The following is a 130,172-nucleotide window of genomic DNA, read 5'->3' on the forward strand; positions in this document are numbered from 1 at the left end:
TCAAATTACAGAGGTTGAAAGTGACAAACAAGAAAGAGACAGAACATTTAGTGTACAGCCTTAACTGTTGCTATAGGAAATTGCGAACACGATTGCCAATTTGGGCATAAATAAAGATTTATAATATCCATGGCAACACCATACACAAATATAAAGGATACAGATTTCAGAGGTTTTCCAAATTAGAGGGACAAAAATGTACTAAAAATCAAGGGACTGTGGAAAATGTTCAAATAAGAGAGGTTTTTCAAATTGGAGAAGTTTCAAATAAGAGAGAGTTCACTGTATTTTAAATTTTCCCATCGCTTTGTAATTATTGTGATTATATATCACGAGCTCAATAAATTCATCTTTTTCATTAATAGTTGATTTCATTTTAATCATTTTCATTGTACGAGAAGGCCTATCTGTTTCATACACAATTGGTTGATCATATTTCTTTATTATTTCTTCCCTTTTTTCCTTTTTCTATCTGCAAGTTTGTTTTTCTTTGTCATAGCTCTAGTATTGACAATTAAAATTGGATGAGATATATGTGATTTACTTTGAAGAATTGATACAATTTTAAACATAGCATCTGCTACTACGTTAGTTTTATCTACTAAAAATCTATTGTAAAGTCAATTTCTTCCGAATCTAATCTCATTTTCCTTGGTGGGCGGCCGCGACTTTGCTTTGCTGGTGGTGCTGCATGCTTGTCCGCTTCAGACTGCGTCTCAGCTATTCGTTCTTTATCGTAAATTGTGGAGATTTTGAATTTTATGGATGTGTTGCTTTTGAATCTATTAGGGTTGTACAATTCTTTCAAAACCTGTCATAGCTTTTTCATATCATGCTTGCACTCCGCTACTTTCCTATCATAGTAGGAATTTTTAGTTTTTACAAGGCTTTGAGCATGCTCATTTCTCCTTTGCGAGTAATGGACTCAGTTTATTGCTGTATTCTTTTCCATGAGTACTTTATATGCTTCTTTTAGACTTTATTTTTTCTAAGTAAGATGTGTATCATTTAACGGCTCCCTTTTGATCCACCGGTCACTCTTTCATGAATATATCACTTTCCCTGAGACAACCTCGTTCCTTTTTATCTGAAGTCGTCTGATAAGAGTTTGACTGTTTTATATTGTGCTAAGCGTTATATCTTTTTTTTTTATTGATTTTTATAGAGACTTTGAAGCGTTATATCTTACACTGATAACGGCTTTCCGGGTGTTCTTAACGTGAACCGACATGCTCCGTCAGCGATGGACAGAAATTCTCAATACAAACTGAAATCGGTATCGAAATCCAATTGGAATTGACCGTGAGTGGGATTTCTCATCTAGGCACTGTAAGGTGTTATGCTGGTTGCATACGTTAAGGCGTTCGAACGAATTGCCTACCTTCATGGGTTTGTGGATTACCTACCTACACCACGATCATATTTATGTATTTTTTATGCTTAAATGTCAATCTATAACTTTTCGATAGGAGTTATTTTTGACGACGCACATTATTGTTGAGCCAAAGCGCGAGAATCAATACTTTTGGCTATCGATATCCGATAATTGTGATACACTCACGGTCATTTTAAAACACACCGCCTCCACAAACCGTAGCGTATCCCAAACATCACATTTCCCTCGCAATGAATGGCATTCAATTTCGGCGCAATTGATTAACTCTCGCTAAGTGTCTAGCTTCAATCGTGTAGGGAATTCGATTCCCCTTCCCCTGGTCACGCTCCCCAAGGCTCTATAAATGTTTAATTCGTTACAACCACCGTTCTGCTGGTGAGAAAATGAAGCATCATGGTCCCTTCCAACAGTAGCAACAAAGTACAACCTAAGCGAACCAAAGACGCTGGAGATTACACTCGGATACACACACACACACTGTTGATAAATACCTTTCCGAAAGCTCTGCTAGCCTCCGCCCCTCCAAAACGGGCCGAATCGTCGAAATTCGATGGCCGTAAATCATCCGCCACCGAAACGGAAGCTTGCTATCTCTCGACACCATTTCCTCCTCCCGCACCCCGCATCTACCACACACACACACACATACTCCCTCCCACAGAAAGTCACAGCAACCGCCAGAGTCCGGGCTGGGCTTCAGGCGACGTGACAGCTCCGCTGTATATCGTTTTGCGAAAGTGGTTCGGCGTTTTTGAATTGAAATCGAACCACGGGACGGGACAGCTGTTGCTAAGGAAGTGAGGTCACTTCACATCCCAGGGTTATTTTTTTTTTGCCTCCATTTTTCTCCTACTGCAGCTTCTTCGCGCGTCCTTTACGCTCTGAAGAAAATGCCATCCCAGGCACCGGGACAGGCAGGGTTCCTCGATTCCCCCTCCCTAAGAGCTGACCGGCCCGAGGATGCACAATGGTGTGCCTCCCCCCGCCCGGTGTCACACTGCAAATGGATGGCTCTGTGCGTCCCGAAATGTGCGGAACGATAAATCACAAACGATTGTCGCTGGAGGAGGAATGGTGAGGTGTGCACTAAATAAATGTGCGATTTCAAGCACTTACGGGTTGAAACTCGTAAGCAGTTTTGCAGCAGGACATATTTCGAACAATATATAAATGTGTCTGTGTATGTCCTTATTATATCTTTTTTATCTTTTAAGATGCTTTTTTTCTCATCAGCTTAGTAGTAGTTCGTACTTTTTGTTGTTGTTGCTATGCTTTCCTTTCCCATGGAGGCTTCATGCTTTCTAGCAGGCGGGATTGCTTTAAGACGCCCGCTGTACACGCTTGAAGTGATAGGGGAAAAAGCGTGCTACAGTAAGAAAGCTTCTGTACCTGATGGTTTCAGGAAAAGATGCTACGGGGAGAAAGAGAAAAAAAGGAACATCTGATAAAGTACAAGCACAGAGCACACAAGCTCGCCTAGCTTTCATCCCTCTTCCTTTATCTACCACGTGGAGATGTGCAAACGCCATATGGTGGCAACGACACACGGGACGCTTTTTGCCCGCAATATTACACCACACACCACCCACTAATGAGCCACGACCAGCGCTTGCAGGAAACGGTCCCATTGGCGCAGCCAAACATCGGATCGCTCCACCAAAGTGAGCGGAATTAAAACACTAGATCACTGCGCGGAACCGTGCATTCCACGTTGAACCGCCAGTGTACGACGAAAGAAGGTGCCAACTGTTGCCAAAGGACAACCTCCTGATCAAGACATAATTTGTCCTTGAATTTATTAATTTTCCCATTGGCGCAGCATCAGCAGCAGAACAAAAAAGGCACCCCAATAGGGAACATAGCGCCTGAAAGGTAGGCAGCGTGCACTGCACACTTGCTAGCAGCTACGAGCGTAAGTACGGGAAAGCGGAGGGCGAAATTTGTCGACAGCACAGCTAGGGTTGTGTTGTTCCGAAACAGTTCGAAACAACCATTGAATTGGCTGTGCTGCCACTGGAAGCTGCCGAAGAGCTTTCGCTAATGCCCAGCCTACAACACACACCGCCTGCGGCTAGTGTGTGTCACGCAAGAAAAATTGGAAGACATTGTCAAGCACTTGGCGCCCGTACACGTTGGATCGCAATTTTTCCGCTCGCGTCGGGAGTGGCTCTTTCGTTCTATTTTTTTTGGCTGTTACACCCGTGGGCATAGTTGGATGTTGTAGCTCGGGTTTTTTTTCCTCGGCTTGCGAAAGAACGACTTTAATCGAACGGCACCCGCACACGGTGGCTGGATAAAAATAGTAAATTTTCAATCTCCTCTCCCGCTCGTTCCTTCGTACCATCGTACGTACACATATTCGTTGCTTCTTTCAAAAGGAAACAAAAAAACGCACACACACACACACAAAGCACCAAAATGCGCTTCGTTCAACCTTTCAACCGCCACTAAGTCGAGATGGATAGAGCGCGCGGGTATCAGCTTACCAGTTTGTCGGATATATAACATGGCGAGCGGTTGAACCCGCTCACCCGACCCTTCCATCGTCCTTCTCCTTCCGGGGTTCGCCGGATTCAAGTGGAGACCTGAAACGGAGCCTTTCGGAGCGTTGGTAGCGCAGCGTATTAAAATGCTTACACATTCACAAAACGTTTTATTACAATTTTAATAATGTTGTTAGGGGATGCCCCGATCCGTTCCCTGGACGCGCTCTCTGTCAAGGCATGGCGCACCATCCGACTAGCCGGTTTTGGAGCGACCCGATGGAGGGGCTGGATGACGGGACAATCCCACCCCGCTTAGCGGAAGGAGTGAGTGTCCTTTCAAAATAGATTTTGCTTTTCTTGTCCCTGTGCGCGCTCAGTTTCTTGCATTTTGTTGCCCCACCCGCCCGTCTTGCCTTGCGTGGGTGTTGTTGTGTACACGCTTATCTGGTTTCACTTTGTTTATCTTGTATTATATCCGTTTTTGGAGGAGATTCTGTTCCACTTCCTGCTTGATTTATCAATTTACGTCGGTGAGGCTTAGCAGGGGATGATTCTCGCTTGCGAAGTGCCCGGCAAAGCTATTAGGACGATACTGTACAGCAGATTGCATGCCTTCAGGCGTGTGGTTGGTTTAAAAGCGCCTTAATGTATGGAGCACGGTTTACAGGTATAACTTAAGCCGTCGCATCACAAGCTAAGATTATGTATGGCTTTGTAGTTAAAGTAATCGCTGATCACTTATACCATCGCTAATAGGACACCCGTAGATGAAGCGATGGCTAGAGCATTAGTTAAATTTTTTTTTTATAGTTTTTGTAGTAAAATTAAAAGTAAAATTAAAGTAAAAGAGCAAATAAATCAGTCGTCTTCTAACTCGCAACTGGGAGAATCATATTTTAGATCAATTGTGTAGTTTTTCCATTTTTATAAGGTGTATCTAACAAATGTTTTGAGGAGAAAACATTCAATTATCTTGTTTTGCGCTTGCCAGGCTGTACTTGCTTGAATTGTAGGATTCAAATTAAAAAATATTAAAAAAGCAAATTTTGTGTCAGTACGCTTATTTACGCAATCGTTGCAAACAGATTACAAGCCTAGGACAACAACAAAGGTGTGCAGTTTAAGAGTTAGATTTCTCAGATTATTCGCTATAAAATTCAGAGTTGGAGTTGGCATCCGCGCTTTGGCATGTATGACGTTTTTTCCTGCTTTCACTCTGGCAGAGTACCCAAACATAATAGATACAATAGAACATCAATTACCCGGCGATTAGCTGAACTGTGCGCCTCAATTTGACACCTGTTCAATCGTAGCAAACATTTTCCGCGGTGATTAGGTTGGCAAAAGCTTTGTACAGTTATCTGATATTTCGTGTATTGTTAGGTAAATATGATTCAGATTCAAGAATCGAAATGAATCTTTGCAATAATTTAATCAATCTGAATCTCGGTTGGAAAGATTAATGCATTACGAAAAAAACATGAATCTTGATAAATTAAATAATCTATATGATTCATAAATACATTAAGATTCATAAATCTTCAGGAATTCATGAACCTTTAGAGATGTTTTCAATAGTTTTCATAGTTTCAGTGTTTTTATAGTTTTCAAAAAATACTGAATTTGACCCATCCCGGATATAGGGTTTCACACTTTATCTCAAGATCGCGGGACACTTTCCAGAATCTTTCTGAAACAATGCCAAGAGCGGGGTATGATGCTGCAATACGTTGATGATATCTGAATTCATTGCATGCAATACTGAATTTGCGGTGCATTACTCGAACTCCTTGGAGATTCACTTATCTTTTGAGATTCGCTTGGAATCACTAATAGCTGAAGATTCGTTTGAATGAACCTCAATGAAAGATTCATGAAACTCAACACTAGTGTAGAGATATTTTAGAACTTAGTTGTGATTTAATGAATTCAATTCAATTCTTGTTTATTTCAGTTTGTCGTATAACTATATAACAATTAATAAAACCTAACTAATTCCTAATTTACCTATCTCCTAAACGTAACAAAATCCTACGTTAGATGAAAAAAACAGAAGAAAACAAAAAACGTACAAGCTCGATTATACAGAACCAGAGATTAGAAGAAGTCAAGACTAAAAACGATTTTAAGCAAAATAGACTAGACGAATGAGAAAGTAAAATTAAAGAAAAAAGAAGAAGTAGAATATGACGTACCGGAATAATTGGAAGAAGGAAAATAAGAATAGAAATAATAACAAGAAAACAGAACTGAGAAAATGAAGCTGTGGAAGAAGAATAAGAGAGGAAGACATGTGAAGTAGGGAAAAGAGACAGGATATACCACCCCCAGCGATATCGTGGCGAGCGCCGATTGGGCGAAAGATGGAATTAAAGCGGCGCGCGCTGCTAGGTCAGGAGGTTACTTGAACGTGAAATGTCGAAGGTCAAGGACGTGTGATTTTCGAGCAAAAATAATGAAGTGAACTAAATTCACCCATCTTCTTCCTTCGTGTACAACTAATTCTCAAAGACATGTAAGCAGTGATGGGGAGTATCTGTGCTGTTATTAGATGCCCGTATACACTGCAGCAGCTCATAGAAACCAAACGTTGTACGACGAGATACAAAGTTATGTGCGCTACCTTAAATTTCGCGATGGGGCGTATAGATCGATCTGCGCAAGGTGTGTTGGAGCATCGATAAGACCTTCTAGCATGCGTATAATTAATAGAACGCTCGCTTGAGTGCGATTTCAATGGATCGAAGGCCTAACAAATTACATCGTGATTCGTCGTTAGACAAAGGAGTATTGGGGCCAGCCATTCGAAGCGAAAGCGAAGCTCGTGAATCGCTTTTGGATTTTTTTCAAATTTTAAAATCCATCCGCATCGGTCTGGACCGACGACAACAGAAGCGTATTCGTATGTGGATCTAATTAAAGAGCAAAATAGTGCTTGGAGGTAGAGTGAATTCTGAAAATCGCTAGTAAGTCTGGATATTAGCCCCATCGTTCTAGTAGCACTTGCGACAGCCGATTCTAAATGTTCACTTAGTGATCATCCATAGGACACCAATATTTTGGACATCTACCTCGTCCACAAGACAGCACAGAATTAGAAAGCAAGTACTCTTGTCTATGATTGTTAGAGAAGGATTTTACAGAAATTGATCTTAATGTTTAGAAAATATTCTGCTAATAACGAATTGATGAGTATAAAGTTAAAGCCATGGAAGTTTAAGACTGTACCACGAGACCGATATTAGCGACCAAGCATCTGTTCCGGTTCCATGTTAATAGACAAACCGGTTGCCTTCCGGTCCCCAACTCCCAGCACAATCAACGTCAATCACTGTAATTGATTTAATTTGTTTCACTCAGTTTATAAAATTAATGTTTATTTTTTTAAATAAAATTCAACATTGAGTAAACATAAAACAAACAACATAAATTTGAAGCCTACAAGTATAACCCCAGACGAACATTTCCACAATTCGAGTCACCGGCAGATTATCAACTATCAGAAATGGCACTTACAAAAAACGCGCCTAAAGTTAGGCAACGCGCATTACAAACTCTCTTCTTTAAGATATTTTAAACAGTTTGTTAAACCGTTTATAGTTCTTTGCTTAAATGAACCCCCTTTTCTGATACTTTACGTCTAAAGCCTCGCTTCTCTTCATGAATTTATCGTATTCATTGCAGCCTGACTTGTGTGTGGCAAAGGAAATATGAAACGATTCAGCACCCCTTCCCACAGCTCATCGACCGTCCCACGGAAATAAATGTTAAAAGCCTAGCCGACGAAAAACTGTGCACACTGTGCGTCTGTGGCAGCCGTACTGTAGCCGGCTCGTGCGGCTAGGCAAGAACGCCTTCCCCACCCATCCCCCTGTTTCCCCCTCTCCCTTGAAAGGGAATAATAAACGCAAGATTAAGAAACACAGCCGCTGCTCGCTAAATATTCTTCGGTGCTTTAGCAAACGCAAAGCCTACCACTGCACACTGTCTGCCCTTACCCTTGGGTCCGTCGGGTAACAGCTGGCAGATACCGACCAAATCGAACTCCCCTAGCTCCCCCCTGTACCTTCGCCATCAAAGCAAAACGTCACCCAGTGGTCATGTCTCATAATTTAAGTCGCATCGTGCCGGCGCACGACCGGGCGGTTACTTTTGAATAAATCATCATCAATCCGCCACATCCTCCAGCTGCTCCAACGAGCTGAGCCCTCTCGACCCGTGGCAAACCCTTTTTTAACGCCGGTTGGCAAATCCACCGGAACACAACAACACCACCAACAGAGCCGACCGCTCACGCCCACTGACATGGGTTATGACAGGGCAAGGTCAGCCCCCTTCCCCTTCCCCCTGCTGGTGCTGGCCTGAAAGATTTATATCCCTTCAACTATTCCGATCTCATCTAATGTCTCAGTCGGAGTGTTTGTGTATGTGTGAAGGTAAGGCGAAGGTTTTGAAGGCAAACCCCGTAAGGCCAAGCATCGTTCCAAGAAACGGAAGAATGCTGAAGAATTGCCTTTCCCATTGCCCATTTTTTTTTTCTGCAGAGTGTAACACAAATCCAAAGGAAAACGTGAAATGCCAGAGCCGAAGTAGGGCAGTGGGGAAGTGGGTGAGGTAGATAATTCAATTCCGATTTGCATGATGGTTGTATCAACAATAGCTTCCCGCTGCAGCAGTACACCTTTTGCCTCCCCTTGCTTGGCACGCAGCAATATTCCTTTACAGTTGGCGTGAATTAATTTTCCGGCCGTGACGCCAACAACTCAACAACAACAACAAAAACACACGAAGGGAAAGGATATTTGCTGCAAGCGAGCAAAAGCACCAAGCAGGCGACCGAAATCTGTCACAATTTGCCATCACCTTTCCCTGGGTGTCAGCTGTCTCGTGCGGCTGAAGCGGGCGGAATGGGAGAATATTCGAGCTCGTGAAAATGAAATTAGCCTACCCTCGAGCCCGCCAAGCTTTTTGAGGGAGTGAAATGCGATGGAGCATTTTCCCTTCTCAAGAAAAACAGACTGTCCTCCCTTCCACCCGGTGGAACGGTGCCAATATGGTGCAGGCATATTGTGCCGTGCGGGCGAATAATTACCTTTCGGCAGGGAAAAGGCGGCTTTTTTGTGTGTCGATTTTTCCTTCCTTTTTTAAGGAACAAACAAACTCCTCCCACACACACGGGCGCGCGCGTCTCGCACGAATGCGGCGCTGGGTGTGAAAAAGGTGTGATAAAATCATAACGCGGCCCCACCGCCGCCTGGATGGCTGGCGTTAACACCTTTCTCGGTGTTTGGCGCGCTCATCACACCGGCCCGGGGAAAAACACGAAGAAAATGGAAACAATCCGTCATCTCCAGCGCCGCTCGCCTCCCCTTTTTCGTTTCCCGCTGCTCGTCTCGTTCGTGAGAAAATTAGCGCCCGTTTTTTGTTTTTTTTTTTATTTTACCCCTCCACGACCGGTGCTGCCACACAAAATCCTTCTTTTCGCGTTTTACCCCTCCAAGCGTCAACCACAAGCTGGTCAGAGCAGCACCCTGTTTGGTGCCTCCCCTCCCCAAGCGCGTACACGAGCGAGGAATGCAAAAATAATGCTCACGGCTCGGGGTAACTGCTGCCGCTGCGGCGTACGATGTGATAATGATGTTACTTTTAATTTTGTTTATTTAATTCGTATTCAAGATACGGTACCACCGTCCCCGTTTTTTTGCAGGGACGGGTGGCAGGGAGTGAAATGATTTTCCATTTTCATTACCGCTCTCCCACATCGCCCTTCCCTTGGCGTGTGCTCGCGAAAGGGAAGCGTCAACCCCTTGTGTTTTTATTATATATTTTTTTTCCACTCGTTACTCCCTTCCCCGTTGGTTGGGTATTGTTGGCTTTTCATCTTGCTCGCCGTCATTTTCCGCCCAAACGAAACAAAAAATCAGAAGTAAGGGGACAGAGAGAGAGAGAGGGCAGAAGGGAAAATAAAACGTGCTCCCTGCGCGTGCGACGACGACGGGGTTGGCCGGATTTACGGCTATATTCATCCTTTTCGGTGGTTGGCAAAATTGGCAAACCGACGGGTTTGAACCGCGCCCGAAGTCAAGACTCAAAAATTAAACCCTTTCCCCTGCTCATCCGTTCTTTAGGCGGAATGGGGGGGGGGGGGGTGAGTGACGCGCACCACCCGCTCGAAATAGGATTAATTTTCGGTCCCCCCCCCCCCCCCCCCCGCACCGCCACCAACGCCGAGCACACGAAGCGCTGGCAGTGCTGCTGCTGCTGCTGCTGCGTGACACTGATTTCCATTCCGGGATGGGCAGACCCCGGCCATAAGCCAGTTTGTTTTTGGCAATGGCGCGAGGTCACGACTGTGCTGCTGACTGCTTGCGTTGTACCATAAATTAAAGCGTGCTCTGTGTGCAACTGTGTGCGTGTGTGTATTTGTGTGTCACTTTTGCAGCCGTGTGCAACCGTCCCAATGATGAGAATGCAGCTTTTCACACAAAGGTTACAGCACTTGGTTTGCGTTGAAAATGCACTTTTGTGAAAAGGGTTGCCTAACTTAAGGCGCTTACTTCACTATACAGGGTTCACTGTACAGGGTTTACCTAGCCAATCCGGCATCGTAAAAGCGTTATCGGTCGCCGTAAATACTTATTCGGGCGACGTAAACCCTCAATTTGGCAGTGTCGTTCCTATTCTGGCTTTATGAAGTATGAATGGAATATATTAAACAATGAAAGCGGCCTACCCTGGATTTTCTATTTAAATCGCAGTTAAAGAATGTCGCAAAACTGTTGGTCGTAAAATTCTTGGTCGCAAAATTCTTGGGCGCAAAATTCTTTGTCGCAAAATTCTTGGTCGCAAACTTCTTGGTCGCAAAATTCTTGGTCGCAAAATTCTTGGACGCAAAACTCTTGGTCGTAAAATTCTTGGTCGCAAAATTCTTGGTCGCAAAATTCTTGGTCGCAAAATTCTAGGTCACAAAATTTTAGGTCGCAAACATCTTGGTCGCAAAATTCTTGGGCGCCAATTTCTTCGTCGCAAAATTCTTGGTCGCAAACTTCTTGGTCGCAAACTTCTTTGTCGCACACTTCTTGGTCGCAAACTTCTTGGTCGCAAACTTCTTGGTCGCAAAATTCTTGGTCGCAAGGTTCTTGGCAAAAGTTATGCGAATTTTTGATTAATTTTTACGTTCCTGTTTTCAGTTTGAAATAGGTTGTAGTATTTTTAGTTAATTTCAAAATATCGATATACCTTTTAAAATTTCAAGACAAAATAAATTATACTTTTTCTACAAAAAACTATTCTTCATGAGCTAAAGTTTGCTCAAACTTGTCCGATCTAGAGGCTAATCGGCGTTTGTTGACGTATTTCTGAGACTGAAATAATATACACTACAAACCTATGGCTTAGTTTGGCGTGTAGTTTTGTATGCAATGTTGACGTGATTTCAGCCGCCACCTGTCTGTCACCTGTTTCAGCAGTTCACCTGTGATCTGTATAAAAAACTGTCCGGTATCGTAAACCATCAACCCGCCTATGGGGCCCTTCACGATTCTAGCAAGTTTTTTGTATGGAGTTTAACAGTTGGAGGTTGAAATCATGTAAACACTCCATATAAAACCACACATAAAAATAGCCTGCAATTTTCAGTCTAGATTATTCTAGTCTCAAAGCTATAATTATATTCGAGTACCTGCTCGAAAACATGGTGTTGTTTACATTTACCCCAAGGTGCATTAAAGAGATCACGTGGTGGAATCTAGAATCAAAGTGTATGTAGTCCAGGGAGTCTCATAGTATGTTTTTCAATCCAAATTTGAATATCACTTTTTGACAGGATGGGTGAAAATTTTTATTCAAACAAACTTTCTTGAGGCTTGACGAATACTCAAAACACTTTTAAAATCTTCATTCAGAAGCAGAAGCGATAAAAATCAGCCTTCTAAATTCACACACCTTTGGATAAGCCCACCTGTATATTCTACTCACTTAGATAGCTGCTCGAAAACTGCTATACAATGCAAACAGCTGACAGGCTGCAATTTCAGCCTACGAACTTACAACGGAAAGGGCCCCTATATCAGAATGTCGTCATTACGTGAACTGCAACCCATTCTGCAGCGCTTAGTCATCGATTGGCGCCCGACAGTATGCTATACGAATGACAATTTGTCTCTTTTAGTCCGCTAGCGCTAGCAGATATGTCTTGACTAACATCAACGACCTATAAGCGCACCGTACCGGACTAGCATCAAACACCGGTTATGACTGTAAGCTTTGCGACCCCTTCCCTCCCTTTCGCCCTCCTGTCCTGCCCTTTTCGACTGAAACGCAAATAAATATTTCGTTCAAGCATCGACAGACGCAACTAACAAAAACAAAACGAAAACCCCAAAAACACAAAACAAGAAACCCCGGAAGTGCAGCCAACCGGTGCGCCCAGTGTGCAGACCGCATCCGCCGCAAGGGCGAATTGTGGAAAGTGTGCGGAAAAGCACAAACAAACTACACTCCTCATACGGACGACGGGCAAGTCTTGCACTTGTTCCTCTCCTCTTCAGGAGTGGGCCCTCTTCACATTCTTTTCCCCTTGAACTTGCTGTTGTTGTTGTTGTTTTCGAAGATATGATTCGCTTTTCCTTGATGAAATTGGAATCTCTCCCGCAAAAGAAAACTTACTCACACACACACACACACACACACACACACACACACACACACACACACACACACACAGTTGGAACCTTGTTCCTCTTCCGCCCTTGCCCGTACTCGCACGCCGCCCAGCGCATCGGTGTGCTTGCCTTACATTTTTACACAATAAAGGATGCTTATCTCATCGCAAACGTGAGCGGAATACGGTTCAAGTGCGCCCCGAAAAACTCGCCACGGCGGGCACATTTTGTTTTAGCTCTCGTGGTGGCTTTCATCCCACACTCCCCCAGAAGAATAAGAAGACGAAACTTACAAAGGGTAGGATAGGTAGAAGGTGGCGGGAGTTAAACAACAGCAGCAATACACATACAGATTGCTGCCGCTTTCTACTGTCCTGGTACATCACTCTCTCTCTCTCCCTCATCGGTACATCCTTTTTCGGGCTGGCATGGTGCACAAAAACTTTCCCACATACCCCGCCACCGGTGGGGGAGGGGGGGGGACTAGGAAAGGCTTGCCGGCGTAAGAGTAACAAACGGGTGTGGGGAAGAAAGCAGACGGGTGTTTTTTTTTTCTTTGCTGGAATGAGGCGGGTGGAGAAACCGTTAGATGAACTAACAAGGTTCAAGTTGTCAGGAGCGATGGGTGGGAGGAAATAACATACGCCAGCAGTTCACTTACGCCATGTAAAGCTGAATGCAATCTTCTCGAGCCCCCAGAAGCAGCAGCAGCAACAGCAGCGGTAAAAAAAATGTTGCCCAATTTTTCGCGCCACAGCCCGACAGGATGGTGAGTGTAAGTGTCGAAAGCCAGACTACGATTTGTCAACGCTTCACACAGCCTTGAGGAAGGAGACGGTGCAACGCTAGAAGGGGATATGCGGCAGCACAGCTGGAAGATGTTTTGTTTTATTTGAAGCGATAGGCGTGAAGCGGACTAATTTAAACAGTTTATGAAGTAGTAGTTCGCCTTTTGTAAAAGACGCAATGGGACACGATATTATAACCAGGAAATATGCGTACTTTTGTTTTGATGGCATTCTTTTTTATGATAAATATTACAAAATTTGAAAAACAACCTGAAAAAAGGCCATATTGATGCTTTTTTGGACATACAATTCTTTAAAAGCCACTTTTGTCTAGTGAATTGCATAATTTAAGGCGTTTTTTTCCTGAAGCGCGAAAGTACAATCGAATCACCAAAGTTTTTTTGTTGTTGCAATAATTGCAAAGTCAACATACCGTTAAGTTTTCAGTTCAGAATGATAAACCTGTTTTACACCTTTCAAGCACATTATTATCATATATTGATGGGATATTTTTAATTATGTTTGAATTGTACTCGAACACTTCTCTAGACAAGTGTGACATAATAATTGCTCCAGTTGTACTTTTGATAATTTTTGTTTTATTGTAGCATATCAAACATATTTTTTAAATTCACAATGAACATTCTATGATAACACACGTCATTGGTACAAAGTAGTTAAATAAATGGCTAATTTGTAGGCAAACATATACACTACAGCGAGTGATATTCGATCAGTTAAAATTGTTCACAAATAAGGAATTTGTGCATGCCTAGACGGTCTGTTTTTATACATTTTTCATTTTAAAGCATCCTGATCATTGCAAAAAGATGGTCAAAAATCTAGCCTCAAGTAATCCAATGCATGCTTTTATACCAACATTTATATACTTCCAAAACATTTCAAAGCTTATTTGTATGTCAAACTGTTTCATCTATATAATTTCAAGTATTTTGGTTCATTTTCCGACATTTTATGCGTTTAGATACACTTCAAAGGCAGAAGCTTCCCTAATGAAAAGTGCAAGTAATGAGTGTATCTACTTAGAATCTGGTGTTTACGTTTATCGCATCGGTAGTGTTGCCACAGTTGGTAATCATCAAGTTTGAACTAAATTTCATCCACGAAGAGAATATTATTACAGACTTTCTACATAGAAAAATACTTTACAAAAAAATAATACGATTTAAATCACAATAGGAATAGATTCCGTTGGTATTTACGCTAATGTATAAATCAATTTGTTGCACTGTAGGTAGGAGGCAGCAGTTTATATCAATTATCATTATACAGCCGACACATGTATCTGTCTAAAAGATTACCTACGTTGCCGCTAAATTTTTACTCTCACTCACCTATTTTTGGGCATCATTTTATGACAATGCGCTTAAATTGTTGTCTCTATGGCATCAATTTTCGACTGTGAATCAATCGCTTTATTTAACAAATTTAACATTATTTCTGAAACTGTGTGTTCAAAATTAATGAATTTCAGTCAAGTAGATGAAATTGTTGCTCAATTGTTGTTGCTGAGAATTATAATAGATAATATAAATCATAATGTTCCTGATGTATACAATTTAAAGTATAACAATTATTATGCCAATTTTAGAAGTTTTAATGGAGTGAAAAAATTTGACATGTATTTTCAAGTGTAAACTATGGTTTTAGAATTTATCAAATTTTATTTTTTTCTCAAAAACAATCAAATTACACGGTTTTTGTATTGTTTATGTGAAGTTAAAAATGAAATTGTCAGAAATATGCTCATTAAAAAATACCTTCTAAAATTATCATGATTCCTTCAAGAATCCAAAAATTGATGGCTTGCAGACAGTAATAGGTGCGTTAGAATCAAAAATGATGCGCACTGTCAAAAATGGTTGCTTTAGAGCCAACATTTGGTGGGAGCGACTGTAATTTAATACGTCAAAGTCACGTAGTTGTGTAAGCACACTTTCAATCTCAAATCAAACTGTGACATGTTGAAAATCGTGTGAAAGAACCGATAAATTACGATGTTGTATGAAAATCCGGTCAACTAGCACGACGTAACATCATGCCCGCTGTGGGTTCACTAGAATGGACCGTTCCACTGTTTCAAAAGCCTATGTAATAAGCCAACATGGCCGCGAAGGACGTTACGCTAAATAGAAGAAGGTTAAACTATAAGACAGATGTAGAAAAATGCTGTCTATACATTGTAGTGACACCATTGAAACCTACGGGTGGTAGCTTATTAATTAGCCGCATATCCGGCTGTGTTCCAGAGTTTCTCAAGATTTTTTTTATTTGTTTCTGGTATTTGTTTGCGCTCGTCCGATGATGTATTCACCGCTTTTGTTTATTTGCATCATCCAACAATAAAAAATCTAAAAAACCCAAAAATCTAAGAACAAGCTCAATAAAACGTGTAACAAATCTAAAGATAGGTAGACAACTTCCAAAACTACTTGGAAAATAATAAAAAAACCACGAGAAACCCTATACTACATTTAATCAATAAGATTTTTAAAAAATACCACATTTTATCATGCAAATGGCATAACTGTCGGCGCTTTGCTTGTGAAATCGCACATTTTCTCACGTTGTTATGCATTATATTTTGTTATCTTTTTCTTATCTAAGGTTGCACTCCCCACACTGCTTGTACCTTCCAGTGAAAAAAAGCTCTATGTATACTTTTTTATGTCGAAAACTATTAAACGATTGCTTCGATTCAATCGCACCCATCTCTATTCTGTCGATCTCCCCTAACCCACTTGACAGTGTGCAGGCTACAGATTGCTCCAGCAACTCAAAGCCAAAAAAAGGGAGTAGGAAGCTTCCCCCTTTCTATAATGGAGTCACTTCGCGGACTGAAGCGAAAGCCGTGGTTCGACTCCGCTCGAGATGCTTTTAGTGAATTGAGTCCAATTAAGCGTCTCTGCGGCCGGCAGGATTCACCGACACACACGCCCCAAAACCTCGAGTGGCGCTTGTGCCGCCAGATGGGCCGGTTTTAGATAAAGCCTACGCGCACGGAAGCCCGGCCGCACGGAAGATTGATTACACTCCACGCCTCCGTTCAGGCGGAACCTGGTGGGCTTTTCCTTTTGCCTCACGCTCGCACGGACAAGTGCCACCCCTTCGCCGCACGCTTCAAACCGTTTCTTCGCCTCAACTTTGCCAAGGGATCAAAGGGCATTAGCGAAAAGCGAACCGCGAAAGAATGTCTGGGAGTTGAAGGGAGAGGGAGCCGTTTTCACAACTGCAAACACCAACACAAAAAATCGCTCTTCAAATTAACTTCCATCCATTCACACACAAACACACAAACACACACACACACACATTCACTCTCTTAAAAAGGATCAATTTAAAATCGGACCAGAATGGCACGCGGCATTACCTCACCTACTCTTCTTCTAGGGCGCGCCCGCAAGTGCACCACCAACTCCGCAAGTGGAGTGGATCATTCCTCCAAAGTACGAGATATAAAGCGTGCCAAACCAGCCCGCTCCACACCGTGATGAAGTAAAAACAATCACTTAGCCGGGATAATCGGTACTCATCTGTTAAATTGGCGCGGCAAAAGCGGGTGAAGCTTCTGCTAAGCTCGACCCCAGTCCCTGGTGAGGCACCAGTGAGCCAGATTTGCCCGACGACCTCTCCGTCAAGTCGTCCGCATATCCCACCGATTTGTTATGCTCTGAGTACAATTGAGGCGAGAAGCGGCAGGCGTTGTGTGTGTATGTGGCTCTCTTTCTGTATGCTCTGTAGATCCAAGGTTACAGCAAGACTTTTCCAAAAGCGATTTTTTTTTTTGCTTCTGGTTGTCTATGTTATTTTTGCTTGGAGGAGGGAGTCGCTCCTGCGGGACCGCTTCTCTTGACACGGGTGAGTCTGTGTTTACTCGAGATTTTTCCCTTGCGAGTAGGAACGTGAGAAGCAGGGAACAATAACACAGCCCCGGGGAATGTAATGACAGTCCAGGATTAGGGGCTCGGGATTGGGCTCCAAGAGCCAGGATCCGGGATGGTGGCGCAAGTTATCCTGCAACTGGAGATTACATTCTCTCACTAGTCGGTTCTGCTGCATAAGATGACATTCTAGCATCTTCGCCAATTACTCAACACCTCCCGAATTGAATGATCGGCACCGCAGCACCTCCAATCGATCGGTGACATTACCTACACGGCTCTTCGCCCACGACACTGCCGGATATTAAAGCTTTACAGCAAGCGCTTCACCGCGTGACGTTCGGCAGCTCAGGCAAAAGCATTCCTGAACCCATTCGGCCAAAAAGTAGCTCCAGCAGGCTCCAGCAGAAATAGAAGACCAACCCAATCATTGCTCCTCATAGTACGGGCGAGGCGCGCAAAGATATCTTCGCTCCCGCTAGCAGCCGAGAAGAACCGTGGCAATAATCCTGGCCGCGCGCCAACTTCAAAGCAGTTGCCACGGGTCTGGAAGGATGTAAAAATTAATTGCATTAATATTTCATGAAAGCAGCGCGGCACGCGGGCGTGCCTTTGGAAATGGTACGGTGTTTTCGCTGCCGGTGTAGAACTATCCAATCTCTAGCCAAGGACCGCCCGGAACGCCGGGGCCAAGGTAGTCAGAGACAGAGGTTTGCTGCAAAGGAAGAGACAGGAAAAACTGAGTCTCCGATTCTAATTCTAAGCGCCGCCGGGCGCAATTTACAGACCAATCGACACGGCCGCGTGAGCATTGGAAATGGAGTGCTTGCGTGGAGTGATGTAATTTTGCACTCTGGCTTGTTGGTGATTTCTTTTTTTCTAAGTTTGTTTTCAAAATCATCAAAAGTAATGAACCGAGATGGTTCCTCCCAGGTTTCCCAGGCCCTGCAGGGCCACCATACCTGGCCAAGATTGTTTCCTTCCGTCCATTTCTGCTGGAGTAGAAGGCGAGGGAGGAACTATTTTGGGGAAGAATTTCGCCCCGGAAGATGCTAGATTAGAAGCACAAAATGATGTCATTGGAGTTATTGGATATTGCGTGGACGAACGTAGCACATTGGAGAAGAACCCAATTACCGAAACACCAAATGCTGGCCTGTGGAACTTTTTTTTGTTTTTTGTTTTCCAAACAAGGTACCTAAGGCACAATTTTTCCGCCTGAACTATGGCGAAAATAATTAGCTGCTGAATCAGGGCACTGGTTCCGTTCCGGCAAACTCTGGCTGTGTACATCCACAACGCACATACACAGTCTGATTAACTGCGATTAAAAGTTGTGCTGTCTGTCTGTGTTGATTTGTGAGCGGTTCGGTTTCAACAACTTACATCAATCTACCAGGACGACGCCCCAACTGGTGCCAACTTCAAAGGCAACAACATTCACCAACAACGCACGGCAGAGTCAGCCATATTGAGCCTTAATTACATCACTTCATCTTTCCAGCGCCTTGGATAATCGAGACAACTATCTTATTTATTCGAACTTCCGGGCTGGGATGGGGCGGTGGAAGGTCTGGTGCTTGGTGAGAACTCTGTGAACTCCCGGTGAGCTCCGACAGTGCCCTGCAGCTGCTGAAATGCTGAAGCGCAGCGCCGAAAATACCGAACACAAAACCGCAAGTTGCCGCACAGAGTTGCTCTACGTGCATGGGTGGCTTGGTTTTTTTTTTTCTTTCGCCCAAGACTCCCACACCGTGAGCGCAAGCGTTGCAGCAGCAGCCAGCCCTTCCTGTTCCAGGCGTTACAGGCCACCGGCTGGAATCATATTTACCCAGGAGCAGGTAATAAATGCGGCACCACGCAGGGGCCGGGGCAGACGAAGCCATTCGTCAGGAAAGTTCCTCCACCTGGGCCCTGGGCAAACAATCTTCAAACAGCGCAGCAGAATCTGACGCAGGCCACAGAGCGTGGTCCTGTGTCTGTCTCGACGATGGAGAAACCTTTTGGAGCAGCCGGCAGCAGACAGACAGGTGGTAGTGCCGTGCGAATTGTTTGTGGACGCTGTCTGGAGCTGTCCTGCCTGCAAAGGGGGGAAGAGCATAAGGGGGGATGGGGGGAGGGGGTAGTCTTTGAAATGAATTTTGAATTGAAATTTAATTTGTTGCCATAGCGCGCGAGCTGCCGGGAAAGGGCCACGGTGCACATGCAAGGGGGAGGGGGGGCGGAGAGGGAAGCCCGTGCAAAAGATATCTCCTCTATTAGCGTGCCGGAGACGCGCAACGGAACCTGCTCGGAAAGGTAGGCACTCCGGCGCTCATTTCTTTCTTCGCTCGCAAAACCCACTACCAGCCGAAACTTGGGCCTGCCGCTGCAACCCGGCTCCAAAGCGCTCGACGGCATCTACGCAAGGCCCCACAAGTCGACAAGTTTGGGCTGTGCTGTGGCTGCCACCCGTCCCGTGGTTGGGGCGCTGGTTGAGGCGATGGGGCGCAAAACTTCAATCATCATCACCCGGAACCACAGCACAACCATGACTTCTTGATCCACGGAAGGGTGTCTGTGTGCTCGCGAGCACATCTTCTCGGCGGAGTACGTGCGGATGACTGTGGTGAGAAGATAATCTGATCAACGAATTCCGTTGCATTTGTTCCGTTCAAACCGTTTCCGCCCTTGGCAAGCATGCTTAGAGAGAGAGATAGAGTGATAAGGAGAAGGAAAACGAGATAGAGAGAGGAAGACTGCTGCCAAAATTAGCAGCTCTAGTTTTGCGTATAGTTTTGCGTGTTGCAAGTCGTACGAGTCTGGGGAAAAGTTTTTGGGCCAAACAGACTCCCTCCCTCCACACACATACACACACACACCCAGCGAGGCGAAATTTATATCAACTCTAATTACAGTTTGATTGGTGCCGATCCGTAACACACCACACCCCATCCCTCTTGCTGCGCACACCCACTTCCAAACCAAGGCAACCTGTTGATGAGCGAAACCTGCGTGCGTGTTGATGTCCGCCCCCCCCCCCCCCCCCCCATGTTCGAAACGACAGCAGAAAGCAAAACAAAAAACCAGGCCCTAAAATCGATTCAACCCGCCACACGCTCCGTGTATCGATTAGCGTAATTCAGAGATGTCAAACTGATGGCCCGCGATCGCTTGAGCCAAAATATATTGCGCATTTCTGCTTCTACAGTACATGTTAGCCATTTTCGGACATCTGAAATATGAAGAGATTTTCCACTTTGCAGATTACTCTGCTAATTGTCTGATCATCCATCGTCATAAAACCTACCTTCTATCTTTGCATGTAAGAACAAAGAAGATTAGAGTTGCAAAAACTGTTCGAGTTGTAGAAGAAAACCAAAACTGTGTATGTTGCTTAGATCGAGCAGTACCGGGCACTAAGTTTTTGGTTCATCATATGTGTTTTAAAGTAATGAAAATTATTTTTAACTCATAATAAATCCTTTCCGATGAATAATACAAAAAAGTTAATGAGGCCTTCACGATTCTAGTTAGTTTTTTGTATGGAGTTTGACAGTTGCAGGTTGAAATCATGTAAACACTCCATACAAAACCACACATAAAACTAGCCTGCAATTTTCAGTCTACATAATTCTAGCCTCAAAGCTAGAATTAGATTCGAATATCTGCTCGAAAAATGGCAAAACAAGGTGGTGTTCACATTTATCCCAAGGTGCATTAAAGAGATCTGGTGATGGAATCCAGAATCAAAGTGTATGTAGTCCAGGTGGTCTCATAGCATTTTTTATAACCAAATTTTAATATAAGTTTTTGACAGCATGGGTGAAATTTTTTGTTCAAACAAGCTATCTGGAGGTTTGACGAATACACAAAACACTCTTACAATCTTCATTCAGAAGCAGAAGCGATATCAGCCTTCTAAATTCATACAGCTTGGGATAAGCCCAGCTGTATATTATAACCACTTAGATAGCTGCTCGAAAACTGCTATACAATGCAAACAGCTGTCAGGCTGAAATTTCATCCTACGAACTTAAAACGGAAAGGGCCCCAATGACAGGAATGAACTGACACATGCTGTAATTGGTTATGGATCACTACTTTTTTCATGATTTTGAAACAATCAATCAGGGAGCCCAAAAGTGCAATTTCTGTAAGAAAGAGACTTTTAAAAGTTAATAACAACCCTGAACCAATCCGACCTAAAAATATAAAACACATACTTTATGGCATATTGTTTTGGTAATAGGTATCAGGTTGAACCCTTCTTTATGCATGATTGCAGCCAAGACCCTTTTTTTAATTTTTTATTTATTTTCATTGTTTACTATTTTTAATTACAATATAATGGAGCTCTAATTGATATTAGACCTTTGTGCCTTTTACACAATATACTGGATAAATTTAACAGTTTACACGTCATGATAGGATCATGTTTCAGCCATCGCATTAGAGTGGAGTTCTTCTGCAGGGAAACGTATTTTGAAAAAAAAACCCTGGTCACATTAAGGACTTATAGTCTAAGAAAAAATAATAACGAAGGAGAATCTAGCCTTAGCCTTATCTACACTAATCTTTCCTCTTTTACATAAATTTATAATCTAGTTTATTTACATTAATATAGGTTATTTACTAATCGCCACTGGCTGGACGTGCAATTGGTTTTATACTTTTCTAATAGTGGATCAGCATATTGTATTATTTTTATCATATTTGTTCTTAGGTGAATGTCACTAGAACTATGCCAAAGTGGTAAATTAAGGATTTGTAGCGGGTTCACTGAGCTTAGTCTCGCGGCTGTGTCGTTACCAAAAGAAAGGCTTTATTATCACTTCCTTCTATTCTTATAAACTAACCTAATCCTCTATCCTAATCTATAAACCTAACCTAGCTATAATAATTCCCAATTATTATGGGATCAAGGTTGCTACAGATTCGTTTACAGGGTTTCCCACGATATATTGGTTGGTTCCCATCAATTTTTGGTGGATTCCCATATTTTTTTGGTGCGTTCCCACGATTTTTTGGTCGTTTCCCAGAATTTTTTGGTCTAATTGTATTGATATCCAATCGGAAAATACCAATAAATTATAGGATCGAACCAAAAATCTATGGGATACAACCAAAAAATCGTGGGAACGCACCAAAAAATCATGGGAACTGACCAATAAATCGTGGGAAACCCTGTAAGAAAATTTGTTTTGGAACACTTGGATTTTCTTTAAGTGTGTAGCGGCACTTTTTCCCCAAACTGGGGAATGCATATAATAATATAGGCCGTAGGATTTGTTTATAAAGTAAAAGCTTATTTTTTAAGTTTAAATTTGAGTTCCTGCTAGTAAAGCTATATAGAGATAATGAGGTTTTTGTTGCAGAGAGTATTCTCAATATGTGAGTATTCTCAATATTAAAATAGTATTTTCAATATGGTTTTTGAATGTTAACCTTTTGTCGATTGTAACCCCTAAATATTTGATTTCATTTTTTCCATTCCACTCCATTATTATTAATGTATAGTTTTCTATCTGGCAATTTTTTTTTTTTTTTTTGGTTAAATTAATTCTTTATCTAAGATAGCTGGTAAGGAGTGAAAGTTGTTGAATTCATCGAGTGTTTTTTTTACTGAGCGCTCCTGAGAGCTTTTTGTTTGTATTGCGGTATTGTTAGCGTTTTCAAACTGAGCTTTTAAGGCTTCACATTTCTCGGGGTTTGTTAGTAAGATATTTCCATGTTCTTTGATGGGGGGTATAGTTTTACTGTCTCCATTCATGATCCGAATAAATCTGCATAGCCTAGGATTATTACGTGCTTTGTTCATTTTTTCTAATTTAGTAGACCAAGCATTGTTTCTGATCGGGGACATTTCCTCTTCAACTTGTTTTGCTAATGTTTTGTACACATTTTTTAAAGCATGGTTCCACCTATTTCTTTGCCATCGGCGTCTTAATTCGTTTCTTTGCTTCATTTTATTTAGTGTAGCCTCAGGGATTATTAATTTATATTGGTCTATTTTAGTTAGTGGTACAAATTTGCTATGTGCAGTGCTTATTAGTTTATAAAAATAGGCTACCACGAGATCAATTTGTTTTTCATTGTTAATTTTAGCTAAATCCCAGTTTGACAGCTGTATGTGTTGGGAAATGTATTTTTGATACGCTATCTAATTTGCTTTGGAGTAGTTTGGAATTCTGTTGCCACATGGTTTAAAACTATTGGTAAAGAAAATTTCAAAGATCACAGGAAGATGGTTGGATGTAAATTCGGTTATTGTTCGTGGTGATGTTATCTGGTGTAAATTGTTTGTGAGAACGAGATCAATAGTGGATGGGTTTCGATTTTCATCACTGGGAAAGTATGTAGGGTTTTGTGGATGGTGAATCGAAAAATTTCCTCTTTGTAAAGTTTCAAAAAGGGTTTTCTCCATCCGATTTGCAGCTTGGCAATTCCATAGCCTGTGTCTAGCGTTGAAGTCGCCACAAAGGAAATAACTGTTTGGGATAGCACTCAATAGGTTAACGTCTGCTTTAAAACTCTCACAATCTCTGTTTGCTCGAGGATTATATATTGACATTATACTTATTTTTTCTCTATCAGTTTGTAATTGTATGCCTATGGCTTCTAGTGATTTTAATTTGAATGAAGGAAGTAATTTATGGGTGATTTTTTTACTGACTACTATAGCTACACCACGTTTTGTTGTAGTTTCTCTATCTAGTCTATGTATAATATAATTGCAATGTGAAAAAAGCATATTACATTTGAGGAATGTTTCATTCAGAGCTGCTATTTGTATCTTATTTGAATCCATGAAATTTAAAACTTCATGTTGTTTGCTGGGAATGCCATTGGCATTCCAATACATGATTTTTAAAGCCTTTTTATTTGCCATTGGAGAAACAATATTTAACTGTTATCTGTACCATTAAGGAAATTAAATCTTTTTTGTTGCGACATTCGCTTAAATGTTTAAATACGTCTTCGACAATTTGGCCTATTTCTTCAAATTTTATGTCGAAATCTCCTGTAGAAGAGTTTGTCTTTGAATTGAGCACATTTGAATAGTTAATCCGCACTTGGCTTGGCTTGGACGCATTTCCTATTGAGGGGAAACTGTTTTCGTTGTACTTGAATTCTTTCGCCTTAGGTGACGCTTTATTGGCTTTAGTTGTGCTTACACGTGTAGGACAGCCTGAATAATTGGCTGTGTGGTGATCATTGGCCCGCTTGTAGATGTATAATATTCAAAAAATACGCGATGGTGATTCACTGCTCGAATATTTTTGAGTTCGCTGAGGGTTATTGAACCCTTCACAAAATGGAATAGATACATCATCTGATCGTCGAATTTGTTTCTACGAATTTGCAATTTTTTTATCGCCGCTGGTTTTACATGAACCTATTGCAGTGCTATTTGGATTTCTTCCAAAGGATAATCTGGGAGGCCAAAGATGACAATTTTTTGTTTTGTCTAGTTCTTTCTTTTAATTCATTTTTTACTACTTCATTAACAATATTTTTTCTAAATGCCCACAGTTTTAGTCTTGTTGTCTTTTGCACAATGTCGTTCGGAATCCCGAGTCTGTTTGCGTAAGCTTTATGGTCACTGAAGGAGACACTAATGGTGTCTGCACTTCGCACGTTGTTTTTTTCTTATTTTTTTTTATATGTAATATCTTATCTATGCGTGAGGCTGAGTATAGTAGGTATAGTATCTATGAGTATAGTAGGTATACTCTGTTGTGGTTTTTAATAGATCCCACCTATCATCCATTTTCAGATGCTGGATCGCGTTTTTCAGTACTGAGCTAAAATTTGAACTTCCAGTAGCGTCTTTGTCATGAATAATGCAGTTAAACTCACCATCGATAATAAGAAATTGATGTAGTTTTTTTTAAGTAGTAAGTTAACGTGTACCGGAACAAAATTCTCTGCTTTGCTCTTGTTGTGTACCGGAGAAAGCATATACATTTACTATTTTGAACTCATCGTTAATATACAATGACATCAAACTCGCTATCTTTTCTCTTTTCTAAATCAAAGTATTTTAACCCACGTAGAGGTATAGCCGTTCCTGTCTTATGGTGAACAATGTAAGTGAAAGTTGTATAATTTCTAATCCATAGATTATTCTGATACACTACTTGCATGGATACTATGTCTGCATCTATTCTATTTATAAATGATTGTATGCTTTCTCGTTTGGTTTTACTGTCTCAGTTGTTGAAATGTATTGCGATTACTCTCAGACTTGTGTTAATCATTTTCATTTATGTTGCCTACCTCTCTCAGTTGTTGCTCCGATCTATACTAGCTCTGAAATATTAATAATTATATCAATCAATATCAACATAAAATATGCTTTTCTGCCATTGGGGCCCTTTTCATTGTAAGTTCGTAGGCTGAAATTTCAGCCTGTCAGCTGTTTGCATTGTATAGCAGTTTTCGAGCAGCTATCTCAGTGAGTAGAATATATAGGTGTGCTTATCCCAAGGAGTATGAATTTAGAAGGCTGATTTTTATTTTATTTGATTTAAAATTAGAAAATATCAGACGCCTATGGCTAAATCAAAACAATCGCCTACAAACGTTCTTTACTAATACGTTTCTTAGATGGAATAACATTTATTTTCCAATTTAGTATTTACTGTTGTGGCGTATTTGTTATTCCAATATGAAATGAAAAGATACAGCTGGTCCAATGAGTTTGACATCGCTGGCGTAATTAAGGCGTAACCGTCGATTGATGCGCGTGCCTGCCTGCCTTGCCACGGATGATGGCGTCTTGCGATCGGGAAAATTGTTACTTTTGGTCTCTTAGCTCTCCGTTTGGCCCGTCTGTCGTCCCAAATGTCGCGCGATCTAGCGCGGCATCAATCGCACCAGGTGACTGCCCAAACCCCAGTCGTAAAGCACGCATTATAAACGATTTGAGAGGTGTAGATTACGGGCTTCCGGTAGGCGGGCACGCCATCAAGTTGACATTAATGAAGCGTCCGGCTGCGGACGGCTTTGGTCCTGCGGGACACTCCTTCACGGGACCGATTTTCTTACCTTTTCTGCAGCGATGGAGTGTGTGTGTGTGTATGGGTGTCTTGCCAGGGAGGAGTGATTTGTCATCCGCAGGACACCGGCACACAGCATGCTTCCACGTGCAACATGACAAACCCTCCCGAGCGGAAAGAATGCAATGTGGCGCAACGAACGAACTTTGGGCGGGCGCTCGCTCGCTCGCTCGGCGCAAACCTGTCACTTTGCTAAGCACTTAAAATAATAGCGAAAAATGAAAATAAATTGCACCTTTTTCGCCCCGCGGCGCACACGACGACGATGCGCCACTACACCGAGCAGCGATGCAGTAAATGTGCCCAGCAGCATGCCGCTAGTCCGTTAGTTTGTGTTTGTGCCTTTTCCACTAGTTCCGGGTTTCGAGAGGCTACCTGGATGGGGAGGAAACGCAGCACGGATATTTTCACGATGTATTTTGCCCATTTGGCTGGGTTGATTTTTCGCGTTTCACTTTTTTTTATCTTTTATTTGAAAAATGAGCAGGAAGGTGATAGAGAAGTTTTTGATTCTTCCTTTGTTTGTTTGTTGTTGCTTTTTTTTTGTCTGCGCCCTTCAATTGGCAAATGCCCCAGCAGTGCAGCACACGGAGACAAGTGGAGGCAAAAGACACTTTCGTTCGGCTGAACCAAATAAACATCTTCCGGTTGTGAGTGTGTGTGTTTGTTTTTTGTTCCTTTCTCTTCCCGAGCGAGTTTGAAGGGTTTGTGGTTGGAAGGTTTGCGAAACAATCGCAAACGGAGTGGGAAAATCTGGCTCCCGCGTGCACCACCCCTCCAGCACCCACCATCACTACTCCACCTGGTGAGCGGGTCGACCGTGGGGCCATTATTATCATTTAACAGCTGAAGTACGTCAAAGATGGCACTTCCCGAAAAAGGGCGGACGAGGCGAACAAAATGGGAAGCGTGTACTTGAAATGAACGAAAAATAAAATGAGGAAGAAATGGGAGAGAGTGAGACGGTCAGAGTGTAAATTCTTACCCAACTCCTGCCCCTTGCTCCCCTCACCCCTTCCCCCTCCCTTCCAGCCATTTTTTCCCCCAAGGGGCGAAGAAAAGTGCATCAAAATCTAATAAAACTTTGCCACTTTTTGGCGCGCGGCTTCCGGTCGAGTGTGTGTCTCTGCCTCTTTCGCTCTCCCTCTCTGTCTACCCGTTCTCTCGCACCTGCCCGGCAAGGAAGTGTCTTTGTTGAAGAATGAGGATGCCACATGGCACCACCAGCACAACCTCCGGGGGGGTTTTTTTTCTTCCATTTGGTCTTTTCCCCAACTTGGTTTGTCGTCACTTCCGATTTGTTTGTATGTGCGGCAGACGGCAGACGACAAACTCATCAATAGGTAGGTAGGAAGGTTTTGCCGACAAGTGTGTGACAGCACAATGGGCCCAATGAGCTACGATTTGACAGCCGGGACAGAGCCGCACAATAGTGAGGCCACCGCTAAGGTAAGACTTTAAACGAGCTGTTATTTATAGAAGGATTTGGTCGTGCTGGTAGAAATTTAAATGACAAGCACCGGTTTCACTCCGGGCATTCAAGAGTCGAGATGTTATGGCCACAACGGTGCGAGTGGAGTAACAAAACCGTCCCACCGTATTTCCGCATGGACCGGCGGGGGTATCTCTTGGAAACAGTGATTTTCTAATGAGAATACAGAGAACTTCCTCCTGGGGGCAGGCCTTCTGGAACTTTGCGTGATTGTGTGCGAATCTAAGGTTACAGGTCTAATGGATGGAGTTCTACCGATGATACCCAATGCGCTCCGTGGCAAGGGAACTATCCCCCCAACAGCTCTCTAATCTCTCCCGTGACTTGGACATCAATATTGATGTTGACGTTTGACTTGGAAGTTTTTGGGGAGTGACTTCAGGAATAATAATGTGCCAAACTGCTGCCAGCGCAGCCCGATTGCCCGTGGGGATATCTGCTTGCGTCTCAATGTCCCCCAGCTGGTAAATGAGTTAAATCGTGAGCGGTGAATCATCTCCGGTACTATCGGAGATTGTTGAGTGCTTCAATATCTCCCTCCAAACACTCTGGGGCAGCCTTTTGCGCTAAACATAGTCGTGCATTCGAAACTGATACCTCTCTGCAAAGCCTTTTAGGACATCTCAAAAGAATAGTCATCTTTATCGTACTAACTTCTTGGCTCAGATGCTGAGATGTTTGTCAGCAACAAATACTCCATAAACACAATACGCTGTACTTTGTTGTTGGGTCATATCTTTGTCTTGCATCTAAACAATTGATTTGAGGCATTCAGAACTGGAGCCAACCAACAGTTTGTCATAATCTTCACCTTAAATCTTTCCAAAAAAACCTTCCCCGTTTAGCTTCCCGCAAAGAAAACACTCTCCGAAAGCAGCCGCAAAAACTCCGCAAGATATCGACGGTGCCCTTCATCGAAGTAGGCCTGCATGTCCAAAACCGACCACGGCACCGAGTGACTCGGATTGACATCGAACCAATTGACTTGATTAAATTCCTGCACGCAAACCCACCCACCCACTCCCAGGACTCAAACCCAACTGTGTGTGAATCAGAGGTTCTGGGTGCTCCCTTGCTATAGGGTTGCGCGTGGGTGTGTGTTTGTTTCGTTTCTTTTTTTCGCCCCACTTATGTGAGGATGAGTGCGCTACCATTGTGTTTGGAATTGTGAGAAGAATTGTGCGGGGAAGGTGAGGTGCCGGTAACGGGGGTGAATTGTTGAAATGCCAACACGAGGGAATAGATAGCATACCGGACTTTGGGAGTGGATTGATTGAGATTGAATAATTGGTTCGATTTGCAGCCGAATTCCTGCCCAACGATCTATGCCGGGATTGGTTCAACAGAGCCTGAAGCAGGATATGGGAGCAGTCACCACAGCTCACGCATCTAACTGATATGTGGAAGTGTGTGTGTGTATGGGACTATGCTGTCGCGTACAAAGTGGTAATGTTCATATTAAACTCCCATTCGTGACTGAACGAGGTCCATCCCCCCACCCCCCCCCCCCCCCCCCCCACCCCTATGGTATGTGCCCATCACACCGCACCAACAAGTGTTACAACAACAAGCGTTTCGGGATTGTGTGCAATAAAGGGAGGCCACATTCCAGCATACTAGTGGCGCACACACACGCACAAAAAAATATTACTCCACCATAAAAAAGGCACTGCAAACGCATCAATCCAATCCACTGGCTGGTGTGAAATTGGTCCTATCTTTTTATATATTTCAATTGCAGATAAAACTCATCTCCGGGAGCGAGTGGCAAACAAAAAGGCGAAAGGTCAAGCTGTTTCGTATGCATAACATATTGCAACTCCCCTGCCCTCATTCCTAGACCATCCACCAGCTTAGGGTACTTCAATTGTATTTCCACGAAAACATAACGACCCCCCTCTCGAAACCAGTGGTGACAATGTGGGTGCACAAACCCACCCGGTTTTGGTCCTTCGAACAGGTTCATCTTTGCCCATTACCTAACCCGGCATTTGATTGCCTACACACGTCAATGGGAGCAATTTGTCAACTGACTGTATTTTTTGTTGTTGCTCCCCATATCTCTCCATTTTATTATACTACACGCTGCCGCCACCGTCCCCTATCACTACCTACGCGGTTCCCTTATTCGTCAAGAGCACGTGCGGCGAAGGAATTCGGTGCGGAGTGGTATGGGGACTGGGGACACGGGTTGCATGCAACGACCGACCGTCCGACCGGCGTGTCGTGCCAGCACTGAACTGCCCGCGCGACTGTGCACGTAACCGAAGGCACCAAACTGCTCGAATGTACCCTTCGGTTCGTTTGCTATAAAATTGATTTAGCGCTTTCCCCTCGTTACGCTGCCGACCGGCATTGTGCAGGGGAAGTTTCACGATGCTAGCGCGAACCAATCAGAATCCAACCGACCGAGGGGTTGGGAGGTTGGAGGCCCAAGCGTAAGATAGTTGAACCACTCTGGGCCATCGGACGGTACAGCTTGCCGTCCCGGTTTTGCTCGAAAGGATTCGTCTTGTTGGAGCCTGTCTAAAACCCGTGGAGCCGTACGCGATCCCATCGGGATCGGAACCAGAACCAGGGGCGGGTTAAAGGTACACACACACAGAGTGAGACACACACACACATATATACACATCAGACAAAGACGAAGATGTAGGTCACTGCGCCTTGGCACCATTCGAGTAGGCTTTTCAAAAGATATCGTCTCCATCTTGATTGCACTCACGAATTATTACCAACGAATAGGCACTTGCGCGCGTGTGTGTATTTGTGTGCGTTTTTGCCCGTTATTAATGTTTTCCAATTAATTAAGGATCTCTAGAGTGGAGAACTACAGACAACTGAAGAAACAGCAAACGCTGCTCTTCCGGGCCAAGCAATGCCGTTTTGAGATAAAAAGCTATTGGAGCAGCTAACCCAGTCGGAGGACAGCCGCTTGTTTTACAGAGGATACGGAGCGGGTTTGCTCCTAAAGCCGCAATGTGCCGGGAAGCGGAAGGAAATCTCCTGAGCTCCTGAGATGAACGGGAGGTGTTTGAAAGGTGAAAGTGCTACTTCGAAGGACACCTGAATCGAGCAGAGGCAGGAGAGGCTGGCGAGAGTGATAGAACAAGGCAACCACCACAGCAGTAGCACAGCAGTAGCAACATCAACAGCATTGGTGTAGACGACGAGGTGCCCCCGCCGTCTCTGGATGAGATTGCCAGCACCATCAAGCAGCTTAACAGCAATAAGTCTGCTGGCAGCGATGGGCTGGCTGAGCGACCGGAGAGGCTTACCGTCGAAATGCACTAGTTAACCGTGAAAATCTGGGAGCAGGACGTACTACCGCAAGAGTGGAAGCTGGGTGTCATTCACTCAGTCTACAAGAATACAGGCTGGAACTCTCGAATTTTCGATTGCACTCCTCAATACTGCCAACAAGATCCTGTCCGAGATCTTGTTCTGAGCTGAGCTCCTGTCCGAGATCCTGACTTGAGCCATTTGCTAAAAATTTCGTCGGCAGCTACCAAGTTGGGTTTGTTGGAGGCAAATCCACCACCTACAAAATTTCTACTCTTCGGCAGATACTCCAGGAGTGCCGAAAGCGCTAGATTCCTACACGTCACCTGTTCATCATCTTTAAGGCGGCCTACGACAACATAGACCGGAATAAGCTATGGAACATCATGCAGCGGTACCACTTTCCTGGGAAGTTGATTCGGCTATTTGAAGCCACCACGAACATGGTGCAGTGCAAGGTGAGAGTATCGAAATCGATGTCGGAATCGTTCGTATCTCACAGGGATCTAGGCACTGGGGACCGACTCTCCTGTCTGCTCCTCAACATCGCACTAGAAAGTGTCATTCGAAGCGTGGGGCTAGACAGCGACATCCATGGCACGATCCTCTATCGATCTCTCCAATTTCTTGACTTGGCGAATGACATCGACATCATCGGCAGGACAGCAGCGAAGGTGTGTGAGGCGTTCACCCGACTCAAATGCGAAGCAGCAAGTATTGGATTGAGAATCAAGGCGACGCAGCCGAAGTACCTACTTGCCGGAAACTCATACCATCTGGGAAGCATTATATTAGTCGACGGCGACAACCTCGAGAGTTCTGCTATCTTGGGACGGTCGTTACTTCGGACAATGACATCAGCAACGAAATCCGGAGACGCATTGTGCAGGATAATCGATCATTCTACGGCCTTCGCCGACTGCTTAGATCCAGAAGACGTCGAGACCGCACAAAACGTGAGATATATCGCACATGGATTCGCATGGATGACCATCTATGGATACGAATCTTGGACCATATGAGCGGAGGATGCAAGCAAAGGAGCACGGAGCGTGGAGGAGAAGGATGAACCACGAGCTTGCTGAGCTGCACGGTGAACCGACCATCCTGACGATGGCGAAGGCTGGTAGGATACGATAGCTAGGGACATGTTATGAGGATACCAGACTCATGCCCCACGAAGAAGGTGTTAGACAACGATCCCCAGTTCGGCATAAGTCGCAGGGGAGCCCAGCGAACTCGATGACTAGATCAGGTGAAGCGAGACCTGTCGGAGATCAGGTGTCTACATGGATGGGAAGCTGCAGCTAGGTACCGAACATCCTAGAGAATGACTGTTCACCGAGCCATGTCACATCGACGTGCTCTTTCGTGAGCAGGCCAACAAAAGAGAGAGAGAGAGAAAGAGAAAGAGAGAGAGAGAGAGAGAGAGAGAGAGAGAGAGAGAGAGAGAGAGAGAGCGCGGACCAAGCCGAACCAAAGATACCGAAATTCGTTGCTGTTAGTGTGACTTTTCGTGAATCAGGTCGAGTTTTTCGGTCAAGTCTTCTGCCACTACTGCTAGAGGTGGTTTGCTTTATTTCTTAAACACGATTGGCAATTGCACCAGGTAGGCCGGGGTTTCGAAAAAAAGAGATGACATATCAAGGCCACTGCCCTGTTCCGCATTCTTAACACCGCTCGCTTTTCCTTCTATTCGACCAGTTTGTATTTGAAGCTTTCTCTTTTTTTTTTTTTTTTTTTTTGAAACCTCGCCGGCAATGTACGATCGCATTGCTCGATTGGAAAACGGCCCTAGTTTGATGTCCGTCCCGTGCATGCAATTTACAATAAAATCACCCTTTTCGAGGCTGTGTGGTTGGTCTGCTTGCTGCTTACTCGCTAAAACAAACACGTGTCTGCGCCTAATACTGTGCTGTTGGACGCTTTTCTTTTTTGCTCTCTCCTCCTCCCCTGTCGTTAAAACGCGCTCTGTAAGTACTCACTAGTACCGTTGTCCGCTAGTAAGAGGTTTTCGGTAGAGACTTTGGATTCCGCGCCTTCGCTCATTATTAAATCCTTGCGTGCCTAGGCCCTTACTCGGTTGTATTTTGCTACTAATTTTCATCCTACCCAGCTATATAGCGTACCCTAGTATCGCAGTCTTCGGAATTAAGATACGATCAAACGATGACCGGCACACTTGCGTCAAAAATTATTACTAATTACATTATTACACACGCACGCATTCATTCAAACACACATACACTCACACACACACTCTCCACTTACATCCACGCACGCGCTCTATACGGTCGGGTTCGCTTCGACGATTTTCTTCGTGCGGCAGCGCTTCACCAGCAGCTCGATCGACCAGGCGGTCACGCACAGAAAGATGCAGAACGACTGCGAGTGGATGCAGATCGCGTAGCTGTCCGTCCAGTCGCGGATCGCACCGATCAGTGGCCCGAACGCGATCACAAACAGCGCCTTGCCGACCATGTGCCAGCCGAACGCGGCCGGCAGCTTCTCGAGCGACGAGTACTCCGACACGCACAGCGTAAAGTTGGCGAGGGCGACACCGCGGAAGAACCCGGTCACCGACAGCCAGATCATCACGTCCGTGTACGTGCGCTGGTGGGCAACAACTAGTATTGAGGGGGGGGGGGGGGGGGGGAGGAATTAAAAGAAGAAACAAAAAAGGGGAGAAAGAGTACTATTAGCATCCATTAACATCTTGTGAAGCGGGCATAACCGATCCCATGACACTTACTCGACCGGCTGATCGCGACGAACACGAGCGACACCATGAAGATGTAGCGTTTGCGCAGCTTCAACCGATCGCCTATCGGCGGCACGATGATACGGGCCGCAATGTCGGTCAGCGCCGACACGGACAGCACGAACGCGGTGTCGCTCTTGTCGAACCCGAGGCTGGCCATGAAGAACGGCGTCACCATCTTGAAGTTCATCTCCGCGACGTAGAAGATGGACAGGCCGAACAGGATGTTCAGGTAGATGCCGTCGCGCAGCAGCCCGACGTCCATCAGTGCGGTGAAGCGCTGCAGGAAGGACACCTTCGGCTTTACCATCTCCAGCCCGAGCTCCGACTTGACCGTTTCCAGCCGCTTGGTGCGGGACGGGACGCGAGCGAACGAGCCGACGTGCGTGTTGACCCGCCGTATGATCTGGTAGTCGACGTCCTCGGCGTCGGCGTCACCGGTCTGTCGGTCGAAAGGAACAGAAAGTTTCAAAATAGAGTTTGCTCGTTGCATCTTACGAGAAGATGATGACAGCTTTCAAGCAGGAATCGAATCAATTGAATTTGAATCTCATAATATACGAATCTTTTAATTTTTGTAGAGATTTCTACAGCGAAATCTGTCTAAGATGTAGTCTCTCAAGATAATTTTTTTCTTTAAAATGAACTTTGTAACGGTGCCGTAATATTCCATACATTTTTATGTCTATTCAGGACTATTGGAGGGAGCTCAGAGTTTCCAGGATCGATTCCGGAAACTGAATCGGCTCCGGAATCGGAAACGACCTGAGAATGGAATCGACCTCCGGTAACGGAATCAGAATTGACTCCAGAATTGGAATTTCTTGGATTCCTTGGAATTGGATGAGAATAAGCTCTTGAATAGAAATAAAATGTTTCAGAAGCGAAATCAGTCCGGGAATCTCCATGAGAATGGATCGTTTACTAGTAAATTTTGATTCTTTACGGCTATCCATACGTAGCTTTATAGGATCCAAACGTTTCTTCTCATGAGGATGCCGAAACCGACTCCGATTTCGAAGCCGATTCTGATTTCGGAGCAAACTCCGATTCCGGAGCCAATTCCGGAACCGATTCTGATTCCGAGGCCCGTTTCGGAACCAATTCCGGAATCAATTCCGGAAACTGATTCCGGGCCTACTAACAGGACCTAATCGATTCCAGAAAACTTTGGAGCTAGCCGGAGTCGATTCCGACGAAAAATTCATTTTTCCCATCACTATTCAGGACGCGATTTGGCGATATGCGATTTGGCAGCCGAAATTCTCTAAGATCTTGGTCAATAGATGCCATGTCATTCCCGTGGTTTCTTGGATACCTTATAGCAACACCTTCATTAGGTTTCCTTAATCTCTTGCAGCTGACCGTTCCTTGAAGATTCACCTTAGAGAGATTTCACTGTATGATATCATTTGAGTCTAGAGGTTTAGAAATCATAGATGATTAATTTTTGATTCTGAAGAGTCACATCTGTATGAAATCATCATCAATCATCAACTCCATGTGCTTCATTATACCAATTATTTGATTCTGTAACTAACTCGTGATAAATTATTCATTCTTCACTATATGTTTCAAAGATTCAAATATCTTCGAAGACTGAGATTCTCGTTCTGATTGGTTCATTAGGTGACTTGATTTTGGAACCATGACTCTGGATTCGAATTGTCCCAACGCTGCACATCATCTTCAATCATCTCCTACGCCCGTGTCCTACTTACATCCACGTGCACGTGCATGCAACTGCCGCTGCCGGTAAAGTCAAGCGTGGACAGCTGCGACACGACCGACTCGCGCCGCTTCCGCAGCGCCAGGCTCATGCTGGCGGTGGACGCAATCCGCGGGAAGGATGGACGCGTGCGCATCCCAACGCCACCCTGGTTCTGCACGCTAACCGACGACGTGATGCGGGGAAAGGTGGGCCGCTTGGGCAGTACGCCCGGTGTGCCCGGACCGGTACCGTTCGCTGGCGCTCCACCGGCCCCAGCAGTCACTCCACCGCCACCACCCGCTGTCACCGCCGGTGCCGTATCCGACTGCTTCCGTTCGCTGCCGACGCGGCGCGGAAACAGGAGCGATTTGATCTCCGGCAGCGAATCGTTATCGTCGTCCTCCTGCTCGAGTATGATGCCCATCGGTGGCGCCGCCTCGACCAGCTCGATGTCTACCTCCTCCTCCTTCAGGTGCCACTTGATCGGCTGCAGCAGCATCGCGCCGACGGTCGCGTGTAGGGCCAGCCCGCTCAGCACCAGCACCGCACCGCGGAACCCGTACAGTTCGAGCAGGATGCGGACGAGCTGCGGCATGATCAGCATGCCGAGCGCCGTCCCCGCCATCGAGAGGCCAACCGCTTGGCCGCGCTTTTTCGCAAAGTAATGGTTCAGTGCTACGAACGCGGCCGATGTTGCCAGCCCAACGCCCACACCTGCGAACAAAACAAAACCAAAAACCAACCAAAAAGATGCGTTAGTGTGAGTCCACAAAGCGAAGCGACCAGTTCGCACACTTACCATTGATCACGCTGTACGTGGCCAGGATGTGCGCCATGCTGGTGGCGGGTGACGTCAGGGCAAGCCCGATGCAGCACAGCAGCGAGCCGGCGACGGCCACCTTCCGGTAGGAGAACTCCTTCAGCAGCGGCCCCACGAACAGGCCGGAAAAGTTCATCATCACGTCGAGCATGCTGATGATGATGGCGGCACCGGTCGTGCCGACCTGCATGTCCTTCAGCAGATCACCGAACAGCAGCCCGAACGACGGCTCGATCGAGCGCGTTGCCAACTGCCGCGCGCGTTGCCAGCAACGCGCGGTTTCGCGGAACAAGCGGAACAGAAGCAACGCAACGAAAAGCGCAATCGGCCAAACGGAAGGTAACAGCAAACGAAATCCGAAAAAGAAGGAAAAGAAAAGATCGGAGGGAAGAAAATAGGAGAAAGGGGGGAGCAAAGATAAAACAAATGGAAACTTAAAAACAAATCAATGAGGGTAAATAATAATGTGAAGGATTTGTTTTTCCTGCGGTGGGCGGCCTAACGGACCACTCCGCAAGCGTTTTGATTGAGATGTTGTGGCGGCGTTGGAACGTTGTGTCTTGTGTTTGCTTGTGACTCCCAGGCTAGCTAACAAGCCGTGCTAATCAAGCGAGTAAGCACACGTGGGTTGGAGACGATCGATAACACATCTGCAACAACAACCGCGTCCGCCATCGCGGGCTATCAATTTGTTTGTCCGGGTACAGTTCAAATACGCACTCGCTGGCGCGCAATGTTGGGGGGATTGTTGAGAGATATATCCAAATCTCGCAAGTAGATGTTGGAGTGACATTTGCGGTACATTCTAACGTTCGGCCAATGTTTTGATGTTGTCCAGACATGCCTATGCTCCAAGGTTTTATCAGGTTCTTGTCATTTTTTTCCACTCCGGAAATGACTTATAGATGTTAGGGGTCTTCGTTCTCCAGAGGTTTATCTTGTTGGGTATACTCACGTTCACCATGCTCACGCCGAACGTTGCCATCCAACCCCAGCCCCCGTCCGGGGCGACCTTTTTGGCGGCCCTCAGCTTTTCCATCCCGTCTGTTTGCCGGCAACTTTTCTCTGAACTTTAGACTCTCCAATTCTTTATGTTTTTTTTCTTGCTATTTCCGTTGATTCCTAAAAATAGAAGCATTGAAACAAATAACAATTAATAAGCATCGTGTTTGCTCATTTCATCACGACAAGGTTGGATGACAGCAAAACATCTCCACTGTGGGGTACTTGTGGAGATGGCAGGTCGACACTAGGCTATCTAATGACAACACGTTGCTTACGGCGGTACCTTTCTTCTAACAAAACAAACCATTGGACACCCTTAGGCACGGTCGTTTCTCAAGTTTTGCACGGTCATCTCTCTTTTTTTTGTCTACCCTCTCGTACCTTTTCCCTCGAAATCTCCAAGTCACTGGCACCCGGTGCGGTGTAAGCACTCTGACTAGTGCCAACTCCCGATCGAGACTGTCGCGAGCGCCTCGCCTGGGAGCGTCGCAACTATTCAAGAAGCGCAGTGCGGTGTCCCCTGGTCCCCACAGCACCAATGTTCTATTATTTATTTATGATCGTTTTTTCCTCTTCTTGCTCCTCCTCTTCCACCTGCTGCTCCTTCCTTCCTTCACTCCGGCACTGCTGCTGGCATTAAATCCAATGACGCACGCACCGAGCGAAACCCACAAAACCGCAAACTGATACTGCTGGCTTGTTAATAGCCCGCGCAATGAGGCCAGAATTGATCTTGATCGAGGTACCAGACGGGGAAAAAGGGGAAGATCTGCACCCGATCATCACCCAATAAACGCGCCGGTCGGTAACAGTACACCGTGGTGTCTGGGTTGCGCCGGCGAACCTACGGCCACCAGCGAACGATAATTGATCAAACAAGCAAGCGTATCATCCCGCAAACGATCAACAACTTCCCCGGCGACGTGATACTACGTTGCGCTAATGCTTGATAGCGCAGTAACCATCAACACAAATCACTCACTTCCCTTTATTTATTTTTCTTTTCTTCTGCTCGGCAGATAGCGACAAAATGGACAATCGATACGCGATAAAAACCAAACCCCGATGCTAAACATGCTGGCACGCACCGAATGTTAACTGGTAAATTGATTTGTGACCTCCAGTGAGGTTCCGCTTCAACAACCACAAAAAAAAATGGAACCGATACATACCGGCAGCTGGTGGCCGATGGTGGTTTGATTACGAGAATGTCTCGAGACACTATATACGTCTTGACGATAGCGGCGAAAACTTCCCGGGCCACAGATAAAACACAGCCTCCGAGCCAGCCCACTGCCAAGCGATTTTTGTAAACTTGCTCGATGAGTCAACAATTACCGGCCACCATCATCGCGCTACCCCAATTAGCGTGCCTGCTCTTAATACGCTGCTAATTGGGGACACACTGCCGCCGATCTACATCGGGGCCTGGAGCTGCGGATCATTATCGCGAAAGGTTACACGGGATGCTGACAGCAAACTTAAACTACCTTAAGAATTCTGACAATTTGTTCGCGAATCACATGATCTCGTTTGGAGACTGCCGCGATCCAAGATGCGGTGCGCCGGCAGAAAGGCACCGAAATGCATCACACAAGCCCCTCGGCACAATCGAACGCATCAATCAACTCCTCCCCGGGCCGGCCGGAGGAGGTCCAACCTTGAAGTCGATCAGATCAGAAAACCTCAACCTCGGTTCCGATCGATACGCGACAGTACAATCGAGCTGGCTGTCAGAGGCAGTGTCGCGTTGAGCGCGTGCCACCCTTGTGTGTACCGTTCTGGAGTGCTTATTTACCGTATCGGTAACACGTGACACAGACCCTAGCCGTACGCGTCCTCAACCGGACCTGAAGTGATGTCTTCATCCCGGATCTAATCTCTACTGTGCTGTCGCTGTAGACTCTGTTTTCAAGTTCATGTCCCGGATCGGGCAAGCGGGCCCGAAACTGTGCCCGCCCTACTTGTTCTGCGGCTGCCGACCTTGCCACCATGCGCCATGCGTGCGCAGCGTGATAAGTGTAGGACGTCTGGCACCAACTATTCCCCAACGACCACATCCACGGTCGTAAGAACCCTACATCAGCAATACTTTTACTACTACCCCACTTCTTCGCTCCGGCCGCTTATCAAGGCCTTAGGCAGAGTGGTCGCTGTGTGGATTTTTGTGGCACAGCCATTGGAGAGGGTAAAAGGGTGTTAAAGCCATCCCAAGCTGCTTGATAGGTCTGCCACTCTGTCGATAGTGTCGCCGCACTCTGCAAAGATTATCGCATCGCGGCTTATCGTACTTTCAAAACTCCCTCCCCCGGCGTCAATCGGGAATGGAACTTCAGGAATCGGTCAAGGTTCTTCTCGGGCGATATCTCGGAGGGCCGTTGCGATACTGTGCGTGGGACCCCCGCAGTTTGCGAATTGATTGGCAAACTGCATATGCTGTTTTTTTGGGTGAGCCAGTGAACTCTCGCTCTTTCTCTCTCGCTCTCTCTCTCTATCTTAACGGCAGGATGTGCGAAAGTGCTTATCGCTTGGATGTTCGCAAAGATCGCACGACAATGTGGGTCGCATTACTCACCGAACGGCAGCGCACACTCTAGGCGACAGGGTTGGCGCACACGCGCTCAGCTGTCATAACACGCCGGGCAGGCCGGGCACGAGGGTTTGATGGACGAACGCAACTACGCAGACGGCGGTTGACTGTTGACTGGGCGGTTGATTTTGGTGCATTTGAGCGATGTCGGGTCGAAGGGGCTACACGGTGGACGGTGTGGAATAAATTGCTGAACCTCCAATGCACCGGTACCAACGGCTTGGGGGCAGTGTTACGTACGGTGCAGTCTTAATGCTTCTAATCAATCGGCAGCACGTGTTTGTTTTTCAAATCTAAGCGCGAGGAGAGAGAGAGAAAGAGAGAAGAAACCATTTGCACACATTAATTTCAGCATTGAAATTAGAAAAAATAAAACCCCTGTCAAGCAATGGCTACAAAGCTGCGCTAACGCTGCACAAAACTGCTGCCGTGACCGGAACGGAAAGAGAAAAGCATCCACCAGCAGCAGCAACAAAAAAATGTGCATCGATAAAATAAAAACAAATATCTTCCGCTGCGCGTGTCCGAGGCGCATTCGGCGCACGTGGAAGCAAACGCAGCGAAGCAAAAACGGCACGCAAATACTATTTCTTCTCTTTTTTTTCGTTCGCTGGAAGGGTCAGTTGGAGGAGAGACCGGGGCACGGCAACAAAATATGCTCCAACACCACACACACACACACACACACACACACGCGAAACGCTTGTTTATTTTATGACAGCGCAGCGAAAAGCAAAAAAACACATTGCCAAACTTCAAATAGGCGCATTAAACTCTCCCCCCCCCCCCACCCCCCCAAACTCATGTTGCAAAGAGAGTTAACCATTTTTGCACCACGTTTGCAATCGACTCGATCTCATGCGTGTTCTCTGGTGCGTTCCATGGGAGCATACAACAGACGCACCATAAGAATGCATACGAAAAAAGTCTACCTCAGCGGGTGACATCCCATACCGTATGGCTGGAACGGCTCTTCTACACACCCTGGGAAGAGCCGAAAATAGCTGCAAGTGCGTCTTCGGCTGCGATGGGGGGACAGGAATACTTCACGCGATTTTGCTCTCCAGCGTCAATGTTGCATCAGCTGGCTGGTGGTGAAGATGTATTTCTGGACGTGCTGTTTTCAGTGTGCCATGTGCCGGAGTAGGAGATAAAGAGTAAATAAACAACGCAACCTTACCCCGGAACTTCCCGAAACGATGGCAATAAACGTGGAGTCGCGCAAAACCCACTCAATCGAATAGAACACGAGAATGGGTGTCTCAAAGGCGTGCTCAAAGACTTCTGGGTGTTACAGTTTTATAATCCCAGATCGCTCGTAACTGCTCGGAACTATCAAACCAGATGGGCCGTTGTAGTGGTTGTATTCTCGGGCTCAGAATATATTATCGTTCCAAAGTCCACCCCTTGCTCGGAACGGACGGCAAAACAGAAAACCCGCTGTCGCGAAGATTCAACCATGCCCGCAACAAGTGATGATCATCGGGTCCGCCCCTCTTCAACCAATTTCCCTTCTGAAGACAGATTTCGACTTTTTTTTGCGATGCCGTTTTGATATCTAACCTCAATTTACGATACGCATACACGCTCGGCGTTCTAAATTTAAAAGCCACGGGGCAAATAGTGCGGCCGCTTGGCACACATGGGCACATCGGGCGATGCGAACCCGCCTTGCTTCGCCCACAACAGCGCGCTGTCCTGTCCGCACACATACACGCTGTGCACACTAGCCGCTTGCCAAGGAATGTGGAAGGTGAAGGGTGCACAGCAATCGATGAAGAGACGCCCGTTTCCGCCCGGCCCTTTGAGTTCGTGTGTATTGATGTTCGCTCCGGGCACGTGGCAGCAGTGCAAAATACACACAAGGGCAGTGGACGTCGCGACCAGCGCGAGCCGGAGGTTGAAATATGTTGACGATTTGTTGGGGAATTAGAATGAATGAAAGAGAAATATTGGAAGGGAGAAAGAGAGAGAGAGAGAGAGAGAGAGAGAGAGAGAGAGAGAGAGAGAGAGAGGGAGAGAGAGAGAAGAGATAACGCTCCAAAGTGTTGAGTGTGAAGATGATGTCGAATTCTGCTACCATCTATCACAAAACACTGCTGACCGACGCTAATGTAGACGCCTGGTTAAAATAAGATGTACGCAAGGGACCCAAGAGGAGTAGAGGTTTTCCTCCATGGGAAGCGATGAACTTGGAGCAGCAGCCATGTGTCAAAGTGCGTTGACTCGTGATCGTGAAACGAGAACGATCGAGCCAGAGCAAACAGCCAAGAACGGTCTCGAAGGCGGAGAAGAGAGCACTCAAACCACCGAAACTAAGTCCTCCAATAGTAGTTTAAGGTACTAAACAACCAAGTCGTAAGGCTTGACCACTCCGATATGTGCATAGTGAGTCAATTGGTTCTAATTCTCGGTGCTGCGGAACGTAAAACAATCACTTCCGGATCAAGAAATTGATTTCTTCCACATTTTCCGCCCCAAAGTTACGCGGGCTCCACGTAACTACCGGCAGAACGGAGAGTCCAGCTGATTTATGTTTCTTCTCACTTTCTTTCTACCCTCAGCAACTGCCTGACACACTCACACACACACACACACACACACACCTACACACTACTTCCGAAAACATATGCTTTTACCACCTTCTTCGTAGCCATGTCGAGTGACGTTTTGACGGCGATAGTTTTCTACCCTTCACACACGCGGCCGTGACACGCTTCGTCGGAGCGCAACCGGCGAATCCGCGAAACATGAACTCCGCACCCAGCACACACACACACACACACTCATACGCACAATCCTTCCCAATGGCAGCAACAAGAAAAGAAAAACCGATACGAAATGAAACAAGCGTGTGCAGGGCAAGTCTCCTGTCGTTACAAGAAAACGCCACCACACACTATTGCCTAAGGAGCTACGAAGACAGCGGTAGACTCACCGAGCGTTGATGAGCACGGACAGGGCACGGCAAACGGATAAGCACTACACCCCCGACCATGCGGACGTTCGCTCACTCACTGGCGCGCGCCTGCCGACGATAAAACCGTTCGCGCGACAGTTGGCACGGTTTAGCGGCGGCACTGTACGAGCGCACCAGGCCTGTCAAACCCCGCCCGGGTGAGTTAGAGATAAGGCAGTGGAGAACTAATGGCTGGGCAACGATCGCCTGAGAGCAACCCATTGGAACACGCGGACCGCTTGATGGCACACTTAATAGACGGAAATCGTGTTATTGTTTGGATAGCCCGTTTTGATGGTAATAGCATAAATAACCGTTTTCGGGCCAAGATAAACAATGCAACATGGAAAATCTGTTATAACATCTTCTGATTGTGAAAATTATTGTTTGCATATGTACAGCTATATTCCTCGGTGATTGTGAGAAGAACCAATCAATGATTAGTTTTAGCTGCAAGAAACGCCGCACTTTTTTGCGAACTATGTATGAAATGTACAAGAATGTTGAATCCTATATGTGGGAGTAAAATACTTGAATTAAAAAAAATAATAAAGGACTTCTAAAATGAGTGAAAATATAATCTATTTTATTACGAATTTAGTAGTCAAAATTCAATGTACCGGAATAAATTGGTGCATGGTTTCATTCTGATCTTCGGATGATCTTTCCAAATATAAGCAACAAAAACAAAACAATCCTCTGTCATATAAACGTATCAGCTTAGGGCTGTCAAATATTTAGTTACAATTGAACAATGATCAGATAGGCATCAGTATTTCAGTAAGACGTCAATTGTTTACTTATACAGTCAACTCTCTCTTATTTGAGAGGCGATGGGACTGTCGAATAAGAGGGGTTTTCAAATTACAGAGGTTGAAAGTGAATGAAAGGTCCATACAAACTAGAAAGAAACAGAACATTTAGTATGCAGCCTTAACTGTTGCTATAGGAAACTGGGAACAGAATCGCCAATTTGAGCATACATCTTTCAATAACCACGGCAACACCATACACAAATAAGAAGGATACATATTTCAAAGGTTTTCCAAATTAGAGGGACAAAAATGTACTGGAAATCAAGGGACTGTGAAAAATGTTCAAATAAGAGAGGTTTCTCAAATTGGAGAGGTGTCAAATAAGAGAGGGTTCACTGTAGTTGAACAATATTCAAAATCAGCTCATCATTATTTATTTGGGGTCGAAAACGGTGTATTTTCGTAGAGAAAATCATTATATTGCAGTATTCAACTATACTATTTGGCCTAAAGAACGAAACTGAGTAAAATTGTTCATCAAGTATCAAGTATTATTATTGTTTTTGACTATTTAAGCTACAATGGTTGTTGATCACCGCACTAGACAATATCGAACTTGATAATCGAACAAGATAAGTAGTGTAACTCCAAGACTCCGTATTTGTTTTGAGTCGTTGCATGCTCTTTGAAATATGCTTGTTTTTTAATAATCTGATATAGAACATCCACCGAGATGGACGCGCCAAATCACCGCCATTCAAGTGATAGTAATATTTCCCAATGGGCCACATCACCCACATGTGAGTTATGAAAGTAAAAAAGCTTATCAGCACCAATGTGTCACACTCTTTCTTCATGCTAAACATATGGAACAGTTACTCATAATACACGTACAAATGGATAGAAAGAACACGTTTTCACTACTGGGTGTTTGGTTTTGCAGCGACAATCTTACATAGAAATCGGGAAAAAAACATCAACATTTTGCTCCACAGCTTTTAGATAATTGTATTGTAAAATTGATTATACTAACTTACACTTGAACAGACATCATCTGATTACAGTTGTACCTCACTTAAAAAAAAAACCTCAATTTCATTCCTATTCAACCGTTGAATTTGTGCATTTAGTGTGTTTTTAGTTTAGTCCTAGCTAATATTCACCTTGTTGTCGGTACATATCGATTGCAAGAATAGAAGTAGCCTGTTTCTCCCACGGTAGATTGAAAAAATCTATAAATAAAAACCCCAGTAGTAGCCAAAATGATCAGTATCGTTTTCTGTCATTGCATCGTGGGCGAAGCGTGTATTAGAATTCTCATCATTTTTCTCTTAAAATTATCCGCAGTTTGACATGCCTGGCCACAGGCACACGAAAGAGACACAAACACAAAGAGATTAATGAAGCGAGCGAGCGAAATGTATCGGCACCCGGCAGAGCGCGCGTACCAACAGCGAAACAACACTACTGCGAGCATTTAGCAGATAATCGAAAGGCATCTACCCCTGCTCAACCTGGAGCCCATAATAGTGCTCTCTGTCAGAAGTAGAACCGACCGTGCTAGCCTGCCATCCTGCTTTATCGCTCGCACACACACTGTGTCGGCCCGTATCGGTCTTGATTAGCTAATAATGGTTCGATGCGTTGCGTAGGTGTTAAGAGCTGAGCGCGTTTGTGTTTGCGAAAACAATAAAACCAGCGTTGATGGCTCGTCATAATTTCAGCTGACATTTCGAGCTGGCATAGGCGCACGGGGTAAGATGAAGCCCCGGACTGAGACCGTCATACACATTAGCGTAATCCCTCCTGAGGTTCACACAAATAATAGCAGATAGATATTGATGATAGGTTATCTACGATATCGAAATGTTTAGAAACTCTTATCTTCCTAAAAAGCCCTGCTAGACAGCTGTGCTGGGCAACGCTCTGGGAACTCGACCCAGCAAAAGGCTGTAATGTAGGTCAACAAGATTCAGTTTAAAAACAACAACTGATCTACACTAACTAACGCTAACTTTATCGCTAACGATGGTACGGGTAGGCATTGCAAAGCCCCGTTTTCGGCACCATCATTCTCTTTGCTTTTGTCTAGCTACGACGCACAGTTTTTTGACAACCACGATAAGGGCCGAACTGCTGACGGATCGATAAATGCTGGCTGGTCAATAAAGTAAGCGACCCTTATCAAACCCTTTATCCCGAGACAAACGAAAGCGAGACGCGCTGATGGTTCCCAATCAGAAGAATGCAAAGATGCGATCAACGACGCGGAACAGGAACGGTGTGCAATTTTGCCGGCCACAGTCGACCGGGATACGTCCTCCGGTTGAGAGACGTCTTGCTAGGTCCTGGTAGAAGTGTGCCCTCGGGATCAGACCCGCCAAGTTGCAGATTTTTGCGTGCGTGTTGTTTAAAGCAAATTTTCAGCAAAAGTTTATATCTGGGAGAGTTCACAAAAGGTAGGTATTGTAAATGTAGGACTTCATATTGAACCAAAAGCTAGCTCGCTTGGATTAGGACCAAGAATACAACAATCAACACTCTATAACAGTTTCGGGAACTGGTTTTCTACAACCAAACTATACATGGCAATGTCACGTTCTAAGCGGCTGATCGGGCAACGACTATTGATTCCACCGGCACGTATCAGTGGCGCGCCGGTTGACATTAACAACCGCACTTATTGCCATATTGTGAAGCGAGATGAATATGGAGAAGATATCGCAGGTGTGAAACAATATTGCCGAGAGGGGAAGTAAGGTGTAGCAGACAAAAGTCGTTGAGACTGCACGAGATGTGATTACAAACTACTAGCCGGCCTCCGATAGCGCTGTGGTCGCTAAACATGTGGAGCTAGAACTACTTAAATTCCGCCAATACCACTTGTTGATAGTGCTGATGCGACTCCCGGGCAGGGGTTTTGTTTTTATTGCTTCTCCTCAATCAAAGCTATCAAAGTAGCTTGCCGGTGCCTAACGTGACACATTGTCGGCACCGGTTGTTATAGAACGGAACTCCCAGCGCGTGGGACAGGTTTAAGCTGGACAGGTAGTCATGTGTGGCAGTTACAAAGTGTGTGGGTGATGTGCTTGATAAGCCGGATTGGCTGGCACATCGGTAGCTGCGCTCTTTCCGATACACTTTCACTGCTCATGGCAGTGATCGAGTTGTCAGGAAGAGCGACCGTAAAGACCACACGCGCATCGGCTATGCATTGTAGTCGCCCGGCTACTCCATAGAGATAAGACATGGCAATTCACTTCCTATCAAACATCTTCTGCGCGGGCCGAAGCGAGTTGGGACGATAATTTAATCGATTGATAGAGAGTCCCTGCGCACACGAAACGACAGAAATTGTGTAATTAATAGTATCAATCGATTCCGCCATGATCTAGCGGCAGTGTCGGTAGGACACGGTATCACGTTTGTGCGGACAGTAAAAGTGCGCAGCCGTATCGTCCGACCACTACAGCAGACGTACATTGGACATTGCAAGACGAACCCGACATGAAGTCTGACAGGATACGGCAGTGTTCGGATGAGGATGAGGACCACGAGTACACGAATCAGATGACGATGCGTATCGGCGAGCTAAACAGTGCGCCAAAGCAGGCGGGTTTGCAGAAAAATGGCACCAGCAAACGGCCCAAGCTGCCCAAGAACCGGTCGCAGCTGGGCAGTGACTTTGTGCCGCCCGATGGTGGCTGGGGCTGGATGGTAGTACTGGCTGCCGGCTGTTCAAATGTAAGTATGGGGGAAGTAGCAGCTCCGCTATCTCTACAAACTCTAGTTATATGTTGTTTTCCCTCCTCCGAATCAGCTCTGTACCTTCCCGGTGTTGCAACAGTTCGGGCTATTGTTCCGCGACCGGATGACGGAACTATCCATCAGTGCGTCCGAAGTGACAACCATCATCAACACACACTCCGCACTTACATCGATCGTGGGGCTTGCAAATGGGCCCATGTTTCGTCGGTTCACCTACCGGCAGGTGGCGTTTGCTGGCGCCCTGTTAGTAGGCATTGCCGTCAGCCTGACCTCCCTGGCAGACAGCTTCCTCCTGTACATGGTCACGTTCGCGGTGCTGTACGGGGCGGGCGTGGGTATCAACACCTCCGCCAACTCGCTCGCCCTCAACACGTACTTCAAGCAGAAGCGACGCATCGCCACCGGATTCGCCTGGACACTGACCGGGCTCGGGCCGATCGTGGCCCCGCACATCGTCACACTGCTGCACCGCCACTTCACCATCAACGGTACGGTTCTGCTCTTCGGCGGTTTTGCCATGAATGCCGTCGCCTTCGCCCTGCTCTACCAGCCCGTCCAGTGGCACTCGAAATCCTCCCGCCAATCAAAGACCGACCCGGAGGATGGTGGAGTGCCGGCCACACCTGCCCCCAGCACGCGCTGCAGTTACTGCCAGTCGGCCCAGGACCCGGAGGCCGTCCCGTTCAACACGCTGCCGTTCGAGCGGACGCCACTCGATCAGCTCGCGTACGATGCCGTCGTCGATACCGGCACGCCGATGCTGTCCCGCGCCAACGACGGTTGGTACTCGCGCAGCTCCCTCCGCTCCCTGTACAGCTCGCGGCACAGTCTCAACGCGTCCCGGTACCACTCTCAGCGTGCCTCCATCAATCTGGGCGACGCGAAAGCGTACATCACCCTCCCGGCCAAGGATACGATCGACGAGTGCCACACGGAGGACTGCCCCAACGTGCAGGCGGAGCATGAGCCACTGCGACGACCCACCGATCCAATGCTACAGCCGCTCAGCAAATCTCCGCCAGAAGGCAAAGCCCCCGGCCCAGTTCCGGAGGTCCCGCAGCCCACCAACGGCAGCACTGTCGCACAGGGCGAGAAGGATGTGCTGAAGCAGGCATCGAAAAGACTCGCCCAGCTGGTGGAGGGCTCGAAGCCGACCGGGTGTACCTGCTCGGCCGCACTCGAGGCACTGCTGGCGGACTCGCCGGTGCCGGAGCCGCCGCTCACCCTCGCCCAGCGCATCATCATCTTCTTCGATCTCGACCTGCTGCGCGACCACATCTACGTCAACATCATGATCGGCATCACGATCGCCAACTTTGCCGAGCTGAACTTCTCCATCCTGACACCCTTCGTGCTGGCGGACTTTGGCTGCACGCGGGACCAGATCGCGGTCGCCATGTCCGTGCTCGGCATGACCGACATCTGCTGCCGGTGTCTGGTGCCGCTGATCGCGGACCGCATCAAGTGGCAGAACCGCACCTTCTTTCTTGTCGGTGTGATCAACATGGCGCTGGGACGCGTGGGTACGTGTGTTAGAAGCCGTGGCACTTAGGCTGGTTCAACATTGTTATAACATTTGATGGTTTGTGTTTCGCGCACAGTTTTAGCACACTTCCACAGCTACGGCGTGGTGTTGGCCATCGCTTGCTGGATCGGTTTCAACAAGGGACTGCGGACGGTGTTTATGGCACTGGCCATACCGTCGCACGTCCCGCTGGATCGTCTGCCGGGAGCAACGGGGATACATCTGCTGTTTGCTGGGTTCTTTTACCTGTTTGTCGGTCCCATTGTCGGTGAGTATCTACAGCGAGTTTGAATTCATATTCATATTCATATTCATATTTATTTGTCTACTTTTGGTTACACAAATGCTTAAATAATACTTATTACCTATGTTCCTAACCTAACAAAAATTAACACAAATTATCAAAAATTTGAGAAAAAATTTTTTTTAGAAAATTAGAATCTAAAATTTAAAAATTAAAAATTAAGGCAGCACGGGATTATGGAGGGTTCTGATGCGGGATCGGAAAGAGGATAAGGGAAGGTTGAAATCAAACATAGAGTATACACAGTTAAATCGACGAATTGCACGAAGAAGGGGGTCATTACGGCCCACTGCAGTTCGGCGGGAAGGGATCACTAAGGGAGGGCGGTTTCGAAGAACACGGTTAGGGGCGTAGAAAGGGATAGAAGAAAGAAGGGAAGGAGAATCAATATTACCAAGGAGTAATGCGGCAATAAAGGTGGACTGGGCATGGGAACGGCGGTTTTCCAATAGTTCCAGGCCAAGCTGCCGACACCTGTCCTCGTAAGGAGGTATGGGGGAGGACAATCTACCCAGGATTTTACATATAGCAAACCTGGTGAACGATCGCTGCACCCGCTCGATACGTTCCACATGGGTTCGAGCTGTAGGGGACCAGACTATTGAGCAGTACTCCAAAATCGATCTGACCAGAGAGCAGAACAGAGTCTTCAGGCACATTGGGTCGGAGAAATCACACGCAATTTTCTTTAGGAGACCCAATGTTTTCCGCGCCTGATTGACAACTGAGTCAATGTGGTGGCTGAAGGTGAGGCCTCTGTCAAGCAAGACACCGAGGTCTTTTACGACACAAACACGATTGACTTGTACAGAATTTAGGACGTACGAGTAAGTGATTGGAGACTGCGAACGACTAAACGAAATGACGTTACACTTATCAGGACACAATGTGAGGGAATTACTAGAACACCAAGACGAAAAACGATCAAGAATATTTTGTAGAGAAATGCAATCTCTAGGAGACGAAACTGGGAGAAAGATTTTGAGGTCGTCTGCGTAGCAGAGGAAACACTCAGGAGGGAGGGTGGTACGGACATCATTAATAAAAATTATGAACAGCAAAGGACTTAGAGCACTACCTTGCGGTACGCCTGCACTACATGAAAAGGGAGTCGAAAACATATCATTAAATTTAACACTATAGGAACGATCACATAGAAAAGAACGTAACCAAGATACAAAAAGATTATTGACGTCAAGTTGTGAAATTTTATTTAGAAGTAAGGAATGAGGAATACGATCAAATGCAGATTTGAAGTCAGTATAAATAGTATCAACTTGTTTAACTGACTCTAACTGGGATGATACGAAAGAGGTGAAGGACATAAGGTTAGTTGTTGTAGAACGGTTAGGAAAAAAGCCATGTTGCTGAGGGATAATAGTAGAAGAGGTGAGTTTAAACACATAGGTATGGATAATATGCTCAAATACCTTGGTTATTGCGCATTGTATTGAGATGCCACGGTAATTGGAAATGACAGACGGGTTACCTTTTTTTGTGAATGGGAACTAGCCATGCCCGCTTCCACAATAAAGGGAATGAAGACGAGGACAAAGATAGGTTAAACAATTTTACCACCATTTTATTCTACGTCTATTCACTAGTGAGCTATTCCAAGGAAAAAAACACACACACACTAGCACACATTTACACACACCTGTAACAATCCTGTCACTGCTGAGAGCGCGTATACTAGCACTCTACCGGTGCTTTGTTGTCTACTGTTGCCACGCAAAAACGCACGAGGGCGGTGCGTCAACCGGGCAAAAGTACTATGTGTTTGCCTGTGTGAAGCGATGCAGCTGGGCTTGGGATGCTATGATGCGGAGTGAGTTCAGTGAACGAGCCCGAAACAAAGGAAGCGACGCCGAAACTGTGAAGCCGGTTCGTATCCGATTGGAAGCGATCGATCGACAGTGAATGTCAAAGTTGAGTGAACCGAGTGAAACAAGCGTGAGCGTAAGAGCGGAATAGAAGGAAATGCCCTACAGTGCAGCTCCCCACCCAGCATTGGGGCATTGTGCTTTGTGCGGGGAAAACTTATTTGCTGCGTCCGGGCGCATTGCATCACCAACACGCAATGAATTCTCCCCTTGTTTCTATTTCTTCTTTTGTGGCGATTTTATTTTTTGCACTGCCCTGCTCGTCGTGAATCATACGACTGGCACTGTACCGGAACAGCTGGTTCGCATTTTAATGTGCTCATCTGTGCTGCTCGCTGCTCATCTCATTATCATCGTAATCGTGCTGCTGCCCCGTTGCGTGCGTGGTTGTTGGCGGGGCCGTGTAGCAGCAAAGCTCGGCCATGCGTACAGTGGGTGGTAATTCCTTAAGTGCGTTTTTCTTTAAAATGTTATGTTTTAATCAGCTATACCATTTTTTTTTAAATAGGACAAGAAGCCTAGCCAAAATAAATTTTCAATTGATCATTATCTCAGAGAGATATACATCTTAGTGACATTAAAGTATTGCTATGGAGTACCCAAAGCAGCTCCTTTGATCGCTAAATAGAGGAAAATCAAACTGGAGGCTGATGTTTCAGGGGTTTACAAGTCTTTTTGCAATGTGTGCTGAATATTTTGTCGCTCACGAATCTTATGTTGACACTTAGTACGTATTTGGACGGATCCAATGTTAATTTTCACCCGCCCAAGCTTAATTTCAACAGCACTAGGTGCAGCTTTTGTTTTCTACATTATTGTTCACATTTTTACACATTTAATGCACAAAAACGGAAAGGGGAGGGCTTAAGCTTTACAATGATGTGTCGTTTGACCCATACCTCGTTTTATTCACTTAATAAGCAGCATTTGAAAATTAATTCCCAAATTTTGGAGTGCATTTACAAATGCTGATTATTTAGTGAATAAAACAAGTTTTGGGTCAAACGACACATAATTGTAAAGCCTAAGTCCTCCCCGTTCCGTTTTTGTGCATTAAATGTGTAAAAATGTGAACAATAATGCAGAAAACATGTGCAAACCTGTACATCCCCAGCGCTGTAAAAATTAAGCTTGGGCGAGTGAAAATTAACGTTGAATCCGTCCAAATATCTACTAGGTGTCAACAAAAGATTCGTGAGTGACAAAATATGCAGCACACATAGCAAAATGACTTGTAAACCCATTAACACTACGTAGATACGCAAGTTCAGGTTGTTAGGGAATCTTCATAAATGTGTATATAACAGTTATCTGTAACAAATTTAAACAAAAATCTATCAATTTTAGCTAAATGAAAATTGTAAGCTGTCAAAATCTAATTCATCATAGCTCGAGTGTCTCCTGTATTCCTATGTCGAATATCAGTCAATACATCGTGTATAACTTTAGTTAAAGAGGCGAAATTTGAAATGTTGTTTGGTATTTAAATTGCAAACTATTTCAAGAATGTGTCAATTCCCTTACCCATTTCATAATCTATACATAATTCTTCATCAATTCGTACTTTTCCGTATTGCTATCGTACATTTTGCGTTCGCGCGATCTCGTCCTATGCAGATATTCCAACATGTCCTTTCCTTCAAATTGAGACGAAGAGGAAAGAATCAGATCTTCTTTACATAATGTGCCTTCGAGACTTCTTGGCAAATGTATTTTTTAGAGCTACCCACATCTCCTTGGTATAGGATTTTTCTCGAATACATCCCAAGTATTCGTCTGAGATGAAGCTCACTACTAGAGACATTGCCTTGGCAGCCATTTTCTAACTTGGTCATTTCACTAACCGCTGCTGGGACATTCTTTACGACTGCGACGCACACTTTCATCAACCGTTATTTATGGTTTCATCGTCTTCCTGCTATGGTTGTTGTTTAGGGAACACTGAAGACGCGGGCGAGCGCCATGCTTGTTGAAGCGTAGTCAATAGCCATATTCGCTTTCTACTAAACTCTCTCTCTCTCTCGCTAAACTAATATACGAGTTCAGTTCATCATCGCCATTCACAAAATTCTTCAGAATTCTTCATCAATTCCGTACTGCTATCATACATTTTGCGTTCGCGCGGCTTCGACCTATGCAGCTTTTCCGTATCATTCGCATACCAGAATCGCTTCTTATCCTCGCATAGTTTTTTGAAACCTTCTCTATCGTATAAGACTTGAAATTCAACATCACAAATCATACTAACCGCAAATTTCCAGTCAGGAATGGTACGATCATAACGTGTTCAAGCAATACCTTCACTCGATCACCATCGTCGGTAACAATCAATATGATCGTTCCACTTCCGGTTGGCTCGATGGATCTCTGGTTTTCAACACATTCTTGTTGCTCGTGACATGTGAGATCACATCCAAAATCCAGATAACACCAGGTCGCTTCTCATGCTTTTCAAGCACACCTCTTTCAGATTTGCTTTACCAATTTCTTGTATTTTTTTTTTTCGTCAAAAAATCGTTTCGATTTTCAACTATCAGTGGACAGTCAGGACCAAATTGTCCCTCTTCTTGACGAGAGTTGCAAACGCCACATTTCTTCATTATTGCCTTTCTAACATTAACAACTCATTCTTGTTTAACCGAGTAAATACAACTTAATTCATCTGTTAAAACTTAATTCAATAACTGCTTCATCTTCTGTGTCTCTACCTGTGGGTGAGTTACACTATTAAATATACTTCGTGTTATAATTGCTAAATAGTGCCATTTTTACCTGATTGTTGTTCAATGAATTTTCTAGTTTTACTCGAATTACAAAGCTCTTCTACTATTTCACAGAATAGCTCGGAATAGCTTTAATCGGTATTGTTGCACAAGACACAAACAGTCTAGTTAGTGTAGTGCTTAATGCACATAAGCAAAATGGCACCTCTAAAGTCAAAACCGAAACCGTCGTATCGACGAATCGTTCAGAACTAAACTATCTTCTTTGTGCGATCCAAATTGACAAGAATTGTTATTAACATGGTTATACAGTCCAATAAACAATTGTCAAGATGCTTAAAATAATGCCTGATTTGAAATGCATAGTAATCTACCACTTGTAAATACCTCAACCCATATTTTGTACACTATCCACATGATTTAAATAATTGTCGACTTCGATTGAATAGCTGTCAGATCCGGCATGGTGTTGAAATAGAACAAGTGTTGAAATAGAAATCCCAATTCAATTTTACTAGAGTTATCTGAGTTAATTTACCTGTGCATTATACAGCAAATAAATGTGCTAAAAAAATGGTCCACGCTTACAACAATTTCGCCCACTGTAGCCGGCGTTCAATCACCACGCACTAGCGCCCCGCCGCGCACACACTTTCACTTCCATCGAATTTTGCTAGTGTTAAGCGGGGCTCGCAGGGAAAATTCCTTGAACGTTTCCTGAAGGTACGCGGCGCGCGTCGTCCAGGAATTGATTTTCCTCCCGTGGTTGGCTAGGGGGTTTGAGAAACTCTACCCTCCACCTATTATGTTTGCTGGTGTGCGTTGCGTGGCAGTAGCAGTCGGAACGAGAACACGCAGCCCCGATTGGCCGATGGACGGTGCCGGAGGGAAAGCTCGGAGAGGAGAAATCGAAATTGCGAAAAAAAAGGTACCGCGAGGAACTCGTGAAAGAAGAAACACAAAGCCCTCGCAGACCAGCTGATTTCGATTCCGCTACTCAGCTACGGTAGGGTGGTGAAAGGGAAGCGGAGGGCCCTTTTAATTTTGGAACTTTTTTTGTGGACACAAACGCATCTCTCGGTTACAACTTTAAGTCTAATCACATCCTTCTTTATGATGGTAAGATACTTACACAAGCGCACATCCAGTTTGTGTCCAAAATTGTTGGGACGTTGACCACGACGAGTGTCTGTGTGTGTTGTTGTTTTATATATTATTTTTTTTTTAATGAAAGTTGGTTTGATTGCAGATTGTGTATGATGATGGTGTAATGTCGGATATCCAGAAAATGAGACACACACAATATTTTCAACACAATACATTAACAGATACACACACACACACACTCACTACCGCAGTATAACAGGGGTTGAAAATGCCGGAAACGTGGTTGGAGAGTTTCCCTTTCGCAACTAGCCGCGGTAACGCACACGACGCTCGCTGCCCGGTCGGAGGAACTCTTACTCGCTAAACAATGGCACCGCACCGGGAATATGGCGCGCGTGTGGTTCTGCAGAAAGCCTACATTTGCATACGTTTGACACATGCACACACGCACAGACACACTTGCGGGGAGAAAAGTGTATGGCCGCCGGTATGTAAACAAAAACAGAACGACGAGCCGCACCGCGTGTGGCTCTCCTTTTGTGTGTGTCTTCTTACAAGCGGCGATGTGCTTCCTTCAACCGAACACACACCAACACACACACACACACACACACACTGGGAGTCACTAACTCGCGCACAGCGCGCTCCTAATGCAAACGGCCAACTGGCAACAGCTGCTGAAGTGAAACTGGTTTTCGGTTGTTTCTTTTTTTTTTGTTTTCTTGCTAGGGGGTTTGCGCCCTTCGCTTAGGCCGCTGCGTGCGAATCTTTCGTTCTCGCCAGGCACTTCTTTACCATGCACCCTTTTTGCTCGCTTGCTCTACCGTACTCGCTCGCACTCGTTCTAACTCAGCAGTGCGTTGCGTCCCCCTCGTGCGGTGTTGTGTGTGGTGGAATCTTTTACAAAACGATGCGCACAACACGCACACACACACACACCTGGAAAGACACGCACACACGTGTTCGCTCGATGTGTAAGATCAAGTGCGCCCTTCTACCTGAGGGCAAATCAATCGCATTAGGAGAACAAAGGGAGAAAGCGAAACCGACAGAGAGAGAGAGAGAGAGAGAGAGAGAGAGTTTTAGAATGATATAATATTATTATTTTGAGTAATAATTTTGAGAGAAAAATTTAAAATTTGATATTTGATTTGAATTTGATTTTTTTAGGTAGTGCGAATGTAACTATATCAAACTTCAATTACTACAGAATAATTTCACTCTCTTTTCTGAAATGAAATACAGCAGCAATTTATAGGAAAGTACTCGTCACGGAAAAATGTTGTTCTTAAATTGTTGAACAATTGCGTATGCGAGCGAAACCCATTCGTATGGGAATCGATCCATGTCCGACCTTTTTGGAAGGCGGTGCGCATCTACCTGTTGGACCAGGGGTCTCCAAACTGTGGCTAGCGGGCCGCATAGGGGTATAATGCGACCCGGCATGATTTTATCAGGCTTCAATTATAGCAAGCTGATGAAATTGTATATATTAATTTAGTATTTTCCTGAAAACGAGATTTTAACGTTCTCGAGAAGACGAGAAATGTTTAGCCATCTAGAAAATGTCGCTTGTATATCGCTTTTAATGTTAGAACTGTTAGAAACCATTATTAGAATTAAAATTAAGGTGAACTAGAACAAAGCATCACCCAAACCTTAAACAACTCCTTAGTTGATTACAGTCTTTCCCCGAGTTACGCGAATAATGCGTTCCGGACAAATTCGCGTAACTCGGATTTTCGCGTAAGTCGAATATCACGTTTTACAGCCAAAATATACTTAATTAATAATTAATAATAATTTTTGATTGAATTAAGTTTATTTATGTAATTTATTACTTATTTAATGCAATTCGTGTAGAAAATAAGGTTATTTCTGTCTTTTTAGTGATATCAAGCTTTTGCAATAATTGCAAATTATTTTCCATTTGACAATTGATGAAGATTATTGTATTGATTTAACATATGAACTGTCAAAAATAAAAATTCGCGTAACTCAAATTCCCCTGACTCGGGGAAAGACTGTAATCGTCATCTAAAAATCAACTTCATGCTCTAGAGCAGGGATCTCCTAACATTTCAATTCGTGGGCCGTATTGCTTCGTAAATAACGTTGTTGAGGGCCGTTTTGACATTACTCTTGGTAATGAGAACGTTTAAATCTCGTTTTAATTTGAAAATGCTCAATGAATATTTTAAAATTCTGCATTTTTCTTTTATAGTAACTTGATTTTTGTCTTGGTCTTGTCTTTGATGAAGTCTAAATTTGATGAAAATTGTCAAACTACTATAATATTTACATTATTCTTTGCAACATCGCCGCGGGCCGCATTATAGGCTCTCGAGGGCTGCATGCGGCCCGCGGGCCGTAGTTTGGAGACCCCTGCTCTAGAGCGTTATATATGTGTCCATCGTTTGTATTGGGTCGCTGGAACAATATAGAGTGGTCCAGAAATATGGTCGTTAAAGATGCCTAGGTCTTAAAACTCTGCTGCCTGGAGCTAAGAAGTTAATGTGCCTTAAAATAGACGGGGCGTCAATAATCCCTGTCATTATCTTGTGAAGGAAAATACACTGTGCCGTCATTCTTCGGCGCTGGAAAAATCAGCTAGAAGGTTCAGCTAGAAAACGGCCCTTAACAATATTATTTGCGAAGCAATGTAGCCCGTGAACTGAAATGTTTGGAGATCCCTGCCATAAACCATCAAGTTCAAGCCATACTACCGAATCGTTGAAAACAATTGCTCAATCATCTTGTTATGACATGCCGAGACATGTAATGAGATAACACAAAGAGCTGTTACGTTTTTTTCTGTTATTTAGGGTACATTATGAAGAGATTTCAAACTCCAAAACGAATACCTAGAATCCCTTCCAATCTCCTTGTACAGATTAGAACCAATCCTGGAGTAAGATTAGAGTGGCAGCAAGTGATGTACGATGGTACGCACTCGGCTATCAGACATGAACCAAACTCGCAACCCAAATGTGTTCTCATGTGCCACATAGCATCGCCAGTGAGCTGCAACTACTCTTCTAGGTTTGGCTATTGAAATCTTTTGAATTTTATGGAATTTAGGCATTATCTTTTTTATGCTAACATCTTATTAGTTCCTGAACTCGAGTTCCTGAGTTCTTCTCTAGAATTGAAGTTCCAAATTCTAATATTGCATCAACAAAAATCTGATTGAATCTCCCATTCTCCATCTCAGGCTATGTGAGGGATACGACTAACTACGCCACGACGCTACACTTCCTCAATCTCGCCACCTACACGATGGCCATCTCCTGGGCACTGGAGATGTACTACTTTACACCCCGCCAGCAGCGCAGGGAGAAGGTCAAAGATGCGACCGGAAGGTGAGTTTCGCCAACTCAATCTTACCAACGCAAGCGTTAGAGCATGGTCGTTCCATACTAATAATTCCTAGACCGTACAAAATAAAGCAGAGGAAAGATAGTATCTTTGACTTTGACGAGGTTATTTATGCGTTGCAAGCAGTTGTGAATGCAAATATCGCCGTGAAAGAAAGCGTAGCACAAGATATCACATTACGAAGAGAAGTATTTGCGTTGACCCTTGATAACTTGGTAGTCTTCTTGGTCTTATGCTTTGACTAGATTCCTCTAGAGGATCTTTTTCTTAGCCAATGGCTCCAATGTTATCTTTTACCTTGTTCTTTTGTAAAGCAAATGCAGGAGTACAATAGAACATTGAAGAATCGCGTCACAACTGCGGACAGATGAGTTGTTGAAATTCTGATTCTCCATAGAATTTACAAACGAGTTAAACCCCTAAAAAGATTTAAACACAGCTACAGGCAAGATATCTTAAACGTATTCTGCTATTTTAAGGTATGCCATCGAAGTTCACGGGGAAGAAACTTTAGCATTGTCACCGCGAACTCCAGTTCCTAGATATTGGGGACCACTAGCTTCAACCGTTTCTCAAACCGGCGGCGCTTGCTCTCTCAATCTGATACGCTTTACATGTTTGTTTTTATTAAAACGTGATGTGCTTCACACCATAATTTTTCCCTCTCTCCCTTCCCTCGCACTTTTCCCCTCTTTTGCCAAACCCGGGCCGGGCACGGTCCGACGCGCTTAGTAGCGGTAGTGTTCCGGTTTGTACGGGCCCTCGGCCGGCAGGTTCAGGTACTCGGCCTGCCGCGCGCTCAGCTTCGTCAGCTTCACGCCCAGCTTGTCCAGGTGCAGGGCGGCCACCTCCTCGTCCAGCTTCTTCGGCAGCACGTGCACGCCGATCGCGTACTGCTCCCGGTTCGTCCACAGCTCGATCTGTGCCAGCACCTGGTTGGTGAACGAGTTCGACATGACGAAGCTGGAGTGGCCCATCGCGCAGCCCAGATTCACCAGCCGGCCCTCCGCCAGCAGGATGATGTGGTTGCCGTTCGCCAGCCGGTACCGGTCGACCTGCGGCTTGATGTTCACCTTCTCGACCGCATTCTCCTGCAGCCAGGTCACATTGATCTCACAGTCAAAGTGCCCGATATTGCACACGATCGAGTCGTCCTTCATGTTGAGGAAGTGCTCGCCCATGATGATGTCGGTGCAGCCGGTCGTCGTGACGAAGATTTGCGCCTCCTTGCTTGCCTCCTCCATCGTCGTCACCTCGTAGCCTTCCATCGCCGCCTGCAGCGCGTTGATGGGATCGATTTCGGTGATTAGCACGCGCCCGCCAGAACCGCGCAGTGCCTGGGCGCAACCCTTGCCCACATCGCCGTACCCGGCGACCACGCACACCTTGCCCGCGATCATCACGTCCGTCGCCCGCTTGATGCCGTCCAGCAGCGACTCCCGGCAGCCGTACAGGTTGTCGAACTTGCTCTTCGTGACCGAATCGTTCACGTTGATCGCCGGCATGCCGAGGCGGCCCTCGCGGAACATCTTGTACAGGTTGTGGACGCCGGTCGTCGTTTCCTCGCTCAGCCCGCGGATCTCCTTCAGCAGCTCCGGGTGCTCGGCGTGCACCAGGTTGGTCAGGTCGCCGCCATCGTCCAGGATCATGTTCAGCGGCTTGCCGTCCGGGAAGATGAGCGTCTGCCGGATGCACCACATGTACTCCTCGTCCGTTTCACCCTTCCACGCGAACACCGGCACGCCCGCCTTGGCCATCGCGGCGGCCGCATGGTCCTGCGTGCTGAAGATGTTACAGCTGCTCCATTGGACCTGCGAATGGAAGTGAAAGGAAAGAGAAACGGTTAGATTTGTTGTATGTTCTTTTTTCATTAAATTTTTCATTCATTAGTTTCATTTGTCTACTTTTCATCTGAATGCAATTTATAAGTTATGTTAATAGCATTGAAGTTAAATGAGTAACAATCCGGAGATGGATTCGTTCTATTTCATACCCAGACCTGGGTGCCAAGCATTTTTAGTTAAATTTTTTTATGCCTATCAAATATAACAGCTATGTCCCCGGAGAAGTGTAATTGAATATAAACAAAATAAAACAAGATGAAAATAACGAATTTTAATACATTTTTGGTTGCTTTCTTGTAGTATCCTCGTTTAATGTTTCGATTTCAATCATCAAAGCGGGAATACAACAATACCGTTCAAACATCATAGGTTGTACATTTAGTATTTTTTGTTTGTTTAATTTACCATCTATTGGATGGTTTGAAAATACACAATATAACTAACATTTGCATTTAAAAAATGGTTCTTTTTTCTGCTGGCTGTACAAAAAATAATTAAACAAGATCATTTATTTCCATGAACATCCTTTGAAAGGTGTACAAGCTTATTTGCAAAAAAAAAATCAATCTACGACCTTGCGATTTGTCTATCTCCCGTTATCCGGAATTTTCACCATGTCGGACAAAGACATGCGTGTAGGCACGTTTTAAGATCTTCCTTAGATTTTTATCAATTCCTCCTCAATTTTCGCAACAACAATGTAGGAGTAGAGGAGTTTTTGCAGCATGTTGGTCCAGAAAATTTCATTAGGACACAGCCAGGGGATGTTGGACTAGTTCGCGGACTAAGGTGTCACATCGAAAATCCTCCGAAGTTTACCGGTGAAATGATCGCATTGTGTTTTGGCGTTATTAACTATTTATATAACTATAACTATTTCACTCTTTGACCGGTTGAACCGATCTACCGACCAAGCGAACACAGCAAAGTAGCCACTTGTCCCTAGGTCTTCATTTTCAGCATCTTTTGGAGCTGCTTGCAGCTCAGGGACGTTGGCCATTCGGAACTGGGCTTTCTTTCGATGCTCTGCTTGTTGTCTAGTAGTGCCAAGATGTTGCAGATGCCGTAAGAGGCTTATACGACATCCACAAACTGCCGCACGGAGTCCGTTTTAGACGCTACGAGGTGCCGTTTTTTGATAGCGCATTGTCTCCTGACTCATGCGATACTATCAGTGCTGCAAAATGTCAATTGATGCGACCATCACATATTTGGTGACATTTCGGGCAACCAACTCTTGGTCAGTAACTTAGTTGTGACATTTTCTGTCGATGATCATCGCGATGGTCATGAGAGATATACGGTGCTTGCGAGTGGTTTCAAGAAACATAGTGAGCATGTTTTATCGCTCGGTTTGACCCGACAGATTATCAAAACAGACAGAGGGAGAAAGCATGCTCATTTTGTTGCTTGAGCTCACACGCCAAGTATATTCCAACAATGTCGTGATTACTTACTTACTTACTTATCCGGCGCTTTGTGGTCTTGGCCTGCCTCAGGAGTGTCCGAAACCGCTCACGGTCTCGCGCCTTCGTCTGCCAGTCCGTTATCCCGGCCTTAATGGCGGACGCCTCCACGCCATCTTGCCACCTCAATTTGGGCCTACCACGCCTCCTCTGTCCTTGTGGACGGCCTAAAAAGACTTTACGGGCTGGGTCGTCCGTTTTCATGCGTACAACATGTCCAGCCCACTGGAGCCTGGCGAGCTTAATACGCTGTACGACAGTGAGGTCGCCGTACATCTCGTATAGCTCGTCATTATATCGGCTCCTCCAAAAAATGTCGTGATTATCGCGGACAAAAATGTCATGACCAAGAGAAAGACCAAGATTTGTGCTAATCAAAATGTCACCAAGCATGTGATTGATTCTCCAACTGTTCTCCAACGTCACTGATCATCTCAGTTGTGTACGTGAGCCGATTTGAGCTTCGTTTCAGTCATGAGTGTTGGTGACTGAAACAGTGGCATTTGTTAGCACTGTTCGCAACCAGAAAAAATCATGATTATGCTTGCGCCGGCATTAAGCTAAGCTTATTAGTCAGAGTATCGCGTTGGACTCAAGAATTTACATGACGTGTTCAGCATGTCATGACGCACTTTTATTGACTATCGCGTTCACGCAATGAGCATCAAGCTACCACGGATATGTTCATTGTTTTCGTTGGTGAAAATCTCGTGATACTCATGACACTTTGCAGCACTGGATACTATTGTTGAAAGCGAAATTGTTATTTCGTTTGTTTGGGTGAAGATAAATCAATGAAAAATCGACAACTTTTGTCCATTTTTGTTTAATGCAACCGTTAGAATATATGGTAGCACAATATTCAGAATGTATGCTACAATATATTCACCAAAGGAATTGTGATTTCTTGTTTTACATTCTCGATTTTTGACATTTTTTAATATGTACGAATAAATTATTCAATAAAAAGGGATAAAATGATTATTAGTAAAAAAAACATTTTCAAAATGTAATTTAGCTTTTTTTCATCATGATGCCTCAACTTGATCATAATATGCTTTACCTCTGATATTAAAACGGGAGGGAGGGCAGGGAAGAATTTGAGACTTAAATATAATAATAAAACTTTTTTAAATGTAAACCATTTAGGATCAATCATAACTGGAAAGAAAATGTTAGCAAGAGCGCTAGAGGCTAGATAAGGTTACGCCCCTAGATTTTAGTTTCACAAGCCTTTGAGCATTAGATATTGCATTCGGTTTTTTTCTTCAAAATATGTGCATCTCAGGACAGTGAAGGAGAAAACGAACGTGATATATGAACAATTGTTTTCTCTTTAAAGGAAGAGTCTTCTAAGAACCTGTAAACGATTCGCAGAACCAACAGGCTGATCAAAAGAACAGGATTTACCATTTGTCCGTGGCTATTTCACAAGGTCTGTAATGGATCTTTTTAAATGTTGTACTAACACAATAACGATTCGATTGCTTAAATTCAAAATGAATCAATTATGTGTGAATGTTTTGCAAAAAGTAATATTCATGAAATAGCTCTAAGTATGAGCAACAAGGTGTTCCCGTTGATCAACCCATTCCAGCAGGAGAGTTTTAATCCAAAATCCAAATAACTGGCAACCCCATATTCCTCTGGACCACCGACACGTTGCGCAACCGAGAGCGCGTGCGCGAACGAGAACGCACTTTAATACAGTGCCGCCCGGCCACCTCCCTCCGGCAACGCTACAAAACAAATCACCATGGGGTGACTAAATTTAGAATACAAAAACTTCCCGCAGATGCAGAAGAAGGAGAAGAAGCAAAAGCATCTAATCGCTACTAGCCAGCGCGCACGCGGCATTATCGCTTCTTGCGGCCGAACGTCACCGCCAGGCAACAGTGGGCCGGCAAGCGAGTCCGATCGCGAGCAGAAATTGTGTTTTTTTTTTTATAGGCAATTTTTGACCAAACCAAAGAATCAGCCACCGGTATCACTTGTTTGTCTCACGATTTGAGGCGCAACCGCATGGGGCAGGTTCAGCGGGGTTATCAGTGACTTCCGCATCATCGGGGCCCAAACACAAGAGACGTCATATGCCTGGCCGGCCAACCAACAGGGGGATGGGGGGGGAGTTGAGGCCGCTCGAACTTACCTCAGCGCCCAGCTCGATCAGCGTTTCGATGAGGACGGCCGTCTGGATGGTCATGTGCAGGCAGCCCGCTATCCGGGCACCCTTCAGGATCTTGAGCGGGCCGTACTTTTGGCGGCACGCCATCAGGCCCGGCATCTCATTCTCCGCCAGCACGATCTCCTTCCGCCCGAACTCGGCCAGTGAAATGTCGGCTGTTGTAGTTGTATTTTTTTGGGGGGAAATAAAAATGAAAAAAATTAGTTATTAATTGTAGTTTGACAATGAATCTGTTTCAACTGAAAAACATGCATTTGTTTAATAGAAAAGCAAAACAAATTAAATTAAAACCTAAAAAAGGCTTTAGCTTTGATTTATACCATCCTTAGCACTGCCTTAGTTGTTAGGCGGTACGATTCTCTTCGCTCTAGGCTTCAACAACCATACCGGCTTTATACAGCACATGTAGACAGAGATATCGATTGCTTGTACAACAGCGTGAGCACGGTGGATAAACCCAGGCGGCATACGATAAGAACCTTTTGTTAGCCCCCCAATCAAACCGTGCTGTTCCCCGACACCGCCCCCTCCAGACGGCAACATACCGAGCACGTGGGTTCGGCACCAACACTTACCAACTTTGTACGCAGGTTTGGCCATCTTCTCCAATCGTTTGTGTTTGGTGCTGGATTGATCGGACACGCGTTTGATTGTAGATTGGTCGTTTGGCCTGCGCCTTCCGTTCCGTTGCTGCCCGTTGGACTGAACTGCTTTCACTGTGGCACGAGGAGCGCTAAGACTGCTGGCAGCTGCGTCGCGGTGTTGGCCGTTCGAAATCAACCGAGCGAGTAAGAACCTTCCTTCACGTGCCAGCGGTAAAATTAACGCCGCATGGGGTTCCCTCCGGTTCTGCCGTTCCCTTCCACGACCGCCGGCAGTTCGTGTGTAGTGATGGGTTTTCGGAATCGCACCCATGGCTCCGAACCGCTTCCAAACATTGCTACTCTGGCGCCGATTATGGCTACATCAAACCGACGGCTCCGGGCAACTCTGAACGACTCCAAAGGCTCCGGCTGCGGACTAACGGCTCCAGACAGCCGCGGACGGCTTCCAGCAGCCTCCGATTTTTGGCGGAGTCATTCGGAAGCGATTCCGGATTTTTGTTTAGTTTACCCATCACTCTTGATACCTTTCCTTCACATTTCCGATTTCCGACACTGACAGCTGTCAGTTGTCGACTGTCACTGTAATGTGCTCTTGGGGCGATTTACAGCCGGATGTTGAGGGGTCAGACTGCTCTAGAGCTGTTTTGCTTAGGCGACGCTCTGGCTGCCATCGCACCAGAGAAACAAACCCGACTCTGTTCAATAGGTGCTCTTTCATATGTTGTATGTCTTACTGGGTTTTCTGAGTGAATTTCCATATTCAATACAGGGTGTCCCCTAGATACGCTATTAATAAGGACCGAGAAATAACCGCGTATCTTAAATTTCTGCGTAAGGCAGCGCTCTAGCAGCAATCGAACACGACCAACAAATCGATTGATAACCAACAAATCGAACATGTCAAATCCCATACATTTTTCATGTTCGATGTCGTGTTCGATTGCTGCTAGAGCGCCGGGTAAGTTGAATCAGGCAGTTTTCAGCCAACATAGAGCTATTTTTCTTGTAATTTGGCAGATAATGCATGGCTTAAACAACTAACTTTATCATTTAAAATGATTCTAGCTGATGACGACATTGTTGCACCTTTTTGAATGATTTTTCAGATTCGTCCAAAGGGATATTATTTTTCAATTTGCTTAAGGAACTGTCAAATTTAAAAAAAAAGCCGCGTATCTCCAAATCCGCTTATCAGAGGACGCGTAGTCTGATTTTGATAGTTCTTTTTGATGTTGAAGAATTGAAATTTTATACACACGATACCAATTTTTTTCAGCAAACTCGACTGGAACATTTACTTCATCCTGGCGCATATAAACGCCATTATCCGGAGAAGATGTTTCATATTTAGCGCATATAAACGTTATTTCCCAGCTAAATTTCACTTCACAAGATTGTTCAACAAACCGCCAACGGCGTTCATGCATTCAGTTAAGATTTAATTAAATCGTTGTATTTCAACTTTTGAAGAAAAACAAACAAAAACAACTCCGTACCGCTAAATTGTTCTTAAAAGATTGTTTTGACAAACAGTGAAAGCTACTCTTAAAAGATTGTTTTGACAAACAGTGAAAGCTACTCGAATGGGTAAATTAATAGATGGCTGGCCTTTGCGTATGAGGATTAATGCAAAAGGATACACCCTATCTCTCAAAATAGAAGAAGAAGAAGGTTCGAGACGATGTTTGTCTTATTTGTTCGATAATGTCTGACGGCGCACCTCCATATACAGGCGGTCCCCGAGATACACGGTACCTCTTATACGCGGATTCGGAGATACGCGGTTTTCTAAATTTTGTGATATTTGTGGGGCTTTGCTAAAACGACGTTGTACTTATTAAAAACAAAACAGTAATATATAATTTATTAATCCTAAGCCCTTTTTGTGTGTGACCGTCCCGCTCGGCCGCCTTAATCCAAGAGAGCACGATCGTCCTTTCGATCGTGCTGAGTGGCCTCTCGGCTCGCTGAGTGACCAGCCAGTCGGAGCCGGACTGTTTGCGCAGGTTGGCTCACTTATCGCATTTCGCCCTAAACGCCTCCATAACATCTCCCTCTCTTAAAATAGACGGTACACATCGAACCGACTGGGCAATCTTCTATTGCGAGAAGAGCGTCGTGGTTCCTGTACCTGATACAGCCTTCTGGGACGTGCAGTTGTTGTTTTTCCAAATGTTTGTGTGGACGTAGCAGGAGGAAGCACCGGTACCGTTTGGTGGTCGCTGATGCTTGAAGGTAACGGTAAGTCTGCTGGTGGTGACGGTGCAGGTGCAGGTGGACTTTGTACGCGATCCAAATTCCAAGCTTCAAGCAAAACATCTAGAGGTAAGCGAGGCTGAACTACTGTTGAAGATTCTTCTTGCGTTCGCCGACGTAGCTGATGAATATGCCGTCGAATGATCTTTCCATCAGCCGTCCTGACCACGTACATGACTCTACCTTGTCGCTTCAGAACCGTACCGGTTATCCATCTCCATCCATTCTGGGAATAATGTTTAGCATAAACGTTTTGATTAGGGCAAAATTCTCTTTCTTCTACAGTAGGGCTTATCTGTGGTGGGTTTTGTAATGGTGTTAATAAATCCAGCGGTATTCTTGGGCGTCTACTCAACATGATCTCCGCGGGAGACTTTGATCCTTCCAGACAAGCGTTTGGGGTAGACCTGTAAGTTTGTAAGAATATGTCCAAACTCTCCCGAACCGTGTAACCATCAACTTCGATTTTCCTCATAGCTCGCTTAAAAGTGTCCACAAATCGCTCTGCCTGGCCGTTTGATTGTGGATGGTAAGGCGCCGTTCTAACGTGTATAATACCGCTTTTCTTACAAAATCGTTCAAATTCAATACTGCAGAATTGTGTCCCATTATCAGACACTAGCGTCATCGGCATACCAAAACGTGCGAAAATACTACGAAGAATAGCAATTGTAGCCGCTGATGACGTGTTGCTAGTTTGAACTATTTCAGGCCATTTTGAAAAAGAATCCACTAATATAAGATACCACTCTCCCTTTAAAGGACCAGCATAATCGATATGAAGGCGTTGCCAAGGAGCTGAAGATTTTGGCCAGCTGGTTTTATCGGTGCTTGGAGGTGATTTGGCGGCTGCCTGGCAGGCATGACACGAATTAACCCATTCAGTAATATCACGATCCATAGATGGCCAGTACATGTAGCTTCTAGCTAAGGCCTTCATCCTTTGAATCCCCGGATGACCATGATGGATCTGACTCAGGCATTGTTTCTGTAGCAGTTTGGGGATCACTACCCTCTCTCCAAATAGGATACAGTTGTTTACTGCTGACAAGGACTCTCTTCTATCATGGTAACGTGCAAGCTCTGATCCATACGATACGTTTGTTGGCCAGCCCTTTTTTATATGTGTGTAAACCTGTCGTAGTACGGGATCGCTCTGGGTTTTTATCTCAACGTCTCTGAACGTGAGGGGGAACGAACTAATCGCATTGATAACTACTGCCTCCAAGTCTTCTTCTAGGCTAGCGCTCGCGATCACATATTCTGGCTCTGGCTTTGCATGATTTTGTATAAGACGAGACAGGACATCCGCATTTCCAAACTTGTCTGATTGTATGTATTCCATTTCAAAATCATAAAGCTGTAGCGTCAGCGCGAATCTTTGAAGACGATTTGCTGTATAGATCGGAATCCCCTTTTTTGAACCAAATATTCTAAGCAGCGGTCTATGATCTGTTTGTAAAATAAAGTGTCTCCCAAACAGCATTTTATGAAATTTGGTTACAGCGTATACTATGGCCAATCCCTCTCTATCGATTTGGCTGTAACCTGTTTCTGCTTTGGTTAGCGCTCTAGATGCGTGCTGTATTACTTTAACGGATCCATCAGAGAAAACATGGCTAATGGTTGCTCCGACCCCTATAGAAGAGGCGTCTGCAGAAACAACAATTTTGGCTCGGGGATCGTAATGTGTGAGAAGCAAATTTGATGATAAAATTTCTTTAAACTTTTTAAAAGCTTTTTCACAATCAAGGGTCCACTCGAATCTTCCGTCCTTTTTTAAGAGCATGTCTAAAGGATACCTTAACTCGCGCATGTTGGGCACAAACTTGCCATAGTAATTAATGGCACCTAAGAATGATCTTACGCCACTTAAATCGGTTGGTGCTGGTAAGTTGAGAATTGCCGCTATCTTTTCTGGATTTGGTTTAATTCCTTGATGATCAATTATGTGGCCTAGGTATGGAATTTGGTTCATTTTAAAAGAACATTTCTCGGCGCGTATTGTAAACCCGTAGCTTTCGATCCGTTGCAATAGTTTGTATAGATTAGCATCATGTTCAACCTCAGTTTTACCCCCTACTATCACATCATCCATATAACCACACACTCCATTCAATCCAGCTAGCATGGTATCAATAATTTGCTGGAATGCGGCTGGTGCAATCTTTATACCTGGTGGTAATCGGTTGTATGTGTACAAACCACGGTGTGTATTTATTACCAAAAACGATCTGTATTTTTCTTCTACTTCCACCTGAAGAAATGCATCCGATAGATCGATTGTGCTAAAATATTTGCAACCGGCAAGTTTGGCAAAAATGTCTTCGGGTAATGGTAAAGGGTATTCATGCGTCCGTAATGCTGAATTTAGGCCGGTGGAGTAGTCTCCACATATTCTTATAGTTCCATTTGCCTTTCTAACAACCACTATTGGAGCCGCCCATTCCGAATAGTCTACCGGCGTAATAACTCCAAGTTGCTCTAATCTGTCTAGTTCCTTATTCACAGCTTCTTGCATAGCATAAGCGACTGGGCGCTTTGGACAAAAGGTTGGTTGGGTGTTCTCTTTTACTTGCACTTTTATACGTGCCTTGGTGCATAAGCCTGATCCCCTAAAAACACTGGGAAACTTGGTTTCTAATTGTTTTGCAATTGGTGTCGCTGTCGAAACCGTTCCACAATATGCATTCATCGGTAACGATCCGAGATCAAATGCGTCGATGATATCTGCACCCAATAATAAGAGATTTACGCAAGCTACGCGGATGGTAGCTGCTTTTGTTTTCTCTCCAACCGTAACAATTCCTTCGAATTCCCCGTCTAAGTGAAGGCTAGCCCCTGAAACTGTTTTTGCTCGTATCTCGCATGCATTTAGAGGAGGTTCGCCTAAGCTTTGCCACAGAGATCTATTTATGATCGTAATATCGGACCCCGTATCGAGTTGTAACCTGGCATTTTTCCCATTTATTAGTACGTTAACGTACTTACGGTTTACCGCGACGGCACATGCATTCACCGTGACGATACGTGTCTCCACCGATGGGCTCTGACGAAATTTTCCTTTTTGGTTCGCGGTATTGCAGTGGCCTTCCCGATGTCCTATTCGTCCGCAATCTTGGCACTTGTGCGATTTATAGCCACAATATTGCACCCAATGTCTGTCGCCACAAAGCCAGCATGGTCGACTGGGATGGGTGTTCCGTGCGGGAGGACGCTGCTTATCATATCTTTGGACATTATTTCTTCTGGGGAATTGCCGGTGCTGAAAACTCGAATTTTTAGCTTTAGTATGATTGTTAAATTTTTTGTTATTGTTATGCAATGCGAGTACTTGCCGTTCATTTTCTTGAATCATTGCGCTGTCTCTTTTTAGCGCGGCAATGCGACTACATTCCTCTGACAGTTGCTGCAACGTAATCTGCTCTCGATCCTCGATTTTCGCCAACAATCTGGTTCGCACTTCGACGTCTCGTTCTTCTCTTAATCCACAAACGAATAAGAGGCACTTTAGCTGTTCCTCGTCGAGCTTGCTGAGCTCGAACTCTACGCATGATTTATTTACCCGACATGCGTAGGTAAGCAGATCCTCTTCAGGTTTCCTTGTAAGCTGCAAACACTTGTACCTTTTGCTTATCAAGGATTCCTGCACGTCGAACAGCACAGCGAGCTTCGCGATCGTCTCCTTGAATGAAAATTCACTTGAACGTAGGGGCAGGATAAACGACAAATACCGATCATGCTCGGCTGCACCTAGCTTCCTTAAAAGAAGTCGCACTTTTGCTGCATCACTTAACCGACAAGCATCCTCGTTGAACAGCTCCTCGTACCGGGAAAACCATGTTCTAAAGGTGATGCCAGCTTCAGGATCGAACCGAAATTCCATAATCGAATTGGCTAATGCTTCCGTTGCTTGCTCTGGATTGAAATTTGGCGTAAATGCGGGCTGGTTTGTTTGCTGGGACATTATTTTACTAATAAGCTGCTGTTGCTGGGTCATTTGTTGCTGCATCATTTTCAGCGTTTGTAGGAGTACGGCGTTATCCACTACAGCTGAGCCCGTTTGCGATGGCGGTTGCACAAATTGCGATGGCGCTGATACCGGCGGCGCTGATGCGGGTCCCAATTGCGATGGCGGATAGAGGTGCCCATTTGGGGACACCTGATGATGGAACGCTACTTCGTGCACGGAGGGAACGTGCGGCTGCGATGCTCCGGGTTGCTGCATCACCGCCGGGTTGAAAAATCCCGGCCGGCCTAAGGATGCACGTCGCTGCTCCTCCTCCGTCGGTAAATCCATCGTTGCATCAGCGGGGTTCATCTTGCGCTTCTTGGGACGTGGTGGCGCAATTGTGTGGGTGTATGTGTGTGAGCGGGACACGGAAGAAAACGAACAAAAAACGAATTAAAATTTGGTCAGCACTTTACAACACGAAACGATCACATTAACTTTTCTCGTCGCCACTTTTGTGATATTTGTGGGGCTTTGCTAAAACGACGTTGTACTTATTAAAAACAAAACAGTAATATATAATTTATTAATCCTAAGCCCTTTTTGTGTGTGACCGTCCCGCTCGGCCGCCTTAATCCAAGAGAGCACGATCGTCCTTTCGATCGTGCTGAGTGGCCTCTCGGCTCGCTGAGTGACCAGCCAGTCGGAGCCGGACTGTTTGCGCAGGTTGGCTCACTTATCGCATTTCGCCCTAAACGCCTCCATAACACTAAATTTGACAGTTCTTTGAGCAAATTGTACTGATTTGACACATCCATTGTGAAATACCAAATAATTTCCGTATTGATCGAATGTAAAATACCATTTAAAAAGGTTTCAAACTGTTCAATTCATTAGAAACATATCAAATAATTAATTTGGTGGCTAAAACCATCCCCTACTTGCAAAATTACACGAAGATTAATGATATTTTGGCTGAAAATTACGAGATTCGACTTACGCGGAAATTCGAGATACGCGGTATTTTGCGGCCGTTTTCGGTCCCCATTAACCGTGTATCTCGGGGACCGCCTGTAGTTCTATACGTTTAGGGCGGTGGCAACGCTCATCGGATGCGATTTTATCGGACGCGATTTATATGGGATTTGACAGATAACGTCGGACGTGCGATTTCGTCGTCCGACGTTATCTGTCAAATCCCATACAAAAATTTGACAGGCCGTCCGATAAAATCGCATGCGAAAAAGCGTTGCCACCGCCCTAAAACATAGTTTGACAAACACTAACAGTTTGACAAACAGTTTGACAGACGGAAAGTGTTGCAAAAATTTGTCACGGAAGATTTTTTGGGTCGTCTAGAAGCAGTGTAATATAACAAGAAGAAGAAGAGATATCACGTCGCACGACAAATCGCAACGATACCGTCGTCCGACTTTATCTGTCAAATTCCATATAAAATTTGAACAGGCCTTCCGATATACAGGGTTTTCCAATTGAGTTTAGACTAGCAGCATACTTTTTTTGAATAGTCGCAATAGATTCTTGACTAACATCCTCTATTTTTGATTACGAGCAATGGATTACATCTCAAAATTCGTGTTTGAATTTGCAAAACGATGCGAAAGGCCTCTAAAAAAACAACTTGAGCGATTTAAAAATCAATTTGCGCTATTGAAAATAGCATCGGTGCGGTGAAACAACAACGTTTGACAGCTAAAGTGAATATTGAGCTTCTGAAATTGTTTTGCTGACATTTTATTCTGACTTGTAAAACCCTGTACAGGCGGTCCCCGAGATACACGGTACCTCTTATACGCGGATTCGGAGATACGCGGTTTTCAAAATTTGACAGTTCTTGGAGCAAATTGTACTGATTTGGCACATCCATTGTGAAATATCAAATAATTTCCGTGCTGATCGAATGTAAAATGCCATTTAAAAAGGTTTAAAACTGTTCAATTCATTAGAAACATATCAAATAATTAATTTGGTGGCTAAAACCACCCCCTACTTGCAAAATTGCACGAAAATTAGTGATATTTTGGCTGGAAATCACGAGATTCGACTTACGCGGAAATTCGAGATACGCGGTATTTTGCGGCCGTTTTCGGTCCCCAATAACCGTGTATCTCGGGGACCACCTGTATTCACTAGAAGCAATTGATTTCAGCAGGCCGATTGCTGGCGCGGAGTGACCAGATTGTTTTTAGAGGTTATTGGTAGGAAATCTAAAGCAAATTCGGTAATTTCCAGTAAAAACAACTTTTTATTCACTCAAAATTTATGAAATTCTAATTTTACGTTGAACTGTGAATACTTAGAAAAACATTTGATTTTTGGTTAGAAAAATTGAGTTATAGTGCGCGCAATTGTAAACCGATATTCGATCGAAAATCGATAGAACTACATATGGTCACTCTGAAAAACTTGCCCAATCTAGCTTTTGGTTAGGTTATGCCTGTGGGTCCACTACTGCATATTTCAATTCAGCCGTTAAGTGCTTTTGTGTTATATTGTGCATTAATAAAATCAAAACAATAGCACCGAAAACCTATCAGATAAAATATATCTTACTTTGTGGATGATATATAGTAGTAAAACAAGTGATTTAAACAAATGAGCGGATGAAATTAAATATTATCCACAGATTATTATTCAAGCCGATCTGTCACACCGGATATTATAAACGCGTCGCTCTTAGGCTGTCATGCAGGGATCTGCTGAAATCAATTGCTCCTAGTGAATAATCCATTGCTCGTAATCAAAATAGAGGATGCTAGTCAAGAATCTATTGCGACTATTCAAAAAAAGTATGCTGCTAGTCTAAACTCAATTGAAAAACCCTGTAAAATCGCATACGAAAAAGCGTTGCCACCAGCCTCACCAACCACAAGCCGTTCTGCCGAGGTGTAGCCGCGTGCTGACAGTTTCTCAGACCACCCGTCCACTTCTCTCATCCCGCATTCGCACCACCGACCGCGTCAATCGATACGCTGCGCAGAGTGCTGTGCTGGTGGTGTGCTCGGCCGTTCGCAACGCAACGGGCACCATACATTCGACTCTAACCTCTCGTGGCGAACGGACGTGTGCGTACGCCCGGTTTCCCCGCATGCTCGCGGCTCAGTGAGTGGTGAAACAGTAAGCAGGTAGAGAGAGGGAGAAAGCGCAGTGTGAGTGTGTGTGTGTGCGTGTGTGTGGTTGGCAAAAAGCGGGACCACGGTGAAGCGGACCGCCGTTCCCTTGGCCCTGCGCTAGCTGTGTGTGTGTGTGTGGCTTGGTGTGGTACGTATGCTAACGTGAGAAGCGCCGAGTAGATTATCCGCGACACTCTGTGTATGGTTTGCAAACAAAAAAAAAACAAAAGGGGGTTTTCACGGCGTGTTCCGTCCGTTCCGTGTGTGTGTTCTTGTCTCACCGAATGTGCAGTGTGTGTACGTGTGCCCATGGCTGATTGTGGCAGACCGGTGGCGTCTACCTGATGAGCCCGATTGGGACTCCGAAAGAGGGAGAGAGAGAGAGAGAAAAGGAGAGGACGCTTTTCACTGAACACTGAACGGCGGCCACAGCCGAGTCCGAGAAAAGTCTGGCAAACAAAAGTCGCCTGTTTTCCACCAGCAGCAAGCTGCAGCAACGAAGAAGATCATCAAGCAACCACGAACCCGCACACACAGTCGTTAAACGGAGCGCTCGGTGTTCCCCTGGCTGGATGGTGGTGTAGCAAAGGGGGGGGGGTCTCTTTCCAATTTGCAGCGGCCCAAACTAGAAAGAAAAACCCTTGTATAGTACTATAATTTGTAAACGAACGAGAACATAATTTTCTCCTTAGAGGGTCAGCGAAAGGTGAAAATACCGGTGTGTTGTGGTGGGCGGCTACGAAATGTGATCGATGAAAGTTAGTTTTCAAACCGTCATCAACCGACATTTCTTACACTCCACCAATGCTCTCGCTACCAAAACTCTTGCCTCTTATTTTGGGCTCTTGGCAATGTGTTTTTGCTGGAAATATATCGCTTTCAATGAAAAACAATGCCATTTTTTGTCGTAAATTTTCCAACTAAACGCGAGGTGTTGTACCTTGCCTGTTCTGTTGCATCCACATCATGTGAGGGGGCGGAGGCTACTAACTTTACCCCACCACACAAAGAGTTGCTGAAGAGTAGCCGAATTGGGTGGGTGATGAAGAGGGGGGAGGGGGTGGGGGGGGAGTGGTCAGAGCTTTTATAAAAATGATCAGGAAAAATAGGGCCGGGCTGTTGGAGTTGGGAACCCACCCGTCCATGGGGAAGCATGGGCAGCGAGGTGGTTCCGTTCGCCGCGAAGCGAAAGAGAGTTTGAACTCTTTTTTTAACCGCTTTCTGTTCGTTCTGGGGAGCTGTCTCGGTGTGCTGTGGCTCTTGTATGTGTGTGTGTGTGTGTTAGCACCCTTTGTAGTTGGGGGGGGGGGGGGGGGGGGGGGGTTGAACTCCCCGCGTTCAGTTATAAGATTTAACGGTACCTTTTTCGGTTCGGTTGCACTTCTCATTTAATTCCATCCTTCCCCTCGTCGGGGTGGTGGTGGTGAGAAAGAAATTCTTGCCCGTAAGAGGCTGCCCTGCTCACGAACTGGTAGGAAATGGTGTTTTTCTGCCACAATAAATTACATTTCTCTTCATCCTTCTCCCGAAATGAAATTGGGCAGGCTAGCAGGGAAAAGCCAATCCGCGGAAAAACGACCCAATTCTGGTGCGTCGTGTGTCTTCCAACATCATCAAAAAAAAAAAAAAAGAAAAAAGAAAACTTAACACAATAGTGCGTGCGCGCGCGTTAAACACGCATCTCCCTCGCACCATGGTGTGTGTGTGTGTGTGTGCTGCGAGAAGGAAAAGGGACACGTTTTTCTTGCACCATTTCCAGAGTGAGTGTGAGTGCGTTCTAGCTTTACTTCCTTATTGTTGTTTTTTTTTCATTTTGGGTTTTAAATTGTGTGTTTTGTTGTTGTTGCTAAATTGGCTTTGTTTAGCTATCCTTCACCTTTCCAAATGGATTCCGATTAGAAAATGTTTTGCCTTTTTTTCGAAGTCTTTTCCCGTGCGTGAGCGTCGTCATTCTTTAGCCACACGCTGGGTTTTTTTTTTTGCTTGGTCGAACGATAGCGAGAGAGGGGTGAGTTTGCGTGAGAAGCGCGTGAAGCAGGGGTGAGCGCGCAAGAGACGAATTGTAGTGGGATGCATTTTTTTCGTGTGTTGTTTGGTTTCAAATTTTCCAACCGAAAAGAAAGCAAGCCTGAAAAGGGGGTCCATGGCCATGGGGTAAAAAGGGAAAGGGGAGAATATCGCAGTGGTGGCATCGCGTGTGACGTTGCTAAAATAATTAACTGGGGGGAAAATGGGCTAACCTCTCTCCCGCACAGCTCACTGCTCCAACACTCACCTGCTTCGCTTCTCATTACCGTCCGTCCCCGCCTAACAACTCCTCGCCCCAGCGTGGATGTATTTCCAAACGGTGCGGTGGACACGGGGGTGTATACTGTGTAGGCTCCAACTCCAACGTCTTTGTCGGGGTGTGCGTGAGCTAACACAAACCGGCAGTTCCGTCCAACCCTGCTGCTGCTGCTGCTACCTCATTTGTGTGTTACCCGTGTGTCTATGTGTGTGTGAGTGTGTCTGTACACAAGACTGCGCCCGACGCGCCCGTTCGCTGGTGGTAGTGTGGTGATGATGCGTTCGCATGTTTGGGCGCGCCGCACCCTTAAACAATAATTCCATCATCATCAACCGTTTGCACCTCCGCCCTCCGCACCCACTCACACACACACACGCACACACCTTTCCTGTCCTTTGGGTTGGTGGAAACAGGAAAAGCTTGTGATAAACATTTTCAACCTGTTCTGCTCCAAGCGGCACCGTTTTATTTTTCATTCTAATTTTCGAAATTCGAATTTTGATGTGGCGTTCGAGCAAACAATGGTTCTCTTCACACACACTCACACACACGTGTGTAGAAAAGGTAGACACGATCTTGTGGTTTGTGTGTGTGTATGCATGCGTACGTGATCTCACGCTTTCGATCAACCTTTACTCCATATCCAGCGGTCGCCAACCTGCTGCGGCACTCTCGTGACTAATACGGTCGTAAAATGCTAAATGTTGGCTCACAAGGCACTCATTTTAGACAGTGTGCATTAATTTTGGACTCTAACGCTCCTATTGTTGTCTACGAGTCAACCATTTTTTACTCTCGTTTAGATCGTGATAAACTTATGTTATTTTAGCAGATTTATGACAACTGTAATTTTTCATTATAAAAACACAACAACAACCGTATCGGTTTTTTTTGTGTAAAAAGTAATGAGATTCAATAAATTCTCAAGACATTCTGCCTGATCGCGGTACTCGAACGGAAGATCAAAAGTGGAACATGGAAAATTGAAGTTTATTATTATTATTATTATTATTATTATTATTATTATTATTATTATTATTATTATTATTATTATTATTATTTTACATTTCAATGCATGTGAAAAAACTGCTTAACATCGATAACACTTTCATTGATTCCATTCTGTAAACATATAATAATATAAAATTTTGAGGTTCGATTCGAAGCATTCTGTTTTATTCGACTATCGATGCCAGAAAATGCATGTTCATTTCACTTTGTTCACTTCATTAAAATTAGCAAAATTGGCATATTAATTGTAATACTTTAAGTAGAATTAATTATTTGATCAATTACATAGCAGTTAAAAATTGATACCTTAGAGACACAAATGTATGCTGTAAAGGCGAATATTGTGACACGGTGTGAAAAATGTTGATAACCTTAGAGACAAAAATTAGCGTCAAAATTCGGCGACAACGCCTCTAACACAATTCATCATGATTTTGACCGTTCGGTAATTACAAGCGTGAGTTTCGATCAGTCACACAATCTTAGGTTATTTTTAGGGATGCAAAAAAAAAATCAAATATTCTGGTTTATTGTGATAAAAACCTAGTTCATTGTCTCGGAAATCTCATTGCGCGCAATCGCCTACTGATTATTTTGTTTTCCTAACACTATCGAAATTGGTGATGGAGAAAGATTGCACGATGCCATATTGCACGACACATATCATTTATAAAAGAGAATTGTTGAAATTTCGCAATTTCAAACGTTTTTTTTTTTTGTCGTTATTTACTTATTCACGGAACGGTAATAGATGTGGTCGTTGCCGCTTCAAATTATAATTTTTATCACAATCGATTCACAACACGTCAAGTGAAAAATTGGATTACAACATATAGAGAGCATATTTGCAATATCAAACCACCGCTCTTTTCTCAAAGCATTTGGTTTAATTAGATTACTGAAAATTGCTTTTTCTGGAAGCGATTGACAATTTGTGAATTCAATTCGTCTTTATAGCTTCCACATGCTATGGATGGAAAAAGCAGACAGTTCATCCGTTGGTTTCATTGCTTAGTTAGTTTTTTTTCTCCTATTTTCAAAACGATCATTTGACTTTTTTGCCCCTTGACGATGGTTGACGAACACTGGCGCCATGGAAACGATCGAGCCCTTGAGCCGAGTGAGTGAGCCCGCCGCCACCGGTGCCTTCTCCGGGTGAGCAGTGAGCTACGAGCAGTGAGCTGTCTGTATCATTTTAAGGCGTCGTCCCCGCGATCGCGAGATCACCGACGACGACGCGTGCGTTTCTTTCCCGTCTTCTTGCTCACGTGAATGGGGCGGTGCGTTTATGGCTGGCTGTGTGTGTGTGTGTGTGCGCGCGTATGCTCAGGTGTGTTTTTCTACGCGTCCTACACCCTTCTCCGGAGCGTTTGCATGTGGCTGTGTTGGTGCAGTTTTGTTCTTTGTACAACTCCTCATCACCTTTATTTTTTGGTGAGAAACCGTTTTGCCATCTTCCTTACTTGAATTTGTGGCGTAAGCGAGGAACCCTCCAGTGGTGACGTCATGTTTTTTTTTCTGCCAAGGGTTCCTCAAGTCCCCGAGGGGACAAACAAATTGTGTGAAAAAAAGGTTGCTTTTATTTTAAATTACTTCGAACGTAAACTGTCGCATATGAAGTAGATTTACTTCTAACCCAAACTATATAAAGCCAACGTTGCACGCCACAAGAAGAAGCAGCAGGGAAAAGTGTGCGAAGCCTTCTCGCGCCGCTCATGTGTGTATGGTTCTGCATTTCTAAAACAATCTCCCCACCATGCATCCCCACGGTTTCCACGCTAATGTTCTATTGTTGTTCTGTTTTTCCTTCCTTTTCTCCCGGCGTGTGACGAATTGCTCGGAAATTGGTGAATCATAAATGTGTAGCGGTGTGTGGTGTGGGTGAAGTGAGCGACTTTGCCCCGTGTAGCACTGGAGGTAACAACCAAAAACCAACCAGCCGCAGCAGCCCAACAGGCAGTAGTAGCAGTGGAAGAAGTGTCTGGTTGGAAAGGAGTGTGTAGTCGTCCGGGTGGATTTTTGTGGTGCCTGGAAACTCGCTAACCGTTAGCAAAAGGAAGCATTGTGAGCGCCCGTGCGCGCTTGCGTGTGTATTGTGTTTTAATTGAAGTTAAAATTATAGCAAAAAAAAAAAAAAAAGAAAAACAACACCCATCATCAAACTCACCAATCAACTGTGCTAAAAAACGCAACGCCAACTGACTTCTATCAAAACGATTAAACATCACAGCAAAGAGAGTGCTGAGTGACGCGAAAGGGTTAAATCCGCGGTGGGACATCTAATGCTGGTAAGTTGTTTTTATATATTACTTCTGTATTATGTAGAATAATGTAACTCTTATCTAAAATTGGCAGACAGTGGTGCGCCGTCTATCCGGGTACCTTTTATCCGGCTGTCCGTTTATCCGTGCTGTTGAGAAATGACACTTACAATACAAAGGTGACATTGCGTTATGAGGAGGCTATTTGAAAAAAGCGGTTAAAAGAGCACATTGTCATAACAAAAGACACGATAATTCAAAGCAGATTTGAAATATTCTTATTACAAAAACATGACGTTGATAAGAAATGGGTTATTTTTATCAAAAAATAGGAGAATTTTCCAAAAATAATCAGGAATTACTGATAAAATATATCATTTGACTGATTATCCCTGTTATTCGCATATCCCGGGCAAGGTCAAGCCCCGAGAAGCCCGGATAAACGGTGTTCCACTGTAACTATGTAACTATTAAACAAACTGACGGAAAAATAACGACATGCTTGCGACAACCAAGCGACTTGAGCCTCTTGCAAAGCAATTTAAACAATTGTATTATGTCTTCCAATGGAAGGAGAACGAATTTTCCGAAACATAAACATCATCGCACACGATAGCATAATGTGTGACCATTGCAATGCCTTCGAATAGTGTGCTTTGTGGGGCGGTTTCTTGCGCCTTCTTTGCTTAGGGCACAAGTTTATCGATGAATGATTGACACACGGTCTGCGCTGTGCTGTGTGTGTGTGTGTGTGTGTTGATGATGTGTGGTTTTAACAATTCGTTCCATCATTTACTACCTCCCTCTCTGTCTCTAACTCTGTCTCTGTTTCTGCGCATTTGACCCCACGAGTTGCCCTTTTGTATTTAAAACGGACTGGAACACCGCGCGAAGGGCTTCGGAAAGTAACATGCCCTTGCTTTGATGTTTTATGTTTTTTTTTTGTCGCGCAATGTTTCGTACCGTTCCTAATCCCAAGCGGGTGTGGGACACGTAACATAATTTCATTTGTTTGAAAAGTTTAAAAACCTTATGTGGGATAAAACTCCTCTCAGCTTCAGTTATTGACATGAAAGGAGAAACCCGGGTGTTTGTCAAAATTTAGAAATAGTTTTAAATATACATACACACGCAAACGCACACAAACACTCCCACTTCCGATACCTTTTCTGTTGTCAATTAAGTGGAATGTTTTTTTTTTGTTTTTTTTTTCTCTTTATTCCTCCTAACTGCACCTGCTTCCGGTGAGAAACGGTGAGAAACCCTCGAAGGAAAAATAAACACATAATGCATAACGGACTCCAATCGAGCGCAAGCACGTACGCGCACACACACACACACATAGCTACCATAAAACTGCATATACGGTGCAGTGCGGTGGCTGGGGGCAAAGAAGTTGTCCGCAGCAAGAAAGTTGTCACATTTTTCTTTTCTTTTTTTTTTAAATGCTGTTAACGAAAAGGGAGAACGAAAAGGGAATGTGGAAAGGAACGCCGCAAGAAAAGGTAAACCCACAATAAACCCATAAAAGCGGGACGAACACGCTTCCACCACCCCTTTGCCATCCTATAACCTGTATGCCTGTAGGGGGAGAGCTTTTGCTGGTGCTTCTTGTGTGACTCGTCATGATGCCCCAGTCGTCAGTCGTCGATGTAGACTCCCCCCGAGGCTGGGCGAGCTTCTTACGCGTGTGTGTGTGTGGTTTCTGTTCCATTTGTACATTCTTGTTCGAAAGCAAAGGCGCCCATCAGCTTACAACCTTTTAACTAAGCCGTTTGTTCTTAGCTGCACCCCCAAGCAATGGTTGTGTGTGCGTTTATATAGGGTGAAGCGCGCGACGCACGGTCAGCAATGCAATTAGTCATCCCGCGATGCGTGTCCTACCAGACACACACAATCACACACACACTCTCACGCCCACGGTTAAACATTGTTGCATTAATATTTAAGCCGCGCGCTCGCTCGCTCTGTCAGTGCGTTCCCATTCGAAATTACGTCATGATCGTCTTGCGTTGTCACAATTTTACAATGTTCATGTGAGTTGTTTGTGTGTTTGTCTGGGGGCGACATTTTTTCTTGCAATAATTGTAGATCAATTAATCTTGCATTTGCAATTTAATTTCCTCCGTACGATTAACGAGATTGTACCCAGTTGACCCCTCCTACAGGGGATGTTTTGTTGTGTGTGTGTGTTTTTTTTTGTTTAATGCGGTCCACTTCCAGTACGGTTTTTTGATACGCGTTGAACAAAAAACGCGGGCCTGATGGACTGCTGCGATAGGGATCATCTTCTTCGTCTGAGTTTAAGTAGAGGACGGTACTAGTGATGTGTGCACTCTGGAGCGCACGCACGGCTCCGATCTGGCTCCGACTACTGTTAGTCCGATTCTGACTCCGGGAACATGGGAACCAGAAGCTCCGTCCGGTATAATGTGCTCGTGATCAGGGAGTTCATTTCGTTTTTTTTTTGTATTTTACTTTGTACGTGCACTTCGTATACAGACTTCTGTTTCGAAGGTAGACTCTGGACGTCTCCGGACGATGCTGGACGACTCTGGACGACTCCAATTTTGAATGACTCCAATTCTGGATGATTTCGGACGACTCTACACGACTCTGGAGAACTTTGGACGACTCTAAAGAACTCTGGACGACTCTGGAGTCTCCGGACGACGCTGGACGTCTCTGGACGTCTCTGGACGACTTCGGACGATTTCGGACTACTCCGAATCTGGACGACTCTGGACGATTATAAGCGTCTCCGGATGACTCCGGACTGATCTGGACGACGCTGGACGACTCTGGAAGACTCCGGATGACTCCGGACGACTCTGTACGACTTCGGACGACTCTGGACGACTCCGGACGGCTCTGGAGTCTCCGGACGACTCTGGAGTCTCTGGACGACTCTGGAGTCTCTGGACGACGCTGCATAACTCTGGATGATTCCAGACGACTCCAGACGACTCCGGACGACTCCGGACGACTCCGGATGACTCCGATTCTGGATGACTCTGGAAGACTCTGGAGGACTCCGAACGACTCTGGACGACGCTGGACGACTCCGTATGATCACGAAAGACTTTGGACGACTCCGGATAACTTTGACGACTCTGAACGACTCTTGACGGCTTAGGAGGACTCTTGACGACTTAGGACGACTTAGGACGACTCTGGACGACTTTGGACGACTCTGGACGATTATGGGCGTCTCCGGATGACTTCGGACGACTCCAAATGACCTCGGACGACTCTGGCCGATTCCGACTCTGGAAGACTCTGGAGGACTCCGAACGACTCTGGAGGACTCCGAACGACTCTGGAGGACTCCGAACAACTCTGGACGTCTCCGGACGACTCCGGACGACTCCGGACGACTCCGGACGACTCTGGAGTCTTCGGACGACGCTGGACGACTCTGGACGACTCCGTATGATCACGAAAGACTTCGGACGACTCCGGATGACTCCGGACAACTCTGAACGACTCTTGACGGCTAAGGACGACTCTTGACGACTTAGGACGACTTAGGACGACTTTGGACGACTCTGGACGATTATGGGCGTCTCCGGTTGACTTCGGACGACTCCAAATGACCTCGGGCGACTCTGGGCGAATCCGAACATCTTCTCACGATTCCAAAAGGCTTCAGATAATGCTGGGCAGACCTACCGCTTTCCGAAATTGTCAAAGTCGGATAGGAGTGCGACTGCGGATTTTGGCCAACTATGCCCATCACTACACGGTACAAAGAAGTAGAGAGCAGTACTGTATTTCTACGACATGGAGTGACGAATTCGCGATAGGTTCTTTCCGTCGTTTAGTCCTTGAATGCTGCAATAAAAGAATCTTCTTTCGGTGTTGCACTTTCTCACTAACAAAGGCTCAGGCTCTACTACTGCCAGCCACAATGCAAGTCGAAAGGTCACTGCACCCATGAACCGTGGTTCGTCACTGTCGCTCGTAAGTAATTGTCTGCGCACTATTCGCCTAGCACCTTATTTATTATTATACTATCTCTCTCCGGAAGTCGAGTGTGGGGGGTTACGTGAAGATAAGAATTATCAGTTGTTTTTTTTTTGCTCTTGCATCCAGAAAAAGGAGAGAAAGAGCAACAGTTTGTACTGTGTACTTGTCTGTTTGCTCGATTTAGGTCAGCTCAAGTGGCAATGACGGAATAATGAGTTTTTCTCTGAAGTGTGGCACTTTGTCTGCTATGCTATCCCGCGATCCTCTTTTAACCAGCATCCGAAGATTTGATTGCTTGTTATTGCAAAAGATAATCCCTTTCAAGAAAGGTTCTCTTGCGTGCACCCCAAACGCGCCACACTTATCGACACGGGGAAGAAGACCTTGGTGATGCGAGAAAGTGTTTTTCGGTCATAAATAGCATCAGCATTGTTGGCCCCACATCGCATCGCGCCTCAGCGAGTGTGCAGGGATGGTTCTTCATTCATGGTTTTATTTTGTACGACCTTTCTCTTCCACCTCTGGGGGGTAGGGCGAGCTGCCGTTTGCACACTCGGACAACCGGGACAAACATAAATAGACGCAACCGGGTGACAAAGATCCTGTGTGTGTTGTGTGTTGGTTCATCCGCCGCCTGTGTGCATCCTATTTAGTGGGAAGCGCGATCGGTTTCTAGTTCAAGTTCGTGCCCAGTTTGCTGCTGCTGCTTGCCTGCAGCGCCGGGTGCAGTAGCCGCCAGCAGTGGCTGCTGGTTGACTCACACCCACGCACCAATCCACTTTGCTGGGAGTAAATCAGTGTGTAGTGGAGCTATTTTTAAAACCCCTTTCCCACCAAGTAATGGAACATCCAAGCTCCTCTCCAGTAACCTACTCTCTCTGGTGCAGCAAATGTGTGTTGCTTGCTGCAGAAATTCACTTGCAATTCACTTTCGCTAGAAGTTACGTTCGCCAACCACTATCCGCATTGCTTTGTGCAGGAGCGAGTGTGTAAAGGTGGTGCAGATGACATCACTTTTCCATCGCGATCGAAATTGAGGTCAAATCGAAAACGAGATGTGTTGTATCTGATGGTTGGGCGCGTAGAGATGTGTTCTACACATTACGCAAAAAAAAAAGATGTTGAACTAATTTGGCCTTGCCGGTGTTCCTGTAATAGCCCTCTCTCCCTCCCCTGCTTTTTACGAATCGATGAAAATAAATTCCTCTGCCTGTTGTTTGTTTTCGTTTGTTGATCGCGAGCGCGCGTCGTCCTATGTTGTTGCGACAGCCACACGAATTCGACTCTACTACACTGTTTGCCTACGGATGCCGGTGGGGAGGAGGATTTTGGACGGTGGAGGTTTAGAAGAGATGATCTTGATCATTGGGAACCGTTTTTTTTCTCGTTTGTTTGGATGAAAAGAATGGAAAGAGACACGAGGATGGGGGACGGCAAACAGGCAGCATCTATTTATAGGCAGTCCTCGGAGGCATACCTCACACGCTTGAACACTTCGATTTTTCATCACGCCGCATTATTTTTCTCTATGTGGTTTTATTAGCGTAAAATGTTTGCTAGGGAAGGCAGAGAGAGAGAAAGAGAGAGAGAGAACATTTAATGAAAGTTTGGAAAGAAAACCTTTCTAAAAGGAGATAAATCTTGAATTCGATAGAGAGCATCTGCATCCATTGCCTGGGGTGCAGTTTAGGTCCGTTCCAGGTTTTCGAAATCTATAAGTGGTTCCAGTTTCTACACATCGCAACTCCTCCATATCCGTTCGTGATGAAGCATTTAATCAAAAAGCACATTGGATCCATTAATTCCTGCTTGCACCATCCGCCAAGATGGCAAAGTAAAAAATGCACTAGATACAAATTCACCACCTTCTCTCATGATCGATGTCGGATGGCTCCCCCGTCCACAAGAGCAGCATTGGCATCCAACAAATAGGTTTCCCCCCCTATGCCTTGTTGTTGGTGTTGACGAGCAAAGAAAACTTGACCTCTCAGGAAGCCTGGGAGGGGGAGGGGGGGAGGTGACGACATCAGCTGCCAAGAAAAACCTCGTCGTCGTCGTCGGTGGTGGTCGGGCCGTGTGTTTTCCCCTCGAGGACATTTATCTCTTGCTCGGGCAAAAAAAAGGGTTTACTCACATTGGTGAGATAATTTCTCCTCCTCCAACTCTTCAAATACATATGCAAACACACACACACACACACACACACACACACACACACACACACACACACACACACACACACACACACACACACACACACACACACACACACACACACACACATATACCGATCAGTGTCTATTTCAAGCTACAAACCTGCAAAGGAAGTGGTAGTAACCCCTGTGCATTGGATGTGCTTCTTCCATCTGTGTACGGCTGCTGCTGCGGGTGTGTGATATCATCGGACGATACACCGAAATGACTGTCTGTGTGTTTGGATATTCTCATCTACTGGTCATCCATTCACACCCGGACTGCGGGTGAGATAATCTCGGCGATGACGAACCTGGCAGTATTAAAATTTGCTCCTCATAATCTGTTTTTACGCTGCAGAGCACTGACGCATGCAACCTTGGAGGACATGTTCTTGGGACTCGCTGCAAATGAGTGATGTGTGTGCTCTAGCCAAAGTTGTATTACTAGAGATATTGTCTACAAGACAAATGGAGCTCTTTATAGGCTGAAGATGTCGAAGGTTCAGGAATTTTGGATATGCTTGGGTCCTGGACTTTGGAGGAAAAGAAACCCCAGCGAGAGGTAGTTGCCGTTGATCCCAACAAAATGAACACATCTAATGAGGTGCCGATAGTAGCAGACAGACACGCTACAGCAAGTCACTCAGCAAGCCAGGGAAGGCATTTCTGGAATTCCAAATGAAATTTTCATCCTAATTAAAATCGGATTGTGCTAAAATGCGCTCCCACACTTCCCCAACCAATTGTGGGGCGCCGGTGTAGGTAGCAGAAGTCATCGCTCGCCACCGTCTAGACAGTGCGAGAGTTGGTGGTCTCCTTAGTAGCAATCCGGGTTACGCTCCTTTGTTTCCCACTTTTGCCTGCCAACTCTCTCTCTCTCGCTCTCTCTGACATCCGGTCGCTTCCGACGCTGGTTTTAATTACTTCCGGTGTGTTATCCGTTAGTGGCGTGGGTTCGTGTACTCTGCCTGGCTGTGTTCGAAGACGACCCCCAGCAGTGTCCTCCCACTTGCCCTGGTGGTGTGCACTGCTCGGAAAGCCAAAGAAAGAAAAGCAAATAGGACGACCCACCGTGGCAAAAGGGTCGCAGTAGGGTGGGCGAGCTTCTTATTAAATCCTGTTACGACCAGGTCCATGTCGCTCCATATTATTTGCTGTGGACACTTTTTTTTTGACGCACTGGCAGGGTTAAGTTGAACGACCTGACATATCTTATTAGCGTTGGTTGCGTTTTTTTTTCACGCGCATACCACACATCCCAGGCTGTTCAGCCTCTGCGTACCGTTTGACCAGCGAGACTATCTTTTATGCAACCGTTCCTGAAGTTTGACATGTTTGGCTGACTTTGAGTGGTCTTGCGAAGGATCATCCGCTTGAAGTTCACTTCAGATTGTCGGGGTTTCGGCGAGGGATCTATCGGGCAGAACTTCCCTTCAGAAATGAGAAGTTTTTTTAAAAAGGTGTCAAAATCTTTACATCTGTTGGGCGTGGCATGTTCCAAGACTTACCCCGATGGTGTGCCATAAGATGACACGGAACGCACACGTGTCCCTTTTTTTCCGGACCATATGCGATGTCAAGCAGCAACAACAACAAAAAAAGTACATCTCGTTCAAGGATTTCTTCAGCTGATATGAGTCAGCAAATTTCGAAAAGGAAGGAAGTACATTTGAAATAAAAGCGGAAGCGAGTACAGTCGTCCATTAGGCAGCAGAACGTCTGGGTGGGCATGACGAAATCGTTCCAATTTTTCCTGCTGTGCTGTGTTTTTTTTTCTTTCTCTCTCTTTCTCTCTCTCTCTCTCTCTCTCTTTCTCTTTGTGTCTTTATTTTATTTCGTGTTATACGTCATGCGGTCGCGCCCCGGTGTCTGTTCCGATCGGACTGAAATAGAATTATGCTAATTATTATTCATAGCCCTCCCCCTTTTGCCCCTGCAGCAGTATAGAAGTTTCGTTGAGTTTTCCGTTCCGCTGCATTACGACGGGTTGCCGACCGGGGGTAGCATTTGGGCAGAGTGTGTCTTCTGGGCGCTTAACTGGCCGGAAATTGAGTCATTACACCTTGGGCGTCATTTCTATACCGGTGTGTTGTACAGCAACGGGATTCGGATTCGCATAGCTAATCCCGTGTGGACACGTCAGCGTTTTCCGTAAATCAATAAACACCAGCAAGGTGGAAATGTGGGGCACAGACGAAGAAATCAACCTTTGAGAACCGAACTAAACTGCTATTACGCCGAAGCTTTGCCCGTGGAACTCCCCGAAGAGCAGTTTTATCCCATTGCCCTATCATTATAACAGTGCAAAATCGAATATTCAATTCCCTCCTACCTACTCGCTCCGGGCCGAAATAGAGCCCGGAGGAACAGGAATCGACGTCAGGGATTTTGTTGTACTCGCACCGATGACGTCATTATGTGCTGCTCTTTGCAATCAAGAGTGGACGAGAAGAACGAGAACATCTCCTGATGTGCATCCTTTTCCCCAGCAAAATGGCACATACTATCTCTCTCTCTCTCTCTCTACTCCCCTGAGGGGGGAGAAGTCGTCCTCATGAAGTCATCCGATCCCTCATCTTTGCCTTGTGATGCATAATGAATCACAGATTTGCAAGGGAATGATTGCGTGTGTTGGGTTCCCGGTAGATTTTGTTTCGTTCTTAGCTGCGCTGAAGCTACGTCACAAAGCTCTGAAGATATAGGTAACATTGGAGGAGTGCACTGCAATATGCGACTACACTCAACAGATGTAACCTCCCAATCTGTCACCGTTCTGTGTCAGTTGGTAATGGAGCGAACTGGCAACGAACCGACAAATTGAAGTGTCTAGGTTGGAGAGCACCAGAGGAAATTCCCAGAATTGACAACTGTTGTTTTCATGTCGGAGACCTCCCGCAGTCACATTCAATCTTTAGTCTTCGAAGTCAGACACCGGATACGATCACTTTTTACGAACAGGAAGCGCTGTGACGACGGGTCAACTCCAACAAGAAAAGAACTCTATCACATGCTGTCCCCTGGAGAAGACGCGCGCTATTCTCGAGATATCTCTCTTGGTGGGCAACCGCAAAACTGTCCGGAAACTTGGAAACCGCACCCCCGATTGGTGTGGAGCTCCAGTGGAGTGCGGGAATGTGAGCAGGGTTGGTGTGTTGGCTCCGAAACCGCAGACGCAGATTAACTTTGGCTTTTGAAAGACTGAATTGTCTGCCCCACTGCCGGTTTCTATCACTCTCTGCGGTTCCGTAACTGTGGAAGTGCAGCATAATGGGCGCTCTGTTTCACATGGTAAGTCGATTGAAGTGCAAAATCAGAACCTTGGGACAGTTCCTCAGACTATGATTGCACGTCATCACGTCATCGGCAGACATGTACGCACAATCCAGACATCGTTTCCTGTTCATGCGCTAGGATTACAGCGATATGTCTTCACTTTCTGTAAATGTTCAAAACTTCTGAAAAAGATAGCCAATGTCTGGTTCTTGGATGCGTATCCGGTCGTAAATATATCTGCACACCATCTGGAGAGACACACTCTCCAACCTTCCCGATCAGCTCTCGTTGCTGCTGTGTACTTCCTCTGTCCAGCAACTAAAGGAGTGTGATTGTTTATTTTTTCGAAATAAATAAACGCAAAGTGTGTGTGTGTGTGTGTAACCCTCGGGTTGGAGAGATACCAAAATGATGTCATCCGTGACGCCCATCCATCCCGAAGGTCACAGACATAGGCTCAAACACGAACAGTGAGCGTGTGCAGGCTGCAAGAACTCCAAACCACAGCCAGTCCAGTTCGAACGAAAATAAAAGACTCTAGCGTGTGTTTTGTTCCCGTTATCGAATTATTCACATTGGCTGTGGATATACAATCCAGCACTGTTGGAATTGGAGCCCAGCAAAACCTACCCCATCAACTTCTCGGCTGCGTCTCAACGAGAAAGAAGTAGAGTAAGGGATTTAGCTTTACAATTTGATTTACTGACGAATGCTTGATTAGTGCTTTTATTGTTGTGTCCCCTTTTGCTCTCGACAATATAGCCACGGGCTGCAAGGGTATTAGTTTAGTTGGAGGTATCGCCTGGCCCCGCTCTCTTTCTCCAGCGGTGGGCGTTGAAAGATTGATGATGACAGTTGGGTTTGGCTGTGTTATTGCGTTTAAGGGATTCCGACGATAACCTGGTGGTGGGGGTCAGAGTGTGGTCCCGATCTTAATTACCCCTAAACTAGCGCGTCATCTGTGTCCAGCTGTACTAATGGACCGCTTGAATTAGGTGGGTGTATAATGCACACGCTGCCACAGGTCCAATTGGTCAGTGGTGGTGTAATTCATTCATAGTGTGTTTACCAGAATGACATGTTCGAGATATATCGTACAACAGTTTTATAATTTTCGATCATTATGTTGTAGAACTCCCCCAGGCGCAATAAAAAAACTGCAAGTCTTCAGCGAAAAGGCCATTAAAATGTTCCTATTTAATGCCGGTCTCAAAACTTTGCTGATCGCAGAGCCTAATTTCTGGAACGTTCGGCGGACAATGCCGAAAACGAAGATACCTGAGGGACACTAAAATGTTAATGTTTCGTTCTTGCCAAACTCCGTCAGATACATCAACCTTTGGGGTTAATGCTTTTATCCGAAAACACAACTCTCCCTCCAATGCCATCCAGAGCCCCACTGCATGTGTGTGTGTGTGTATGTGGTGAGGGTCGTAAAGTGTCGATCGGTGTTAAAAGGTGTTAAATTCACCTTCGTTTTACAACACCACACACCACCCGTTGAGAGAGCGCGCGCGCGCTCGCTCGCTCTTGGGTGTGTGCTGCGCGTCATAGATGACGTGATCTTTTAGCGAGATGTCTCGAACTTCCTTTCCGGGCAACTTCAACCAGTCCCCGACATCGTACCCGGTGAACAACATCGAGATATATAGGAGGGGAGTTTCGTGAGACACTCACGGAGCTGGGGGGGCAGCTTCACGCTCGAGTGATCTCTCGCTCGATGACATGGCTACTGCACACACAACACTGCACATTAGAGTGTGTGTGTGTGTGCAGAGCAGTCTGCGGCTGGAATGGGCGTTGGCCTCTCACGAGACGCGCGCGCACACAAGCGTTGTTGTTGAAGGCATGAAACCAAGGAGGACAGACTTCAAATATGTATGTCAAGCACCGGAGAAAGAACTGACAAAATAGAAAAGCCGAAACACGACCGACAACTTCAAGACGCGACTTACATCTCTCTATCTCCTCTGCATTTGATTCTGACAGAGATCGATGACGAAATCTTTTAATCGCTTGTTCTCCTTTTACTTCTTTTTTTATTTACTTCACAGAGCCAATCGATACGGATTCGATTGCGCTAGAGAGGAAGCGAAAGAAGAGTCCGCTGAAGATCCGAAGTGATCTTCCCGCTAGGGTTCTTCCCGACACAACAGACGACACGCAGAGAGTGTGTGGTGATTCTGGTGATCCGATCGTCCTCCCGGTGAGGACAGCAGCTCCTCATCCTCTCCGCTCTCCCCTCGAGAGCACCCCAACATGCGGACGACACACAGTAGTAGTGGGTCCGCCCCGGCGACCCAGCTGCTTCTGGCGGCCGCCGTCGTGCTGATGCTCAACGTCCTGACAGTGCACAGTTTAAGTAAGTCCACCATGAAGGTGGCAACGTCCACCAAACACTGCTCAGCCGGTACACTAATGGCTCACCCTTTTTCCCCCCCCCCACCCCAATTGCAGTACACTCGCCACCGCGCATCATCAAGCAGCCGCCCCCGGACGAGATGCTGTTCCAGGTGGCGCAGCAGGGCGAAAGCGACAAACCCTTCCTGATCGAGTGCGAGGCGGAAGGTGAACCGACACCGAAGTAAGTAGTGCGACCTGAAACAACTCAACAACCGGAACAGCCAAGCAATCGATTCGTGTTTTTAATCACGCACCGGGTTTGGGAGGTGGGGGCGCGCGCGAATCCCCTTCCCTCGTTATGATGGCGGGTGTCGTCCCTCACCAGGGGGCGCTTGAACAGTTCACTTTTAGTTCACTGGAACACAAACCCCCCAGCATACAACAATCCACCATACGGCAATAATGTAGTAGGGGCGTCGCCGTCGTGCTCCTCCGCTGATTGTTGTTCGGTGCAATGATAATCCCCAGGCGGTAGCAGAAGAGGAAGCCCGTTAATTCTACACCATCCCAGCGGCACAGGGGAGGTCAGGAGAGAGACAGGGTGTATGTAGGACACGTGTCCGCAATCCTTTCGGAGATTTAATTCAATTTTATTCTGATTGAACCACGAGCAAATCTGATTTTATGAAGATGGGGTGGAGGAGGTTAAGGCGTTAAGGGAATGAATGTTCCTTTCGTTCATCAGCTCATTTTTGTTTTCAAGAGTAATTTGGAGGTTAGAAGTGTTTTTGGAGCTGAAGTTAGCACACGTCAGAGTTACACACATATACTGAGCGAAGTTTCTTGCGTGTACAGTTGTTTGTTTGTCCAGCCAGAGAAGTTTTGATGTGTTTTTCCCTGCCCAGGAGAAAACTCTTCTTCGACTGTTGTTATAACCATAAAAATACGATTATTTTAAAAATAACTTGATGCGTTGTGTGCGTGTGTTTGTGTACAGTTTTTTTTTTGGCAAGGAAATCAGTTCCTGTGTTTTTATTTTTGGCACTGAACTTATGCCCGACGTGTGTCTGTGTGTGTGTGTGTGTTATTCCCTGCGTGGGGATGGTTGCCCTTTCTTCTGTCGTTGCCTCCAGGGATGGCAAGGGAAAATTCGATCGATCAAATTCGCCTGTCTGCGTTATTTGATTGTCTGTCTGTCTGCCTGTCGCGCTTCCCTGCGCTCTCTCTCTCTCTCTTCCCCAAAGGTGCAAGGTTTTGATTCGTCATTTCCTGTAAAAGCAGCCACAGTAGAAAAGCAAACCACACCGGCGCCCCCCCCCCCCACTTCCCCATTTGGCTGCCGACTGTGTTCAATTTGGATCCTTATTTTTTCCCACTACATGTGTTAGCAAACAAACAAAAAAAAAACACCAAAATTGCATTCGATTCGATCCCGATCGATTCGCTGCTTTCCTGCTGGTTGCAAAGCAGGAAACCGTCTGTTATAATGGTTGTTAAATAGTATGTCGGTGGTGGAAATTGATGATGAAATGGCTTTTCCACCGGGTTCGATCGCGTCGTAAGTCCCTCTTTCTCTTTCCATCGTTAAATGGGACGATAAAATTTATTGATTAGTCTGTTTCTTTTTTTATATATTGCTTTTTTTTGTTATGGGCATAATGTGTATGTGTGTTGAGTAGAAAAAAAAACGTCACTCAAAAAACGAATGTCATCCACACAAAAGCCGGGCCCAGTGGAGGAGGCAATCGAGTGTGTTATTTTTGTTTTAATCCAACCCCCAATGATGTCACATAACTGGTGCGATAATAATTTAAAATAAATCGCTCATTGCACTGGAGTGCAACAACGCCGTGTGCGATGAGTTTTGCAGCTTCGCCTACAGACCCTCCCCCAACTCCTTTGCCAGACAAATAAAACTGCATTCTCTAAGCACAGTGGGACATGTTGTCTCGTATACGCGCGATGACTCAGAGATAAGATTAACCACCCCCCCGGTTGGAGTCACAGTAGCTGCAACACACAGTACAGTGCTTGTTGGAGCAATTTGAACTGATCTTTCCTAGTAAAGGAGTTTTTTTTTTGTCCTTTTTTTACTTCTCTATCTATTTGGAGTAATCAGAATCTGAGATTTATTTACGGACGAACGGTTGTTAATGTTGGGTACGTTCGATAATGAAAGGAGATGGATGATGCGCGATAGTTTGTTGTTTATGACACAGATTTTTGCAAATGTGTTAATCGTTATCTACCTAACCTTTTGCCTGCCTTCCTTTTGCGAAGAACAATCATTATATATTGATTTCAACAAACGACTTTTCGGAGAAGTCAGTCACAGCCACAGTCTCGTTTCTTGGAATGATTGCCGCCTTTGCTTTCCTGATAATACGTGCTCTGCTTTACTGGGGGAGACGTTTTTATAAGGAAAAGAGCGCCTGCAGCTCTATAGTAAAGGGCACGTGCAGTTAAGGGAGCACAACATCAGCAACACAAATAGAACGAACCAGTTGAAAAAGCTTATACAATATCATCAGATAACGTTTTTGTGCGCCTTGGGAAAAGTACACCGCTGAATTCCAAGAGAATCGAACCCACGACACGATCTCTAAGTGGATCTCCCATCAGTGCGCTTACGGATGTTACTAGGCGAGAACCTTCCTAGTGGTGCGTTTATTTTGAACCCGTTTTTCTCCCAACGCAACGTGCACCCACACAGCCATAAAACAAAATCATCAAATAATCACGTTTTGCCAATAAAAAATGGACACTTACTGCGGGTATGACTCCATCTCTGTGACCACCATACCGTTTGCCTCCCTTACTGAAGTATCCTGGCGCGTATACATTTTTAATCTGGGTTTTCTTTCCCGGGGTAAATTTATCAAGACATTACTTCCGGCTTTCAACTCTCTTTTTTTTTCGCCAGCGATTATGTTTGCACTAGAGAAATAATCGAATCTCAGAACTCCGTTCGGCAAAATGGAGCATCATGCCATGCGTCCCCCAGAACGAAACTCTCTCTTTCACAGGTACGGACGACGTCGACGACACGCAACATGCGAATATCGATCCATTTTGTTTCGTGTGTTTCTTGATGCAAAAAAAAAAACGATACAAGAAACCAGGCTATAAAAGCAACATTAATTCTTCGTCCTCTTCCTTTCCTGTGGGGTTGCGTTGTGTGCTTTCCTTCCTAGCTGCTTGTACGGAATGTCCTTTCTGGTGCGTTGCTCCCCCTCCGCAACAGTAAGTAACCTTCAAAAAGGGTAGAAGGACGGGAGCTTTTTACAGCCGGGCCATCGCTTTAGGGATATCGTGGGCGAGATCTGGAAACAAAAGGCGAAGGTTGGGATGGGAAAGAACTTTATGAGACATTGTAACCTTCTGCGATAAAGGATTTGCCACCGTTCGGTTTGCTACCGTGTGTGGGTACTTGCGGGTGTCTTGTAGATGTTTGTGTTTGCCCGGTTCGATTATAGATCAAACCTGCTTCTCTCCAATCGGGCGGGGGGGTACCTTTTGGTAAGGCTATGCTCGTTCCCTTTTTTTGCTGAGCGTAATATTTACTGCGTTATATTGTAGCGAACCAAAACATAAAAACGATGTTTGGTTGAGCGAAAACCTGCAGAAAATATACTGTAAATAAGACACGTATGTCTTGTCTTCTTTCTCTCGATTGTGTCACAGCGCGCGCTGGTCAAGCTGGGGCCGAGCGCTTGACAACTTTACCCATTTCCTTGGCCCAATCATATTACCTGCTGTTTCGGTAAATATTATCCTTTGCAGGGTTTCTGCCTTTCCTCTTCCTTTTGCTGTGGCACTCTGCCACCATCACCATCAAGAAAACCAGGCAATCAAGTTGGAGGGGGGGGGGGGGGGGGGGGGGTGAGTGGGCTAGACTATTTTGGCGACGACCAAGAATACCAGAGCATTTTTTGGGGAGAAAGCCAAAGAAAATGTTCCCCGTTTGCCTTGAAATGTGCTTGGTCCTCTGTCGGTCGTCGTCGTCTTCGTCGTCGTGGACACCCAATTCGAGCAACATTGTTGTGGAGCGGCCGTAAACTTGGCCTCCTCCTTCTCATTCGCTTTTCGCAGCGAGCCCCAAGGACATGGGCAGGAAATTCAGGATCTCTTTGTCGCTTTGTCCATCTTGTGCTCGCCCGGCTATGCGCTTTGAAGGCAAGGAGAGATAGAGAGCGAGAGAGAGAGAGAGAGAACGGTAACTAAAGCAATTTCAAAAAGGATATTCCGAAGTGGCGTATGTCTGGGGCTTCTCGAAGTGGAAATCCCATCATAGACACTACGGGGGTTGGTACCGAAAGGGGCGGCAAGATTTCATCCCCCCCCCCATCCCCCCTTCTTAAAGGGATGGCATGTGTTGCTGCGTGTATATTGGTGTGCGCAGGTCCTGCCACGTTGCTGCTATTTCGCACTCTTTCTTTCACTTGCACACACACACACACACACACTCACAGCTTCTCTTTTGTGCGCTGATGGCGTGTACATACATCTCTCGGGCGCATTTTTTAGGGGGGGGGGGAAGGTGCGATGGGTGGAAAATATGCGGCATTACAACACCGCGCCATCTAACCCATCTAAATGTGTGTGTGTGTGTTTGTTTCTATGTTCTGATGGCAGGAAAATGCGGCAATACACAAAACACACAACCAACAAGCGAGATAGATATAGTGAGCTGTGACGCCGCGTGGTACCAGAAAGGGGGGTATCGGCGTGTGTGTGTGTGAGGTATGGTGAATATTATCGATCGATTTTTGCCAGCAAAGGAGGCTCTCGGTCTCGCAGACCATAAACCCGCACATACTGGCAGACTGGTTTTTCGACGTGCTTCTATATATATATATATGTGTGTGTATGTCTATGTTGATAGATGAATTTGAAACGATATTTTGCTCACTCTTGTCGAGGACATGCCCGAGACATGGAACTCCGTTTTTTTATCACGACCAGGCAACCGGGAAAACCGCATAGAGCGCTAGCCTGACGGACGACGACGCGGTGGTTTGTGCTTTTGTGTGTGGTTCGTTCTTTTATTTTTGTGAACGAAACCTCTGGTGGTTCGCATTCTAGTTCTTTGTCAGCAGTATGGTGTTTTGTTTTCACATGTGTTGTTTTGCTTATGGGTTTGAATTTATGGAATCGAATAGATGCGAACGTAAGGGAATGTTTGTGGCATTTTTTTGGTTGGTAATATTACAACATATTCAGCATAAAGTGGAAGCCCTCTTGTTATGCTTATGAATTTTTCGCTTTATTGAGTAAAATTCTATATAATGTAAGGAGTTCTAAGTATCCTATAAATATAAAATAAAAGTCGATGATTCGCATGTTGCTAATTTTCCATGCGGGACAAAATGGGAAACGGTTTGGGGTGAAATTTGCCTTCCTTTCTTTAGATAAATCGTATCCCATTTTTTTGTATCCTTCTTGGAATATTAATTAAGACTTATTGTCGAACTGATAAAAACAGTCATCTTGTTGCAGCTAAATCTTACAGCGGTTTCAAAGTTACTTTCGGATGTACGCATTGTTTTTCGCCGCGTGCAAGAAGTTATTTCACATCACTCGGATATTTCATTTCCATCATCATGATGTTTAATATCTTCAGCAAGATTTTCAACACGACTCAAGCTGGATTGAGTTTACCAGTTCTTTGCTGCAGGGTTTTCCAAGTCAGTTTCGAATATAAACATTGTTCTTCACCGCATCCTAGTTGTTTTTCAACAGCTGTCATATGGTCTCAAAAATGGTCAAAATATGGTCAAAATGAAATTTCAGTTTTAACACATCCAGCCGTACCGGCGAACTCGCTCGTTCCTGGGAACGTTCGCCGCGACGCTCATTTTCACTCATTTCATAGCCCGCTAGATCAAAAATTAGAAAATCATATAGATTTTGTACTGCCCAACCTAGTGGTACAACCCTGTCCACTCATGAGCGACGAATGTTTCTCGTCGAACGAGTTCGCCGGTACGGCTGATCATTTTCAACATATGACAAAAAACTGTCAAACTCAATCCACCTTGAAATGTGTTGAAAATCATGCTGGAGAAATAAAAAAAAACAACAACATTATGATGGAAATGAAATATCAGCTTGATGTGGAACAACATCTCGCACGCGGTGAATAACAACGTTTGCATTCGAAATTGACTTGAAAAACCGTGTATGTGTTGAAAATAATGTGTCGAAACTGAAATTTTATTTTGAATCAAATACTTCATTTTTGACTGCTGATGAAAAACATCTCGGATGCGGTGAACAACAATGTTTACATTCGAAACTGATTTGAAAAACCCCTGTATTTTAGTCGTCGAGAAATTTGACTCGATTGCTCATTGAAATGTGCTTGTTGCTTTGGAATTCTTTGCGGGAAATTAATCGAGACGCACAGTTGACAGTTCTTTTCGATGTGTTGAAAATCATGTGTGAGAGCTGAAACTTCATTGTAATTGCGAATACATTGTATGGCAGCTGTTGCAAATCATCGTATAAGGCGGTAAATAACGATGCACACATTCGAAAATAGCTTGGAAAACCCTGTAATGTTCTATTCTAATCTAATTGCATTGAAGTATCTCTTTTTTGTCCTGTTGGTACCTATAACAAGGTTTGAATGGTGTTTAATTCATAGATATAGTTTGATTTAAATAAGTACTTCTTTTCCAAGGCATAAACTTTTAAAACATATTTTACTTCATAACTACCAAAACATTGATTTCGATTCATTTTTCGCTAGGGGTTTTTCCATATCGAGGAATTACGGGCTTGAATCATTCATCTGACATCGAAAGAACTCGTCGACGCTTTCGTGGTACTTCTACCATGTTTTAGCAACATGAAACTGCAGCGACAACTAGAATGTTTGAGTAATGTTTGATAATCGTCTGTAAAATGCGCCTGGTGACACTCTGCAAACAACACAGAGTCGCTGCAGCGCTCCTTAGCGCCTCTTTTCCTCTGTTTTACAATGCAATTGCCAACGTCGCCGGTGACAAGATGGGCTTTTTACAACGGCGACGGCTGCTGCTAGCCGGTCTCGCCCGGCTAATGGGCGCGTCAAACGGAGGAGAAGGTTAATGTATCAATTACAAAACCATTGCCCCTACCAACCGTGTGTCCGTGTCGATCCCTGCTTTATGGCACCTCTACTCCCTCCCCTTCCCCGTCCTGTGACCGACCAACCCCCCGGGCGGCCGACGCAATAATGTCTCCCGCTTTGCATGCGCGGCTTTGCGTTTGTCTTCGCTGCTGCAGCTCCGCACCGCCTGACACAGCTCCTAAGTGAGCGAGAGTGAAGAAAATGGGCAAGAGCAGAAAAACAAACTGAAGGCGCGTTCTTGCACACACACACACACACACACACACACACACACACACACACACACACACACACACACACACACACACACACACACACACACACACACACACACACACACACACACACACACACACACACACACACACACACACACACACACACACACACACACACACACACACACACACACACACACACACACACACACACACACACACACCCAAACTTGTGAAACCCGAACGGCCGGGGAAGCAAAGAAAAAAGGAGGTTATGTTTGTGTCCGACTCGTCTTTCTCGACACAGCCCCGCCCCGCCCCGGCCTGCTCGTCCTTAAGCGGCGCACGCAGTATCAGGTTACACGGAACCGTTTTTCTCTTCAGCCGCGCGGGGTGTCGGTTTGAGCTACTTTGTGGCAACCGCGGTACGAGGGGGAGCGGGGCGCGAACCCTATTTAAAGAGCGCGCGCCACACGACGACCGCAGGGGAAAGTGGTTTTAGAGGAATTAAGAGGGTGAAGAAAAAAAAAACATAACACCCGATGCGTACATCTCCACACACACACACACACACTACAGGGTCTTTGCTCCACTCACGCACGACACGCGGGTAGGGTGAAAATCGATGGCAAAACTAGGTTAAACGGGTGGGAGAAATGAGCAAGACGAGGCAGGCAAGGGGAAAAAGGCGAGGAGAAGGGGAAAGAAGAAGAACAGAAGCAGAGAGGGTGGTGATCACGTTCTTTTAGGCACGATCGGGACGAGTTCCATGTGTTTTGTTTTTGGCTTTTATTGGACGTTGCAAGAGCAGCGCACACACGCGCTCTTACAGGGTTGCTCAAGCCAGCTCAACATCGTAACACTATTTTTCGAACACGTTAAACGATTGTCAACATTGTACATACAATTTGAATCCGTAAACTCTTTTCAATTTGATTACACTAGGTTTTGGAGCAGTAAAATTCCAACTCGAATTTTCGTATTTTCCAGATTCGTATTGGGATTTTACGCGTTCTAAACTTAGTCTTACCAAATCGAAAAGAGTTTACTTATTCGAATTGTATATGCGATGTTGACAATCGTTTAACTTGCTCGAAAAATAGTGTTACGATGTTGAGCTGGCTTGAGCAACCCTGTATTATCTGCCTTTATAGCCTGGGTCGTTTTTGCTCCTGCTCTTAAATTCTCGTTTTGTCTTGTGTCTCTTTTTTACTTGCTTTTATGTGCTTGAAATGGTTGCATCTTGCATATTATCCTTGTTTTATGGTTTTCTCTCATTCATCTCGCAATCTTCCTGCTGTAAAGTTTTACAACACTTGTCAATATTTATGTATTTGCTTTTTTTATCAACTGCACGGATTCATGACTCTGTTCGTTTTTTTTTTTTTTTTTTGCAATACTACCTGATTTATTGCGCCAGCCTCGTGTGTTCTACCGACAGCACGTAACCGCATACCTTGTTTACAGCTTGTTAATTGAGCTTTGCGCCGCTTCTGGCTGGACTTCTGAACTCATCAAACCAGCAGCGGACTTGATTGAGTCTATTTTTTTTGTCTTTTATTTTTACCGACCTGACCGCTGATTGAAAGCTGGAATCAAAACAATGGGGGGCACCTTTGAACTCGCTTGCCTCTTGCGTTGCCCCATGGAATTTCCAGTACCAATTGAGGTTCGACAGTGGCCAAATTGCATCACCGGCCGTCGTACAATCCAGAAGAGCATTGATTGAGATCGTCTAATATTAGGACACGGCTGGTGTGCTGTGGAATGCTGTTTATAAAGAGCGCTATTGTAATCACGGCCGCTTTCTTGGTCCCAAGCCAATAGGGCCAGGCACATGTCCAAAGCGTACGCTGGGCAAAGTTTTCCAATAAACAATCCGTTAATGTTAACAGCTCCCGGGTGTGCTATGTGTGTGTGTGTGTGTGTCTATATTTACCCATTAATACACACCGGATAGGCGAGGAAAAACGTCCAATAATGAGGGCCGGGAGACACGGATATTGATGGGAAAATATGACGGACAATAATACTTGCGGCACGCGCCCGCAAACCAACACCACCGTGATGATGATATGCGGGACAGTTGCAGGGGAGCGCAAATGAGCCCCTTTTGCACGGTGCGGTTAATTCTAATTCCAAACCCAAACACAACTCCATCCTTCTTTCCCTCGCGTCCTTCAGTGGCGGGAGCACTTCAATGGCTTGCTCGCTTTCTCCTAATGGGTTTGCGCGTGGTCGCGCAAAACTCGTACGCCATTTGGGAAGCAATTAATTCCCTGCAAACTTTGCCGTGCTGCACACCGACAGTGTTGCGCGCCTGCAAATGAAATGAGATTGTTGCATCCCTAAATTGACCGGAACGGAAACAATTCCCGATTGGATTAGGATGGAAACAAACAGCTGTCTGTATGTGTGTGTGTATGTGAGCGGGTTGCTTCCCTTATACACACGTACGGCGGAGGTACCTTGAGCCGGGTGTGTGTGTGTGTCCTGTGTACCGTAAGGATCAAGGACCCTGATGTTCGGCCGCGTGACGACAGCTCCCTGCTGAGGATTTTCTTCTGCCGAGAGTCGCGTCAGTTGGAAAACCATCTGCTCTACGTCCATCAGGCTCTTGCAGTTGTGTGTGCGCCTGACTGTACTCTAATTCTACCCGCACCCTGACAACCCAGAAACCCATAAAAACATTCCCAACACACACGCGCACACACATATCCCTTAATGGAAAAGGGTCAGCAAACGGGACCGGCAAAGCAGACCCGGGAAGGATAATTGGGCAGTCGTTAATAATTGTCGCCTCCGAAATCTCCGACTCACTCCAAACACACACACACCACCCGGGTCGTCGGTCGGGAGGATATATTTTAGAGACCACTTACCGGGTGTAATGTACACCGCCAGGCCGGGTGGGTCCGGTGTGATTTGGCCCGCGTGACGGCACGGTTTTGACCTCTTGCCATGGCGCCGCTACGGACAAACGCTTTAGCTCGCTGCCGTGTGTCCCACCGGGGTTACGACATGCGCTGTATCCGTTACAGGGCAGTGCGGTGGCGGTCCTTTTCCCGTTTTCTCCCCTTGCCTGCACGCGCGAATAATGCAACGCACAAAAGTTCGGCCAAAGGAGAACAGCAGCCAAACACAGCGGTGTGTATGTGCAGCAACTTGCATGCAAACGGAACGCGGGAAAGGGGAATTTGTAACCCAAAACCACGGTCGGCCACCAGCAAGCGGAGCGAAATGATGGTAGCAGTGTTGGCAAAAAAAAGGTTAAGAGAGACAGAGGCGAGCTGTGTGCGGAGGTTTCATTTTTCCTATCAAGACACAGGCTTTTAAACGGAGCGTGGGTAGGGCCGGTAAATGTGCGTTGTGCATCTCAAATCGGATATGTGTGCACAACTAATGGAACCGTCAAATTCTGGTTTGTGGTTTTCACCTACAAATTTTGGTAAATTTGAAGAATGTCAAACTCTGGATGTTTTGGAGCTCGAGATGTTTTCCTGGAGGTTTTGGACGACATTTTGAACAATGATTAGCATGAAGGTGAATATCTGGAGAGGATAAATAGACTGCCGATGACTAGATTGCCTGTTCGTTCTTGACGTCTGCAGCGTATGAGGCACAACATCTATTGGAGAAGTTGTCTAGAGCTCTACAGAAATTATTATTCCCGTTTCCGAAATCATCTTTACAGCGCTCCAATAGCCAGGATTTGGTATCTAACGGAGAAATGATCCTACCGAACTGGTCTGGTGCCAATAATCCTGTAGACAAAATCCTTTCGAGAAATTCTACGACAACGACTTCAGCGTGTGCTGTCTGTTGTGCAAAGAATTTCAAGGTGTTGGGGTACATAGCGCGCATCATCCCCCCTCCCGGGCGGAAGGCCAGGCTTTTGTTTTTGACAGGATAACCTAATGTTTGGTGTGTGTGTGTGTGTGTGTGTCTGTGTGTGTGTGTGTGTGTGTGTGTGTGTGTGTGTGTGTGTGTGTCTGTGTGTGTGTGTGTGTGTGTGTGTGTGTGTGTGTGTGTGTGTGTGTGTGTGTGTGTGTGTGTGTGTGTGTGTGTGTGTGTGTGTGTGTGTGTGTGTGTGCTCTGTTAGACTCCAGCATACTCCCTTCCCGTTAAAACTGCACACGGTTCCGCTCCAGTGAAGCGCGCACATATCCTGGCGGCGTCCAAATCGGTCCTGGGGAAGGGAAAAGCACATATGGTTGTGAGAATTTATATTTATTTAAATGCACCTCACAAAGCGCTGCGCGGTGCTGCTTGTGCACCAGAACGGCACCGGTCGCTCGACAGCCCGACACATCCGGTGTTGGAAGCATATCCTTGTCTCTCCGGACAGGGAGACAACCATATGGCGGAGGAGTAACACACTCCTCGGTGCAAAACGAGAACACATATCCATTGTCGCTTTCCCCGGGTCTGCCTGCCCGGCAAGAGCGTGTTTATCCTGACAAATCGATGCGCCCAGACGGTTCCTCACGTTTCGATGATTGTTTGATGGGATTTTAATCGATGTTTTCGTCTCTCCCGAACTCACACACAACACATGAGGTATCTCTGGGACTTGCCCAAATGGCAACCTTCTTCCCACAACCCCGCCCGCCCCGGCCTGTAGTGTCGTCAATCGTCGCCCGGGGGGCACTGTTTCGGGGAAGAGCGCGTGGAGCAACGGGCAGCGAGTGTTGCCATTTTAGCTTTATCGTGTGCGAATCGACCCTCCTTCGGAGCGGAAAACTATAAACCTCACTTTTCTTCTTCAACCACGGGCTTAGGCAGTAGAGTGGTGTGTTTGTGGACTCCCTTTTCAAAATTAATTCACTCACTTAAGCCCCGGGCCCCGGTTAACGAAAGACCTCGACCGCGAGGAAGAAAGGGTCATTTTATTAACGTTCACAACCGGAACCGGCCACCTTACCCTGTCTCCTCTTTATCTCTCCCTTTTTCTCTCTCTCTTTCGCTCTCTTCCCGCTTAGTTGGAGGTTTTCGCTTTCTCGCACTTCATTCCCCGTTTCTGTGTTGTATTGCTGGGAGGGTCTCATAAAAATGAATGGTCCGGCGGCGTTCGCATAAATGTATGGTACCCCCAGATGCCCCCGATTAGGAGGAGAGGGAGGAATGGCGTTGGTGGTGATCAGCAGGGCGTAAGAAATGCCCCCGGAGCTGGTTGAAAGAAAGGTGCGCGAAGAGAAGAGGGAAAAGCGTTCATTAGTTAGGCTTCGCTTTAGGGCCCCGCACCAAGCGGTGGTGGAAAAGGGGCAGCAGCGAGTATAAGAGGTAGCTGCGAAACGAAGTATTGATTTCGACGACAAGCTCCCGGGCGCGCCGTTAATCGCCTGCATGAAGTCGTCTTATGTAAGGCTTAATTTATATTCTTGAAAAGGGAAAACCTAGCGGTAACTTAAAAATATGTATCCGTTGAAGAACTTTCAAGAATCCTAAAAAGTGTACACGGTGGACTGCCAGACAATGACAGCCGAAGTTGGTGTGTACAAATTCAAAATGGCAATCATCTCATGGGAGATGTGTAAGAGGGAGCGCTATCTCCAACAGTGAAAACATTGGGACACCCACGTCCTGAAATTCGGGACCCCAGTAGTTAGGCACCAGCAAAGATTGTGAGATTCTCTAATAACCCTCGCTCGTGTTTTTGTCAATACAAGGGAAATGGAGACAATCCGAGGCACTCTAGCCAATATTCCAAGCTATTTTGTTCGTTCCAATGTTCTCAATGTTCCTCCGGATGTTTCGCCATATTATGCCACACAGGCTATTTTATTGGCGTGCGCGTGTATGTGTGTGTGGGTTCAATTCCGATATGCAAACATTCTTGCAGATAGTTGGATATCACTATACCCTCCCCCCCCCCCCCCCCCCCCCCCCCTACCTCGGGAGCAATATCAAGAAAACGTCGTGTTTCCCTTCTATGGAAGGAAATGGCACAAATCGCGTACGGCATCGCGCTCGCTCCACAACCCGTACGGGCTGGTTAGGGGCGTATGGCGACAGATTACGTAATTGTATATAATTTGAATATCTTATGAAGCGGCTTTTAGATGGAGAACATGACAGCGTGACAAAGGAGGAGTCTGAGTGGCCGGTCCCAAGTACGCGCTTCGATCGCTTCGGCTGTGCATACGCCATCGATGTAAAGTTCTTGGAATATTCTGGCATGACATCATTACTTCACTCCCCTTCTCTTTAGTCATTCAATCATCACATTTCGAAAGATAGGAAGGGAGTACGTGGGGGGGGGGGGGGCATCAAAGAACCGAAAAATCGGTCACTTCCAAACGTCGGAGCTCTCTTTTAACTATCCTGCTAAGTTTCTCCTCAATGTTATTTGTTTAACCTCTCGGGGGCATTGGCGTTTTGATCTCTCTCCGGTCTCCCAACCCTCCATTGCCTCCAGACCCAACGACGGACTCGTAACCGTTTGCTCCTTCTCGAAATCGATAAAACCCAACATTATGGTCCATCAAAAGACCCTCCCAAGCGTCTTCAGGGTGGCAAGACACAAACATTGGAGATGCGAAAAGCAGAGAACGGAAAGCAAAAACAATCTGATGATTCCCATCCCATTGCTGCTCTTTGCTCTTTGGTACGCTGAGGAACGGGCTAACTAACTATGACAGCACAGTTAAAGATTTCTCGCGTTGTCGTCCCCATCTCCTTACACACCAGTCCACTTACTTCAATAAGTCACCATTATTATGGAGCACTACTGCTAGAGAGGCTTTACATTCCCGTTGTTGTTGCACTCGAGCGACGACCACCTGTCAAACGACTCTTAGGTTTCATCATCTTCCTCACATTCCTAGCCTTCCTCCACCTTTCTACACCTCTACAACTGCAACAAATAGATACTGACACGAACGCACACACACACACACAAGCGAGCAACTTTTTTTTCTCCTGTCGCTTGACTATTTGAGCGATGATGTCACTCTTTCGGTGATTCCGATGATAGCGGGGTAGGTAAACTGCAAGACACAATCGCCCATCATCCCCATGCTCATGTCATCTGCACGGTCAATTCGTGCAGATATAAATACACACCGATACGTGTGGAGAGAAAGAGAGTAGCAAGAGTAGAAGCAGGAGGAGATGGGATGTGTGCACGCGCGTGTGTGTGTTTGTGTGGCGTGTATGCAATGCTCCAATGCTCTGATATGTAAATATATATTTATATATATCTATCGCTGATGACGCTATGCGAAGCCGCTCCTGATGGTGGTGGTGGTGCCGCATGTCTGTTGCAAGGTCGCGTTCAAACTCGCTATCTTCCACCACACACCGGCCACCATACGCCGCCCTCTTCTAGTGGAGATATCCTGCAGCAGGGGATGGTGCGCGCCGGTGAATGGTACACATGGTGATGCTACAGTCTGGTCACGGCTCATTAAACCGGTCGTCTAGTTGGTTGGAATGGAATTCTGTTCTCATTACTGCCTGTCATACTATGTATGTCAGTATTACTCCCCGTCACACCTGCTCTCGTGCGCTCAGAGTACATAGGAGCAACTGTTTTTTTTTCTTCCTCAACTTCTTCATCCAGGAAACAGTTGTTAGCGACCTTGTGCGACCATGAGGAACTGCTCAGATGTTATGGTTTAGCATCTACAGGATGTCTTCCGTTTTAGACGCTATATCTAACTCCTCCCGGTACACTGTTAGCTGTCATCCGCCGTAATGAGGCATCGCCTGGAATGCGCGTACTCTCCTTAGACTCTGCTAACAATTGTGGAGATTGTTGAGCATCGTGTCACTGCAAAATGTATTCCTCCCGCAGTGCCCAAAGGCCCTTTAAAGACACCGGGAAGTCATCCGGCTCGGTAAATAATGCAAATAATGTGTAATCCACGAGGTTTCGCCACTCGAGACACGCTTCCAGTGTCTTCGAAGTAGAGGAGGGCAACTTTGTGTTGGGATCTTCTCCGCCTATGGCCGCATGCTCTTGCGTTGGTACGACAATTGAGTTCAATTTATGCCGGACCGATGGATTCCAAAGATAGCTTCGCGCAGCATGAACTTTCGGGTTGAAAGTGTTTGTTGCGTGTGTGTGTGTGTGTGTATTTGTGTTGCTGTTGCTGCTCGCTTCCCCAGCATCTTTTGGACAGTTGTTAGTTGTTTAGGCATACGGCCAGGCAGACCTAATTTAATAATGGCGGCGCGCGTATCCGGCCCAGCGGGGGAGAAAAGCGCGCAAGGCACACCATGACGTTTTGGTGGCCGTCTTCCTTCCTTTGGCCGTCCGAACATGATCGTTTTGATAGGCGTTAGCTACCACCCTAACCGCTCGTTGGCAAATTCCAACAAAATGTGAAAGACACAAACATGTTTGGAAGTTTTTATTTCTCCCGCCCCTTTCGCTTGGCACGAAAAATCGCTGAGCTCTGCTGTTTGTGTTTTTTTTCCTACCGAAAATTGTTTAGAGAGCAGAAAAAAAATCAAATCCTCCCACCAAACCCTTTTCTAACCTTCATCTTTCTCTTCTTCCCCTCTCCTCCCGCACAGATACCGTTGGATCAAGAACGGCAAAAAGTTCGAATGGCAAACGTACGACGACCGGATGTCCCAGCAGCCGGGGCGTGGTACGCTGGTAATTACGTCACCGCGCGACGAAGATCTCGGCCAGTACCAGTGCTTCGCGGAGAACGAGCACGGTACCGCCACCTCCAACTCGGTGTTTGTGCGCAAGGCGGAGCTGAACTCGTTCAAGGACGGTTCGCCCCAGACGCTGCAGGCGGACGAGGGCAAACCGTTCAAGCTGGTCTGCCAGCCGCCGGACGGCTGGCCGAAGCCGAACGTCTACTGGATGATCCAGAACATGGACGGGGGCATCCGGAGCATCAACAACTCGCGCATGACGCTCGACCCGGAGGGCAACCTGTGGTTCTCGAACGTGACGCGCGACGACGAATCGAACGACTTCTTCTACGCCTGTGCCGCCTCGTCCGTGTTTCGCAGCGAGTACAAGATCGGCAACCGGGTGCTGCTGCAGGTGAAGCAGACGGGCATCTCGGCGGCCCAGAACCGGCACCCGCCCCAGCGCCAGTACGTGTCGCGCAAGAACGAGGTCGCGCTGAAGGGCAAGCAGATCGAGCTGTTCTGCATCTACGGCGGCACGCCGCTGCCCGAGACGGTGTGGACGAAGAACGGGCGGGCGATCGTGTGGAACGACAAGATCCAGCAGGACAACTACGGCAAGTCGCTCAAGATACGGCGCGTCTCGTCGGAGGATGCGGGCACGTACACGTGCGAGGTGTCGAACGGCGTCGGGCAGGCGGACTCGTACTCGATCAACCTGGCGGTGAACGCGGTGCCGTACTTTACGGTCGAGCCGGAGATCGTGAACGCGGCGGAGGGCGAGACGGCCGAGTTTAAGTGCGAGGCGGCCGGTAACCCGAAGCCGAACATCATGTGGATCCACAACGGCAAGCAGATCGACGTGAGCCAGGGCAATGCGCGCCGCATCGTCGGCTCGTCCAGCATCTACATCAGCAAGCTGCAGAAGAGCGACACGGGCAACTACGGCTGTAACGCGACCAACTCGCTCGGCTACGTGTACAAGGACGTGTACCTGAACGTGTTGGCGCTCGCGCCAGAAATTACCGATCCGCCCAAGCGCGAGTTTACCGTCGACCAGCGCAACGTGACGATGACGTGCCGGGTGTTCGGTGCGCCGAAGCCGCAGGTCAAGTGGCTGCGGAACGACCGCGAGCTGACCGGCGGCCGGTACCAGACGATGCCGAGCGGCGACCTGTTCATCCGCGACGTGAAGTTCGACGACGCGGGCGAGTACACATGCCACGCGGTGAACAATCTCGGCAGCAAGTCGGCGTCCGGCGAGCTGATCGTGAAGGAGCGCACGGTCATTAACGATCCGCCGCAGGACTACGAGGCGGAGGCGGGCACGACCGTCACGTTCCGCTGTAACGCGATCGCCGACTCGTCGCTCGAGCTGACGATCGAGTGGCTGACCAAGGGCGAGATCATCGACTTCGAGAACCAGCCGCGCTTCATCCGCACCTCGGACAACTCGCTGATGATTTCGAAAACGATCGAGCTGGACACGGGCACCTACACCTGTCTGGCCCGCACCGACCTGGACGAGGTGATGGCGAACGCGACGCTCACCGTGATGGACCGGCCGAACCCGCCGACGCTGACGCGCGTCAACTGCAAGGGCAAGGTGGCCCAGATCGAGTGGATCTCGAACGGCGACAACCGGTCCCCGATCCTGAACTACATCATCGAGTACAACACCTCGTTCACGCCCGACACGTACGACGTGCTGTCGGACGACGTGCCCGGCACGGACTTCGCCTGGACGGTGAACACCACGCCCTGGAACAACTACACCTTCCGCGTGATTGCGGTGAACAAGGTCGGCCGGTCGCTGCCGTCCGGCCACAGCGACGTCTGCACGACCGAGTCGAGCGTGCCGTACAAAAATCCGGACAATCTCGAGGGCGAAGGCACGACGCCGACCAATCTCGTAATTAAGTGGCGTCCGCTCGCGCAAGTCGACCACAACGCGCCCGGCCTGCACTATCGCGTCTACTGGCGGCGGGACATACCCGGCGCGGAGTGGAACTCGGCGGACGTGCGTGACTGGCGCCAGTCGTCCTACACGGTCGAGGGTTTGCCTACGTTTACGCGCTACAGCGTGAAGGTGGTGGCGCTGAACGATCGCGGCGAGGCGAACTCGGGCCCGTGGGAAATCATGGCGTACAGCGGGGAGGATACGCCGCTCGATGCGCCGGCCAACTTTACGCTGATCCAGGTGACGGGACCGACGGCGGCCATCCTCAGCTGGAACCCGGTGACGCCCGAATCGCTGCGCGGCCACTTCAAGGGCTACAAGATCCAAACCTGGACCGAGGCGGACGGCGAGGAGAACCTGCGCGAGATACTGATCACCGCCGACTCGAAGCAGGCGCTCGTGACGGACTTCGTGCCGGACGCGACCAACTACGCCCGCATCCTCGCGTACAACGGCCGGTACAACGGGCCGGCCAGCACGACGCTGTCGTTCGACACGCCCGAGGGCGTGCCGAACACGATCCAGGCGCTCGAGGCGTACCCGCTCGGGTCGTCCGCGTTCCTGCTGCGCTGGAAGAAACCGCTGCAACCGAACGGCAAGCTCACCGGCTACCGGATCTACTACGAGGAGGTGAAGGGCACGACGGTGGGCCCGCGGATGGAGCGCGAACCGCACATCTCCGATCCGGCCGTGCTGGAGGCGAAGCTGGGCCGCCTGAAGCCGGCTGCCAAGTATCGTATTCACGTCGTCGCCACCACCAAGGCTGGCGAAGGTCAAGAGTAAGTGGGGATTGCACGTGTTGCTCGAAACGCGCGTATTTTAATGTATTTTTTTCTTCTTCTTCTTCATTCTTCTATCGCATCACTGCAGCTTCTACATCGAGCGGGCCACCTCGTCCGGTCTGGGTCTGCCACCGGACGTACCCAACTTCTACTGGGAAAACATCCGGTCGGAGAACGGGCTCGCCAACATCAAGGTCGTGTGGCAGCCGGCCCTCGGCGGCAAGGCTGGCTCGCACTTCTACGTCAAGTACCGCGTCAAGGACGAGTCGAGCTGGCAGACGACCGATCCGGAGCTGTATGAAAACTATCTGATCGTGCACGGCATCAACCCGGACCATCTGTACGAGTTCCGGGTCGTGTCGGTCGACGGCGAATATCAGACGGAATCGGCCACGCAGGAAGTCGACACCTACGGCATCCGTATGTACACTGATGGGGCTTTCTAAGGAGCCTTACTCTTTTTTTTTTTTCATAATTTCAAATTCCACACCTTTCACCTTCCAGAGAGCTCCGTGAAGGTGCCGGGCGATAACATTGCGACGGCCGGCTGGTTCATCGGCATGATGCTGGCGATCGCGTTCCTCATACTGGTGCTGATCATCATCTGCATCGTGAAGCGCAACCGGGGCGGCAAATACGACGTGCACGATCGAGAGCTGGCCAACGGCCGCAACGACTACACCGAGGAGGGCGGCTTCCCGGAGTACTCGCAACCGTAAGTTGTGTGCGCGCGCGCAGGTGGCCACAGCAGTTCGTTTTCTCCCTTTGCATTGCTGTGCGGTGTGTGCCTTGCGCACACATAAACGCAGCCCGCAAAGAGGGGATACCTCTAACCATGATATTTAAGTCGTTCCCTATCCCCCAACAACAAAAAACCCTTTTGCGCTCTTCAAGCTAATTTTCCTGTTCTGTTTCCTTCTAATCCTATTTATACAAACAAACAAAATCCGTACGTACACAAGAGGAAGCCTCTTTTCTCGCGAAAAACTCCACTGCCCTTGATTTGCGTGTGCGACAGTAACGGGGGTCCAAAACCCTAAAATTGGGTCTTCTAGACCCTCGTCTCTTGTGCGCCTCACGACATGGCAACTGTTGTTGCTACTGTTACCCTTGATTTGTTTTTGTAAACTGTACACTTTTCCTAATCTCTGTTTTCATTTTGCCTGGTGTGTGTTGCCGGATTTGTTGTTTTCTCTGCAGCGTTGCGTTTGGTTTTTGTTAACGTAACAAATTGGGAGTTTTTATTATTGTTATTGTATCTGACACCGTTTGTGCCTAACGCGCTGTGCTGCTTTTTTTCCTGTTTCTTCAATCGCAAGATCTCATCTCCCACATACAATTACCTTTTGTGTGTGTGTGTGTCTTTTTTTTACATCTTCCATGTTCAATTTTTGTCGCGTGTACTTTCCCGCTCGCTCTATGACGTACACGACAAAATATCTCTCCATTGCCCGTTTCGATCTGCTGCTCCAATTTTCACGCGCACGCTTCGTGTGTGTGTTTTTTTCTGAATTTACACTCTGTGATTAGTAGCCAAACCTTCCTTTGCTACCGCTCCCTTCTGGCTTCTGAAACTGCGCTGCGCCCTTTCAAGTTTTCGCTCTGTTTGAAGTCACATTTGTATTTAAAGATCCTTTTCTAGGATCCTCGCTCTCTCTTCCGAACTCTTTGTTCATTCATTTTTCGTGCGTGTGTATATATGATCTTCACTATCTATCAGTACGTACTCTCTCTCTCTCTCTCTCTCCTGCTGTAACACTCCTTGACCATCATTCCCTTCATGATCATCTCCTTCGCCAATCTGTTTTTCCTTCCTCACTTCTTAATCGAGTGAAACTTAACCAACAACAACAATCATCATTCTCCATTTTTCCGTCTAAACACTACTGCTGAGATGCCCTACGCATCTCTCCCTCTCTCTCTCACTCTGTGTGTGTGGAGCTTTTAACAGTGTCTGGAAGCTGTGTCTGTTAATGTATGGTTAAGTTCTCTCTAAAGCGCTTCCCTCCCTTCACCCTTTATCTCCTATGCAAGGGGAAGCACGGGAGGGGAGCGGCATGAAGGTGACGGTTTGTTGTGGTTCCTGGTACTTGAAGGTAAATTTTGCATTAACCTCTAGGTGTTTGGATTTTCAGCGTTTTCGGAAGATTGCGTACCGTCGGCGGTAGGCGCGATTGTTGGCAACATTTGTACAGAGCAAACGCTTGTTAACTCACTCACACAAACCTCGCCCCCCCCCCCCCCCCTCCTCCACACAAACACACACACGATCCATTGGGACCAGTGCTGCAAAATGTGACTGTCAATGTCATAAACAAAATCTGACTTAAACCATCTCCATCTCAGCGTCACCTACTCAATTGTGATAATCAGAGGTGATACTCAAAACGATTGGTGTGACCAATCGTGACATTTCTGCGACCATCGCTTAGTCAGTCACTATGTCATGACTTTTTTTTTACTGTGATAAGTTTTGGAAAACGGCACTGACATAATCATGACAAATTTCGGCTAAAACCAAATCATGTCAGCGTCACGAGCTCTACTGTGATGATCAGAAGTGAGACTCAAACAGTTGGTGCGACCATCACATGCTTGGTGACATTTCGTGCCACAAACTCTTGGTCAGTCACTTCGTCATTTTCTGTCGGTGATCATCACAATAGTCATGGGAGATATGCGGTAGGTGCGAGTGGTTCCAAGAAACAAAATGAGCATGTTTTCCCGCTCTGTTTAACCAGACAGACAATCAAACCAGACAAAGCGAGAAACAATGCTCATTTTATTGCTTGGAACCACCTGCCTAGTATATTCCAAGAATGTTGTGATTACCATTGGGAGAAAATGTCATGAATCAAGTAAGCAACCAAGAGTTGGGTGCTAAACAAAATGTCATCAAAATGTTCAGTGAGCATCAGCAATGAGCATCAAGCTACCACGGATATCTTCATCGTTTTCGTTGGTGCACATGTTCTCGTGGTGATCATGACATTTTGCAGCACTGATTATGGCACATTTTGCTGGAAGATGTAACAGTTGTGAGCATTTGTCGCTTCACACAATCAGAAACATTGGTTCCCTTTTGGTACAAGCACACCGCACAGTGCTGCAAATTGGATAAACTTTATGAGGAATTATTAAAAACAATCGTAAGAGCATAAAATTTGGTTTCGTTCATATTGAAACAAAAAATTGCTGTTACTCACCACACCACCCCACACACGTGCATTACATCTTCCAAATGCATTTGCGTGCACAATTGTATAAGTACACTAACCCCATTCCAGCACACGATTTCAGCGCCTCCGTTCCGTGCGTGTTTTCACACCAAAAGCCGCCTCGGCAGCATCTTTTATCTTCAGGCCAATTCCCTTTCATCCCTAACTGCATCTCATCTGCATCTGCACTGGTTCCATCTTTACACCCCACCCTCTTTCTAACTAATCGTTCTCTCTATCTTTCCTGTGTAGGCATTTATATACGCTATATAAATACTCTTTAACATCCTCCTAGTGTTTAAGCATCTGTTAGATAAATAACACATTTGTACATGTACTTACTTTCCAAAACCGCCCTATGCTATTGTTTTTAACTGTATAACCGTTGGAGATCTTTCCTATTCTAATTCTACTTCTACTTGGTCTACCTCACCCTAGCTCATATAAAAACCATCCATCCCGCACCCTCTGCCTGCCCCTGTCATACCTTTATATTCCTTCCATTTAAGCGTAACCTCTCATACACTGCTAATGAAATCAGTATTATATATTTAGAACTATTTCTTATAGCCCTCTTACTACCCAACAACATTTCTCTCACATTCGTGCATCTCCCCCTTCATGCTTAAAGCTCATCCATACGGATGCACACACAGATATAATTGCACAAGTTGTATCTTCTTGGTGTATCTTCCAATATTTGGCCGTAACGTCATCGCATCCTAACATATCCCTAACTTCTTGGGCGTTTAACGTATTTCTTCATCATAAATTTAAATACCTACTCGGTTACTGTTTCCAACACACTCGGTGCCTGCCGTAACCTGCATAAGTATGTAGATATTTCAGAAGTATTGTTGAATGCTCAACTAGGTGTTAAGGCCTTAGTATAGAAACCGGGGTAGTATTTACTAAAAACCTTCCGTTAATCGAACAACATGTTTCACGGCTTCCGATTCGAAAACGATGCACACCAACAACAAAACAAAATACTACAAAATAGAAACTGGAATCACACAGTTCCTGTTGATAACTATAGTTAATACTAGCATTTTACTTTTAATAAGGCAAAAAGATGATAAAAAACGATCGAAGAAATACGTTTGAAAGTTCTCGAATGTGTAAATATTCAACTTGTTTTTTTTTTTCGTTTCCCTGCGATGAGTACTTGGGCTCCTCCGGGGTGTGTAAATATCAGCTTTAGAAAAAAACCGGACGCACTCTGTTTCCGGTTAAAATCGTATCCCGTTTTGTATCCATAACTTCCTAACACATCCTCATCCCACATTGTGTTAATAAATTCTCACATTCGGCTCTATTGGGAGAGTGTCGTCGGCTGTGCAGAAAAGTCGAAACCTACCAACCGCAAACTTCCCATTCACCCACAACTGACAATCTCTTGGTAGCACCGCCCACCACCTAATGCCCATTTTTTCCGATTCACTTTGAAAACTTGTTTTCATTCTTGTCTTCCTTGTTTGTCCATTAAAATTAAAAAAAAAACCAGTATGATGAGTTCAAAAGGATAGACATCATTTCCCTCCCCCCCCCCCCCTCCTCTCCCAACAACGGAAAACATAGTCAAAGTTCGCTTTAAGCGAAAACATGTCGTGTTTGTTCGTTGCTGGGTATCTTCGAAGTTGTTGGGAGCTAATTATCAGCCTTTTTGCCCAACCATCAGTCCTCCCTCGACCCCTCTTATCCCCCTCCGATCCCTCCACATAATAAAACCACCCAAAATCCCTTTAGCCCCCCCGATACCCACAACATTACATACTAAAAACAATAGCCACGGACGGTAGCCGTCCACTGCTTTGATACCAAATGGAGTGTAGTGTTTTACGTGATTACAGTTTGGACAATAAAAGCCAGGGCCGACAATCGCTGAACTCGCAAAAAGTAGGACCGGAAAGTGATACAGATTCCATGGCGGAATACGGTGAAGGTGATACAGGTAATGTTTGTGTTGTGTTATGCTACTACCACTGCCCTGCCCCAGCCACCAAACAAACCCCATCCTCTTTTCTTCCTTTTTCTTTTTTCTCCTCTCTTCTCCCTCTCTGCTCATAATACATATATTCTTCTACCGATCACTCTTTGCTACGATGTGTGTGTTCTATATTGAATTTCCTCCTGCCATAATCAGCACCACAGGCCATCACTCGCTCTGTGTGTCCTTTTACTTTCATATTCTATTTCTTCATCCTACTGTGCCAATCACATCAACCAACATTCCATACACCCATCCACCCACCCACCCGTCCAACCGACCTGTCGGATGGGGTTCACACATCACCGCCCGCCCATCCGCGCACACTCTTGTTGTCGCCGCTCACAGTCACACCTATAACTCATCCCATGTTTTTTTCTCTTTCTCTTTCTTCGTCTCTCTCTCTATCATTTATTCGTGCCATCCGTTCTCTTTATCTCTCTCACTCTCACTCTCTCTGTACATCTAATTGCGTCATGCATCAGTTATTAGTACCTTGGGTTAGTAACAAAACATTCTACATTCATCATTTACCTCGATTATTATTACACACACCACCACACCCCACCCATTATATATATGATAGATTTATTAGCTGTGTGTGGTGGGAGGAGTGGTTCATTTTATTCCCACACATTTCTTTGTGCATCCCAATATTTTTTTGGTTTTCGTTCTATTCATTCACCATACAAACGTTTTTAGTCCTTTTTAGTCCTCACACTTACTGTTTGTTGTTGATTTGATCATCTCTTTTGTTTGTTCTCTCTATTTTTATATTACATGTTCTCTTATTTTTTATCTCTTTCTCTCTTATACTTTTCTATTTAGTCTCCTATTCTAGGTGCTTTTGCGATTTATCTCATTTATATTCTATTTAGTTGCATTACTTTAACAATCCTACGGTTGAGGTTACAGGAATGGGTTTACATCCCAGTTTTGCTAGCTTTAGATTTAGAATATTTAGTTTAACTTATTGTAACACACCCCAGTTGCCCCTTCCTTGATGAAAGTCTCTATAGAAATTAGTTCTAAAAATCCCCCCCTTCCCTTGTCTCGATAATTATAAATCAATGAAATATGTCAACTATGTTTCCTTTGCGCGCGCAACAAAAAATTGAAGAAAGCAGCGAGCTTTTACAACTCTCCGCGTCGCGCTTGTTTGCTTTTTCCCGCGCCACAAACGGCTCATCCTCGCACTGAGCTGACCCAAAGGTGTCTTTTAAATATTGCGCCCCCTCCCACTCCTCCCGCTGTGCGTTTTCCCCTTGCCTCCTGTGCCTTATGCGCATTTTAATCGGGTTTTTGTGCTGTTGCTTTGTTTTATTTGATTTTGAAGAGTTTTTGTTTTTGTGTCCTTCGAGTTTTGGTTTTGTCTTGCTTTCTTTTTCTGTGTGTTGATTATGTTTTGCACACAACCGCTACTCTTGCTTCATTAATCGCCCGTTCAATCCCACCAACCTGTGTTTGCTTCGAACTTTTTCAATTTTTTTTTCTTCTTCTCCGTTTTATCCTTTCCCTGTTTGCACCTCAGTAATGAAATGTTGTTTTTTTCTCAATGTTATGTGCAATTTCATTAAAACATTTTTAAGCTTGCTTGTTTTTCTCGGTCTGTGTTATTTTAGTTAAAAAAAAAGTTAGACAAACAAGTTGCACATAATTTTAACATATATACCCACACAGCAACTATATATATATATATATATATACATACAATAGTGTACAGATTTATTTTATCACACGTTTTCACCACCGGTTTTGTGTCTTCCCCGAAGCTAGAAACCGTATCAAAAGTTATCGTTTCTCGTTTGTGTATCATATTTTAATTGCTTTATATATATTTATTTAATTTTGATTTTCCGTTTTCTTTCATTTCCATTTCTTTTCCCACAATTATGTTTTCCTCACCCCTTCTACTCGGCTACGCGTCGTGCCGCCTGTGTGTGTGTGTGTGTGTGTGCTGCAGAAGGTATGAATGAGGACGGTTCCTTCATTGGACAGTACGGCCGGAAGGGTGGCAAAAACGCGGATAGCAATTCGCAGGCGTTCGCAACACTAGTTTAGTGAGGGATGCGTGTGTGTGGTTTTTTTTAGGAAAAAAAATCGTTGTAGAGCTACATCACTTCTTTTTTTGTCCAAACCGCCTATCTAGCGTGTATACGTACGCGCTTACCTTTCTCCCTTTTTTTACCCGCGCAACAGTAGCGTACAGATTGTAGAGTAAATGTGGATTGGAAACGAAAGCCGAATTCATGTTAGCGTTACGAAAGAAGAATGTATTAGGATTAAAAAAAAGGTAACAGGAACGGCGAGAGTTGGGAAAAGGGGGAGTATGATTAAGGGACAGTTACAGGTCAAAAGCCCCGTTCAAAAAGGCTAATTTGAAAATTTTGTACCGAAATGATGATGTTGTCCAACATCGATTCTCTGTAATTATGGATTGAGTTTCAAAGCTCACTAAAACAAACTTATAAAATCCACAACCGCTGCTCTCCTTTCCCACCTCTCCCCACACATCAACTCTCCCTCCAACTGCGTCGAACTAGTTTTTTTGCGCAATAAAAAAGAAATAAGAAAGCCACTACACTAGCTAGTAAGCAATCGAAGCGATGAAAAATGGCCTCAATAAAAACGGGCTGGGGTAGAATATTGGTGTGTTAGTCCGGGAACCGCACGATGATACCCCTTTTTTATCTCTCCGGCCACCTCTCGGCCGGCGGATGGGAAGGAAAACCCGTTGTTTTTTATTTTAAGTTTAGGTGTACACACACACACATCAATCGCGCACGTGAGATGATGCGTTTGTGTTAGGAAGTAGTTTTAAATGTCAGTCGCGCTCGGCGGGGTGAAGAAAAAAACATTGTGAAAACTAGTGAGCAAAATCAAAAGTGAAATCATCACACAACATAATTATGTGTTTGTTTGTTTGTTTGTTTTTTTCTTCTCGTAATAGTGAGCGCAATATTGTTGTAAAAACCCACCCCGAATAGAGTTTTGAACATAGATTACTATAGAGATCACACACACACACAAAAAATGCTGGTAGAAAGTGAACAAATTTTTACATTTAATTGAAATAGGACCAGCCGGGCGGGCCGGTAGGATGTTAGTAAAGTTAGCATAGTGCAACGAATCGAAATAATTCACGGAGCATCACAGCAAGCACACAACCAACTCTCTAGAGAGAGCGTACGTTTTGCGTCGCTAAAATTCTTTTATCTGTAGAATGTTGTTCACAAGCGTACAAGATAGAACGTCCAAGAAAAGAGGAGGGGGGTATGGGAGCGAACTACTGCGAATTTGCTGTCCTTGATCCGCCACCGCCACCCCAAACATACATCTACACCTTCTCCCGGGGTGTTGAGCGGGTTCCGTGAACGAAAATAAATTGCAGAAATCATTACAAACGCAACGACTCCATCACGACCAGCACGCACGACGCCACCTTCTCAACCATCGAAAACACAACACCGCCGGGCAATCAGAACCGTAAAAAGAAGAAGCCGTAGAAGGTGCCCAAGTTATCAGTGTTCCGTTTTTGCTGGTTTTTGTTTCACGGATTATGTTTTCTTTTCGGTTATCCGGAGCGACCACCCTCAAGCTCTCTCCCCTCTCCAAAACGCTTCCGCGTTGCACTGAGCGCACGCAATTTTGTGTAGGTATTTATGGTTTCCACTTTTAGTTTGTAGTACGAATGTTTTATGCTTTATTTTTATTTTTCAATACGCTCTCACACACAACACCTCCTGTATAAGGGGTTCTTTTTGATGCGAATAGTTGACACACACACACACACACACACACACACACACACATACACACACACACACACACACACACACACACACACACACACATACATACACATACACATACACATACACATACACATACACATACACATACACATACACATACACACACATACACACACATACACACATACACACACATACACACATACACACACACATACACACACACATACACACACACATACACACACACATACACACACACATACACACACACATACACACACACATACACACACATACACACACATACACACACACATACACACACATACACACACATACACACACACACAAACACACACACACACACACACACACACACACACAGACACACACAGACACATACACTTCTAGTGTTTGTGTTCTCTGCCACCTTGCCCGATTTGACCTTACTAATTGCTTTCCCGATTTTCTTCTCCCCTTCCCCGCCTGGCGACCCACAGGTGGCCAGTTCACCGAGGATGGCTCCTTCATTGGCCAGTACGTGCCGGGCAAGCCGCCCGTTAGCGCCCAGTCGACGCCGCAGAATCCATCGCTCCAGGGCGCCAACGCAGGCATGGCAACGTACGTCTAAAAAGTGTGTGTGCTCGTGTGCAACCACACACACACACATACACCCACGCGCGCGTCGCAAGATCATCTTTCACCTGGGCAGAGAGCAGCCTCGACTAATGTGTTTGAAAACGACAGCAGCAGCAACAGCAGCACAACACACGCGCTTGCAGCACACTTCGAAGCCGCTCACTCGCGAGGAGAAACTATTTAAAAATATTAGGAAATACTTAATAGATACAGCGAGAGAGAGGGCGAGCGAATGCTAGAAGGAGGGATTAATTTGCAAGACACTGCCCGCGCCTCTGATGAATACGTTAAGAATTTAATCGGCTTTGAGATAGAGTAAAACTTCCCTCCATCTCTCTCGCTCTCTCTCGCTCTCTTTTAAAGTAATTCCGTTTTTGGTTTTCGTTTCTCGGCAACAGATGAGTGAATAGTGAAATCACAAGACACAAAAGAAACAACACACAGCCGTTCGTGTGTGTGTGTGTGTCCGTGGAAGTGGTTAGAGAAAAGCGCTTTTAAAACAGAAAGCTGTTGACGATTGCTAGCAAAAGTATTAAACAACGTAGCGGCGGGAGAAGGATACGGGAAAAGCTTGTCGCGCCAAATCCCATTGTCAGTGAATGATCATCGAACCATATAGAGAGCGTGGCGGAAAGGAACAGTAGAGCAAGAGGAGGGGTGTGTTGTGGCTTTTGATTTTCTAATCATTTTGCTTTTTTTTTTCCTTTTTATCATGAATACCATCTGGTTTAAGAATCTCAACGTGACACACAGATTGAGCAATCGCTCGTATTTGAGGCCTCTGCCCCGTGTGTGTGGGAGCCGCCCCGTTAGCCTAATGACTCTGTGCATTAGCGATCGCATACACATATACAGAAAATCGCGATACAGAAAACCGCGCCTCACTTTGTTTCATCAAAGACTAGAAACTGAATCTCATTAATATGTTTTTTTTTTTTTAAATTTCGAAACACGAACTCCGCGCACAATGAAAATCTCGTTCGTTTGCAAAACATTTGCTTTCCAAAACACGTTAAAACGCGAAAGAAGATGCAGGGCAAGGTGTGTGTGTGTGTGACGTTGCTGTGTTAGGAGTTTTTGCGCGAGGGGGTTCAGTTCAACACAATCTTGAAACTTTGTTACGTCCAAATTGTAATCTTACGTGTAAATCTTACAGTCACGCTCTCCACGATTTTACGATTTAACGCTACGTGTTGTTGGTATAGGTTGCGAAAACCAAACTCTGAGACGCCTTTTTTGTAGGAAAAGCAAAACACGAACTCTCTCTCTCTTATTTTGCTATGAATATTGTTATCGTCGCCCTAAGTGTTAGTGCAGCTTCAGTTGAAAAATAGTGAAACCCAACGGAGGCAACAACGAAACTCTAGATTTGTGCTGCTATAACTACTAAGTGTCAGGTTGTTGTTATATCTTTACGTGTACTTTCTCTCAACCCCCCCGTTTTTCGCTTGTTTTGTAAACTTTTCGTGGTGTAAACCCCCGGTCCGAGCGAAGTGTGTCGCTTTGTGGATGATGGTGCCGCTGCCACGGAAAACAGCCCGTGCCTGTGGTCTTTGAGGCCTCCAAACACAGGGCTGTTGTGCTCTGGGGAGGGCGGAAGCGTCCAATACAAGTGAAATGAATCTCTTCTAACAGCCCACAGAAGGAACAAAAACGGCAACAAAAAAGCTCCCGTACAATATATAACAAAGTAACGAACGAACGAACCACTTGGCGCCGTGCTAGCAAAACGTGTGTCGGTTTTTATCTAAGAACTTGCGCGAAAAGTAATCGAGAAAAACAATATTTGTTCTTTCACTTCCCATTACAAACACTCTCCCACGCAACAGCACCACACACCCGTTGTGCGAAAGCGCGAAGCAGAAAATCTTTATCTTTAACATAATTTATAAATAAAACATTACTAGGAACTGTATTTGTTTGTTTTTTTTTTTATTTCATTGCTGTTGCGTTTCTTTTTCCCATTTTTCTATTTATTTTGTTCATCTTTTAGGTACTCTTTTTTGCGGTTGTGTTTTAGAAAAGGTAACGGTTTTATTTTATTTATTTTTTGAGTACATTTCTTTCAATTTTGCCCTTTTTCATTTTCATTTTAGCTAACCAATTTTGTCTCGCCTCTCGATGTGTCGGTGCGATCGTTTTTGCGCGCTTCTACTGACTGGGGGGGGGGGTGGGGGAACAGAAACTAAACACGAAAAAATATAAAACGTAGTTGAAACATGTTCCATGCGGTGTCCCCTACAGATACGCGTTTGAGCTATGCATTGCAACAACAGCAAAACACACATACACACACACTCACACAGGGTCCTTAGTGCAAATATTGAAATAGAGCAGTGAACACATTCGAAAAAAACAGGAGCACGGGAATGCTGCCGTAAAATAAACGAGATGGGGCTTAAAAACTCGTGTACCACACAACAGCCCCACCGGGAGGAAACAGGTGTGAAGGATAATCCTTGCTTTAACGCACACACACACACATTCACGCATACCTGTCGGCTATAATGAATCGCTCGAGCTTTGATTTGTCTTTAAAAATGCTACTCGCAGAACGACGAAACGCGCCACGAAAGGGTTTCTAGGCAATGAACGCAGACAAGGATGGGAGATATGGGGGCTGCTGGTAAACGAACGCACAAAATGCGCACAAATGATGTGTGTGTGTGTGTGTGTGTCTGTATCTGTGTCTGTATGTATATGGTGGGAAAATAATATTATCTGTAGTAGAGCTAAACCCCTGTTTCCGTCTTTGCTTTCTGTTAGTCAATCTATTATTTCCCCAATATTCATTTACATACAATCACACACACACACACACACACACACACATACACACAAGCGCATGCACCTTGAAAAGATAGAGCATGCTCCTCCATCCTATGCCGTGCTGCCCCATATTTTCCATCATGCGAATAGAAACAGTGTGGCCGCGAGATAAGGTTAGGGAAGAAGGGATATTGTAATTACTATTTAAGAGGTTATTGCTATTTATGGACGCGCGGCTAGTGCTTTTTATTCGATAACTTGTTTTTCGGGGAGTTTTTTGTTTGTTTTGTTCTATGTTCTAGATACAGGAAGGGCATGGGGAAATATTGATTGGAAACAACAGCGAGAGGCGAAAAAAAAAAACAACACGAACTAAAGGAACATTTGCTTATGTTGTTGAGTACGAAGCTAAGCACATACACATTTTAAATTACTTTAGTAGCAAATGGTGTTCACACGGATATTTATATATATATATATATATATATTAGTAGAAGTAAGGGCGAGAAGATCAGCTGGTAAGAAATGATAAGAATTTAAAAGTAAGCAAACAAAACAAAAAAGAAACCAGGTGGAATTGTGTTGCAATGCACAACATTTTATTGTACCTTCTCTGTCCTCTGTGAGCTTGATTTTTGGTGCAATTGATTATGCTATTTTTATATAGGCACTTACGCTTTTCGCTGTAATTTGTAAATGGCGCCTTCCCTATGGGGGAGAGGGGCGCTCTTAGTGTAGTTGCTTATCGCTGTAGGTGTTGGTGTTTTTGTTTTCCTTTCTGTTTCGATTAAATTAAAAGCTAGAAATGGAAATGAAAAATCGAATGGAAACACTCGCTCTTGAAATGAAGGATAGGGAAGAAGAACTACCAAGTGGAGAAAAGAGAGAATAACATGCCGAAAGTGAAATAAAACTGCGTCAAACCCGGAAAAAGGAAAAGAAAGAAAACACAAGAAGAATAGGGAAAACTTTTAGCATTTACACACGGGGGATAGTAAGGCTTTTCACACGAGGCTCGCGGTTGTTGAAGCAAACAAAAAAAAGGAAAAAAAGAAAGCCAAACATGACTGAGCAAAGGGAGAGAGAGAGAGAGAGAGAAAGCGGTAGAGATTTGAGTGTGATCTTATTTGAGGCAAATGATGAAAAGCTTTCACACAGTTTTGGGGGCCACTTTCGAAGGTTACGGTTTGGGTTTGCGCTTTTGCCAATGCTTTGATTGTGCAACAGCAGCGCTACCGCACCACCACCCTGCTCCCCATCCTCCCCCTAGCAGCACTGCCGCCAATTGGTCGCATCGGATTTTGAGTTTGCGTCCTTCCGTTGCATCTTACAGGGTTTTCCAAGCCAGAGTTTGGTTGTCGATCTGCCATTTCATTTCCATCATAATATTTTTTTTAATTACTTCAGCATGATTCTCAACATTTCAACCGGCCGCTGCGATAATACGGGGTTTTCCAAGTCACTTTCAAATGTGCACATAATTATTCACCACATCCAAGCAGTTTTTCAACAGCTGTCAAATGGTGTACTTGCTTCAAAATGAAATTTCAGTTTTTACACATGATTTTCAACACATCACAAAGAACAGTCAAACTCAATCCAGCTGGAGGCGTGTTGAAAATCAAGCTGATGAAATTAAAAATTATTTGGATGGAAATGAAATGTTAGATTGATGTGGATTAACATCTTGCACGTGGTGAATAACAGTGTTTACATTCGAAAGTGACTTGGAAAACCCTGTATTTTCACAGGAGTTTGAAGCCGGATCGCATCACCCGTTGACAGTTGAAGTGTTGAAAATCATGCTGAAGAATTAAAAAAATATGATGGAAATGAACTGTCAGATCGATGTGGAATCACATTTTGCACGTGGTGAATAACAATGTTTACATTGGAAACTGAATTGAAAACTGAATTGGAAACCCCTGTAAATGAAAAACAACACGACAAAAACACAACTTTTAACACAACGCAGAACAGGGTTAATAGTAGGTTGGGTGTGGGAGAATGGGGTGGTGTAAACAAAAAAAAAAAAAACATGATTAGTAGTGTAGCATTCTTAACGATGGGTTTGGGGTAGGGGGTTATGAAACAAACCAGCAACAACAAAAAAAAACCAATATGTTTAGTATTATACCGCGCAAGTGCTTTTTATATATTATTGTAAATGCAAATCAGACGAAAAGAAGAAAAAGAAACGAAATGAAAACAAAAAAAAACATGGTGATGAGTGGAGGGAGCATGTGAGTGCGTGCGTGTGTGCGTGCGGGAGATTAGAGAGAAGGTGTGGGGTAGGGTAAGGGGTAGGCTCGCGAAGAGATAAAAAAATCGCGCACACACACACGCACGCGCACGCACACAGCTTATACTAGGTTCTATAAAGATATACATATACATCTATGAATATATAGTGTCGATGAAATTGTAGTCTAACGTATTCTAATTTTCCTTCCCTTTTCCTCCCTTCCTTCCTCCCCAGACCTCCCCCCCCCCCCCCTCTATTTCCCCCAATGTCCCGGAGGATAAGCTCCAGCCACCCACCCACCCCGCATGCACAAAACAGCAACCAACACCGTATTTGTAAGCGCTTGCCCAGCATCTCTGGCAGCAGGGAGGCAACTACTTCTCTCCACTCTCTCGATGTGTGTGCTTGTTGGCGTCTGGTGTGTTTCTTTCGCTGTGGTGCACGTGGACGCGGTACTACTTGCTGTGTCGCTAAAACAAATTAAAAAGATGTAAACCATACACTTGAAGATGCACTCCCGATGGAGGTGCGATGCTCTCATACTCTCTCTCTCTCTCTCTAAGATATGTATGCTAAATGGTTCTTCTCTAAAAATTAATGTTACACACCTTTACTTTCTCCACCACTTGCCGTCGGAATCTAATGAGTCAAAAGAATTGCGAAGAGTCAACAAAAAAAAATAGGTTAAAACACATGTGCTTTTGCCCGCTCGAGAGGGATGTTCTGATGATGATGGGATGATACTGTCCACACACACAGAACCTTATTCTCTTTTACATATTGCATATAAAAAAGAAATGCGGAAATGCGAAGCAGCCAATACATATGAGAGCCCCTTGACATAACAATCATTAGAGAGCATATTTCAAATGAACACACACACACACTCACATAACCATAATTCATTTATAGCATTTAAAAAAAATATATAGGAAAAAATACACTGCCGTTTTCGGTATGCTACTACTACTCCACGTGTCCTAAGCAACGGACCAAACAAAATATAAAAAAAAGAATATTCATTTTCCACAACCCTTTACTGATACACAAATACTAAAGAAGAAAACAATGTGAAAGGAAGATAGGAAAGAGAGAGAGAGAGAAGAAATAGAGCAGAGGAGGAACTCCGCAAGCAAGTGGAGCACATATTTTGATATGAAAGTTAACCAAACCAACAAGCGAATGCTATCAATGCTACACCACTCTTAAAGCGCACTAAAAATCGCATAACTTCACACACACACACCATTCGCCAATCAATTAGCTAAAAAAAAACAAAGGAAATCTTAATCACAAAAAGAAAACGGGGAAATCCTTATTTTACATGTGGGTCGTGTGTACGGCTGGTGGGAGAGTATTATCCTTGTAAGATGTGCGCGTGTATAAATCAATTAGAACACGAGAAGAACACGGTGTTGTTAAGTGTGATGATAATGATGATGATGAGGATGGATAAGACAACGCAAAATTCGACATAGATTAAAAATCTCACAATTAAGTTGCAGAAGAATGCGCACATGTGCACAGACAAAAAGCAAGAGAGAGAGAGAGAGAGAGAGAGAGAGAGAGAGAGAGAGAGAGAGAGAGAGAGAGAGAAGAAAAAAAAAAAGAAATAGCATGACTGGGTGTAGTAAACCGCAAGCTTTTGCCTAAAAAAAGAACTAACAAACAAAAATACAGAAATAAATGTTGGCATAAGCTAAAGTGCACAGAAACCAAAGAGAGAGAGAGAGAGAAAGAGAAAGAGAGAGAGAGAGAGAGAGAGAGAGAGAGAGAGAGAGAGAGAGAAAACAGCAAATAAGACGGGTGTCTGGCTTCACGGTTCCACATTTGAATCCTGGATTAATTCTTTCTTTCAGTTCATTGTCCTTACAATTATTACATCAATTAAACTAACCACAGTGCAACACGGTGTCAGATACGTAGGGAAAATAGTTTAGCATCGGGCAATAGAGATATGTAGCAAACGTATACTAATTGACTTAGCTGGCAGAGCAACAATTCATCAACCGAACAGATCAAACGCTGTATAGAGCGAACAGAGGGGACAGATCAGTAGGGACAGATTTACTAAAAAAAAACATATTTTTCTAGCACAACTCATACTCAAAAAAAAATAGCAAAAGCAAACAGCTCCTCTTAGTATCAAGCTCGCTCATAAAACTCACATATATTACACACTGTACCGGGTAAAGGGTGCTGAAACGGATCAACAGGACGAATGCCGTCTAGAGGGCCGTAGTCGGCCGGAGGAAGAATCAGAGAACAAATGGCTTAAACTAACATTTATTCGACCGGAAGATCTATTTGTGTTTTCCTTTTCTTTTTATGATTCTTTTTTTCTCATTTTTCATTTCTGGAACGAACCGTATGGTGGTGGAGTGCTAAGCGGGATAGTGGATCGAAATGGCCTGCCCGGCCCATCCATACAGAGAAGAGAAGGAAAGATAGCGAGAGATAAAGATAAAGGGAGGTCAATAAAAATGCATCGTCTTGTCCCGAGTATAAGAGCGTGAGGTACGCCGATAATAAAAAAAAAACATGGGCGTTAGTGTCCTTTCACTACATCATGATGACACGGGTCTACTAAAGGGTCTTCTGCTGTGAAAACTGCATAACCGCCATCCAAAGAGATACCAAGATATATACAGCATCATCAGTAATTTAATGTACGTTTAAGTTTGCAAGAGTTCTTCGTCAACACATGATCACCTCAGAAGTAAGAAATTTCCAATAAATACTGCCTACACTCTCGTTCTTTTCGCAAAGTTGGGGTACAAGAACCACAATTTTTTTGGAGGTTCGTACGAGTCACAGAGCGTATGGAAAGATTTTTGCAGATTTCATGGAAAGATTTTACAGAGTCCCTGGATTTATGAAGTCGATTTCATAGCAATCTGGGATCAGAAGTAACTAGCGGGAGCTAGTCTTATTGGTTATTAGGGTCATTAGAATTAGGCCAAAGATTCTGTACGCACAAGTACGCTGTTGCTTGTTTCTTCTCTGCTTCAACGCTATTATTCCTGCGCCAGGGGCCAATCCTTCGCGTGGCCTGCCGGAGAAGCTAGGAAGTCGTAGCAGTGACTAGTTGATTACTCCATAGCAGGATAGGCAGTTCTTCATATAGCATTTCATCCATTCGAGGCTTGAACGGCATATGAGGGGCATATTGAGAATGCAACTTTGTCTTTGATTTTTGGTATTCTCATCTTCTTCTTCTTCTGTTGGCTCAACAACCGTTGTCGGTAAAGGCCTGTCTGTACCACTTAGGGGGTTGGCTTTCAGTGACTAATGGTTCCCCCCCCCCCCATAGCAGGATAGTCAGTCCTACGTATGGCGGCGTCATGGGTTTAAGTCCCGAATAGCCCCATACGTAGGACTGACTATCCTGCTATGGTAACAATAAGTCAGTGAAAGCCAAGCTCACTTCACTAGAGGGTACAGACAGGCCTTGACCGCCAGTAGTTGTTGTGCCAAAAAGAAGAAGAAGATATTTTTTTTATTGGAGGACTTTTAATTCTCCAGTCGTTTGAGCTTAATCTGCGACTCGGTTGTTGAACAACGTTTTGGGTTGTATATTTTTTTATTCAGAAGTAATGGTCACAGAAAACACCGTACTGCTTAAAATGAATGACCAATATTTTTGAATCTATTATTCAATTTATTTATATCAATTTGAAATTAATTAAGTTGCATAACATTTCAAAAATAATTTTGATTCAATTAAGTGATATTCGGCCTTTTGTCTTCAAATCACCTTCTGCAAGCTGTTTTGAGATAACGACCTGCGCGGCCATGACGGTTTGCATATACTGTTGGATCAACTGTAACTGCTCTGTAAGATGCAAGGAGTGGACGGATTCAATCCTCTATTTTAACGGATTTTTGTTCCCGTAACTATGATCTACCAGTGAGTGTTACCTAAACCGCCATACTCTCTATATTGTGCATTCACCCCAAAAAAAATCATTGTTTCTGTATTTATGAGTACAACGACCTAATATCCTCTCACAACTAATGCGACTACTGGATCAAGATGCACCCGGCGCAACTTGCCAACGGTCGAACTGAATTTAAATCCGCACCAATTCGCGTCATTCCTGTGCTGCCAGAACTGTCAAAAGCACAATCCGTTTACACCCTGCCCGCCGAATGCTTCGCCCCGTACAGCCAGCCCAGCACAGGGTGGGCAAAACTCGCCAAAGTGTCGCTGTAAACATGCCCGTGCACACACGCACACATGCACGCGCGCGCAGCAACAACACAAACACACAATCGCCCCGTATTTGCCACCCCTTCGTGTACGGCTGCGTGTAGAAAAAGAAAGAAAAAGAAGAAGAAGAAGGAAAAAACTAGGTAGTCATATGATGCGTTTTTGCCCCGCCACACGGTCACGGATTTGCAGGCAGCACAGCAAAGAGCAGAAACGTCACACAGAGCGGCCAGCAGCAACAACGAGCGCAAGTGCTTTTCCACTCCATTTCCTGCTGCCAAGTAGTGGGTGAAGTCGTTCGTCCGTCGTCCGTCGTCGTCGTGGTCCTGGTCCGTTTTGCTATCGGGGAGTAGAGACAAAAAACTCCCAGCAAAGTTGTGTGAGCGCGCGCGTGTGTGTGTGTGTCAGTGAGGGAAAGAAAAAGGGCAGCGCGCAACCTTCCCGCAATCAAAAGCAGAGGAGCCAGAACTTCGATCAATTCGTTCACATAGGCGTAAAGTTTAAACCACCATCATGCCCGGATACATGTTCAACATCGACGGTGGCTACCTGGAGGGTCTGTGCCGCGGGTTCAAGTGCGGCATCCTCAAGCAGGCCGACTACCTCAACCTGGTCCAGTGCGAAACGCTCGAGGGTGAGTCATTGCAACCTTTTCCCATCCTTGAGCAAGGGACGAAAAGAAAAGAAAAGAAAAGAAAAAAAACATCCTTTCAGCCTGTCTCGCACGAAATTGCCGAGGACAGGAACGGCAGGTTGGTGGGTTTTGCAGAAGGGGGGGAGGGATGAGCGGACCCAACGATGACGGGCAGCGATCCCGTGACTGCAAAGAAAACATACGCTCGAAGGCGAATCTCGTGATATGCCACTTGCGTTGTTTGTGTCTGTGTACGCGTGTATGCGTCTCTGCGAGTGTGTGTTTGTGCGTGTATGTCGGAGGGGGGGTGTAAAGGCGGTCATATGACCAGCCTTCAGCAGCACACTGGAACCACCCCGCATGATGCGATGATTATAAGGGGCAAATGGGAAGAATTGGCGAAATAGTGTAATGTAATGTAAGCAGCCATTACATGATTTGATTAGATTTTACAAACATTTTCCACGTATCGCACATCGCACTCATCTCGTGTCTCTTTTTTTTTTTTTTTTGACCATACCAATCACCAGATCTGAAGCTGCACCTGCAGGGTACGGACTATGGGCAGTTCCTCGCGAACGAACCGTCCCCGCTGGCCGTGTCCGTGATCGACGACAAGCTGCGCGAGAAGCTGGTGATCGAGTTCCAGCACATGCGCAACCATGCGGTCGAGCCGCTGTCCACCTTCCTGGACTACATCACGTACAGCTACATGATCGACAACATCATCCTGCTGATCACGGGCACGCTGCACCAGCGCCCGATCTCGGAGCTCATCCCGAAGTGCCACCCGCTCGGCAGCTTCGAGCAGATGGAGGCGATCCACGTCGCGGCCACACCGGCCGAGCTGTACAATGCGGTGCTGGTCGATACGCCGCTCGCCCCGTTCTTCGTCGACTGCATCTCCGAGC

At 45.5% G+C, this 130,172-nt stretch overlaps 6 protein-coding genes across 28 annotated transcripts in view; 3 read left to right on the forward strand and 3 right to left on the reverse strand.

Annotated features, from left to right (window-relative positions):
* Positions 1-32,584: 32,584 nt before the first annotated feature.
* LOC1272310 (uncharacterized) lies at positions 32,585-55,908 on the reverse strand. 6 transcript variants are annotated; one of them, XM_311255.6, is made up of 7 exons: positions 54,990-55,908; positions 39,926-40,233; positions 37,301-37,467; positions 36,325-36,595; positions 35,536-36,239; positions 33,806-34,256; positions 32,585-33,680 (listed from the first exon to the last, which is right to left on the reverse strand). In XM_311255.6, exons 3-7 carry the CDS (start codon positions 37,382-37,384, stop codon positions 33,340-33,342), a joined length of 1,851 nt encoding a protein of 616 aa, XP_311255.5. In that variant the 5' UTR covers positions 37,385-37,467; positions 39,926-40,233; positions 54,990-55,908; the 3' UTR covers positions 32,585-33,339. The 6 variants fall into 6 exon arrangements, with proteins under 6 accessions (XP_311255.5, XP_061509119.1, XP_061509139.1 ...); XM_061653135.1 differs by lacking the exon at positions 54,990-55,908 and adding an exon at positions 42,879-42,998; XM_061653155.1 differs by lacking the exon at positions 54,990-55,908 and adding an exon at positions 42,583-42,836.
* LOC1272311 (uncharacterized) lies at positions 45,577-58,436 on the forward strand. 2 transcript variants are annotated; one of them, XM_061653121.1, is made up of 5 exons: positions 45,577-46,113; positions 47,050-47,398; positions 47,475-48,945; positions 49,024-49,215; positions 58,179-58,436. In XM_061653121.1, exons 2-5 carry the CDS (start codon positions 47,162-47,164, stop codon positions 58,328-58,330), a joined length of 2,052 nt encoding a protein of 683 aa, XP_061509105.1. In that variant the 5' UTR covers positions 45,577-46,113; positions 47,050-47,161; the 3' UTR covers positions 58,331-58,436. The 2 variants fall into 2 exon arrangements, with proteins under 2 accessions (XP_061509105.1, XP_311256.6); XM_311256.6 differs by lacking the exon at positions 45,577-46,113 and having other exon boundaries at positions 46,554-47,398.
* A 513-nt stretch (positions 58,437-58,949) lies between these two features.
* On the reverse strand, positions 58,950-65,025 carry LOC1272312 (adenosylhomocysteinase). Its single transcript, XM_311257.5, has 3 exons — positions 64,413-65,025; positions 63,802-63,992; positions 58,950-60,153 (listed from the first exon to the last, which is right to left on the reverse strand). The coding sequence occupies exons 1-3, from the start codon at positions 64,750-64,752 to the stop codon at positions 59,071-59,073; spliced, it is 1,614 nt and encodes a 537-aa protein (XP_311257.3). The 5' UTR covers positions 64,753-65,025; the 3' UTR covers positions 58,950-59,070.
* A 1,250-nt stretch (positions 65,026-66,275) lies between these two features.
* LOC133393030 (uncharacterized) lies at positions 66,276-71,422 on the reverse strand. Its single transcript, XM_061656041.1, has 2 exons — positions 69,690-71,422; positions 66,276-66,924 (listed from the first exon to the last, which is right to left on the reverse strand). The coding sequence occupies exons 1-2, from the start codon at positions 71,017-71,019 to the stop codon at positions 66,878-66,880; spliced, it is 1,377 nt and encodes a 458-aa protein (XP_061512025.1). The 5' UTR covers positions 71,020-71,422; the 3' UTR covers positions 66,276-66,877.
* Positions 71,423-73,526: 2,104 nt separating this feature from the next.
* LOC1272313 (neuroglian) lies at positions 73,527-121,315 on the forward strand. 17 transcript variants are annotated; one of them, XM_061663173.1, is made up of 10 exons: positions 73,527-73,796; positions 78,949-79,370; positions 90,835-91,142; positions 91,238-91,364; positions 106,982-109,792; positions 109,884-110,215; positions 110,300-110,510; positions 114,849-114,967; positions 115,489-115,503; positions 119,262-121,315. In XM_061663173.1, exons 3-10 carry the CDS (start codon positions 91,040-91,042, stop codon positions 119,390-119,392), a joined length of 3,849 nt encoding a protein of 1,282 aa, XP_061519157.1. In that variant the 5' UTR covers positions 73,527-73,796; positions 78,949-79,370; positions 90,835-91,039; the 3' UTR covers positions 119,393-121,315. The 17 variants fall into 17 exon arrangements, with proteins under 17 accessions (XP_061519157.1, XP_061519158.1, XP_061519167.1 ...); XM_061663174.1 differs by having other exon boundaries at positions 73,623-73,773; XM_061663171.1 differs by having other exon boundaries at positions 73,635-73,932.
* A 7,284-nt stretch (positions 121,316-128,599) lies between these two features.
* Positions 128,600-130,172, forward strand: part of LOC1272314 (V-type proton ATPase subunit d) — a 3,878-nt gene continuing 2,305 nt past the window's right edge. Inside the window, exons 1-2 of the mRNA XM_311260.6 lie at positions 128,600-129,261; positions 129,792-130,172. The exon at positions 129,792-130,172 is cut by the window's right edge and continues 128 nt beyond it. Coding sequence (XP_311260.4) covers positions 129,141-129,261; positions 129,792-130,172 — 502 coding nt within the window. The 5' untranslated portion in view covers positions 128,600-129,140. The remainder of the gene's footprint in view (positions 129,262-129,791) is intronic.

The sequence above is a fragment of the Anopheles gambiae genome, chromosome X (genome assembly GCF_943734735.2).
Source record: "Anopheles gambiae chromosome X, idAnoGambNW_F1_1, whole genome shotgun sequence".
Classification (NCBI taxonomy): domain Eukaryota; kingdom Metazoa; phylum Arthropoda; class Insecta; order Diptera; family Culicidae; genus Anopheles; species Anopheles gambiae.

Excerpts from the sequence above, each read along its gene's own strand:
- LOC1272313 (XM_061663173.1), top strand. The coding sequence starts at position 91,040 with ATGCGGACGACACACAGTAGTAGTGGGTCCGCCCCGGCGACCCAGCTG. Across the intron at positions 91,365-106,981 it reads GAAGGTGAACCGACACCGAA|ATACCGTTGGATCAAGAACG; the intron begins GTAAGTAGTGCG and ends CCTCCCGCACAG. Across the intron at positions 110,511-114,848 it reads TTCCCGGAGTACTCGCAACC|TGTTTTACGTGATTACAGTT; the intron begins GTAAGTTGTGTG and ends AATGGAGTGTAG.
- LOC133393030 (XM_061656041.1), bottom strand. The coding sequence starts at position 71,019 with ATGAACCCCGCTGATGCAACGATGGATTTACCGACGGAGGAGGAGCAG. Across the intron at positions 66,925-69,689 it reads ATGTGCCGTCGCGGTAAACC|AATGGATGGAGATGGATAAC; the intron begins GTAAGTACGTTA and ends CATTATTCCCAG.
- LOC1272310 (XM_311255.6), bottom strand. The coding sequence starts at position 37,384 with ATGGAAAAGCTGAGGGCCGCCAAAAAGGTCGCCCCGGACGGGGGCTGG. Across the intron at positions 34,257-35,535 it reads GCATGCACGTGCACGTGGAT|ACCGGTGACGCCGACGCCGA; the intron begins GTAAGTAGGACA and ends TTCGACCGACAG. Across the intron at positions 33,681-33,805 it reads CGTCGCGATCAGCCGGTCGA|TTGTTGCCCACCAGCGCACG; the intron begins GTAAGTGTCATG and ends CCTCAATACTAG.
- LOC1272312 (XM_311257.5), bottom strand. The coding sequence starts at position 64,752 with ATGGGTGCGATTCCGAAAACCCATCACTACACACGAACTGCCGGCGGT. Across the intron at positions 63,993-64,412 it reads CAAACCTGCGTACAAAGTTG|CCGACATTTCACTGGCCGAG; the intron begins GTAAGTGTTGGT and ends CAACTACAACAG. Across the intron at positions 60,154-63,801 it reads TGATCGAGCTGGGCGCTGAG|GTCCAATGGAGCAGCTGTAA; the intron begins GTAAGTTCGAGC and ends TTCCATTCGCAG.
- LOC1272311 (XM_061653121.1), top strand. The coding sequence starts at position 47,162 with ATGAAGTCTGACAGGATACGGCAGTGTTCGGATGAGGATGAGGACCAC. Across the intron at positions 47,399-47,474 it reads TGGCTGCCGGCTGTTCAAAT|CTCTGTACCTTCCCGGTGTT; the intron begins GTAAGTATGGGG and ends CCTCCGAATCAG. Across the intron at positions 48,946-49,023 it reads CATGGCGCTGGGACGCGTGG|TTTTAGCACACTTCCACAGC; the intron begins GTACGTGTGTTA and ends TTTCGCGCACAG.